The 144,179-nt window shown below is 41.2% G+C and overlaps 1 protein-coding gene and 1 non-coding gene across 7 annotated transcripts; one reads left to right on the top strand and one right to left on the bottom strand.

The window, feature by feature from the left end:
• Positions 1–547: 547 nt before the first annotated feature.
• tamm41 (TAM41 mitochondrial translocator assembly and maintenance homolog) lies at positions 548–77,819 on the bottom strand. Of its 6 annotated transcripts, none has more exons than XM_060835523.1 (9): positions 77,542–77,819; positions 74,994–75,176; positions 69,411–69,503; positions 65,743–65,893; positions 65,033–65,178; positions 64,764–64,929; positions 53,943–54,005; positions 53,335–53,402; positions 49,383–49,489 (listed from the first exon to the last, which is right to left on the bottom strand). In XM_060835523.1, exons 1-9 carry the CDS (start codon positions 77,671–77,673, stop codon positions 49,433–49,435), a joined length of 1,059 nt encoding a protein of 352 aa, XP_060691506.1. In that variant the 5' UTR covers positions 77,674–77,819; the 3' UTR covers positions 49,383–49,432. The 6 variants fall into 6 exon arrangements, with proteins under 6 accessions (XP_060691504.1, XP_060691506.1, XP_060691505.1 ...); XM_060835525.1 differs by lacking the exon at positions 49,383–49,489 and adding an exon at positions 52,263–52,310; XM_060835521.1 differs by lacking the exons at positions 49,383–49,489; positions 53,335–53,402 and adding an exon at positions 548–1,125.
• Positions 11,012–11,174, top strand: LOC132822493 (U1 spliceosomal RNA). The gene has a single exon (XR_009645450.1). It is a non-coding gene; the product is annotated as a U1 spliceosomal RNA (small nuclear RNA).
• Positions 77,820–144,179: the final 66,360 nt, after the last annotated feature.

A 144,179-nucleotide genomic window follows, 5' to 3' on the forward strand; every position in this document is an offset into this window, starting at 1 on the left:
TCTGCCAGGCTTCTCTCCCCATTTTTGATCTGTGGCTCAATTTCTGGTGCTCTTTGGTGTTCATAATTTTCTAATTTTAAAGAAAAGGGCAGTTGAGGATCAGGTGAAGAAAAAGACTCGAATTTTTATAGCATCTTTGACAACCTCAATAACGTTCCAATTACCCTCCAGCCAATGGAAGCATAATTGTTCTTCACTGTTGTGATGCAGGGAATGGAGAAAGAAGGATTTGCTTGTTATTTATATAATGGACTGAGCAAGTATGCTAATATTCAAATCCTTTAAGTTTCGTATTCAAATGCTTAGTTCACATGATAATTTGTCAGGTTTTACGTGGAGCTGGGTTCAATTTAGGATGGGACATTTTCCTGCTTGGTTTTTAAAACAAAAATAAAGAATTGAATATAATAGCAATTTGTTGTTCCTTGTACTTATGAAAATACAGTGAGATGTACATAAGTCGCCACAATTTGGCACCACCTCAATGACAGAAATTACAAAAGGAAGTAATTGAGACAAAGTTAGTAAAGTTCATAATTTATTCATTAAACATTTTCAATGGTTTTTACATTGAAACCAAGAGCATAAATTTGGAAGTTCTCACTTTCGAACTGCCAACTGATTTTAATCTGTGATGCCTTAATCATGCCCCTGATGGAAAAGGTTTGAATAACCAACAGCAACTTCTAGATCTCCATGTAAACATATGTGAATTTCATAAGTTATTCAAGCTTCTCCACAGCTTCTGGGTTATTGAAGTGGCTATGGGATGCTGCCATCAAAGCTGCCCCTGAGATGGCCAAGACAAGGATTTCCAGACGGTGTCCATCACGCTGTTGCCAGCGAGGCCGACACTAAAGACATTGCATTACTGACACAGCAAGGAGGGACAGGCCATACCCACCAATTCACCGACGCTGAAGCCATCGCCACTAGTTGCCACCCGAAGCCACCATGTCACCGCCATAACGAACCAGAATCACCATGGTGCCACCACCCAAACACTGCATTGCTGACAGGAGGAACACACCAGGACCAACGGCAATGAAACCTTTGGTAAAACCATGGCCACTATAGCCATGAGGGACATCAATCCAGATCCACCACATTGCTCCTCCACTACAGCTGTAGAATAGAAGAAAGGAAGAACTTAGAAATAAAAGAGAAAAGAATAAATGAAGAAACAAAACAAATAAGTAACAAACAAGAATGTGGCTGGCCAAATGAGCAGGTGCATATGGATACAGATTTCTAAACACTTCTGACCTGTTGCTACTGCCATCTTACAAATAATGAACAAGATAATCTTGACTCCATCTTTTTTTAAAAATCACATCACATTCATATTTCTTTATTTTTAAAACATAGGAATGGATCTTTTACAGCATTGCTAACAGTAGGTCAGAAAATATGCTTCTCTATCAGGATCGGAGCATTACGTGAAGCAACATACAACATTTGATTTTGATGCTAAATTGAAGCTTTTTATAAAATGGGCTGGAGTTTGCAGTTTGTGGTGAAATAATGGCATTCACCGCTGACCTCGCAAGAAGCTGTCAACAAAGATCACTATGGCACAGTTCCCTTTCCCTGACTTGATGTTATCAAGAAATATTCTCACAGACAACAAATTCGAAAGTGAAAACTACGGAAATTCTCTCAATTTTAATTGAAAATTTTCAGTTATCAACACTAGTGATTGGGACATATACATGGGACAAAAATCATAGAATCATAGAGATCTACAGCACAGAAAAAGGCCCTTCGATGCATTGCATCTGTGCTAGTCTACAAACAACCACCTAACTATTCTAATCCCATATTCCAGCACTTGGCTTGGACTTGGATTACTGTGGAAAATAAAATATCATAAACAAACTTTTAAAAAAAACTATGTCAATATTGAATCACGGTTAGGAAAATTGACATTAAACAAATATAAAGTTACTCAAAGGTCAGTGAGGCTGTTTGGCAGTAACTTGATATGCCATTAGAAATCTCATAAACATAACTAAACTAGGTGCACCATTTTTAATGATTTTTACAGTGACACCAAGAGCATAACCTTGGAAGTTCTCACCTTCAATATTACTATTTATTTTAGTCTCTGACCCCTTAATCATGCCCCTGATGGAAAAGCTTTGGACAACCAAAAGCACTTTCTAGACTTCCATGTAAACATATGTGAATGCTAGAAGTTGCTGTCGAATTCGAATTCCATTGTTATTACTATTGCAAGAGCCAGGCCATGCTGTTTCCCCTTTAAGGGAACAGAATGTACCAGTTGAATTTTCCCAAGTCAATGAGAATCTGCTTTCTCTTTGCCAACATTCAGGTAAATAATTTGGAAGCCAGACTAAATTATTTTCCCTTGCAATTTTTAAAAAGAATGATAAAATAATATATACATATTTGAAATAAAACAGAAATGTCTCAAACACTTCCTATGACATTACTCACACTGAGTCAGAAGTTTGGATGTTTTATTAAATCAAGGGTGTTACGCCACGTACAACAGATGTCATTGTCAGGTGTTCTAACCCAAAGTGAGTCAAGTTACATTTTTATGTATTGTATTCTTTAAACTTGAATCAGTAATGTTTTTCATTAAGCTCCCACGTTGTCATTATTTTTGTAAAAACTCTAATTTGGTGATTATTTTCATTATTTACATATTTATTTTTCAGTTTTGAAAGTCAAGAACACATTGCAGGGTGTTAGTCAAGGTGCTAAATTGGCAGGTACTAAGTTAAGGGTAACTGTGATTTCTAATAGCATCCATGGAATAATTTTATATCCAGCACAGAAAAGGAGTCCTGGGCTTTGGGATCTATGGGGATTTGGTGATTTGGTAATTTGGTAAAACTAGGACAGCAATTCTGGAGTTTCAAGTCAAAGAAGTAAATACTCAGATATTGCTTAAAGGTTGGCCAGTAATTTTAGACTCTCAGGAGTGACTTAAAGGAAGAAGTTTTGCATATGTGTGGCTATAGGTACAAGCATCATTGATGGGAAATATACAAACATATGAATAAAGAACAAAAGCCAACCACTCAGCCCTTCAAGTCAAATGTGTTATTCAATAAGATCGTGGTTGATCTGATTCTAACCTCAACTGTATATTCCTGTATGTCTTTTATCCTTTTGGTGATCAAGAATTTATTTGCCATTGCCTTAAAAATACCTGAAGATTTTGCATCTGCTGCCTTTTGAGGAAGGGAATTCTAAAGATTCATAACCCTCAAGAGAAATTATTTTTCCTCATATCTGTCTTAATTGGGCGACCCCCTTATTTTTAAACTATAACCTCAAGTTCCAGATTCTGCCATAAGAGGAAACATTCTTTTCACATCCACTTGGTCAAGTCCCTTCAGGATCTTATGTTTCAGTTAAGTCACCTCTGATTTTCTAAACTCTGACCTAGCCAGTCTAGCCTTTCATCAAAAGGCAATCTGCTCTGTCTAGATATTGGTCTAGTAAACCTTCTCGGAATTGCTTTGAATTCAATTAATATCCTTCTGTAAATATGACAACCACTACAGAGTACAGTACTCCAGATGTGGTCTCACTAATGCCCTGTACAACTGAAGCACAACTCCCTACTCTTGCATTCAATTCCTCTTGCAATAAAACATAGACTTCTATTAAATTTCATGATTACTTGCTGTATCTGCATATTAACCTTTTGTGACTCATGCACTCAGACAGATCTCACTGCATCTGAGCGCCGCGATCTTTCATTGTTTATATAATATGTTTTGTTTAATTCTTTTCACCAAAATAGACAATTCACACATCATATTCCATTTTCCAGGTCTTTGCCCATTTACTTCTTACTTACTATCTATATGCCTAACTATCTATATCCCTTTACATGCTTATGTTCTATTCACAACTCACTTCCCTATCTTAATGTCATCAGCAAATTTAGCCAACACACTATCCTTCATCCAAGTCATTTATATTTAAATATAATTAAAAATAAAAAATTTACGAATTCTAAAGAGTTGAGACTCCAGCACTAACACCTGTGGCACATCACTTGTAACAAGTTACTAGCCTGAAAAAAGACTCATTTATTCCTACTTTCTGCTCTTTGTTAGCCACCAATCTTCCACCTAGACCAATGCTATCCCCTTTACTATACGCTTCTATGTTTTGCAATAAGCTTTGATGTGACACTTTATCAAATGCTTCTAGAAAGTTATGTACAATACATCCACTAGTTACCCTGGTGGAAATGATGAAGGAGATACGATGAGGTGTTTCCGCCACCTCCAAACAGACCCCACCACCAGGGATATATTTCCCTCCCCTCCCCTATTAACGTTCCGGAAACACCACTCCCTCCGTGACTCCGTCAGGTCCACACCCCCCACCAACCCAACCTCCACTCCTGGCACCTTCCCCTGAACTGCAAGAAATGCAAAACTTGCGCCCACACCTCCCCTCTCACTTCCCTCCAAGGCCCCAAGGGATCCTTCTATATCCGTCACAAATTCACCTGCACCTCCACACACATCAGTTACTGCATCCGCTGCACCTGATGTGGCCTCCTCTACGTTGGGAAGACAGGCCGCCTATTTGCAGAATGTTTCAGGGAACACCTCTGGGACACCCGCACCAACCAACCCAACCGCCCCGTGGCTGAACACTTTAACTCCCCCTCCCACTCCACCAAGGACATGCAGGTCCTTGGCCTCCTCCATTGCCAGACCATGACAACATGATGCCTGGAGGAAGAGTGCCTCATCTTCTGCCTAGGAACCCTCCAACCACAAGGGATGAATGCAGATTTCTCCAGCTTTCTCATTTCCTCTCCCCCCCACCTTATCTCAGTCCCAACCCTGGGACTCAGCACCGCCTTCTTGACCTGCAATCTTTTTCCTGACCTCTCTGCCCCCCCCCCCCCACCCCCTCTCTGGCCTATCGCCCTCACCTTAACCTCCTTCCACCTATCGCATTCCCAACACCCCTCCTCCCTACCTTTTATCTTAGCCTGCTTGGCACACCCTCCTCATTCCTGAAGAAGGACTTATGCCCGAAACATCGATTCTCCTGCTCCTTGGATGCTGCCTGACCTGCTGCGCTTTTCCAGCAACACATTTTTCAGCTCTGATCTCCAGCATCTGCAGTCCTCACTTTCTCCTATTGTCTCAAGGACCAACACTTACTTTATTAACTCTTTTAAGAAACTTTTATTTTTTTAAATTTTTTAGCTATCTTACTCTTGTACATATATTTTTTCCCATCCTTATTAATTGTTTAGTAATTCTTTGCTGTTTGTACAATAAACTGGAGTTAAAGGATCGAGGTTTTACAAGGTGCGGGGTGGTGGAGACAGTAGTTTATTGCACCAGAGAAGGGTACAGAGATTGTGATGGGTGAGGCCATTGAGATATTTGTGATTTGTTGCAATACTTGTTGTGAAAATATTCCCACAATCTCTTGAAGAACTAGGCATTGAATCCATATTTTGTGGGCGAACTTGATGAAACCTGTTACACAATTTATCTTGCACCTTAGCTAACTTGTTGAGAACAAGATTTTGGTATAATAGCTGTAGTGGCTGTAATACTTCATGCTTGTCCCGACCTGCTCAAACCAGGATTCCAAATATGAACCAGTCTAAATGACAGACATGAATGTTGCAATATAAAAAGAATGAGAAAACAATAATCTCTGATGAGTGAGTTGAAGCACGGGTAATTTATTAATTCCTTTTTCATCTTTCTTGCTTTCAAGACAATAATTCTTGTGATGGCATCATTTAGTGTTTGATTGTAATCTGTGGCTTAATGGGTATTTGTCTCTGAAATTCTGGGGTCAGAGTCTGACCACAAAGATATATATGAACACTCCTTTGCAGAACTGATCCAGTTACACCATCACAGAGGTGTTTTTGGAGATGTTAAACAGAGACCCCACCTACCTGATTGTTGTAAGTAAAAGAGCTTATGAAACTATTCTAAAGGACAGCATGCTAGTTATCCTTGGATAGATGAGTATTCTTATCAATGTTTATCCCTAAATTAGCATCTCAAAACAGAATCTGGCAGTATCAAATTATGAGCTGTGTCCAAACTTCCTGTTGCATTTCTCACATTATTTTAGAACGTGTGAATTTGCTTCGAGGCATCAATTGGTGTGAAAACAGCTATATAAATTCTAAACCATTATTTTTCTTTACTATCATCAGTGAACCTTGTACTGTAATTGTCAGCCTTCACTGGCTATAGTATTTGATTAATTGGCATAGCGGCGGTAAGTTCCCAGAACTTCATGATGATGACAGATGTGTCAGGAATTCAACTCCACAGAAAGGTCTATGTAGGAGCGACGTAGCCGGCGCACCTATTGGGGAAGGTGTTAATTGATGGGCTGCTGTTGGTACCAGGTCCTGCAATCTGACACTGTAGTACACAGTGCCGTGAGGCAAACCTTCAGTTGGCCAAAGTCGATCTGAATTTTTTCGCAGAGAGAGCAAAAATGCAGCGACGTACAATGAATTACATCTACAACAACAGAAGAGAAAATTGGCGTTTCAAGATATTAACTAACGCAAAGTATAAAAGGTTGTGCATTCTTTAGCTCATTTCTATTCGTCTGCATTCATCAGGGGAGAATGTGGACTAACATTCTAGTGTGACGTTACATCCAATGGAACAAGGTATGAACTCAGGCTGCTTCCGTGTCCCAGAACACGATGTTTGCTGCAAAAACAATGTTCACAGCGGTGCTTCAGTCAAATCGTCTCCATTCTTTCGGTCCAACAAGAGCCCGGCTATACAAGTACTGAAGAGAACAGGGCAATGCAACTGGACATACAAATCTCGAATGAGTGTCTTGCATTTAACTGCTGCTGCCCGACCTCGTTAACCTTTTCGATCATGCCTCTGCAGTATTGTGTTTACTGAATAATTTGTTTCCCAAAACTGCACAATTCTTTGACTTCTACTATACGTGTTAAGGATATGTTTGTAAAGAATCACGTATTTGGGGTGTGATTTGTGTGTGTGTGTACACGGAATGGTGTCGCAATGCCTTGTGCCTAGGGACAAACAGTTTTTTTCCCTCTGTGTTAATCATTGAAATAGTAAGCGTTCCCGGAATCGTAACCCTCGCACATGCGGCGTGTTATAATGGCAAACAAAAACTTCTTATTATCCAGGCGTGTCCGCTCCTTTATTAACTCATTAAAACACTAAATAATGAACATTCGTTCTCGCAATCAGTGTTTGAGACTTAAAGCAGCAGATGGCCATCTGTTTTGGGGGCTCCTTAATTCCTGAGAGCAAAAATCTTTGATGAAACGGAGTGTTTCAATGCAGACGACAGTGGGGGAACTCACTGAAAGCCACTTGGAAGTTAATCATTTGTCGATATAGGCTGAGACGTTTAATGATTACAGAGAGTGTTGAGGGAGGGTAAGCAGGGCAGCAGGGACTGTTCTCAGACGGTGCTTTGATTTGTCCCTTTACCGCCGCTGTCTGACTCAAACAGATTTTCTGGCGCTCCGCCAGCTTTTCAGACAAAACAAAAAAGGACAAAGCTTTCAGCCTTTTCGGAAAATGGGCGACGTCTTAACCTGAATGAACAACAAGGAGTGGGGAGACTGTCTACAAAGGCAGTGCACTTCAGAAAGGGCAGGTCGCCAGTCATCCTGACTTCAATTAGTTATCACACAGAACCTGGAAACTTACATTGCTTTCTCACAAACGTTGGCCTGTATTTATTTACCATTACAATCTCCGCCTACGAAAAGCTGTTGAGTGACGGTACTCCCAAAACAAAGGTGTCCCCGCCCAAACGCCTGGTGTTGAGCAATGCTGGGCTAAGCTCTATCAGTGCTGAATTAAGCCACTGTTTGTGCAGTGAGTGCCGCCAGGTTTATATTAACATGAGCACAGATCCATTTCTGTCCAGCTCTCGGCCACTCAGCACACGTCCACTCTGCAGCAGGAGGTTAATTAGAGAAACCAGATTCTTTTGGACCATTTGTCAGAGCTTAACCGAAAGCTAATTTGTGTTCCTTACTACGGCCCCAGCTGGAGTTATATATGGTGGGCAGCTGATGGAAGATGCAAATTTTCCTTCTCCCGGCTCCACTCTAATGGAATTAACCCAACATTCAAAGCCTGGATGATGATGAATTTGAAACAAATATCAATGTACATTTTGTTTCCTTGATCTAAAAGTATCCCAAAGAATAGGTTAAGAGAAGTCCCTTTGTCCCTCTTTCCAAGACAACATCAGCTGTTTCTGAAATACATTTCCTCTCCAAATTTTCGTCACCCCACCTGGCAATCTTGCAAAAACAAAGGATAATATTGAGAAGGGAAGAAAGAAAGATATTGAAAGGGAAGCTGGGACCATTTCATCACTTTTAAATTGGCCTAATCTTTCTTAATGGTAGTTTGGGTGCTGGAACCATGTATACATGTTGCACCTCAAGATTTAATCCGTTTAAGATTAACACATTTTGGGCAAGTTTTGTTGCAAAAAAGGTGAAATAAATATTGTCATAGGGTGTACAGCATAGAAACAGACCCTTCGGTCCAACTCATCCATGCCAACCAGATATCCTAATCTAATCTTGTCCCATTTGCCAGCACTTGGCTCATTTCCTCTAAACCTATTCATATACCCATCCAGATGCCTTTTAAACGTTGCAATTGTACCAGCCTCCACCGATTCCTCTGGCAGCTTATTCCATACACCCACCACCCTCTGTGTGAAAAGGTTGCCCTTTAGGTCCCTTTTCCATCTTTCCCCTCTCACCCTAAACCTATGCCGTCTAGTTCAGGACTCCCCGACCCCAGGGAAAAGACCTTGCCTATTTATCCTATCCATGCCCCTCATGATTTTATAAACCTCCATAAGGTCACCCCTCAGCCTCCAACGCTCCGGGGAAAACAACCCCAGCCTATTCAGCCTCTTGCTATAGCTCAAATCCTCCAACCCTGGTAACATCCTTGTAAATATTTTCTGAACCATTTCAAGTCTCACAACATCCTTCCAATAGGAAGAACAGCATTTCACGCAATACTCCAAAAATGACTTAACAATGTCCTGTACAGCCGCAACATGACCTCCCAATTCCTATATTCACTGCTCTGACCAGTAAAGGAAAGCGTACCAAACGCCTTCTTTACTATCTTATCTACTTGTGACTCTACTTTCAGGGAATTATGAACCTGCACTCAAAGATCTCTTTGTTCAGCAACACTCCCCAGGACGTTACCATTAAGTGCATAATCTTGTTCTGATTTGCTTTTCCATAATGTAGCACCTTGCACTTATCTGATTTAAACTCCATCTGCCAGTCCTCAACTCATTAGCCCATGTTATCTAGATCCCATTGAACTCTGCAGTAACCTTCTTCACTGTCAACTACACCTCCAATTTTGGCGTCATCTGCAAACTGACTAACTATCCCTCAATAGACAATAGGTGCAGGAGTAGGCCATTGTGCCCTTCGAGCCTGCACCACCATTCAATATGATCATGGCTGATCATCCTTAATCAGTATCCTGTTCCTGCCTTATCTCCATGACCCTTGATTCCACTATCCTTGAGAGGTCTATCCAACTCTTTCTTAAATGAATCCAGAGACTGGGCCTCCACTGCCCTCTGGGACAGAGCATTCCACAAAGCCACCACTCTCTGGGTGAAGAAGTTTCTCCTCATCTCTGTCCTAAATGGTCTATCCCGTATTTTTAAGCTGAGTCCTCTGGTTCGGCACTCAACCATCAGTGGAAACATATTTCCTGCCTCCAGAGTGTCCAATCCTTTAATAATCTTATATGTCTCAATCAGATCCCCTCTCAGTCTTCTAAACTCAAGGGTATACAAGCCCAGTTGCTCCAGTCTTTCAGCGTAAGGTAGTCCTGCCATTCCAGGAATTGACCTCGTGAACCTACGCTGCACTCCCTCAATAGACAGAATGTCTTTCCTCAAATTTGGAGAACAGAACTGCACACAATACTCCAGGTGTGGTCTCACCAGGGCCCTGCACAGCTGCAGAAGAGCCTCTTTGAACACTCAGATCTCTTTGTACTGCCCCTTTACCTAAATTGATTCCATTTAGGTAATAATCTGCTTTCCTGTTTTTGCCACCAACGTGGATAACCATATATTTATCCACATTAAACTGCATCTGCCATGCATCTGACCACTCACCAAACCTGTCCAGGTCACCCTGTAATCTCCTAACATCCTCCTCACGTTTCACCCTGCCACCCAGCATAGTATCATCAGCAAATTTGCTAATGTTATTACTAATACCATCTTCTATATCATTAATATATATTGTAAAAAAGCTGCAGTCCCACCACTGATCCCTGCTGTACCCCACTGGTCACTGCCTGCCATTCCCAACTGGAGCCATTTATTCCTACCTCCTATGTTCACTTCTAAATCAGTTATGTAAATGATGAAAAATAGTGGACCCAGCACTGATCCTTGTGGCACTCCACTGGTCACAGGCCTCCAGTCTGAAAAGCAACCCTCCAGCATCACCCTCTGTCTTCTACCATCAAGACAGTTCTGCATCCAAATGGCTAGTTCTCTCTGTATTCCATGAGATCTAACCTTGCTAACCAGTCTCCCATGAGGAACTTTGTCGAACACTTTACTGAAGAGGATTCTGGGTAATCCAAGATGGAGGACAGGAAAAATTTCTGGCTGCTCCTTGGTATTTTAGGTGTTGGAGGTGATTTTCTCAAATTTGAGGAGCAGCAACTACTGCTTTATATCCTGTTGCATTGTTTTGGAACTTGGGAGGAAAAAAAGTCAAAACAGCAACAGTTTTAAAAGGGAGAGGTACAGATAATGGTGAGGGCAGTGCAGGAGAGAGTGACAGAGCAGTGCAGTTACTGCCTCTGCTGTTTGAATTCATGCATCGCTGGACATCCGAGTGCATCTGGGAAAATTAACAAACAGTGAAATTCACAATTATTCTTGGAGGAACCTGTTTGGGAGAGGTCACAGCACAGAAATAAACAAGTGGATACTTACCTGGCGGGGGAGATACCATGATCAATAAGGTGGTTCTCCCAAGGTGAGGCTATCCCATGCACTTCGGGTGTGCTGATGCCTGCAATATCCCCAAATGCGGGATACTCAACTGCAAAATTTGTGATTGTGGGGGACTGCGTTCGCGCTTTCCCCCGATTTCCAAACAATTGACAGAATCGGAGTTTCACTTTTCCAGTAGGCAGTGCTGTTCTGCTACAATTTGTCTCTGCTATATTTTAAGTGTGGCCTACAGAAAATCTGCAGCGGTAAGTAGAGTGGGTTTTTTCTTGATTATATATTTTTTTGAAATATGCCTTTTGATTAAACTTAAAATATGAGATCCAAGATGGCGGCGACCTAGCAAGTCTGAGTCTGTAGTGCTCTGCCTGAGACTCAGACAAAGTGGGCTGCCCGCCGCCATCACACCTGCCAAATCGTTTAAAATAACTTTTATTCAATACAGTTAGTCATGTTTGCATCAAACTTGAGTAGTTTGGTGCTTTGTTAAAATGACTAAGGGAAAGAATGCCCAAGGCTCACAGCAGGCAGGAACCTCTCCCCCATCACCCCCCAGCTGCAGCAGAGTCGTCCACAGCCGCCCTGGGGGACTTACCTACGGTGGCGAGCCTTGTTGCTGTAATTACCAAGCTGGAAGAGAAGATCAACATGCTCATAGAGGAGTCCAGAAGCAGCTGGGAGTCGCTCTCGGTCCCGCTGCAAAAGCAAGAGGTCGTCGAAAAAATATTCATTTGCTGGACCTTCCCGAACAGGAAGAGGAAGGCCAGCTTGCAGTGTTTTGGAGCAATGGCTTCCTCAGATGTTGAAGCTGGAGGCTAGATCAGACCACGTGCGGGTTGAGTGGGCCCACCAGGTTGCTATACGTTGGCCCGGATCAGAAAAGCACCCCCTCCCAGTCCTGTTCCAGCTTCAGTGCTACAGAGAGAAGCAAATGCTCCTGGAAGCCTCCAGAACCCTCAGAAAAGATCCCCCGGCCATGACATATAAGAGATCTAGGATAATGCTGTTTCAGGATTTTTCCTTAGCTTTGGTCTGCAAGAGGAGGGCGTTTGATGAAACGAAGAAGCGTCTAAGGGACTTAAACATCCAGTACTCCTTGCGCTACCCAGTGACGCTGTGTTTTAACCATGAAGGATGTGTCTTTAACTTTGGATCGCCGGAGAAGGCCAAGGAATGTTTGGACTCTCTTAAATAGATTGTAAGAATTAATCCGTGTGGTTAATGATGCTGATCTGCATCCCCCCCAGTCTACCCTTTTTTTTTCCTTTATTATTTAATATCATCTCCGGGGGGGGGTAGGGAAGGGGCTTATTTGTTCTCCACTATGCGCTTTCTTTTTTTTTAATAGGCCGGGCGATTTAGTTGATTCAGGCGAGGGGGCGGCATTTGTTTTGTCCTACCTTATTTCTTTCTTTTAGAGCGGGGTTTTCCCTCTTTTTTTTTGTGTTATCATACTTAGTTATTACCTGCTGAGACTGTAACTTTATAGTTTTATATGTTTATACGTGGTGTTGGTATGTGTGGGTAAGGTACTCACCGTTAATTTTAGCTTCATAGTACACTTGAATTTTTTTATTTTATTATGGGGTGCCTGGGTCAAGGGTGGGACGCTGGTTGGGAGAGGATATGATGGGTTTTCAGATAGGAAGTGATGCCCCCTGGAAGCAAGGGGGAAAATTTCCTTTAAAATATTTTAAAAAAAATTTAGGAATAGTTTTTTACTATATTGACGTGAGTGTATTAAAGAATCTCTAGTTTTGTGAACTTTCTATGGTCTATGCTCGGGGTGCTTTGGATGGGGTTTTCCTCCCGGGCGGTCTCGGACTTGCCTAGACCATTATGGTTAGTCATTCCATTAAATGGCGCACCTGGAATGTCAAGGGGAGTAATTCGCCAATCAAAAGGAAGAAAATACTATCAAACCTCAAAAAAGAAAGGGTAAACATAACTCTCTTACAGGAAACACATTTACTTGATAAAGAGCACTTGAAATTAAAATGGGAAGGATATGATCAGGCCTTCTTTTCATCTTATAGTTCAAAAAGTAGGGAAGTAGTCATTCTCATTAAGAAGAATCTCCCTTTCAAAATCTTAAGTCAGATAAAAGATGAATCTGGACGATACATACTGATTAAAACTAAATGGAGAGGAATATGGGATTTTCAAACTTTATTGTCCCCTGGCACATTCTTTCAAATTTATAATAGAAGCATTTTCCAAACTGATGGCTTTTGGGATTCGCTACACAATTATAGGAGGAGATTTTAATTGCATTATGGTCCCGGAGATAGACAGGATACCCAAGACTACTGCGGGTATATTCCCCCGGATCCAGGCAATTGGCAGATTTGAATAAAGAGCTAGGATTAGGAGGTGTGTGGAGGTGCCTCCACCCGCAAGGCAGAGATTTCTCTTTTTATTTTAATCCACATAAGTGTCACACTAGAATTGATATGTTTTTTGCCCCCTCGACCTTTTTGAATTCCATATAATCCTGCAAAATAGGTAATATAATAATTTCTGATCACGCAGCTGTGTATATAGAAATCAAGACTAGAAACAATGAGACGGCCCCCAACATTGGCATATAGATACTTTTTTAATGAAGGATAGTAAATTCGTAAAATATTTCTCTCAAGAATTCAAAACCTTTTTGGAAATTAATTCAGGTACGGCTAGTAACCCGTCGGTGATGTGGGAGACCATTAAGACTTATGTGCAGGGTCTGATCATTTCATACTTGGCGACCCAGAAAAAACAAAAGTGAGAACAACAGTGTCTACTTGAGGCTTGCTTAAAGGCAGCTGAGACAGCATACGTTGATAGGCCCTCTGTTGCTAAATCACAAAGGATTACAGCCCTTAGGACAGCCCTGAATACTGCGCTTACCCAAATAACAAAGAGGGAAATATTATTTGCAAAGCAAAGGTTATAAGAATATGGTGATAAGCCTGGTAAATACCTAGCGTTTCTCGCAAGAATAAAAAGGCCCCTCAAGCTATCACGTCCATCAGGGTACTTTGACTCACGATCATAAAAGAATCAACACAATCTTCAGAAAGTTTTACTTTGATTTGTATAAATCACAGGATTGTGAAGATAGAGCCAAGAAAATGGAATCCTTTTTAAAAGCCTGGTCTTTCCGGACTAACCCCGGATCAGATATCGGTCCTGAATGCTCGCCTAACCACCCAGGAAGTAATCAGGCAACTTCAGAGCAGTAAAGCACATGGTCCAGATGGATTTCAGGTTGAATTCTACTAAGAGTTTACAGGAGTACTAGCTGATCCACTTATGGACATGTACAACTACTCATATAGTCAGGGCTGCCTCCTGCCTTCGTTGAGAGAAGCGAATATCTCTTTCATTCTCAAAAAAGGACAGGACCCAAAAGATTGCGCATCATACAGACCAATATCTTTGCTAAATGTAGATTTTAAAATTCTTTCTAAAACATTAGCATTGAGGCTGGAGACAGTATTGCCATATATCACAAAAGAGGACCAGATGGGGTTGATCAAGGGCCGTAAATCATCTAATATTAGAAGGATTTTGAATGTGATTCAAGTCTGTCATTAGGAAAGAATACCAGGAATAGTAGTCTCGTTGGACGCGGAGAAGGCTTTTGACCAGGGTGAATGGTCATACCTGATTCTACACACTGGAAAAGTTTGCTGCTGGAAAGGTATTTGCTAAATAGGTCTGAACATTGTATAATGGCACCAAAACAGTCATGATCACCAATGGTTTAGGTTCAGATAGTTTCAGTGTGGGTAGCGGCTGCTATCAGGGATGTTCTCTCTCACCGTTACTATTCATGCTAATAATTGAGTCACTAGTGGAAGCCATACGGGCTGATTCTAATATAACGGCCCCGAGAGTTGGCTTGGGTAAACATAAAATTACCCTTAAGGCAGATGCTGTTTTCCTTTTTCTTAGTGATCCTTTGATGTCCGTGCCCTGCCTGCTCCAAGTTATTAATTTATTTAGTGCATTCTCACGTAACAAAATTAATTTCTCAAAATCGGAGGCCATGCTTATGGGTGGTCTTGCTAGTATGTCCCACTTATTGGACGGATCTCATTTTCCCTTTCGGTGTCTCTGGAGGGTTTTTTATATTTAGGTTTTTTTATTACCCCAATATGTGGGCAGCTGTACAAGGTCAATTTTGTGCATCTATTGGAAAGGATAAGGCAGGACCTTCAGCGTTGGGGAAGACCTTCCAATTTCTTGGTAAAATGAATGTCTTACCCCGTCTCTTACATCCTATGAGAATGCTCCCGGTGATGCTGCTGAGGCTGGCATTGTGCAAATTATATGGTTGGCTTGGTTCTTTCATCTGGAATCATAGATGGCCCCTCATTAAAGTTAAAGAAGCTACAGCTTCCACAAGCAAGGGGAGGGCTGGATTTTCCAGAATTTAGGAAGTATTAGCTGAGTTCTCTATTAAGCTACATAGCCAATTGGGTCTCATCTGACCCGCAATCAATCTGGCTGGTGTTGGGGAGAATCTGCTATCGGGGTACCTACATTGGGGCTAGGGAGGGGAGCACCATTATTAAAGCAGACACTGTCAGATACCAGCTAAAACACAGCCATGTAAAGTAAACCCAGCCACTGCAGGACTGTCTGCCTGGGGCCACATTCCTGGGGGATTAGAACATGTCCGTCAGTTTCAGATCATCCTGTTCCACTCTCATTGTTAATAAAGGAAACCGGTAACTATCGGATAGTGTAAATCGCACCGATACTACACTTGATTGATAAAGTACTTGCTAATGCCTCCGCTGACGTCAAACTCATTCGGGTCCTATGTTAAATGATAATATCTGTATATTCAACTATGGAGAACTATTGTGAACGCCCAGACAGCCAGACGCATGGCAATGAGGAAACCCTTCCAACAATAAACTTTTAATTTACAAGATCGGAAACTGCCGAACCCAGGATGTCTACCCATTGTTCGGCACAGCAGGAGTGGGACAGGTATCTCGGGGCAGCCAATAGAGACACTAATCCCTTCACAGACAGGTGAACCGACCAATGAACGAGCTGAACAAGGGGAACCTGACCGGGAACTCGAGGAAGCGCGAAGTATAACTGCACCAGATCCGAAGGGAGAGACAGAACGCCTTCTCCAACGAATTGCATGCTTTTGAATTCGTTGTATAGTGTACCAGTTTTGATTCTGTAATAAACGGTGTTTTTGCTCCAAACTCTAGCCGGTTTGATCTCTCCTTCCAACGAACACGTAGAGACGAGACCATTCGGTTTTCCGTCTCAACAGATGGTGAGCCTGAACGTGGGAAGGGAAAGAGACGACCGCAAGTTGGCCACGTTGGCGGACCGGAGGGCAGACAAACTTTCGGCCGAACTTTTAAAAGGTGAGGAAGTGCCTGTTAAAGCAAAAGCTTCCAGTAGGTAAAATTTTTCAGTTAGTCAGTCTTTGTCTGCTCCCTGATCCTCACCAACACAAACAGTACTTTTAAATCAGTTTGGCAGCAACGTTGCAGAGTCCATACTGGTAAGCTATTTTCTCACTTCTTCACTAATACCTGCCTGTTATCGCGGTACTGAAGTGATTAATTGATCCATGGCTAGCCTTAAGTTAATGCGCGCTTTTTGAGTCGACTTACTGCGTGGATTTCGGATCCTGGACGCAGCTTTTTGAGTTTGAGTTTACGCGTGGATTTCGGATCCTGGACGCGGTTTTTGAGTTAAGTTAATGCGTGGATTTCGGATCCTGGACGCAGCTTTTTGAGTTTGAGTTTTACGCGTGGATTTCGGATCCTGGACGCGGTTTTTGAGTTAAGTTAATGCGTGGATTTCGGATCCTGGACGCAGCTTTTGAATTGAGTTAATACGTGAATTTTGGATCCTGGATGAAGTTTTTGAGTTGAGTTAATAGGTGAATTTTGGATCCTAGACGCAGTTTTTGAGTTGAGTTAAAGTGTGTTCTTCCCGGAGGTCACAAGTGGTTCCGGCAGCCCACTTTTCAGAGGTGACAAAGGGCTCTGACGGGCAATTTTCAGAGGTGACAAAGGGCTCTGACGGCCAATTTTCGAAGGTAACAAGGTGCCCTGATGGACTGTCTTCAGAGGTAACGAAGGCTCTGACACGCGAGACGTCCAGTACTGCAGTAATTTTCTTCTGAATGGGGGATTTTGTCGGGCCCGACGCGCTAGTGGGGAAAAAACTCTGGGTCTGAGTTAAGGTACCGCGTGGCTTACGCAGCCTGGACGCTTTTTGAAATTAATTAATACAGCGCTGACCGCACTTGACTGATTGGATCTTTTCTCTTTTTATTAAGCACTTTAACTCCGACAACTATCGATAGACACACTCGCTGCTAGCATTCTAAGGGGACAGAGGGCGGATCTCATCTCCTGGATAGGGTTTACCTGCACAGGCGTTTGCCTTAGACCGGTTGTTAAGAGCAGAAATCTGCCACGCGAAGGTCAGGCTTTTGAAAAACGCTCTGTTTTTAAAGCGGTACCCACCAGGTGAGATCCGTCATGGGGGACTTGAACTTTGGACCACCAAAAATGACCCACTTTCGACCATTACGCCCCGGAGTGCCCTGGTGGCACCTCACGGTTGGCACAGACGTAACTTGGCATGCCCATTTACTACTGGACAGTGTAACAGTGCACAAGACAGCACTGGATCAAGTGTTTAACCAAGCGCCCGCCTAAAAAGACCTGATATTGACGAGACTAAAAGAGACCTTCACAGATAAGGCGCTAATGACCAAAATTTTAAACAGTCTCCTACTCTCGCCGCAATATTCAGTGCGGCAAACAATAGCCCTAGGGAAACCCCCTACTGATTGGGCACCACCGACCGCCGATAAATCCCTGGGGTGGAAGACGAAACTGTTAGTCACATTCAACCCGCAGTGGCAAGGGGGCCACTGTACCTCCACCACAGCCCCAGTCATTTCGGACGCTGACCATGGTACTGAGCTGCCCATGGATGTCGCCATCTATTACTCAATGCAGCACGACTGGTTAGCCAATGACGGGTAAGATCCCTCGGGCGAGGGACAACCTAAGACAGGCACAGTCGCGCATTGACATCGGAACGCGTGGCCTCCGTTCGTCTCCATTTGTTGAGATTTCTGCCTGCTTGCATCCGTGTCGGACGGTTGAACAGCACTGCTGCTCTCTGGAGCATACTGATCTATGGGACCACCGGGGCATAGTACAGTTTCACACTGGGTTTCAGATCTCTAGCGGGTACCTAGCTGCTGGTACCAGGCTGTTCCTACTCCCTTTCCAAACTTACGACACCTACTTACAATTGCCGGCTCTTTGGACTACAGACTTGCGTTTACTAAATGGCTTACTCATTCTAACGCACTCGTGTACATTTTGCCAGCTCTGAGTGACTTATTGCAATGCTTGTCTAATCCTGTGCTTTTCGTTATTTCTGCAGACACTGCCTCAATTACTTCAACTATTAGTTTAGCTTAGCATGCAGCTGTGACCATCTATTGCTTAATTGTGTAGCGGCGCGTTTTTCAGGGCACCCTTCATCCCCATATAACTGTCTCCTTAGAACCGGTGAGTCTGGTCGATACAACACCGGACACCGGTCGCCTCGTGGGGTTGCGTTCCTTACGGGATAAGGGGGTGTGGCCTCTTTCGAGGCCAAGGGAGGGAATGTTGGGGAGAATCTGCTATCGGGGTACCTACATTGGGGCTAGGGAGGGGAGCACCATTATTAAAGCAGACACTGTCAGATACCAGCTAAAACACAGCCATGTAAAGTAAACCCAGCCACTGCAGGACTGTCTGCCTGGGGCCACATTCCTGGGGGATTAGAACATGTCCGTCAGTTTCAGATCATCCTGTTCCACTCTCATTGTTAATAAAGGAAACCGGTAACTATCGGATAGTGTAAATCGCACCGATACTACACTTGATTGATAAAGTACTTGCTAATGCCTCCGCTGACGTCAAACTCATTCGGGTCCTATGTTAAATGATAATATCTGTATATTCAACTATGGAGAACTATTGTGAACGCCCAGACAGCCAGACGCATGGCAATGAGGAAACCCTTCCAACAATAAACTTTTAATTTACAAGATCGGAAACTGCCGAACCCAGGATGTCTACCCATTGTTCGGCACAGCAGGAGTGGGACAGGTATCTCGGGGCAGCCAATAGAGACACTAATCCCTTCACAGACAGGTGAACCGACCAATGAGCGAGCTGAACAAGGGGAACCTGACCGGGAACTCGAGGAAGCGCGAAGTATAACTGCACCAGATCCGAAGGGAGAGACAGAACGCCTTCTCCAACGAATTGCATGCTTTTGAATTCGTTGTATAGTGTACCAGTTTTGATTCTGTAATAAACGGTGTTTTTGCTCCAAACTCTAGCCGGTTTGATCTCTCCTTCCAACGAACACGTAGAGACGAGACCATTCGGTTTTCCGTCTCAACAGATGGTGAGCCTGAACGTGGGAAGGGAAAGAGACGACCGCAAGTTGGCCACGTTGGCGGACCGGAGGGCAGACAAACTTTCGGCCGAACTTTTAAAAGGTGAGGAAGTGCCTGTTAAAGCAAAAGCTTCCAGTAGGTAAAATTTTTCAGTTAGTCAGTCTTTGTCTGCTCCCTGATCCTCACCAACACAAACAGTACTTTTAAATCAGTTTGGCAGCAACGTTGCAGAGTCCATACTGGTAAGCTATTTTCTCACTTCTTCACTAATACCTGCCTGTTATCGCGGTACTGAAGTGATTAATTGATCCATGGCTAGCCTTAAGTTAATGCGCGCTTTTTGAGTCGACTTACTGCGTGGATTTCGGATCCTGGACGCAGCTTTTTGAGTTTGAGTTTACGCGTGGATTTCGGATCCTGGACGCGGTTTTTGAGTTAAGTTAATGCGTGGATTTCGGATCCTGGACGCAGCTTTTTGAGTTTGAGTTTTACGCGTGGATTTCGGATCCTGGACGCGGTTTTTGAGTTAAGTTAATGCGTGGATTTCGGATCCTGGACGCAGCTTTTTGAGTTAAGTTAATGCGTGCCTCTGTGTGAAAAAGTTGCCCCGTATGTCTTTTTTTTTATATCTTTCCCCTCTCACCCTAAACCTATGCCCTCTAGTTCTGGACTCCCCCACCCCAGGGAAAAGACTTTGCCTATTTATCCTTTCCATGCCCCTCACAATTTTGTAAACCTCTATAAGGTCACCACTCAGCCTCCGACACTCCAGGGAAAACAGCCCCAGCCTGTTCAGCTTCTCCCTATAGCTCAAATCCTTCAACCCTGGCAATATCTTTGGTAAATCTTTTCTGGACCCTTCAAGTTTTACATCTTTCTGATAGGAAGGAGACCAGAATTGCACATAATATTCCAACAGTGGCCGAACCAATGTCCTGTACAGCCGCAACATGACCTTCCAACTTCTGTACTCAATACTCTGCCCAATAAAGAAAAGCATACCAAACGCCTTCTTCACTATCCTATCTACCTGCGACTCCCACTTTCAAGGAGCTATGAACCTGCACTCCAAGGTCTCTTTGTTCAGCAACATTCCCTTGGACCTTACCATTAAGTGTACAAGTCATGTTAAGAGTTGCTTTCCCAAAATGCAGCACCTCTCATTTATCCAAATTAAACTCCATCTGCCACTTCTTAGCCCATTGGTCCATCTGGTCAAGATCCTATTGTAATCTGAGGTAACCTTCTTTGTTGTACACTACACCTCCAACTTTGGTGTCATCTGCAAACTTACTAACTATATTTCTTATGCTCGCGTCCAAATCACTTATGTAAATGACAAAAAGTAGTGGACCAAGCACCGATCCTTGTGGCACTCCACTAGTCACAGGCCTCCAGTCTGAAAAACAATCCTCCACCACCACCCTCTGTCTTCTACCTTTGAGCCAATTCTGTATCCACATGACTAGTTCTCCCTGTATTCCATGAGATCTAATTTTGCTATGTGGGAGTTTAGGGAGCGTTTATGTTTTACTGAGGATTATATCTGCAATAAATGCCGTTGGTTGCAAATCCTAGCAGACCGAATGGATTGAGTTAGAGGCAATGAGGAATTTACAAGAGCAAGGGAATGTGATGGATAGCAGTTATAGGAAGGGGGAAAGATCGCAGATACAGTCCCATAGATGGGTTAACTCCAGGAAAGGTAAGAGAGGTAGTGCACGAGTCTTCTGTGGTTTTCCCCATTTCAAGCAAGTATGCTATTTTGGAAAATGTAGGGGGTGATGGATTCTCACAGGAATGTAGCATGAACAGCCAAGTTTCTGGTATTGAGACTGGCTTTAATGCAATGAGGAGTATGGCGGGTTCCAAGAAATCAATTTTGGTAGGGGACTCTCTAGTCTGAGGTAGACAGACTTTTCTGTGGCCAGCAGTGAAAACACAGAATGGTGTGTTGCTTCCCTGATACCAGGATCAAGGATATCTCAGAGAGGGTACAGAATGTTCTCAAGGGGGAAGAGAGGCCAGCAGGATGTCATCGTCCACATTGGAACCAACAAACCAACAACATAGAAAGGGAAAAGGTTGACATTCTGAAGGGAGATTGCAGAGAGTTAGGCAGGAATTTAAAAAGGAGGTCCTCAAGAGTAGTAATATCTGGATTACTCCTGGTGCTACAAGCTAGTGACGGCAGGAATAGGATACAGCAGATGAATGCATGACTAAGGAGCTGGTGTATGGCAGAAGGATTCACATTTTTGCATCATTGGAATCTCTTTTGGAGTAGGAGTGACCTGTACAAAAGAATGGACAGCACCTAAATTGAAAGGGAACTAATATACTGGCAGGGAGATTTACTGCTCAGGGTGACTTAAACTAGTAAAGTGGCGGGTTGGGGAGGTGGGGGCCTTCGACCCAGGGAAATAGTGATTAAAGAGATCAATCTTAGACTGATATAGTTTAGAACAGAAATGAGTCAAACAGTCGGGGCAGGCAAAGACAAAGCAGAAAACAAGGTAGGACCGACAAATTAAACTGCATTTATTTCAATGCAAAAAGCCTAACAGGGAAGGCAGATGAACTCAGGGAATGGTTAGGAAGATGGGACTGGGTTATCATAGCACTTACAGAAACATGGCTCAAGGATGACAGGACTGGCAGCTTAATGTTCCAGGATACAAATGCTACAGGAAGATTAGAAAAGGAGGCAAGAGAGGAGGCGGAGTTGCGTTTTTGATAAGGGATCGCATTACAGCTGTACTGAGGGAGGATATTCCTGGAAACACATCCAGGGAAGTTATTTGGGTGGAACTGAGAAATAAGAAAGGAATGATTACCTTATTGGGATTGCATTATAGACCCCCTAATAAAGGAAAATTGAGAAACAAATTTGTAAGGAGATCTCAGCTACCTGTAACAATAATAGGGTGGTTATGGTAGGGGATTTTAACTATCCAAACATAGACTGGGACTGCCATAGTGTTAAGAGTTTAGATGGAGAGAAATGTGTTGTGTATACAAAAAAATTTTCTGATTCAGTATGTGGATGTACCTACTAGAGAAGGTGCAAAACTTGAACTACTCTTGGAGACATAAGGCAGGGCAGGTGACTGAGGTGTCAGTGGGGAGCACTTTGGGTCCAGCGACCATAATTTTAGTGGATTTAAAATAGTGATGGAAAAGGATAGACAGATCGAAAAGTTGAAGTTCTACATTGGAGTAAGGACAATTTTGATGGTATTAGGCAAGAATTTTCAAAAGTTGATTGGGACAGATGTTCGTAGGTGAGGGATGACTGGAAAATGGAAAGCCTTCAGAAATGAGATAACGAGAGTCCAGAGAAAATATATTCCTGTTTGGGTGAAAGGAAAGGCTGGTAGGTATAGGGAATGCTGGATGACTGAAGAAATTGAGGGTTTGGTTAAGAGAAAGAAGGAAGCATATGTCAGGTATAGACAGGATAGATCGAGTGAATCCTTAGAAAAGTATAAAGGCAGTATTAAATTAGATTAGATTATTTAGTGTGGAAACAGGCCCTTTGGCCCAACAAGTCCACACCAACCCGCCAAAGCGCAACCCATCCAGACCCATTCTCCTACATTTATCCCTTCACCTAACACTAGGGGCAATTTAGTTTGGCCAATTCACTTAACCTGCACATTTTTGGACTGTGGGAGGAAACCGGAGCACCCAGAGGAAACCCACGCAGACACAGGGAGAATGTGTAAACTCCACACAGTCATTTGCCTGAGGCGGGAATTGAACCCGGGTCTCTGGCGCTGTGAGGCAGCAGTGCTAACCACTGTGCCGCCCACAGTAGGAGTCCTCATAAGAGAAAAATCAGGAGGGCAAAAAGGGAACATTTAATAGCTTTGACAAATAGAACTAAGGAAATTCCAGAGGGTTTTCACAAATACATTAAGGACAAAAGAGTAACTCGGCAGAGAATAGAGCCCCTCAAAGATCAGCAAGGCTGCCTTTGTGTGGAGCTGCAGAAAATGGGGCAGATACTAAACGAGTATTTTGCATCAGTACTTACTGTGGAAAAGGATATGGAAGATATAGAATGTAGGGAAATTAAGATGGTGACATCTTGAAAAAGTTCATATTACAGAGGAGGAAGTGCTGGATGTCCTGAAACACAAAGATGGACAAATCCCCAGGACCTGATAAGGTGTACCGTAGAACTCTATGGGAAGCTAGGGAAGTGATTGCTGGGCGTCTTGCTGAGATATTTGTATCATTGATAGTCACAGGTGAGGTGCTGGAAGACTGGAGGTTGGCTAACGTGTTGCCACTGTTTGAGAAAGGTGGTAAGGACAAGCCAGGGAACTATAGACCAGTGAGCCTGACGTCAGTGGTGGGCAAGTTGTTGGAAGGAATCCTAAGGGACGGGATGTACATTTGTTGGAAAGACAAGAACTAATTAGCGATAGTCAACATGGCGTTGTGTGAGGGAAATCATGTCTCACAAACTTGATTGAGTTTTTTGATGAAGTAACAAAGACATTTGATGAGGGCCGAGTGGTAGATGTGATCTATGTGGACTTCAGTAAGGTTCTGACAAGGTTCCCCATGGGAGACTGGTTAGCAAGGTTAGATCTCATGGAATATAGGGAGAACTAGCTATTTGGATTCAGAACTGGCTCAAGGGTAGAAAACTGAGGGTGGTGGTGGATGATTGCTTTTCAGATTGGAGGCCTGTGACCAGTGAAGTGCCACAAGGAACGGTGCTGGGTCCACTACTTTTTGTCATTTATATAAATGATTTAGATGTGAGCATAAGACGTATAGTTAGTAAGTTTGCAGATGACACCAAAATGGAGGTGCAGTGGACAGTGAAGAAGGTTACCTCAGATCACAACAGGATCTTGACCAGATGGGTCAATGGGCTGAGAAGTGGCAGATGGAGTTTAATTCAGGTAAATGTGAGGTGTTGCATTTTGGGAAAGTAAATCTTAGCAGGACTTATACATTTAATGGTAAGGTCCTAGCGAGTGTTGCTGAATAAAGAGACCTTGGAGTGCAGGTTCATAGCTCCTTGAAAGTGGAATCGCAGGTAGATAGGATAGTGAAGAAGGCATTTGGTATGCTTTCCTTTATTGGTCAGAGTAATGAGTATAGGAGTTGGGAGGTCATGTTGCAGCTGTACAGGACATTGGTTAGGCCACTGTTGGAATATGATGTGCAATTCTGGTCTCTTTCCTCTTGGAAAGATGTTGTGAAACTTGAAAGGGTTCAGAAAACATTTACAAGGATGTTGCCAGGGTTGGAGGATTTGAGTTATAGGGAGAGACTGAATAGGCTGGGGCTGCTTTCCTTGGAGTGTCTGAGGCTGAGTGGTGACCTTATAGAGGTGTACAAAATTATGAGGGGCATGGATAGGATAAATAGACAAGGTCTTTTCCCTGGGGTGGGGGATTCCAGAACTAGAGGGCATAGGTTTAGGGTGAGCAGGGAAAGATATAAAAAGGACCTAAGGGGCAACGTTTTTTATGCAAGGAATAGTACGTGTATGGAATGAGCTGCCAGAGGAAGTGGTGGTGGCTGGTACAATTGCTCCATTTGCAAGGCATTTGGATGGGTATATGAATAGGAGGGTTTGGAGGGATATGGACCGGGTGCTGGCAGGTGGGACTAGATTGGGTTGGGATATTTGGTCGGCATGGACGGGTTGGATCAAAGAGAGTCTGTTTCCATGCTATACATCTTTATGACTTTATATAGATCACGTCCACCACTCTGCCTTCATCAATCCTCTTTGTTACTTCTTTAAAAAACTCAATCAAGCTTGTGAGACATGATTTCCCATGCACAAAGCCATGCTTACTATCCCTAATCAGTCCTTGCATTTCCAAATACATGTACATTCTTTCCCTCAGGATTCCTTCTTACAACTTGTCCACCACCGATGTCAGGCTGGCAGGTCTATAATTCCCTGGTTTTACCTTACCACCTTTCTTAAATAGTGGTGCCACTTAAGCCAATCTCCGGTATTCTGGCACCTTACCTGTGACTATTGATGATACAAATATCTCAGCAAGGGGCCCAGCAATCACTTCCCCAGCTTTCCACAGAGTTCTCGGGTATACATGATCAGGTCCTGAGGACTTATCGACTTTTATGCATTTCAAGACATCCAGCATCTCCTCCTTTGTAATATGGACCTTTTTGAAGATGTCACTATCTATTTTGCCACATTCTATACGTTCCATGTGCTTCTCCACAGTTAACACTGATGCAAAATACTTGTTTGGTATCTCCCCCATCTGCTGCAGCTCCATACTTAGGTTGCTTTGCTAATCTTTGAGGGGCCCTATTCTCTCCATAGTTAACTTTTTGTCCTTAGTACATTTATAAAAACCCTTTAACCCTATTTGCCAAAGCTATCTCATGTTCCCCTTTTGTCCTGATTTTTATATAAATGATAAATTTTAAATTGATTGCATCTCAATTCTAGCAGTTCATATCAATCTATTGATACTTTTAATTCATATTTTAGGGGGAATTGCAAATGTTTGAAGAATAGGTAACGGATGATTGCAGCTAAATGAAGTTGGAATAAAAACAGCTAGTTTTAGTTAAATATGCAATTCAGTTATAAAGGAGGAGGGAAGTTATCACCACCTGAGATAATTGCTCGGGACCTTTGTAATGGCATTTGTTATTAACAAAATTTGATATCTGATTGAAATTAAATATTGCAACACATTTGGTTATTTAATAGAAAAGCTTTCAAATAACAGCTGTGTTTCTTTTAAATATCATACAAGACCCTGCAAACCAGATGTCGAAGAAAAGTATACTCCTACTGCCTATGTACTCATCTAAGGATTCACTCAATCTCTCCTGTCTATACCTGACACATGCTTCTTTCTTTTTCTTAACAAAAACTTCAATGTCTCTGGTCATCGAGCATTCCCAAATCCACCAACCATTCCTTTCATCCTAATGGAACATACTGTCTCTGGACTCTTGTTATCTCATTTTTGAAGGCTTCCCATTTTCCAGCCGACCTTTTACATGCGAACATCTGCCCCCAGTTAACTATCGAAAATTCTTGCCTACTACCATTAAAGTTAGCTTTCCTCCAACTTAGAACATCAACTCTTTTGTATTGTACACAATGACTGAATTATTAATTCCCTTTCTCATTCTTACATTTATGTTCCATTTTAAATCCTGAATAGTTCAATGAAATTATCAAACAAATGTCAACACTTTCATTCCATTGATTCATATCTATAATTACAAGATTTTCAAATATAACTTGAACAATGCTCAAAGGAACAGTTTGTAGGTTAGAGTATTCCAAAATTCCACTTTAATATCACCAAGTAATCCAAAAATTTCCAACCGAATGTGTTTTTGTTCAACACCTGATTTGCAGTGTCTTGTATGACATTTAGAAGAAATACGGCTGTTATTTGAAAACTTTTCTATTAAATAGCCAAATGTGTTGCAATATTCAATTTCAATCAGATATCGAATTTTGTCAATAACAAATGCCATTACAAAGGTCCCTAGCAATTATCTCAGCTGGTGATAACTTCCCTCCTTTTTAACTGAATTGCATATTTAATTAAAACTAGCTGTTTTTATCAACATTCCCTCCCAGTCGGAGAACACTTCAGCGGTCTGGGACACATTACCTTGGACCTTAGTGCTTCCAATTAAACCTGTTGGACTATAACCTGGTGTTGTGTGATTTTTAGCTGTTTTCATTCCAACTTCATTCAGCTGCAGTCAACCGTTACCTGTTTAGTGACATTCTTTAAACAATTGCAATCCCCACTAAAATATGAATTTAAAATATCAATAGATTGATATGAAATGCTAGAATTATTAGTAATGAGATGCAATCCATTTTAAATTTACCATTTATCTAAAAAAATGATTGCATCTCATTTAATTTGTTTTGTAGTGTTTATGTCAGGGATTTTTTTTGGTTAGATTAGATTACTTACAGTGTAGAAACAGGCCCTACGGCCCAACAAGTCCACACCGACCCTCTGAAGAGCAACCCACCCAGACCCATTCCCATACATTTACCACTTCACCTAACACTACGGGCAATTTAGCATGGCCAATTCACCTAACCTGCACATTTTTGGACTGTGGGAGGAAACCGGAGCACCCGGAGGAAACCCGCGCAGACACGGGGAGAATGTGCAAACTCCACACAGACAGTTGCGCTGTGAGGCAGCAGTGCTAAGCCTGTTGTGGGTGCATTCTTTAATTTTTTTATAGCCATGCAACAATATAGACACAACTCATGGATTTACTACTTGTAATGCTGAACTTGGTAATGATTCACTTGAATGCTATTGCACTGATGATCCAGCATGTTTACGAAAATATAGATGACAATGATCCCATCTGATTCTTATTTAGTCACAGATTGTAAAGCAGTAGATTGTGGATTATTCAAACCCTGCGGTTTTCTAATGCTGAAGAAAGCCAGTTTTCAAGTTAAGTTTAACCAGTTCTTAAATTCCTAATGAACACATATAGTTTGCTAAGTTATTATAACAGGATTTCTTTTTTCAAACAAGCTTAAATTATGACCAATTCCTAAATGTAACATTTCATATTGTGTTTAACCTTCATTCATCTTTCCTAATCTCAGTAAAAAAATATGAAAAAAACACATTTACACAAAAGCAATTTAATATTTAACTAATCCTATTGATTGGTTTGTCTCATGCATTGGACGTTAAAATTAAGATAATTGGGAATACAGAATCATAGAATAGGATTGAGTAAAGGTTACAGCACAGAAGTTATCTAAGGTCACTGGACTAGCAATCCAGAATCTTAGACCAACGTTCTTGCATACTCTCAACTCATGAACAAATTTTAGAAAAAAATCCCTGTGACCATAAAATTTTGATCCATTCAGGTTTCATATCTTGGATAAATGCTCTTAGATTAATGTGTTTATTGGAGCTTATTGTATTAGGATTTTAACCTATAAAATAGCATAGAGTCATATACTGTAGATGTACAGCATGGAAACAGACCCTCCGGTCCAACCCATCCATGCCGACCAGATATCCCAATGTAATCTAGTCCCACCTGCCAGCACCTGGCCCATATACCTCCAAACCTTTCCTATTCATGTACCCATCCAGATGCCTTTTAAATGTTGCAATTGTACTAACCTCCATCACTTTTTAGACTTGTTCATTAATTAAGAAATTATAATGTTTCACATCCAAGGTCAATTATAGAACAAATTCTTAATTTACACAGCAGTGGGTACAAATTACTTACAGAAAATACTGATAGAAAATTGTTTGAATTAGGTTGCTTACCAGAATTTGCTTTCAACATTGATTGTTTATATGCTCAGTTATCTGGACCTTTATTATAGACCTGATCAAACCATCTCAAAATATACAATAAGATAGCTTAGACCCCAACTTTTTCTTATTTTTAAAGGCAGATGTAAGATGTTGTATTCTGAATGCAATTCAATTAGTCAAACTACCGGGCTGGGAGCAAAATACAAATAAGAATTACAGTAACTTCAGTCTATTGGAAAAGTTAACCAGAATAATACATTATTAACTACTAAACAGCAACCAATCCAATACAGTAACATAGAACATAGAAAAATACAGCGCAGTACAGGCCCTCCGGTCCTCGATGTTGCGCCGATCCAAGCCCACCTAACCTACACTAGCCCACTTTCTTCCGTATGCCTATCCAATGCCCGTTTAAATGCCCATAAAGAGGGAGAGTCCATCACTGTTACTGGCAGGGCATTCCATGAACTCACGACTCGCTGAGTAAAGAATCTACCTCTAACATCAGTCCTATACCTACCACCCCTTAATTTAAAGCTATGCCCCCTCATAATATCTGACTCCATATGTGGAAAAAGGTTCTCATGGTCAACCCTATCTAAATCCCTAATCATCTTGTACACCTCTATCAAGTCACCCCTAAACCTTCTTTTCTCCAATGAAAACAGCCCCAAGTGCCTCAGCCTATCCTCATACGATCTTCCTACCAGAGCATTCCATAAACACAGCCTTGGCAAAGGCAAATTCAGTAAAAATAGATTGTCTCACGTGCAATTCTCCAGTCCAGGAGGAAAGAACATCAAGAGAAAATTCTGAGAGGGGGAACTCAGCTATTTTGTTGCAACAGGTAGAAATGTACAGCAGCTTCCAAACCTCAACAGTTACTGAAACCTATAACTAAAATTCTGCTTCTGTGGGAGCTTGACCCCACCCGTTCACGCTGCTTCTATTGTTCCGACTTTAAAAGTAAACCCCAAGGCTGAACAAGCTGTTTACTAGATTAGCTTGGAACAGACCAGTTGTCACCTCTGCCTCAACTTCTCTTCATTAAAAAAAGGACAGAATAAATCTCTTAAAACCATAGTATCATCACACCTTTCTCAGATGTTTTGTAGTTGAATAATATGAATTAGATCTTTCTTCACTTGATAATATTATTTTAGTGGACCTTGACAGGACACCTCATCTATCCATTAGCCTGGGTACGTCTTTCTGTCAATAGGACTGATAATAGTTCAAAAGGTTAGAGCTTTTCTTCTAAAAGGTTGGATTTAACATGATGAAATCTCAGACAACTGCAACAACAAACTTTGTTATTAGAACAGTTATAGTATAAATGTTACTTTGGCTTGGCTGGCATCCAAATTCCAATCACTACTGTTCTACGTAAATCACCTCTATAACTTCAAATAATGTTGATCTTGCTTTGTGCGCCTCCTGTGCACAGTAACTTTGTATGCCTCGCTGTCTAAGCGCCCTATGATCTGTATGTCATAGGATCATAGAATCCCTACAGTATGAAAACAAGTCCACACCAACCCTCTGCAGAGTAACCCATCCAGACCCATTCCCCTATCCTATTATCCTATATTTACCCCTGAACAATGCACCTAAACTACACATCCCTGAACACGATGGGCAATTTAGCATGGCCAATTCACCTAACTTACAGACCTTCGGATGCTTATTTGCCATGATCTACCTGTACTGCTGGCAAAACAGAGCTTTTCACTGCACTTAGGTACATGCGACTATGATGAATCAAATCAAACGTGAAAATTTATATCTCCTATTTTTATTCATTTCTTTCTTCAGGCCTTGTCAGGTTGCCATTTTCTATGAAGGGGTAAGGATAAGTGATTCATCGACAGTTACTCATCAGTGAGCTGTAAGAAATTGTGCAACACTATCTCCTGGAGACACCTACCTCTGCTTCCAACAGCAATATGGAACAGGAACAGCAAATAGGAAATCGATTGAGAGGAATAAAATGCGTTCCTCCATCTTGTGAGATTTATTGTCTCAAATACCACTCATCCCAGACCTATCCCACCTTTATAGCATTAGTTTGAAGTGGGGCACAACCACATGTAGCTATAATTTTCTGTCCATCTGTTTATAGCTCGCCTTTATTAATTGCTTTTGCCATTGCAGACAACCTGGAAACAGAGTGGAGAGATTTGGATCTGAAAGACTTAAGTCAGTAATATCATTGGAACACAATGTTAAACGATAGAACCTTGCACATCCATAAAAAAAGAAAATAAAAACAAGAAACTGAAAATCTGTGGAAATTCCTACATACAGTACAAAGAAAACCACAGAACATTGCAATATCTTAGTTGCCATCTTATGGGAGAACACTGATAGTATGTGCGAAATTGGTTTGTTTAAATTTTACTCATGGTATCTGATTCAGAACTCCAAATGTTGCTTCTATTACTTAATTTGAATTGTGACATGGAATTCTTAACTGTGTGACTTGGTCATATGTGTCCTGAGCTGTTGCAGTGCTGAGATGGAACCCGATTCCGGATGAAGGGCTTTTGCCCAAAACATCAATTTTCCTGCTCCTCGGATGCTGCCTGACCTGCTGTGCTTTTCCAGCACATAACTCTTGACTCTAATCTCCAGCATCTGGAGTCCTCACTTTCACCTAGATGCACCAGACATAGAGTCATAGAGATTAGATTAGATTAGATTAGATTAGATTAGATTACTTACAGTGTGGAAACAGGCCCTTCGGCCCAACTAGTCCACACCGACCCGCCGAAGCGCAACCCACCCATACCCCTACATTTACCCCTTACCTAACACTCTGGGCAATTTAGCATGGCCAATTCACCTGGCCCGCACATCTTTGAACTGTGGGAGGAAACCGGAGCACCCGGAGGAAACCCACGCAGACACGGGGAGAACGTGCAAACTCCACACAGACTGTTGCCTGAGGCGGGAATTGAACCTGGGTCTCTGGTGCTGTGAAGCAGCAGTGCTAACCACTGTGCCACCGTGCCGCCTCACGGCGGATGTACAGCACGGAAACAGACTCTCTTTGGTCCAATCCGTCCATGCCGACCAGATATCCCAACCCAATCTAGTCCCACCTGCCAGCACCTGGCCCATATCCCTCCAAACCCTTCCTATTCATATACCCATCCAGATGCCTCTTAAATGTTGCAACTGTACCAGTCTCCACTGCATACTCTGGCAGCTCATTCCATACACGTACCACCCCCGCATGAAAAAGTTGCCCCTTAGGTCTCTTTTATATCTTTCCCCTCTCACCCTAAACCTCTAGTTCTGGACTCCCTGACCCCAGGGAAAAGACCTTGCCTATTTACCCTATCCATGCCCCTCATAATTTTGTAATCCTCTATAAGGTCACCCCTCAGCCTCAGACGCTCCAGGAAAAACAGCCCCAGCCTGTTCCGCCTCTCCCTGAAGCTCAGATCCTCCAACCCTGGTAACATCCTTGTAAATCTTTTCTGAACCTTTTCAAGTTTCACAACATCTTTCCGATAGGAAGGAGACCAGAACTGCATGCAATATTCCAACAGTGGCATAACCAATGTCCTGCACAGCTGCAACATGACCTCCCAACTCCTGTACTCAATACTCTGACCAATAAAGGAAAGCATACCAAACGCCTTCTTCGCTATTCTATCTACCTGCGACTCCACTTTCAAGGAGCTATGAACCTATACTCCAAGGTCTCTTTGTTCAGCAACACTCCCGAGGACTTTAACATTAAGGGTATAAGTCCTGTTAAGATTTGCTTTTCCAAAATGCAGCACCTCACATTTATCTGAATTAAACTCCATCTGCCACTTCTCAGCCCATTAGTCCATCTAGTCCAGATCCTGTTTTAATCGGAGGTAACCCTCTTCACTGTCCACTACACCTCCAATTTTGGTGTCATCTGCAAACTTACTAACTGTACCTCTTATGCTCGTATCCAAATCATTTATGTAAATGACAAAAAGTAGAGGGCCCAGCACCAATCCTTGTGGCACTCCACTGGTCACAGGCCTCCAGTCTGAAAAACAACCCACCACCACCGTCTGTCTTCCACCTTTGAGCCAGTTATGTATCCAAATGGCTAGTTCTCCCTGTATTCCGTGAGATCTAACCTTGCTAACCAGTCTCCCATGGGGAACCTTGTCGAACGCCTTACTGAAGTCCATTTAGATCACATCTACTGCTCTCCCCTCATCAATCTTCTTTGTTACTTCTTCAAAAAACTCAATCAAGTTTGTGAGACATGATTACCCACACACAAAGCCATGTTGACTATCCTGAATCAGTCCTTGTCTTTCCAAATACATGAACATCCTGTCCCTCAGGAGTCCCTCCAACAACTTGCCCACTACTGAGGTCAGGCTCACTGGTCTATAGTTCCCTGGCTTGTTCTTACCACCCTTCTTAAACAGTGGCACCACGTTTGCCAACCTCCAGTATTCCGGCACCTTACCTGTGACTATCGATGATACAAATATCTCAGCAAGAGACCCAGCAATCGCTTCTCTAGCTTTCCACAGAGTTCTCGGATACACTTGATCAGGTCCTGGGGATTTATCCCCTTTTAACCGTTTCAAGACATTCAGCACTTCCTCCTCTATAATATGGACATTTTGCAAGATGTCATCATCTATTTCCCTACAGTCTATATCTTCCACATCCTTTTCCAAAGTAAATACTGATGCAAAATATTCATTTAGTATCTCCCCCATTTTCCGTGGCTCCACACAAAGGCTGTCTTGCTGATCTTTGAGGGGCCCTATTCTCTCCCTAGTTATCCTTTTGTCCTTAATATATTTGTAAAAACCCTTTGGATTCTCCTTAATTCTATTTGCCAAAGCTATCTCATGTCCCCATTGTGCCCTCCTGATTTCCTTCTTAAATATACTCCTACTTTCTTTATACTCTTCTAAGGATTCACTCCATCTATCCTGTCTATACCTGACATATGCTTCCTTCTTTTTCTTAGCCAAACCTTCAATTTCTTTCGTCATCCAGCATTCCCTATACCTACCAGCCTTCCCTTTCACCCTGACAGGAATATACTTTCTCTGGGTCCTCGTTATCTCATTTCTGAAGGCTTCCCATTTTCCAACCGTCCCTTTACCTGCTAACATCTGCCTCCAATCAGTTTTCGAAAGTTCTTGCTCAATACCGTCAAAATTGGCCTTTCTCCAACTTAGAACTTCAACTTTTAGCTCTGGTCTATCCTTTTTCATCACTATTTTAAAAACGAGTAGAATTATGGTCGCTGGCCCCAAAGTGCTCCCCCACTGACACCTCAGTCACCTGCCCTGTCTTATTTCCCAAGAGTAGGTCAAATTTTGCACCTTCTCTAGTAGATACATCCACATACTGAATCAGAAAATTGTCTTGTACACATTTAAATTCCTCTCCATCTAAACCTTTAATACTGTGGCAGTCCCAGTTGATGTTTGGAAAATTAAAATCCCCTACCATAACTACTACCCTATTATACATTTGGTTCCAATCTGAACCTTCGAAATTCAGAAGTGTATAGATCAGAATTATTCCAGTTCAGTACTCTTCGAATTTCAAAGTAACTTAGAAGTTCATACCATTATTAATGGTTATTAGAAAATTAGTTGTTCCATAACATGTACGAAGATACAAATCAAGAGGATTAAGATTTCAGGAATGTGAACACCACCTATTTAGAGAGGGAAACTAAATTAAATTAGTTTATACTTTCATTTTAGTCTTTTCTTCCCTGATGATTCTATTTATATATAGTTTCATCAAATGCTATTAAAACTATAACAGTGGGGGAGGAAAATCAGAAAAAAATTTGCATTCGTACATTCACAAAAATCTTCATTAAACTTTGTGCTCTTAATGAATAACAGTAAAGCTTGTAAAGAATCAGTTCTTTCAAGTTAAATCCTTGTTGTAATATCCTCAGACTTATTTTAACTTGCCATTGCTGAGAATATCCACACCCATCTAATTATTGGATATATCTGAGGATTTTCTTAAACCACTTGGTGTTGAATTTCAAGTCTGTGCATAGGACAGGGCAGAAGATCCAAAACTTGTCAAACAAGGCTAATCTGGCACAACATGTACGTGCTCTGTCAAGATCAACCCCATGTACGTTTTGGAAATGTTGCTGTTGAAAATTTCAAAGCGTGACATCCACTTTCTGTCTGTTCCACAACAGTTCAACAGTAAGCATGTTAAATTGATAACAATTTGAACTATTTATGAAAAAAGTTGACTACAGTGAGTTAATGCAGGACTATGTAAAATCAACTGTAATTGGTTTCCATTTACTACAGGAAAACGTAACTTAAATAAAGACAGTCATATCATGTAGATTTTATATAACACTCCCCCTGTTTATGGACACATTGTTGAAAGTATTAGAAGCATTTAGTGACCGTAAAAGAGCACTGTGCAAAAGCCTTAATCAAACCACTGCAGCATTATTGGCTACAGTATTCATGGTGGAGATTTAATGCCTTCTTATGACATTTCAAAGTTTGTTATTTCAATTTTGATATTAATGATATTATTTCAAGCAAGTGGCATATCCTCTTAAATACTGAGCAATGATAAACTATAGGAGTACAGTATTGGGTAAAAACAGCTAAATTCTACACTTATGCAATATTTTTATTGGTGTTTAGATAGAAAGTAACACAAAGGTTAGCCTACGCAATGCTATAAAAGCAGCAAACGTTCATATAAGTTTTTATTCTCTATCTGAACCTCCATCCCAGGTAATCGCGATCTCAATAAAATTGTACAGCATCGAGGGAGGTGATCTGGTGTCTGTGCTGACTGTCTAATAAAGCTTTCCAACTCTTCTGTTCTTCCCAATAACTCTACAAGTTGTTCCTTTAAGTATATATGCAATTTTAAAAAAGTTACAATTGGATTTGATTCCACAGGCAATAGCATAAATCCAAATCATAACTTACTGTGTAAAAGAAAATTCTTATTTTCCCTCGTTTCCTTAACAATGGACTTGGATAAGTATTCAATTTGTTATGTCAGGAAACTGCAATAAATATTGTGTAACAAATTTTCAAGTTGCATGTAACAGGCAAATATCAATGAAATTCCATAACATACATTTTACCTCAGCAGTTCACTTTCACAATGTTTTTCACAATAGCACAAATTTCGATAAACTTCAGTTGGTGCGGAGATTGTGAGATTTCATGGAAATACAATTTCCATTCATCAAATTGAAGAATACAAAGAATCTGGTCCGAGTCATTGAGATGTACAGCATGGAAACAGACCCTTCAGTCCAACTCGTCTATGCTGACCAGATATCTCAACCCAATCTAGTACCACCTGCCAGCACTTGGCCCATATCCCTCGAAACCCTTCCTATTCATATACCCATCCAGATGCCTTTTAATTGTTGCAATTGTACCAGCCTCCACCACTTCCTCTGGCAGCTCATTCCATTCACGCACCACCCTCTGCGTGAAAAAGTTGCCCCTTAGGTCTCTTTTATACCGGACTAGATTGGGTTGGGATATCTGGTCGGCACGGATGGGTTAGACTGAAGGGTCTGTTTCCTTGCTGTATATCTCTATAACTCTACGCTCTCTAGTTCTGGACTCCCCCACTCCAGAAAAGACCTTGTCTATTTATCCTATCCATGCGCCTCATGATTTTACAAACCTCTATAAGGTCACCCCTCAGCCTCCAATGCCCCAGGGAAAACAGCCCTAGCCTATTCAACTGTCCACACAGCTCAAATCCTCCAACCCTGGCAACATCCTTGTAAATCTTTTCTGAACCCTTTCAAGTTTCACAACATCTTTCCAATAGGAAAGAGACCAGAATTGCACGCAATACTCCAACAGTGACCTAACCAATGTCCAGTACAGCCGCAACATGACCTCCCAAGTCCTGTACTCAATACTCTGACCAATAAAGGAAAGCCTACCAAACTTCTTCACTATCCTACCTACCTGCGACTCCACTTTCAAAGAGCTATGAACCCACACTCCAAGGTCTCTTTGTTCAGCAACACTCCTAGGGCCTTACCATTAAGTGCATAGATCCTGCTAACATTTGCTTTCCCATAATGCAGCACCTCACATTTACCCACATTTACCTCAGCTCATTGGCCCATCTGATCAAGATCCTGTTGTAATCCAAGGTAACCTTCTTCGCTGTCCACTACACCTCCAATTTTGGAGTCATCTGCAAACTTGCTAACTCTTAAGCTCGCATTCAAATCATTTATATAAATAATGAAAAGTAGTGGTTCCAGCACCGATCCTTGTGGCATTCCACTGGTCACAGACCTCCAAGCTGAAAAACAACCCTCCACCACTACCCTCTGTCTTCTACCCTTTGAGCCAGATACCCAAATGGCTAGTTCTCCCTATATTGCATGAGACCTAACCTTGCTAACCAGCCTCCCATGTGGAACCTTTTCGAGTGCCTTACTAAAGTCCATATAGATCACATTTACCGCTCTGTCCTCATCAATCCTCTTTGTTACTTCTTCAAAAAACTCAGTCAAGTTTGTGAGACATGATTTCCTATGCACAAAGCCAGGCTGACTCCATAATCAATCCTTGCATTTCCAAATACATGTACATCATGTCCCCCAGGATTCCAACAACTTGCTCACCACTGACGTCAGGCTCACTGGTCAATAGTTCCCTGGCTCGTCCTTACCACCTTTCTTAAACAGAGGCACCATGTTAGCCAACTTCCAGTCTTCCAGCACCTCACCTGTGACTATCGATGATACAAATATCTCAGCAAGAGGACTAGCAATCACTTCCCTAGCTTTCCACAGAGTTCTAGGGTACACCTGATCAGGTCCTGCGGATTTACCACTTTTATGCGTTTCAGGACATTCAGCAATTCCTCTTCTGTAATATGGGCTTTTTTCCAACATGTCACCATCTATTTCCCTACATTCTATATCTTCCATGTCCTTTTCCACAGTAAATACTGTTGTAAAATATTCATTTAGTATCATCCCACACAAAGGTCACCTTGCTGATCTTTGAGAGACCCTATTCTCTCCCTAGTTACCCTTTTGTCCTTAATCAGATGGTAACCAAACAGACCTCAGTACAGACTGGCATCAAGTCATTTTGTTTTGATTAGTCAACATATAGGAAAATAGGAACAGACTAGGCCATTCAGTCAGATCCTGTTTGATCTGTAGCCTAGCTTTGTTCACCTGCCTTTTGGCCCGTAATACCCTTGTTTGACAAAAAAAAAAGTCCATCTCAGATTTAAAATTAACCACTAACCTAGCATTACCTGACAGCTGTGGAAGAGAGTTCCAAACTTAGTGTAGAAGTGCTTCCTAACATCTCTCCTGAATGGTCTGGCCCTAAGTTTCTAGACCATTACACCTCCATGCCCAACATCCTACGCCCACCGCACCCCACTCCCCCCGCCACCCCCACACCTACCACAGTTCTGGAATATCCGACCTGTTAGAAATGGTTCATCTTAACCTACACTGCCTTTTCCTGTTATTTTGAAGACTTTAATGACCACTTAACCTTCTAAATTCTAGAGAAAACATTATCTCCCCCCGTCATTCTTGTAAACCCTCCAATATTTCTTAGAAAAGTGTAGTGCCCAAATCTGCTCTCAGTACACACCATGAGGTTTAACCAGAATTGTATATAGTTACAGCATAACCTCTGCATCTTTACATTCCAGTCCTCTAGATTTAAAGTCAGCATTCCATTAGCTTTCTTGATCATTTTATGCACCTGTTCATGGCATTCTGAATATCTATTGACCTGGACCTCTGAGTCTCTTTGCCTATCTACTGTAGTTAATTTTATACCATTTAGAAATTATGCTGATTTATCCTTTTACAGTTCAAAATGTATTAGATTGAAATCCATCTGCCTGTTTTTGCCCATCCACCTGGTTTATCAATATCCCTCCGTAATTTTATCATTCATGCTGTTTGCAATGCTGCCTAACTTTGTATCATCAGCAAATTTGAAGATATGACTTTCTATGCCATTTTCCAAATTGTTAATGAATAATGTGAATAAATGAGGACTGAACACAGATCATTGTGGGACAACAATGGTCACATCCTATCAATTTGAGTACCTACTCATCATCGCTACTTTCTGTTGCCTTACACTCAACCAATTTCTTAGTCCAGTCAGTAATTTGCCCTCTCGTCCAATGTTAGCTGGTTCTCCCACTCACAGTAGGCAGAAGTACTAGCCACTGCCAAGCTATCCTTTGATATTTGGTGCTAATATCACATCTAAAATGTTGCTGTGCACTCGGGCAAGTGCTTCCAGTCCTGAGCTGCCTGCAGATTTGGAGACCTTTTCCATGGACATGTAGACAAGGCAGAATTGGTGGATGGGGACTTGAAGGTGCTGGTGGATTGGGTGGTAGACAAGAGGGAGATAATTTGTTTTTTTATACTTATATTTACTTGTAGGCATCACTAGCTGGGCCAGCATTTATTGCCCACCCCTAGTTGCCCTTGAGAAGATAGTGGGGAGCTGAATTCGTGGACCACTACAGACCACAATATCCTGAGGGAGGGCATTCCAGATCTTATCCATTACAGGAAGCCAAGACACAAGATCCTGCCACTCTTGTCCAAGGTTTCTACCTGGGTAAGTCTCAATCATTAGCAAAAGGCAAATGACGTAGCAGAATGACATTCTTCACTCTGCCAGGTTAAATGCCACCACCATCCCTCTGCCACCTCACAATCTCTATCTCTGCATCCACCTCCCTCAAAGCTCATGCTCTCACACGTTTGCATGCAGCATCTTCCTTCACTTTCTCTTGCTGTCATTTCTTTGGGACATCTCACTACCTTTTCCTCACCTACACTACCACTAGAAGGTGTGCCATCCACTCAATCCCTCCCTTTCTCTCATTTATAGGAGAAATTGGCCCATAATAGGGCCACAAGGACCAGGATGGATCAGGGGTATCTGATATTCAACTCTTGATCCTCTTTTTAGCAAAAGATTGGAATTGGTCCCACAGAGATGCTGAAACATCCTTTTCCTGGTATTATCCATCATTGAGCTATTTTCCTATTACCTCACTGTGAACGTATTAACATGCCAATAACATCAATCCTTTCATGGCAACACATTTTGTTCTTTTGTTTCCTGTAGTTAGCAGTGGGATTATTCTTCCACCCTTTGCCATCAAAACAGTCGCATCATAAGACATTCCCTTGTCCACCTCTGAGGAAGAGGACATGTCTGCCTGAGAGGGAGCATCACCAAGGCTCCTCCTGCCTCCTTCCAGCTCAGATATTGACACCTCAGGAGGGACAGAGTGGAATATCAATGGCACTCAGAGAACTGCTATGGCAGTGCCACGAGCTACTCAGGTGTAGGGGAAACCACATACAGGCCCTCCAGAAGTCTCCTCTCAATACAGTTCAGAGGTGGCTGGGCCTTTCACCTCTGGCTTGCTTGCCCCACTCTGGCTTGTCAGAATGCAAGTTGAGGAGGGCGCATCTGCCTCTGGGTAGGACACATTCAGCAAGTCTGGCCCTCGAAACACAAACGTCCTTGGGGTCGCCTGACCAAACCTTCAAGTCTAACAGGCTCCATTGCAGTTCACTCCATCCCATCTGTAGACACTGGGATTGTACTGAGATAATGTGGGAGATAAAGACCATCTTCTGAGGCCACATAGATGGCAGATGCGGAACATCTGGGTAAATAACATTTTCACATTTATAAATATATGTTCACTTCACTTCATTAGCTCTACGTATGAATGCATGTCTAGTTGCAACTACAACATTAAAAGGACAGAGCCACACAATCCTTAGAACTGTGCAATGTTTGATGGTTCAACATGTGAAGTGAGCAGCTCCTGCAGGTTATGGGTAAATTGCAAGTGATTGCTACTTTGGTAACTATTCCCTTCCCTTCTTGGCAGCCCTTCCTGTCAACTGCATAGAATTTGAACATCCCCCACAATCTCACCAATCCCATTATCTAATCATCTGTCATCCACCCAGTTTACACTCAATGACTGGCATCTCCTCTCCAGCCACCACCTTATACCTTTCCCTTCAATGCTCTATCTTCTTCTCTTTTACATACAGAGTTGCCCCCTTCACTATTATAAACTCATCTGTATCCCAGCATACGGCCTCCAATCTCCACTTTTATGTTCTCAGCTGGCCTTCATTTTTACTGGATGGACACTGAAAACTGATTGTGGCCTCATCCCCTTTTGCGTGATGCAGCAAGACAGCCCTGAATGCTGAGTAACCAGATGCAACAACCAAATATATGAATAGATCGATGGTACACCTATGGGCTCACCCATCTCTAGGCTCATAGCAGAAGCAGTGATGCAAAAACTGGAACAAACAGCATTCCCACAAATCCAACCCAAACTCTAGATCAGATACGTGGAAGACGTTTTTGTTATAATTAAGAGAACAGAAGTCGAGAACAAACACTGGATTATCAACACCTTACTTACAGGGATCAGATTTACAAGATGGGGAAGAAACCAATAATTAACTCCCATTCCTTGATGTGATAGTAGAAAGAACACAAAATGGGGAATGCACCACGAAAGTGTACAAGAAAGCCACACACACTGACCAGGTCCTGAACTGCAACAGCAACCACCGAAATACACACAAGAGAAGTCGCATTGGGACCCAGTTCAAAAGGGCTACAACATTGCAGCACTGCTGACCTATGAAGGAAAGAAGAACAACACCTCTACAAACTCCTCGCCAAGAACGGACATCGCTGCAACTTCATCTGCAGATGCCTAACAGGCAAACAACTCAACAAGGACATACCACAACCCAACTCACTAGCCAAAGTACCTTACATAAAAAAATCTTGGAACTGACAGCCAGACTTCTCCAACTGGGATTATTGACAGCCAATAAACCGACAGCCACACCGAGACAATAACTCACCAGGACAAAAGAACCATTACCCATCATGTGCAAGAGTGACGTAGTTTACAAAATCCATGCAAAGACTGCACAAAACACTAGATAGGACAATCAGGCAGTAAACTAGCAATCCGCATCCACAAACACCAACTAGCCACTAAATGCCATGACCAGTTGTCCCTAGTAGCCACACACACAGATGCCAAAGACCACAAATTCGACTGGAACAACACAATGTTATAGGAAAAGCTAGACAGAGGACAGCCAGAGAATTTCTAGAAGCATGGCACTCATCCACGGACTCCATCAACAAGCACCGAGAACATACCGGCCACTACAATGAACAACCAGAACTGGCAACCAGAAGTAGCAGGAACGAAACCAAATAAATTCCAGAAGAGACAGCCTAGCAGTGCTTCACAGGAGGCTCCAAAGCACTGAAGATGTCCCCTATCTAGGTGACAAAACATCTGCAAATCAACTTCCCAGCTCAATGAATATATCCACAACCACGACAGCTGTCACCCAAGCTATAAATCTTTACACAAACCTTGAAGATCCTTTATGGATACCAATCAAGTACTGACCTCTAGACTTTGACTGTCCAAAGCAGCTGACTGACCATGGCCAATCTGTGGACGGATATTGGAGATTGCCCTTGACTTACTCTGGGCTTTCCTGGACGTAGTTTCCTAGCCTCCAACCATATTGTCTGTGAATCCGCACTGCCTGATTTTACCTCCTATCGAAGATTCACAAACCTGACTGCCCCGGTTGACCCACTGTCTCAGCCTGCACCTGTCCCACCATACTCATCGCTTTCTACTTCGACACCATCCTGCCCCCCCCCCCCCCACCACCAATGTTCGTGACACCACCCACGCCCTTTATCTCCTCCAAGATTTTCATTTCCCGGCCCCCAACTTTTCATCTTCACCATGGACATCCAGTCTCTGTACGCATCGATCCTCCACGGCGAAGGTCTCCAAGCCCTCCGTTTCTTTCTCTCATGCTGTCCCAACCAGTACCCTTCCACCGACACCTCATCTGCCTGGCTGAACTGGTCCTCACCCTCAACAACAACTTCCAATCCTCCTACTTCTTCCAAACCAAAGGGAGAGCCGTGGACAACCGCATGCCTGCCTATTTGACAGAAACGTGGAACAGTCCATCTTCTGCAGTTACACTGGCACCACCCCCAACTTGTTCCTCTGCGACATCGATGACTGTATCAGTGATGCTTTGTGCTCCCAACCTTCCACCCAACCTCAAATTCACCTGGATTATCTTGGACACCTCCCTCCCCTTCCTGGACGTCTCCACCACCGTCTCCAATGACCGATTAACCATAGATATCTACTACAAGCCCACCGACTCCCACAGCTACCTAGACTACACCTCCTCCCACCATGCCTCATGTAAAAATGCCATCCCTTATTTCCAATTCGTCCGCCTCCACCGCATCTGTTCCCAGGATGACCAATTCCACCTCAGAAAGTCCCAGATTGCCTCCTTCTTCCACGATCGTAACTTCCCTTCCCACATGGTTGACAATGCCTTCCAGCGAATCTCCTCCACATCACGCACCACCGCCACCTCCATCCAAGGCCCCAACGGATCCTTCCACATCCATCAGAAGTTTACCTGTAGCTCTACCAATGTCATCTACTGCATCCGTTGCACCCGGTGTGGATTCCTGATGAAGGGCTTATGTCTGAAATGTCGATTTTCCTGCTCCTCAGATGCTGCCTGACCTGCTGTTCTTTCCCAGCAACACACTCTCATCTCCGGACTAAAGACTACTTCCCTCCAAATTTACACATGGTTGCCTGCCTGAAGCATGTGCAGTGTTTTTAAAATATATGACACTGGCACATGATACCAGTGTAACACTAGCACTGCACAGTGCCATAAAACAACATGCTCATCCCCTTGACTGATGACTGCTGACAACCATGACAAATTGTCTGGCTTTGTTTCTGCACTAAAAGGCAAGTCAAGTCAATGCGAAGATGCTACGAGCATCAAAGTTGGCTCAAAGTGAGTGACTGCTAATCAAGTAAGTGAGCAGCCAGAGATACAGCCTGGTCCAGTCCGTATGCTGGGTACAGCAACATTTCAACGAAAGGTGCCATGCACTTCAAAAGGCAGCATTGAAGTGCAGAAACCTACTGCATGTGGATAGTAATGTGCCATGATTATGTGGTGAAGATGCTAGATGCCATGGATGGAGAGTGTGTGGGGTCACTACATATGTAGAATGCCCTAAGATGTTGGAATCTGCTATCTAAGATGGAGATCCAGACCAGCAAACAGTGAGCTGCAGTTGTCAGGTACGTGCTCTGACTTTCATGTCATGAATTAGAGTCACAGAGTCACAGAGATGTATAGCATGGAAACAGACCCTTCGGTCCAACCCGTCCATGCTGACCAGATATCCCAGCCCAATCTAGTCCCACCTGCCAGCACCTGGCCCATATCCCTCCAAACCCTTCCTATTCATATACCCATCCAAATGCCTCTTAAATGTTACAATTGTACCAACCTCCACCACATCCTCTGGCAGCTCATTCCATACACGTACCACCCCCTGCGTGAAAAAGTGGCCCCTTAGGTCTCTTTTATATCTTTCCCCTCTCACCCTAAACCTATGCTCTCTAGTTCTAGACTCTCCGACCCCAGGGAAAAGACTTTGTCTATTTACCCTATCCATGACCCTCATATTTTGTAAACCTCTATAAGGTCACCCCTCAGCCTCTGACGCTCCAGGGAAAACAGCCCCAGCTTGTTCAGCCTCTCCCTGTAGCTCAGATCCTCCAACCCTGGCCAAATCCTTATAAATCTTTTCTGAACCCTTTCATGTTTCACAATATCTTTCCGATAGGAAACCAGAATTGCACGCAATATTCCAACAGTGGCCTAACCAATGTCCTGTACAGCCGCAACATGACCTCCCGACTCCTGTACTCAATACTCTGACCAATAAAGGAAAGCATACCAAACGCCTTCTTCACTATTCTATCTATCTGTGACTCCACTTTCAAGGAGCTATGAACCTGCACCCTAATATTCATAGCTCCTTGAAAGGAGCAACACTCCCTAGGACCTCACCATATACTTTCTATTCATTGGGCAAGATTAGATAATGAAAGCATGAATCCACGGTAACAGGGCTCTTCCCTTGAAGCCCAACACCTGATTGCAAAATGCAACCTTTTAGCTCGATGTCAAAATGTGACAGGGGACTTGACATTTCACCCAATTTTCCCAAATTTATCACCACAGCCTAGATCATTCAGCAGCTGGGAAGATTCCACCTTACCAATCCAACTGAACCCAATTTCTACCATTTAGTTCTGGCCAGTTGATTTCCACGGGGGGACACATAATCCTACAATTTCAAATGATCAGTGTTTTCCATAGAGTGTTTGATAATGTATACTCTTACAGCCTTCCCTAATGTCCATACACAGAACTATACAACTTCTATTAAATGCTTTCAATGGAAACTCACCCTATATATTCATTATATGGTGGCAATAATATGGAGGAGAGGGAATCATTTACAATGTCACATAGCATAAAGATCAGGAAAGAGTTGGATAATGACAACTGGACAGCAGTTCAGTGGGAAAGAATCAAGGAATATACAAGTGGGGCCTATAGACAAGCTAGGAGAGAATGTGAGACAAAAATAGAGAGAAAATTGAGATCTGTGAAGTGGAGGGGGTGGGGGGAGAGAAAATGAAATGGTGAGAGAAAGTGAAAAATGGGTGGAGACAAAGCAGCTGGACAGACTGTCAACATAATTAATATCTAATGGGGTGTGGTGCTCATGTAGTGGTGGTAATACACCACCACTAAGCCAGAAGGTCTCTGAGATCAAGTCCCACCTGTTCCAGAGTTGTGGCATAACTTGTAGAAAAAAAAGCAAAATAAAGAAGTCCACATGTTCCACACTTTTATTGTAACAGGGAAGAATATAGGATGGTACAGGTAAAAAGGGTTCAATAAGACCATATGATAAAGAAACAGAAGAGGGCCATTCAGCCCATTGGGTCTTCTCTACTACTTAATAAAATCATGGCTGATCTGAATCCTCAACTTCACTTTCCTATCTTTTTCACATAATCCTTGATTCTCTGATTGATTTAAAAGTCTGTCCTCTGAGAAAATAAATTCCTCCTTATATGTGTCTTAGAAGTGCAATAAAGGTGCCCTCTTATTCTTTTGTGTTCTGATAAGCACAGACCCAACCTTCTCAACCTCTTCTAGAACATAGAAAAGTCCAGCACAGAACAGGCCCTTTGGCCCACAATGTTGTGCCAAGGTTTAATCCTAACATAAAATATTATAACTTAACCTACACACCGCTCAACTCACTGCTATCCATGTGCATGTCCAGCAGTCGCTCAAATGTCCCCAATGATTCTGCTTCCACCACAACTGGCAACGCATTCCATGTATTCACTACTCTCTGTGTAAAGAACCTACCTCTGACATCTCATTTATACCTTTCTCCTAATATCTTCAAACTATGACTCCTCGTACCAGTCAATCCTGCCCTGGGGAAAAGTCTCTGGCTATTGGACAGGCTTTCCATAGCTAGTTTCAAACTAGTGAACCTTCTGTGGACTGCCTCCAATGATAGTAAAGCTTTCAAAGTTTGTGAGAAGATTTGTAGCTTGGGTGCTGGTTGTTGTGGTTCTGTTCGCCGAGCTGGGAGTTTTTGTTGCAAACGTTTCGTCCCCTGGCTAGGTGACATCCTCAGGGCTTGGGAGCCTCCTGTGAAGCACTTCTATGCTGATTCCTCCGGCATTTATAGTGGTTTGAATCTGCCGCTTCCGGTTGTCAGTTGATGTCCGCTGCAGTGGCCAGTATATAGGGTTTAGGTCGATGTGTCTGTTGATCGAATTTGTGGATGAGTGCCATGCCTCTAGGAATTCCCTGGCTGTTCTCTGTTTGGCCTGCCCTATAATAGTGGTGTTGTCCCAATCGAATTCATGTTGTTTGTCATCTGAGTGTATGGCTACTAAGAATAGCCGGTCGTGTCGTTTCGTGGCTAGTTGGTGTTCATGGATGCGAGTTGTTAGCTGTCTTCCTGTTTGTCCTATGTAGTGTTTTGTGCAGTCCTTGCATGGGATTTTGTACACTACGTTGGTTTTGCTTGTCAATCCATTGTTCCTGAGTGTGCATTCTAGTGCAACGTAGTGTACAAAATCCCATGCAAGGACTGCACAAAACACTACATAGGACAAACAGGAAGACAGCTAACAACTCGCATCCATGAACACCAACTAGCCACGAAACGACACGACCAGCCATCCCTAGTAGCCATACACTCAGATGACAAACAACATGAATTCGATTGGGACAACACCACTATTATAGGGCAGGCCAAACAGAGAACAGCCAGGGAATTCCTAGAGGCATGGCACTCATCCACAAATTCGATCAACAGACACATCGACCTAGACCCTATATACCGGCCACTGCAGCGGACATCAACTGACAACCGGAAGCGGCAGATTCAAACCACTATAAATGCCGGAGGAATCAGCACAGAAGTGCATCACAGGAGGCTCCCAAGCCCTGAGGATGTCACCTAGAAAGGGGACGAAATGTTTGCAACAAAAACTCCCAGCTCGGCAAACAGAACCACAACATAGTAAAGCTTTGCTCCAATCAAGGATTAAAAGATATTTCCAGAATTCAGCTGTGGTCTGACTAGTGCTTTTATAGTTTTACCAAAACCTCCATACCTTTGAAATAATGGTCAGCATTCCATTTGCCTTCCTTACTATCTGCTGAAGAGTTTTGAGACTTATGCACACTTCCAGATCTCTCTCTTCTGTAGTTTAATGCTGTCTTTCTCCATTTGAGTAATATTCAGCTCCTCTTCTTTCTGACAAAGCGAATAATCTCTCATTATATTCCAACTGCCACTCGATTAACCTGTCTATATCCCTCTACAGACTCTCTGGGTCATCCCCACCTATTTTTGTGACAGCTGTATGCTTGGCATTCACTTTCTTCATCCTAGTCATTATATAAATACGTACACATACATTATATACATAAATAATGTGAGTGTAAATTACTGCGGCACCAACACTGATTTCTACAGCACATCATTAGTTACAGGTTGCCATATGGAAAAAGACCCTTATCCCAACTCTGACTTCTATTAGTGAGCCAATTCGCTATCCATGCTAATATACGACCTCCAGCACCAATGGCTCTTATTTTATTTAGTACCCTAATGTGTGATACCTTATCAACGCTTTCAGAAAATCCAAATCTATTACATTCTTTGCTTCCATCCTTCTTGTACCTCCTCAAAGAATTCTAGTAAATTTATCAGCATGATTTCCCCTTCATAAAGCCGTACTGATTAAATTATGCATTCTAAATGTTTTGCTATGACACGCTTTAATAGATTCTAACATTATCCAAATAACAGATATTAACCAACTCACCTGTAGTAGCCTGGTTTTTGTCTCCCTTTTCTAAAAACTAAAAGATGCCACATTGGCAATTTTCCAACCCTTTGGTGTTTGAAATGGTTAGTAGCAGAGAAAGAAACACAGGCGTTGTAGTTACTCTGGGTGATTTTGGCAGAGGAGTCAGACCCAAAAGTATCCAATGTTGGTCCAAATAGTTAATGAAACTGATGGAAAAATACTTGTGTATCAGATATGTTTGAATTTGCAGGCCAGCAGCACTCATTTATTCTCATCACTTGTGCTGGAGTACTTAGCAACTTCCAAAATATGATAATAGCTCAGGAACAAAAAAAGTTAAGACAATCACAATTCTTTTGAACCAATTTTCGAAAGGAGCACTATCAGAAATTGTTCTACATGAATCATTATTTTGTGACAATGTTGACAAGCTGTTTGATGTGTACTATCACCTAGAACTTACATTAGTAAGGTAATGTCAAATTTACCCAAAAAGCTAAACAAATGAATTAATTGTTTTGTCATCATCTGTCTTCCACCCAGCAATATCTCCAGTTACTTGCTAAAATATGCATTATATTTAGCTGCATTCACACATCATGTAACTTCACAACTGTAAATCTACTTTGCGCATATTCCTAAAGTCAGCCCTATTATTTAGGGGGAGGACTGCTTCCAAACTCATGGAACTCATAATGATAAGTAAAATCAGTAGTAACTTACAATTCCACTAGTTCAAGTTGTAAATTTCAACAGTTCTTCACTTGTCAATACATTGATAAATAAAAAATCAGGTTAACATAGGTGGAGGCAAATGATGGCAAAATTTTTTATCAACACAAAGTCAATACACATTGTGTAAATGTAATTTAAGATATTGGACAATCAATATACCTTTCAATTGTTCTCCCATGCATGGAAGAGAAAATAAACTATTGCAAACTATTGCTGTATCAGCTAGAAATTGTAAGAACTCTATTTAGTTCAGAACTTTGCAACTCCATCTTTACAAGGATGTCTAATTTCTTTTGTACCCTGAATAGTGTTTTATAATTGGAAAGATTTCATGACTGAGCTTGAATCATTTATTTTCTATGAAATGCTTGGAAAAACTGAGATTGCATTTAGTACATACAAGCTCTTCAGTAACAGAACAGGTTTGTCAAAGTTCCAGTGGATATGGATTGCTGAGACTGGTCAAACATGCTGGTGTTTAGTGCGAGATATCTTACTTAGCAATATTAATGGATCAAAAAAGAAGAAATGGGAATTTGCACACTTTGGTGAATAAATCGTCCATCAGAAGCTGTTTAAAAAAAGAACATTTAACATTAGTTGCTCCTTCATAGTAATTCTTTTATTTTCAGATATGTTACAATACAATGTAAATAGCATTAACATCTAACTTTATGTGAACAATGTTTTAAGGTATGAGCATTACACCATCTTACGTTCAATATATCATGGTTCACTTAACTAGAGCTGTATTGTAGAATAATATACAATAAGGTCAAGCAACTTCTTCCACCGAACTGTAAATAAAATTGAAATGTGCTTGCAAGTCTTTTGGATTCAAGTCATGAATAAATAACCACTTTGTTTTTTTTTGTCATATGTTTGATACCTTAAGCAGATGTAATAGCTCAAAAACTGTAAGTAGATTAGATATATGAATAAATAACTCGATCATTCTGGCCCTTTCAGTGCAATGTTTTTAAACAAATGGGACAAGGCCAAACAAATCCAAAAAGGTATATGGATAATGATACAGTGTAAAATATACTAAAACAAACACAGAAAATGCTGCAGAAACTGTTTTACTTTTATTAAAATAGACTAAAATACCAGATCACTTACTTTAATGGTTTCTCAGACACTAAATCCAATTATGCCTACACATCAGGCTATATTAATCCACATCTCCATGCAACTATGCATTGCTCTAGGTACACAGTATTAAATTTATAATTTTAAGGATATTAGTATAACCAGGGATACCCCAAACATGGCAAGGAAAAACTGAACTTCACTGTGTTATAGATCTAATTTGGCAAGGCATTTGGCTGTCACTGCCCAACACCGCCACCAGCAGGAATCTAGTGGTATGTTGAGGCAAAAATCACTGCTTGATTCAATCTAGCTCAGACATCTGAGATATCCTGACCCCAAGCTTATTAACACATTTGATCTTAGTGATGGATATTCTCCAATTAATAACTAGCCACTTGGGAGAAGAAATGAAACTTGAGCAACATGTTTGTGGACATAAGTTAGCCTGCTCCAAGATGATAATTGACAGATGGAACTAGCAAAACAAAATCAATCCGCAGCAGACATAATTGTCCAGTGACTGGGCAAAACAGTCAACATGTCTTCAGGAAACATAAGACATTCATTAACCAGTTGGCTCATTAGTAGAAAAATAGAAGGAAAATGCTGCATATGATGCAAGTTGGAAATAAAAAAACTCAAAATTTAACAACATTTCTCAGAAAGTGGAGGGTGCAGACACATACTTTTCCAACACCTACTATTTTTATTATGGCTCATTCACAATGCTGGTGCCAGTTCTTGGAAATGTGATTTCTTTCTACTGATGTCCAAGTACTTACAAGTCAGTCCATAATCAAGGAGAATGCAATCCTGGCCAAATGCAAAGGAAGCAAAAAAAGTGTAATAGCTATGTTTTTGCTCACTATATTGTGGCACTGCTCCTCACATTTATTTTGGGTCTTTTGCAAAGGTGCACCTAAGCTCTCAGTTTGAATCAGAGCTTTAATGGTAAGAGAATGCACATTTCTTCCTCAGGTCAACGGCGTTCTAAGAATTTGTATTTTTCAGTAATTTATGTTCAGAACTTTTGTACAGTGACAGCTTTCTACAAATATTTGGCAAATGATTGAGATAAATTACATTGAACAGTGCAGTATCCATGACATTTGTAAGTTGTTCAATAATACAGAACTTGAATACTGCTGAAGAGAGACACACATTATCAAAAGGTTTCATTTTGCACTCATCAGGACAAACACAAGAATGCCAAATTTTGAATGATTACAATAATTTATACTACATGAGAAAAGATGTATATTAGTTGGCAAGTTATCACTTCTGGCCAAGGGGATGCCATGGAGAAAGGACAGGGAACTATTGATGTATCAATCCTGTGGGTAATTCAAAAAAAGCACAAGACTAAAACACGTTACTTCCATTTGCAGAGAATAGGGTACATAAAATAGAAATGAATGTCAACTCTCGCAAGTGTAAATGAGCCACGTTACAAGCTCAACTGGTTAGCTTAAAATTGGTAATATTATGGTCATGAGCATACTCCGGTTTATTTAGCAAATGTTTCCCAACTGCAGACCACAGGTAACAGTCGATGCTTTGGTTTAGGATTGCAAATACGGGCTGGTTGAGAACTTTACATAGTCTACCTATTACAAATAAATGAAGGAACATACTGCTCCATTCCATCAGTTAATCATTGGAGCATATTGTCTATGCATCAGACACTGCACTGGAATAGAAATTCAGAAACTCTGTTGCTGTTTCAGGCTGTTACTATTTAGTGGCAACTAACTGGACGTAAACATCAGTTCCAAACAACATTCTAGCTACCATATAATTGAGTAAACTCATATGAATATCAGTGTTGGTGTGACTCAAGGTGACAAGGCAGTACATTTCAACAGTTGGCTGATAGAACATGCTATTTGACTCATTCAATTGTTTGGAACATGGAGAGGAAAAAACTATATTCAACCAGTTTGCAGTTACTCAACCTAAAATAAAACAATGGCGATTAGATGAGATTCTGTGATACAGCAACACTTACTGAACAATCCTGATCAGTTAGTTACACTAGCTAATTTAAAATTATCAGTTGAGTTTAGATTAGGTTCTTTCTAGAGTTACATTGATTCAAATGCAGAAAATCACTATTCACAAAAAGGAATATGTTTATACCTTGCACCTTAACTAAACTGCCCAGGAGCTTGGGTACCTGATCCTATAGTAGCTGGCTGCTTCTTTCATGCCAATGCCCCAGTCACTAATGGTCGACTTGTCAAAGATCAGCACCCATTCTGTTGCAATTGCTTGAAATTTGGCTTTCTTCAGTTGCCCTGATGAATGCAAGACAGAAAGCTTTGGCAAAAATGGCTCTTTTCAGCAGTACTCAATGGTTAGATTCTAATTAGTCCTTTGTTAAGTATGAAACCATTGGTTATAGTTATAAAGGGCTGGAGGAAACACAGTATCTAGTGTAATTTGATGCAATTTTCCAACAACTGGGTAAACATAAAACCACCTGTTGAACTGTAATTCACTGGAGTGAAAGCTAATCAATGTAAAGAGAAACAATGGTACGAACTTATATTTTGCCTAGTTTCAGTTTCTAATACAGTACTTCACAATGACAATCATTGCTGTACAATCCACTCAGCAAAACTAGTTCTAAACCAGATGACAAGTAAACTGTACCACAAGAAAGAAAAGTTATAAGACTCCACTTTCTCTATAATTCAGTAGGCAAATTCACTACACATGGTGGCATTAAACATGCAGACTGAAAAAACCTATTGTCCCTACTGATCTTCCATTCTCTCTTTCCGTGCCCTCACTAAAATAAGAACTATTTATAAGTAAAAACCGTAAAAACTGTGGATGCTATAAACCAGAAACCAAACAGAGATTGCTGGAAAAGCTCAGCAGGTCTGGCAGCATCTGTGGGGAGAAATCAGAGTTAACATTTTGGGTCAAGTGACCCTTCCTCAGAATAGTCTGTTCTGAGGAAAGGTCACTCGACCCAAAATGTTAAACTCTGATTTCTCTCCACAGATACTGCCAGAACTGCTGAACATTTCCAGCAATTTCTGTTTTTGCTTAAGAACTATTTAATGTCTAAACACAGCAGAAAAAGTAAAGATTTTAATTAAACCAAAATATAGAAATCAGAGAGAAAACTGAATCATAAATAATTAAAACCTTACTTTCGAGTGACTGAGACCCAAAAAAATCCATGAAACCAAACAACTCATGTGAGCTGAAGCTTGATTATGATGTCAACATCTTGGTTAATGGGTGTGACTTAGAGACAATAAAATAACAATATGACACAAATAAAGATTTTCCATTAATTGTGCTTACTTTTAAGTGGAACTTCTGTAGCTCACAGGGATCTGGAGGGTTCTGCACATTTCCAACGAGATTGGATCCTAATTAACTCTTTGACAATTAATCATCTAAGACTTGCAAAATGTACACATTTACAAAGTTCAATCGAACCATAATGCTGAATATTGCAAATCATAAATAGCACTTATCTTCATCAAATATTTACCAGTAAAATTGTTTCCAAAATACTTGTTAATTACACTGACTTGTAGTAGGAGTAACCTCCTCTCAATATAAAGTTGATGCAAACATGCATTTAATTTATTATAAAGAATCCCAGTCACTGATGAAAGCTCAGCTAGTGTGATTTATTTTTTTTTTAAATGTCTTTTTCAAATATAATTTAAATAATAGTTGGTGAATGTTAGGATGATTTTCTTCTCCAACCTCTCCACATTTTATGCAGCTTCTTCATGCTATATGTAACTGTCTTTTTCATACCTAAATACAAATGAAACATGAGAAAACGTCTAGAGACTTTAATACAGCTCTAAATTGCCAATGGCATTTCAGCTGAATGCAATCAATATTCTGCTGTATACAACTATTTACAGGAGGGACAAAATTAAAAAAAAACTTACCAGCAGTGAGAATTCCTTTTGCGCTTTGGGTCATACTTGAGGACTTTACGATACCAGCTACGCCTAGCATTTGGAGAAACAAAATGCTATTATTTTAATTTTGAAAGGAAGTAAGAAATGCTATAGAAGTAATATTATACTTAAATATTATATTTAAGTAATATTATACATTGCAGTTAGCTCTGAAAGTTGAAACTACAGTTTGGAAAAGACTGAATATAAATTAACTTGCCCTTGGAGTAATAATTTTAAATTTGAGGGTGCATGCCAGAAGTGGCTAACTCAAGCATTTTGCATTTGTCCTCCAGCTGTCATTGCTGCTTCCCTGTAAACTTTGCACTCAAGTTCTTCCCTGTCATCCGACCCCAAATTTCTGTTCAAAGGTTTTTATGATAGAAATAGCAGAACTTAGACTGCTGTAGTAACTGTGTAATCAGTTTACAACTGGTGCACAGATTTAGTTTACCTGAATAAGGTAAACAGGGAGAAAAACAAGGAGATGTCATTTGACAAAAACACAAGGAAACTAAGTAAACTGACTAAATAAAAGTATGTAATAATTACTCCCTACGCCAGACTTTGTGTGGTACCAATGTTCTCTCCAACTTCCATTTGTAGTGTGTGGCTGACTTGTTTCATTATTAGTGCCTTTAAAACTAATGAATAATCTTGCATGTGTGCACCTAAATGAAAATATTTGTTCACGAGCTGACCATTCCTACGTTCACACTGTCGCTTTATGCATAACCACACAGATTAGAGGAACAGTCGTCCAGATCTTCAGTCTCTGCGTTGCTCTACTTGCCATTGGAACCTCCTTCATTCACCTGTCACCCTTCCCTTTAATTCAATTAACTTTTGATCTTCAAATATTTTATTTTATGGCAACCAGTGCCATAAAAAAGACATGTTTTCTAAAAAGATTCTTCAAGATACTCCCTGAGAAGAATGCTGCATTACCTCTATTATGAAAGATTCTACATTATTTTATGGCCTCTAAAAAAAATCCATAGATAAATAACCTTTGAGAAGGATTCCAACCATGATTCAAAGATTTGGGCCATTTACCAGTACATAAAATTAAATCTGAAGGAACTGTAGATCCAAAGCTAGTTTTGCAAACAGTTTTCATCAAGACATAAGTAAAGACAACTTTGTAGCCTTTATTAGGTTGTATAAATGTAATTTAAAATTGGTTCACATGGTCCTTGTCAAAAACAAAGCAAATAAGCAAGATAGAATAGGCAGATCCATCCATGTGCAATGGGAATTAATCAATTATTCTGCTTTGTTGATATCATGGCCTCAATTTAGAAATTATTTAGCTCAGCATTGTAGTTAGATACTCTAAACTTGAATTGTTATATATTCACAAAGAAGAGGATGGAAACAAGCAATTTCAAACACCTCACGAGTAGATCCTTACTAATCAACCTGTTCAGAAATGATACTTCAACTTCTGGACCAGATGAGACTTGAACCTGGGTTGCCTAGTTCAGAGGTAGGGACACTACAACTGCACCACAACAGCCCTCCAAAATGCCACATTTGATGTTTTTAAACCTGTTCAGACATGTTAAAACACATGTCTGCAGTAGGTAGTACTTGAACTCAGGCTGCCAGGTCCAGAGGTAGGGACACTATCACTACACCATAAGAGCCCTCCAAAATACCTCACTACCTTTCATTCAAGAATAAAATTTGAACTCAAATTTTATCATCCCTTTATGATGGGATTCAAATGTTAGCCTGGGATCCTGGATTGCTAGAACAGTGACAATAGAATGGTCTCCTCTAACCAAAATACCTCACTAACCATTTTCTAATCAACCTGTTCGGAGATATCATTGAACATCTCTACAGCAGGTGGGACTTGAACCTGGGTCTCCTGGCTCAAAGCTACCATTGTAGCAAGTGTCCCTCCAAAATGCCTCATGAATTTTATTGCATGGAAATCAGACTGTTCAGGTGCATTTCTTGGTGTGAACAGGCACAGTTAGAAAATATTTTCTATCTTTTTCAGGAATGGTATTACATACCTTTGGAGCAGGCAAGACTTGAAACTAGGCTCCTGGCTCAGAGGTAGGGGCCTACCTCTGAGCTCGAATTCCCAGGAGACAGGGAGGTCTGCAGATGCTGGAGATCAGAGTTGAGTGTGTGTTGCTGGAAAAGCACAGCAGGTCAGGCAGCATGTGAGGAGCAGGAAAATCAACGTTTCGAGCATAAGCCCTTCATCAGCCCTGAAATGTCAACTTTCCTACTCCTCATATGCTGCCTGACCTGCTGTGCTTTTCCAGCCACACACTCAACCATAGAAGTCCTGGATTCAAATCCCGCCTGCTCTAATCGAATGTAATAACATCTCTGCACATTTCTCTAATGGAAAGCACAGGGGTTCTTCTAGTGCAGTGACAGTGCCCCTACCTTTGTCTAAGCCCTTAGTTATGCCACATTTGGAACACTGTGTGCAGTTATGGTTGCAACATTACAGGATGGATGTGGAGGAACTGTACAGGGTGCAGAAGAGGTTTACCAGGATCTTGCCTGGATTGAAGAGTATGAGCTATAAGGAAAGGTTGGACAAACTTGGATTGCTTTGCTGCAGGATCAGAGGCTGTGAAACCACCAGATTGAAGGAGATGCACGAGAGGCATGGACAGGATGAATAGTCAGAATCTTTTATCCTAGGTGGAAACGTCAAGTACTAAGGGATATAGGTTTAAAAAGGGGAAATTTTAAAAGAGATGTGCAAGGAAAGTTTTTTTTTACAGAGTGTGGTAGGTACCTGGAATGTGTTGTCAATGCTGCTGTTAAAACCAGATACTTAGCAAAGATTAGGAGGCATTTAGACAGTCACATGAACTGTTAAAGATTAAAGGTATTTGAAACATGTGCAAGCAGATGAGGTTAGTTTAGAATTGCATCATGGTCAGCAAAAACATAGTGGGCTGAATGGCCTGTTCCTGTATGATATTGTTCTGTGTTCTATATATATTTGGAACAGACAGCCCGGGTTCAAGTACCATTTATAACATGTCTCAGTGGGTTGATATGAAACTATATCTAATGGAGAGCAGATTTCCAATGAAATGTTGGAATTTCATTATATCCTAGATAACATCGCAGGTAGAAAATATTATAATCTTTTCACCCTAATTGCTTGTAGATAAACGCAGTAATGACAGTTTAATATATATACACACACACACACACACACACTTACAAATTAGAGTGTGGAAGAAATGTATTTTAAAAAAGGAACATTTTAATACCTGTGCTGATTTTAAATTTAGTGATCTCCAAGTATTTGTTTCATTACAGAAACTCTCTGGATTATCTTTTATTGAATAAACTTAGCTTGTATTATTTTACACTTTGATCTTACAATTATATGCAATATTTTAATTTGGAATATTGATTGTCTTTAGTATAGCTCAGGAGAATGAAGTGAGTATCCCATACATTCCCCTGAGAAAAATATACCATGGCCTGGGGATAAGTGACCCACTCATCATCTACAAAGGGTGCAGATTTGGTGCATATCCAAAATAAGAGACAGTGAGGTCTGCAGATGCTGGCGATCAGAGTTGAGAGTGTGTGTTGCTGGAAAAGCACAGTAGGTAAGGCAGCATCCGAGGAGCAGGGAAATCGATATGTTTCAGGCTGGAGCCCATCATCTGGAATGTCATTCTTGGAATGGCATTATATGTGACTTATGCTGTAGATTACTTCATTGTACACCAATATATTAAACTGATGTAACTGTTTTTTGGAGATGTAACTAGCCAACGAGAGGGACACTGGTGGATACAGTAAGTTTGGATTTTCAGAAGGCTTTTGATAAAGTGTTACATAGACAGTGTTGCACAAAATTAGGGGTAATATATTTACATGAATTGAGGAGTAGCTAACAGACAAAACAGAATAGGAACAAATAGATAATTTTTAAGTTGGCAAGTTATAATTGGTGGGATTGCCCAAGAATTAATAGTGAAAATAGACACAAGACGGTCTAACTTCAATAGTTGTCTCTTGCCAAAAGGTGCCTGTTATGCATCTGAAAACATAAGTTGTCCTGGAGATCATTAGATGTTCCTCATGTCTGCATTTCACAGACTTTAGCATAAGAAGGGTCTAAAAAGTAATTTAAGGATCTCTCTCCAACATTAGAATTTGAAGGAACATTAATCAGCATTCTGTGCTCCAACCTCCACACTGAATATTTAAAGATAGTGGGAGGCACAAACATAAAAAGGTAAGTTTTTTTTAAGTAGTTTCATAATGTGGAGCGAGTGGGACTGAAATAAAAACAAATTGCTAGTGAAACTCAGCAGACCTGGCAGAATCTGTGGAGTCAGTGAGAGATACCGCAGGCAGTCAGACAGAGTTAATGTTGAGTATAGTAACTCGTTTGTGAAATGGTCCCAGTTCCAGATGCTTTCAAACCTGTTGGATTTCTCTAACACTTTGTGTTTTTATTCGAGATCTCCAGCTTCAACAATATTTAGCTTTTATAGGAACATGATTGATCCTTCTGCCTCCACAGAATTGTTTCAGGCCAAATAAGTATCAGCTCACATTCACTCTTTCCCAATTGTTTCAATGACCAGAGACAAATATCAATTGTTGGTGGAGGGCCATCAACTTGGTGAAAAACACTGCTGGGTTTGCCTGAATCATGCTGATCTCCCAGTGCAAAAAACTGTACAATGGTGTTGCAACTAGCACATTCTCAATTTCAAGAACTATGTGCTAGGGACCATACTAGGGACTATGTGGCTGGAGCAGCCACATTCTAAGGTTCTCTCACCACATGACACAACTCCTTTGACCTAGATGGACTGAAGAATGTTTGACAGGAAATGTAATTGCAATTACAAATTATATTTACAATTTGTCATTTATCTCAAGAGGGTTGGAATATAAAAGCACTGTTGTGCTGCTGAGACTTTATAAAGCTCTGGTTAGGCCCCATTTGGAGTACTGTGTCCAGTTTTGGTCCCTACACCTCAGGAAGGACATACTGGCACTGGAGCGTGTCCAGCGGAGATTCACACGGATGATCCCTGGAATGGTAGGTCTAACATATGAGGAACGGCTGAGGATCCTGGGATTGTATTCATTGGAGTTTAGAAAATTAAGGGGAGATTTAATAGAAACTTACAAGATAATACATGGCTTGGAAAGGGTGGGCGCTAGGAAATTGTTTCCATTAGGTGAGGAGACTAGGACCCGTGGACACAGCCTTAGAATTAGAGGGGGTAAATTCAGAAAAGAAATGCGGAGACATTTCTTCAGCCAGAGAGTGGTGGGCCTGTGGAATTCATTGCTGCAGAGTGCAATGGAGGCTGGGACGCTAAATGTCTTCAAGGCAGAGATTGATAAATTCTTGATGTCACAAGGAATTAAGGGCTACTGGGAGAATGCGGGTAAGTGGAGTTGAAATGCCCATCAGCCAAGATTGAATGGCGGAGTGGACCCGATGGGCCGAATGGCCTTACTTCCACTCCTATGTCTTATGGTCTTAATTATAGATCATATTTCCAAGTGATGCAAGAGAGTGGGAGTGCCAATTCCTATATATTGAAAGAAATTGAATTGTGTCACATTTATGTAATGTATGTTTACGAATCATATGAATAAACTATGTTTTTTTTAAAGAATGCCCCAGGACCTACCCTGACGCTGGCTACTTTATAGCTAGCCTAAGTTAGTCCAGAGAAAGCAGCACATTGCCTTATTAGTATCCAGGAAAGTTTGGACGAAGGAAACTTCAACCTTCAATGGGTCAACATGCAATTGTCTATAAGCATGTTACCATTCCAGTTAAAGTTCAATGTTTGTCATCCTTAAAGGCATGTGGTAACAGATTATTTAGGCTTGACTCAGCTCTTGTGAAACTAGTTTACGGATGTCTAATAATGTAGTTGATGATGTCTAATAACAGTGAAACTCACATGAGTAGTCATTTACAGTAGAAATTGAGTATTCCAGGCACAGCAAATGCTTTGAACATACATAGTTTGTGCATTTTGTTGACATCACTAATAATAAGGCTCATAATACAAAAACAACATGGTTATAAAAATAACCAACTGAAACTTGTATGTTTTTAAAAAGAAAGTCTTTCAAAGCTTGAATTCTATGACAGCATAGAATGAATCAACCCAAATCCGCAATTTGAAAACTTTACCATTATAAAGAGTTTGCACATGTAGAGTAAGGTGCTTTGGAAGGCAATGTAACAGCATGAGATAGAGCAGCTAAGAAGCCTATCTTCCTGCCTCCAGCTTATAAAACCAGTTTGAAGAAAGCATTTTTCATAAAGTGACATTTTCAAAAGCATGCTCTCTCTTTGGTAATTTTGAAGGGGTACTTCCAAGACAATTTGCCACACAAGACATATGGCCATGTTGTAAGTTTGCACACTGAGCTGGAAGATTGTTCTCAGACATTTCATTACCATGCTAGGTAACATCATCAGTGAGCCCCCATTGAAGCGCTGGTATTCTGTCCTGCTTTCTATTTACGTGCTTTGTTCTGCTGTGGTGGGCGAAACCTCCTTTGAAGTGCTGGTGTTCTGTCCCGCTTTCTATTTATGTGTCTTGGTTTGTTATGGTGGGTGATAGCACTTCTGGCTTTTTCTCTGACAGGTTGATAAATGGGGTCCAAATTGATATATTTGTTGATGGAGTTCAGTTTGAATGCCAGGCCTCTAGGAATTCCCCATGCTTGTCTTTGTTTAGCCTCTCCCAGGATGGATGTATTGCCCCAGTTGAACTTGTGTCCCTTATCGTCTGTGTATAAGGATAGCAGTGGTAGGTGGCTATGCCTTTTGGATGCTCGTTGGTGTTTGTGTATCCAGGTGGTTAGTTTCCTGCCAGTCTGTCTGATGTAATGTTTGTTACAATTCTTGCAGGGTATTTTGTATGTGACATTTGCTCTCTGGCTGTTGATAGAGTGTCCTTTAGATTCATCAAGAGCTGTTTCAGTGTGTTGGCAGATCTGTGGGTTACTATGATGCCACGGGCTGTAGTAATCTGGTCATCATCTCAGAGATGTCCTTATTGTTTGGTAGTGTGGCTAGAGTCTCTAGGAATGTTGTATCTTCTTGTTTAGGTTTGTTGTGCAAGATTTGGCGGACTGTGCTTATCAGGTACCCGTTGTTCTTGAATAAGTTATAAAGGTTTTTTTCTTTGGCATCTCGTAGTTCCTGGCTGTTGGAGTGTGTTGTGTGTTTAAAGAGTGTCCTGATGCAGCTCCATTTGTTGGTGTTGGGATGATTGCTCCTATAGTTGAGTATCTGGTCTGTGTGTGTGTGTGTGTGTCACTTTCCTTAGACGCTGGTCTGCAGCTTTTGGTTCTACTGTGACATCTAGGAAGGGGAGTCTGTTGTTGTTGTTTTCTTCCTCTTTGGTGAACTTTATACCAGTAAGGATGTTTTTTGTGTTTGCGAGTTTCTTCTAATTTGTTCTGTTTCATGATGACAAAGGTGTCATCCACATAGCGGACCCAAAGCTTGGGCTGTTCTAACGTCTGTATAACTGCTTCTGCCAAGAATCCTGATATTGGTGATCCCATGGGTGTCCTGTTGATTTGTTTGTATGTCTTGTTGTTGAAGGTGAAGTGGGTTGTGAGACACAGGTCTACTAGTTTGAGGATGCTGTCCTTGCTGATAGAGTTGGTGCTGTCTCGTGTTTGTGTCCTTGGTTTTTCTAGTAGTGCAGCCAGTGTTTCTTTGGTGAAGATGATGTTTATTGATATGAATAGAGCCGCCATGGAGAAGGAAACCATGACCTTGTCGTCCTCTACCTTGGTGTCTCTGATGATGTTCAGGAATTCCTTGGTGGAGTAGATGAAGTGGCTTGAGTTTTCTACGAGGTGTTTCAGTTTGTGTTGAAGTTCCTTTACTAGTCTGTATGTTGGTGTGCCGGGATGTGAGACAATGGGTCTGAGCAGGGCCCACGATTTGTGTACCTTTGGTAATCCATAGAAACTGGGTACGTTTGATCCTTCATTCTTTGGAGGTATTTCTCGTTAATTTCACCTGTTTTGTGGAGTTTCTTCAGTGACGACATAATATGGTTTTCCATCTTTGGAGTCAGATCCATCACCACCAACAAGTCAGGTCCATCACCACCTGTTGGTAGGTATCAGTATCTGTGAATAGTGTGCTTGCTTTCTCATTGTATTTTGCTCTGTTCAGGATGACGGTCATGCACCCTTTGTCTGGCTGTACTATTTTAATATTTCTGTCTTTTCTAAGTCTTTCCAGGATTTTCCTTTCCTGTTTGTTGAGTGTTGAGAGTGTTCCCTTCTTTCTTTCTGCTTAGTGTTGGTGCTACTGTCTGTTTGATGGCCCGCTGGATTTCTTCAGTCAGTCTGTTGTCTTTCAGAGTTCATTCCAGTGCTGCTAAGTCCCTTTTTTCCACACCCTGTTGAAGTTCATCTCTCATACTAGGATTGTTTTTCCCATGTTTGAGTGTGGTCGGTTCTTTATCCAAGACTCTGAATTGTCTGTGTTATTGCTGTGTGTAAGCTTATCCAGTTTTTATTGTTGGGCTAGTCTTTTCTTTGTCTTGTTCTGCTATTGGTTAGTATTAATGGCTTGTTATAGCATACTTGTCCATTCCTGGTCAGTCGCGTTGGTGTACAGAGTTTTTTGGCATGAAATTTCATGTTCGTATTTGTGGGTTCCTTCTAATTTGTTCTGTTTCATGATTGACAAAGATATGATCCATATAGTGGACCCAAAGCTTGGGCTGGATCATGGGGAGGGCTCTTTGATCCAACCTCTGCATAAATGTTTCTGCCAAGAATCCGGATATTGGTGATCACATGGGTATACCATTGATTTGTTTGCAGGTCTACCAACATCTACAGGAAAGTGACACACACAGACCAGAAACTCAACTACAGGAGCAATCATCCCAACACCGGCAAATGGAGCTGCATCAGGACACTCTTTAAATGAGCCACAACACACTCCAGCACCCAGGAACTACGAGGTGTCGAAGAAAAACACCTATACAACTTATTCAAGAACAATGGGTACCTGATAAACATAGTTCACTGATTCTTACACAACAAACCTAAAGAAGACGACAACACGCCCAGAGACTCTAGCCATATCACCATACCAAAGACATCTTGGAGGTGACGACCAGACTACTGCGGCCCCTTGGCATCATAGTAGCCCACAAACTACCAACACAGTGGAACAGCTCCTGATAAATCTAAAGGACACTGTACCAACCAACAGAACAAACATGATATACAAAATACCCTGCAAGGACTGCAACAAACATTACATCAGACAGACTGGCAAGAAACTAGCCACCAGGATACACAAATACCTACGAGTCACCAAAAAGACAACCAACTATCACTGGTATCCTTACACACAGACGATAAGGAACACTAGTTCAACTGGGACAATACATCCATCCTGCGACAGGCTAAACAAAGACACACATGGGGAATTCCTAGAGGCCTGATATTCAAATTGAACTCCATCAACAAATATATCAATTTGGACCCCATTTGTCAACCTGTCAGAGAAAGAGCCAGAAGTGCTATCACCCACCATAACAAACCAAGACACATAAATAGAAAGCGTGACAGAACACCAGCACTTCAAAAGGAGGTTTCTGATGAGGTTACCTAGCATAGTGACAAAATGTCTGAGAACAAATGTACTAGCTCAGCGAGCAAACTTCCAACCTGAGCTACAAATCTTCACAAAAATTGCAAATGTTTGGCTGTATTTTTATTAATAAAGATGGTAATTCTTTTAGATGTAATGACGTTTTTACACTATTAAATTGTCTCATAGATTAACAGAGTCATGGAGCCATACAGTGCGGAGACAAACCCTCCAGTCCATGCTGAAATAATCCCAAACTAAACTAGTCCGACCTGCCTGTTCCTGGTCCATATCCCTCCAACCTTTTCTGTTCATGCACTTATCCAAATGTCTTTTAAACACCATCATTGTACCCACATCCACCACTTCCTTGGGAAGTTCATTCAACATGTGAACCACCCTCTATAAAAAAAATTGCCCCTCATGTCTTTTTAAAATCTCTCTCCTCTCACCTTGTGCCATTTCCTATTTTCTGGCATCTAATGTTTTGTAATTCAGGGAAATACATTCCTGATTCCTCTAAGTTACAATGTTGAACATTGTGCTGCTCATTAAGCAGAAGTATCTTGCATTCTCTTGACTTATTGTTTCATTGAGTTTCTGCAGGTTCAAAAGCAACACAATCTCTAATAACCTGAAGGAAGGTCTTTAATATAATTCTCATAACAAGTTTATTTTTTGCAAGTAACATAGGACTAATTAAATCATTCAGAGGACAAAAGAACATCTGTAGTGAGGAACGTATGGGGGCAAAAGTGCTGCTAGTCTGAATAGATGCCCCACTAATAGAGGAATGGATTAATTCTGGGAGTATGATAAGTCCAGATATACAGAGGACCCTTGATTACCTGAATGTCAATTATTCGAATTTTGGATTATCTGAACAAGATTGCAAGGTCCCAATGCTTGGCTAAACTGTGTTATCTCAACATTCAATTATCTGAACAAACTACTCCCCACTCGAGTCGTTCGAATAATCGAGGTTCCCCTGTAAATGGGCAAGCATTGCATATATACAAAACATGTAAATATCTGGAACGAGTTGAGAATCAGAATCTAAACTATTCAAATGTTTAAGACGGCAAAACATCAAACATCATTATTAGGTTGTAAAGAAAATTCTGCAAGTCCTGTTTATAATTCATTAACTAAAATAAAAATTATTTACCACTTACTTTGTTGTATTAGTAATCCACAGTCTGGGTCCTGGGCTACTTGAAGCAAGATCTCCTCAACATCTCTATTTTTCCCTGGTTGGTCTACTAAACGAGTTATCTCTTGTTGAAGAGTTCTAGGCAAAGCCATCAACTGATTGAATTGACCTTCTGGACTTTTATCAAGCTTAAAAATAAATAGAATTCATTATCACTGTTCAATAGTAGAATTTATGTTAATTAATATAGCAAATTGCATCCAACTGGTTTCCAAACTGAAGAGCCATTACCTCTAATTTACCCAATTGCTGCTTGTAGACCACTTGAGGGCACTCCTGCAAAATGTTGTTGTATAGTCTTTGGAAGTTTTCCATGTTTGCAGTAACAATATTCATTACTTTTGATCGGTCTTCTCCAATAATCATTCGAAAATCACCTGATTTAAAAAAGAATTTATTCTATTATAACCAAAATTTACACAAATTTGACCTTCCATTGTCTTGAATTCCTGAAGTGACAATGTTTTATGATTAAAATATTAAAGCAACTTATATTTTTATTGCATCATTAAATATAAAAGAAAAAATCTCATCTGTTTATGGACACTGCAGCTGCAGGCGAGACATTAAACAGGTAGATCAAGATTGATTGAAAAGGAATTTTGAATCTCTTAAAAAGTTGGAAAGAACAGGAAAGGTTGGTGTGAGGACTAACAGAGAAAAGGGTCATCCTCCAATAGCGCAGCAAAGCAAAGGGTGGGAGCTGAGTCAGAGGAATGCAGTATTTTGGAAGGAATATGGGGATGAAAGGGACCACAGGGGCAAGATCATTGATGGAGTTGGAAATGAAAACAGTGCAAGAACAAATAAATCAAGTACTCAACTGACATGAGTGAATGTAATAGTTGTAGTCAAAAGATTTGCATGAATTTTCACTTGCTATTCAGTTATTTGAAACATTCATCTAAGGGGCACCAACAGTAACTACAAATTAAACAAACCAGAGTACGAGAGTCCAGCAATACGAACGTAGAGCTCCTCCTCTGTAAATGATTCTGGCAGCATAAGAAATGCTGTGATCACTGCACTTTTCAGGTTCTTAGCCAGTGCATTTTGCAATTTGCCATTTTCATTTTGGATTAATATCTTCACCTGAAAATGAACACAGATTTCAGTGATGCTTTGCCAGCCTGCGCATACAAAGCATTAGTGCATGAAACATCTCTTGTGCAGTAAGATGACCCTTTCCTGGAAGAGCAAGTCAACCACTGCAATTTCTTACTTAATTGATACAGGTGACCGAATTATTCCTTTTGATGAGCAGTATTGCATGAACATCTCCATAATACAAAATCAACTGAATTGATGATGGCAGAAAGGCTAAGAGGTTATTAAAGTTTCCAGAACAAGTAATAGGATAGAGAATATAGAAAGGCTTAGGAATATAACTTCAGGCATATCAAATAAAGGGATCAGGATGAGAAAAGGGGTAGTCCTTGCAGGACTGAAGGTGTTATATTTCAATGCATGCAGTATGTGAAATATGGTAAATCAGCTTGTAACGCAGATTGAAATTAGGGCATATGATGGCAAGGACACCACAGAGACATGGCTGTAAGGGGATCAGGGCCGGGAACTAAGTATCCAAGAATACCCTCCTATCGAAAGGACAGGTAGATAAGCGGGGGGGGGGGCAGGGATGCCTTGTTAGTCAGAAATGATATTAAAATCAAAAACAATTGTGAAATATAAAATCTGTTTGGGTAGAGTTGAGGATCCACAAAGGAAAAAAAGACCCTGAGGGGAGTTACGTACAGGCCTCATAGCAATAGTCAGGATGTGGGGGAAGAAAATAAATCTTGAGGTAGAAAAGATTTTAAGAAAGGGACTATTATAATAATCATGGGAGACTTCACTGTGCAGGTAGACTCTGAAAATCAGGTTGACAGCGGATCAGGGCTGCAGGATTTGAGCCATAGGGAGAGGTTTAATAGGCTGGGGCTGTTTTCCCTAGAGCTTTGGAGGTTGAGGGGTGACCATAAGAGATTTATAAAATAATGAGGAGCATGGATAAGGTAAATAGACAAGGTCTTTTCCCTGGGATGGGGAGTCCAAAATTAGAGTGTATAGGTTTAGGGTGAGAAGGGAAAGATTTAAAAGAGACCTAAAGGGCAACGTTTTCATGCAGTGGGTGATGCATGTGTGGAATGAACTGCCAGAGGAAGTCGTGGAGGCTGGCACAATTGCAACATTTAAATGGCATCGGGATAGGTATATAAATAGGGAGATTTTGGAGGGATATGGGCCAGGTGCTGGAAGGTGGGACTACATTGGTTTGGGATATCTGGTTGGCATGGACGAGTTGGACTGAAGGGTCTGTTTCTGTGCTGTATATCTCTATGACGAAGTCATCTCAAATAAAGAATTGATGGTTTTTTGGAGCAGCTTGTGGTAGAGTCCACTAGGGAACAGGCAATTTTGGAATTGATGACACATAATGAGGTAGATTTGATTAGGGAGCTTAAGGAACCCTTAGGAGGGCAGTAGCAACAATATGATAGAATTCACTCTACAGTTTGTGAGGAAGAAGCTTGATTCAGATGTAACAGTATGACAATTGAGTAAAGGTGACTATAAAGGCATAAGGGAGGAGCTGGCTAGAGACTGGAAGGGGAACCTAGCAGTGAAGATGGTAGAGCCACAATGGCAGGAGTTTCTCGGGTAATTCAAAAGGTATAGAAGAAATTTGTCCCAAGGAAGAAGGAACATAGTAAAGGGCAGCACAAGACAACCGTAGCTAACAAGGGAAGTCATGAACAGCATAATAGCAAAAGCAAAAGCATATCATGTGGTAAAGGTTGGTGGGAAATTAGAGGATTGGGAAGCCATTAAAACCAGCAGAGGATAACTAAAAAAGCAATAAGCAGGGAGAAGATGAAATATGAGGGTAAACTAGATAGTAATATAAAAGAAGATTGCAAGGGTTTTTTTTAAAGACATATGAAAAAGTAAGTGAAAGGCAAGAGTAGATATCAGAATACTGGAAAATGAGACTGGAGAAAAAGTAATGGGGAACAAAGAGATGGTGGAGGAACTGAACAGATATTTTGCATTAGTACTCATGGTGGAACACACTGGTAGGGTACCAGAACTTCAAAATAGTTGAGAGGAAGAAGTGAGTGTAGCAGCCATCACTAAGGAGAAGGTGCGGAGGAAGCTGAAAAAGCTGAAGTTGGATAAATCACCCAGACCAGATAAACTACAGCTGAGAGCTCTGAAGGAGATAGCTGAAGAGGTTGTGGAGGCACTGATGGTGACCTTTCTTGGATCATTGAAGTCAGGCAGGGTCTCAGAGGACTAGAAAATGGCTAATGTAACACCCTGTTTAAAAGGGAAGGAAGGCAGAAGACAGGAGGTTATAGGACTGTTAGTTTAACCTTGGTCATTGGTAATATTTTAGAGTCCATTACTAAGGATGAGATTGTGGAGAACTTGGAAGTGCAAAGTAAAACAGGACTGAGTCAGCATGGCTTTGTTAAGGGGATGTCATGACTGACTAATTTGTTAGAATTTTTTAAGGAGTGAAGAGCAAGTTAGACAAAAGAGAGCCAGTGGATGTTATCTATTTGGATTTTCAGAAGGCCTTTAACAAGGTGCCTTACAGGATGCTGCTAAGTAAGAGGCCATAGTGTTATGGGTAAGGTACTGACAATGATAGAGGATTTGCTAATTGGCAGAAGATGGAGAGTGGGGATTAAGAGATATTTTTCAGGAGGCAATGATTAGTGGAGTTCCATATGTGTCTGCGTTGAGATCACAACTATTCACATTATACATTAACAATCTGGATGAAGGAACTGAGGGCATTATTGCTAAGCTTTCAGATGACACAAAAATAGATGGAAGGACAGATAGTGCTGAGGATAAGGGGAAGCTGAAGGATAAGAGAGTGGGCAGTAAAGTAGCAGATGGAATGCAATGTGGGAAAATTTGACGTTATGCACCTCGGTTGGAGGAAAAGGTGTAGACTATTTACTAAATTGGGAAAGGCTTTAGAAATTGGAAGTATAAAGGGACTTAGAATTCCTAGTTCAAGATTCTCTTAAGGTTAATATGCAGGTTAATTGGCAGCAAGGAAGGCAAATGCAATGTTGGGATTCATTTCAAGAGGAAATCTGCAAAACAACACCATTAGCACCGTCCGGACCCAATGGAGAGAAGGTTCAGAGAAGCATGCCATGCTAATGATAATCATACCTATGACATGAAAAGGTGAAAACTAATATCAGTTAGTACTTTTGACCTACCTTACATGAATTAAAAACAAAACATATTGTGGAACTGTGTTGCTACATAGTGCCATTTTGTGCAGGGTGTGATGCAAATTGATTGTGGTTAAACAAGATGTATTTTTATTGTATCATTATTTAAAGTAAGTTTTAACTTTCTTTTTGCAGTATGATTTATCTGTTAATTCATGCCTAACTTGCTTTGGCTCCAATTTGTGCAATTCTTGCAAAAGCTAAAAGAAAATGAAATTTTGTTGGCAATTTCTTAATTTGAGAGTCATTCAATACATTTGGTTATTTTAGTATACTGTCCCCCAGTGTTTCAAATTCCAACCAGGTCCTAGACTCAGAAGCTGCTATCACTTATACACACAACCTACAGGCTTGTGCAGTCTTCCAGCAATGTATAAATTTTTCCAATGAAGAAGATCTTCAATCAGAGTTCCTGTACTGATGACTCCATACTTGATTATCTGAAAAAGAGAATATTTCGTTATCATTCTATCAGATTATTCATCTATTGTATTTATCTTAATTCTCTTTTTACTTCAATATTAGAATCCTGTAATTGCTTAACAACTATAAGTTTCAAAATTTTGTTGCAATTATTATGTAAACAGTGCAACAGATCAGATATTTAAATGTTGGGGATTGTTTATATATTTTGTTTCAATGGCCTTTAAGATGGCTGTAACTAGAAATTCTTCTTCAGCTTACAGTTTTCGCAAGAGAGATTTTCTCTTTTCTGATCTGGAAAAGTTTGGTTATTGACATCTGGAATAAACTACAATTAATGGGATAGCATTTTACATTGAACTAGATTTGTTTTTCTGCACAGAAAGATCATTCAGTCCAACGTCTCCAGGCTGGCATTTATACTCTGAGCTTCCTTCCATCTTCCTCATTTAAATCCACCACCATTGCCCTCTACTTCTTTCTCTCTGTGATTTATCTATTTTCCACCTAAACATATTATTGGAATCAACAATTCTCTGAGGCAGCAAGTTTCATATTCTCACTTCACTTTGCTTAAAAAAAAGTTTCTTCCAAATTCCTTAAGGGATTTCTCAGTCACTAATGTTGATGGCCTCTTGCTATCCTTTTTGCAGGAAATATCCTGTTGAAATAATCTCTCTGCATTCCAATCTGTCAATTTTTTATAATTTTAAATATCTCTGTTACATCATCCTTGTTTCTCCCCATCCCCTCCCAATGGAAGCTGCCCAGCCTGTACATCCTTTCCTGATATGTATGCCCACACGTTTGTAGTATTGTCCTTGTAAGTATTTTCTGCAGCAGTCACCAGTATCTGCATATCAATTTTATAATAAGGAACAAGAACTGTATGTACTACTTTTAATTGTAGTCAAACCTAAATTAAATGCATATTTGGCATCACCTCCCTTCTTTTCAATTCTATCCCTCTATCAATAAAGCCTTGTCATTAGATCATAAGAAATAGGAATTGTAGTTCAGCTCCTCGAGCCTGCTGAGCCATTCAATAGCATCAGACTAATCCGACATTTCTCAAGTCCACTTTCCTGCCTATTCTCTGCAATCCTTAATTGCCCCTAGTGGTCAAGAATCTAATTATATATCGCAGTCTTAAATTTACACAAGGACGCTGCCCCTACAGTTCTTGATGGCAAGCAGTTCCAAAGGTTCACAATCCTCCGAGTTGACCGTCCTCCTTATCTTGGTCTTAAATTTGTGTTCCTTTATTTTGAGATTATGCTTTCTGATCCTAGACTCTCCTAAGAAGCAAAACATCCACTCAGCAGTTACCCCGCCAAGCCCTTAAAAATCTTGAGTTTCAGTAAGATCACCTTTCATTCTTCTAAACTCCACTGAGTACAGTACCGACCTGTTTACCCTTTGCTTATAAGATAATTCCTCCATTCCTAGTGAACCTTCTCTCAACTGTCTCCAACGAAATAATATATTTTCTTAAAAGGGACAAATTAATCAAGTGTGACCTCACCAGCACATATTGCAACTGTACAAAGACTTTCCTAATCATATACGCTTTGAATTAAGGGTCAACATTGCATCAGCCTTCCTAACTACCCACTGCATCTGTGTGCTAGTTTTCTGTGTTTCATGCACAAGTCCCCTAAGTCAGTTTTGTTGCAGCTTTTTGTAGTGTTTCTCCATTTCTCTGTTCTTTTGATCTCCCCAAGATGAACAATTCCATTTTTTTCCATGTTATACTCCATTTACCAACATTTTGCCCACTTATGTAGTCTATCAATATCTCTGGAAATTGGTTGTATCCTCTCACAACTTGCCTTTCCACCTACTTTTGTGCTTTCTGCAAATTTGGCAGCTGGACATTCACTTCCTGCCTCCAAGTTATTAACATATAAATAGTTGTGGTCCCAGCACTGATCCCTGTGGAACCCCATTAGTTTCAGGTTGCCAATCTGAAAAGGCACCCCTTCTTCCTAGTCATGGTTTCCTGCCCATTGATCAATTCTTTAATCCACTCTAATATACTCCCTCTAACACAATGATATAACATTTTGTGAGGTGCCTTGTTGAACGCTTTCTGGAAGTCCAAATATATCTACTAGTTCCCCTCTATCCAGTCTGGTTGATACTTCCTTAAAAAAAACTTTAAAAATTAGTCAGACACAATTTCCCTTTCATGAAACCCTGTTGCTTTTGTTTGATTAGATTGTGATTTTCCAAATGTGCTGTTATTACTTTCTTTACAATTAATTCCAACATTATAGATGTTAGATTAATTGGCCAACAGACACCTGCTTCTTAACTCCCTCCCTTTTTGTATTGGGGTGTCACATTGGCAGTTTTCCTGTACTCTTGGTATTTCTACAGATTCTAAGGACTTTTGGAGAAATACAACCAATGCTTCCATTATCTTTGTAACTACTTGTTTTAGGATCCTCAGAATCAAGCCATTAGCACCATTGGTTTGTCTAGTACTACTTCTCTAGTGATGGTGATGGCACTTTATTTCTCTCTGTGTTCTTCAGTATTTATATTCTCTGCATTGGCTACTATGAATGTCCCCTACCATCCAAACTGGCGTAATCCAAGAATATTGAATCTATGCCTTTCATTCCAAAACTAGATCAGTAATGCAAATTTTGAACAGCAATGTTCTCTGCACTGATCTTTTTGGAATAGAATGATAACATGAATCACAATGGATTGCTAGCTGGTTTCATGGCAGGAAAGCAGAAGTAGGAGTAAAGTCATTAACCTTTAGTGTATTGCGAGTCATTTATTGTATTTTGAGGTCCCTTATTGAAGCCCTGCCAAAAGTCCAGATAAATTACAAGTATTGCATTACCATTGTCCACTGTCCTAGTTACCTTATCAAAAAAATCAGTAAGGTGGGTGAAGAAGAACATTTCCTTCTGATATCCATGCTGACCATTCAATATTTTTCCGTTTCTCGATGTCCTTCTAATATTTTCTTTAATAGGACTTCTATAATTTCTCTGACGTTCAGTTGCCTGGACTATAATTCCTGGGGTGTATTCTGCTCCTCTTCTTAAATACAAAAATATGAGAGCTATCTGCTAGTCTTCTGGCACTCCATACACCTGTTTCAATTAATTACTGAACTCATATTCTCATGTCATGCATTCCTCTGCTTTATCCTTTAATGTTGTCTGCACTGATCTTTGATCTCTTTACTTAGCTGCTCCCTTGTATCTTTATTGATCCGTGGTGTATCACTAATGCTTAGTTTGATTTTAGCTGAACATACTTTTCCTGCAATCCAATGAATATTGCTATTCATGTTTCTCTTGTTGTTCCTCATTGTTGCTTATCAATGCTGTTACATATTTTTTATTGCCTAGTAATAAATTTGTGATTCTATTGGAGTATAGGCAGAAGATTGGCACTAGATAATAGAGCCGGAGCAGGCTTGATGGACTGAATGACATCCTTCTGTGATGTTCTACTCTCAGTCCTTAAAATCAGCCTTTTCTCCAGTTTATCACCTTTGCTTTGTCACAATTGAGTCATGTCTTCACTGACAAAATAGTTTGAACCCTGCATTAAACACCTTATATAGAGGTGTGTGTGTGTGTGTGTGTGTGTGTGTGTGTGTGTGTGTGTGTGAGAGAGAGAGAGAGTGTGTGAGTGTGTGAGAGAGAGAGAGAGAGATAGATATACATGTACACATACACATACACCTTTTATGGTAAAGCTCCACACAAAACTGTATTTTATCAATTCAACAAGTTTTCACTTATGGATTAAACAGGCATTCTAAAACGAAATTTAGAACCTAACTGTAATGGCTGACTTGTCACACAGCACACTCAAACACGAGCATGACATTCAGCTAATTGGGATAATGGGTTATATTGGTAAAAATGATGGATGTGCATTTGTCCAGTGTCCTTCACCCAAGACAGCAGATAAGCCCTAATTTTAATGCTGAATGCCCTCGGGATTGCAGTGGGAATCAGCCTAGACATTTGTGATCACGCCTCCGGAATGGAACTTCAATCACAACCCTTTGACACAGAGGCGACAGTGCAACTGACATTTTCGAAAAAAATCATTCATGTGATATGGGCATCACTGGCGAGGCCAACACTTATTGCCAATCTCTAATTACCCTAAAAAAGATGGTGGTGAGGTGCATTCTTGGGCCAAAGGGACACTCACTATGCTGTGAGGGAGGGAGTTCTAGGATTTTGATCCAGAAACAGTGAAGGATCACAATTTAATTGAAATCAAGCTGGTGTGTGAATTGGAGGGAAATGTGCATGTGGTGATATTCTCACGCATTTGCTGTCCCTATCCTCCTTGTTGTTAGAGGTCATGGGTTGGAAGGTGCTGTTGAGGGGGATTTGGCAAGTTCCTTATGCAGAGGAATAAGGAACAAAGATACTGTGGTTATAAAATTCATAAATGGCATTTTTTTCTTTGTTTGTAAGCTCATCATTTAAAATGTACAAAGTTCCCCAGCAGTTGAAAATTTCTTAATAGAGAGAATGGCTAAAATATTTATAACACCATCATTTCTAAATCAGGTTTACTTTAAAGAAAACAGAGTTCTGACTTGCTTCTTGATGTAATTTAAATTGTAACCTGACCCAGTGTCTACTTAATATAAATTAAATTTATAAAGAGAGTACAATGATACACAGCAGTATACATAGTATAACATAGCTACACTTCTAACACCAATAAAGCTACAGCATGCACTAACTGTGATCATTGGTTTAGTTGCAAGTGCATTAAAAAGTCAGTCCTTGAGGATCTCAGGTCTGTTCTGTCATTAGACAGAAAAGTGTAGTTTTAACCTGAGGGACACCACACCTCAAGCGAGGAGGGGAGAAGGTAGCACCTTCATGGTGACCTTAAGCTGGTACAGGAACCTGTGCTGTAGGTGTCACTCTGTATCTCAAACCAATTATCCGGATATCTGAGCTAACTGACCATGAGTACGTACATATTCATAGAAAAAAGAAAAAATGTTCCCTATGGCTAAAAAGTGCTTTGGGAAGAAGTACAACACTTGAGGAAATACAAATGGACTAAATACTTCTCAGTACAATTTTCCAACTAGGACTATTCAGTATTGAGTGTGATGTACAGATCAACCTGGCAAATAGGATAACCTGTGTTTTTGGTGCCAGAATGCATCTTTAGGACTAAATTTGGCATATAAATTGATAAATGTTTGTTACTTTAGATAGGAAATGATTGTTTAGAGAATACTCACATTAGGATTTGGCCTCCTGCTCAGAAATATATTTGTACTCAATGGGATTAAGAAGATAAAACCACTCATGTTGCCAAGATTGTGAGGGAGTTTAAGATATGCTCAGATTCAATTTTACATTCAGTATACAAATTGACCCATATCTGTGAAAGAACTTGTCAAAACTTAAAGATCAACCTATATCACGATCAACAGTGTTTCCTGTGGTCAACAATACAAAGCTACGTTTCTCGTTAGACTTACTCACCCTGTCATCACACGGCACTAAGGTATTGTAATATATTCCAGCTCCATAATTATTCTGTATTTTACTAACATGTTTTGGTCCAAAAAACCTTAAAAACGAGTAATGTCTGGGGTTTTTCATGATATTCATCGTATGCCATGTCACAGGATCATCCACAGCAAAGACAAAATCCAGCATATTGTTCTAAAAGTGAAAAAGCGAATAAAATATTTTGGTTAAAAGAAACAAGCAAATCTTTACCTAAACAGGAAGTGAATTACACACGTAATGAAAAAAAAACTGCAACAGACCAAGCATTAAACTAGTCCCTCATTAAAAGGGTAGAAGCAACCTAGTCTTATGCAGAATATATCTGGGTCAAATACCTAGACAACACTGCAAGTGTGCCCACACACTTACTCAGATAGTGTATGCAAGATTATTTTGTTCCCTCATACCGTGAAAGTTTAAACTTTAAAACGTGAGCTAAATATGAAATTGTTGAGTAAAACATGAAGTACTGTTAACCAGTATTGGTGCTTGTGTAAGAGACATCCAAGAATATAAGAAGACAGTAGACACTGGGAAGACAGGAAGCAGAAATGATAAAGATCATTTAAATAATGCATGAAATGGCTACAGAATAAAACCTTAAAGCCAAGACTTCCAGCCTTCTTAGACTCATCATTAATTTTGAACATTCTTTTCTACATCACAACCTGCCCTCTATTTAATTCCTGCTTAATTTCCAACTACACAAGTATCTGCTGAATAATATTTACAGTAACGACTTATCAGGAGAAAGTGAAGACTGCAGATGCTGGAGATCAGAACTAAAAAATGTGTTGCTGGAAAAGCGAAGCAGGTCAGGCAGCATCCAAGGAGCAGGAGAATCGACGTTTCAGGCATAAACGTGGTTGGAGGGTTCCTAGGCAAAAGATGAGGTGCTGGAGGAAGAGCGCCTCATATTCCACCTAGGTACCCTCCAACCACAAGGGATGAATGCAGATTTCTCCAGCTTCCTCATTTCCACTCCCCCCACCTTACCTCAGTCCCAACCCTCGGACTCAGCACCGCGTTCTTGACCTGCAATCTTCCTCCCGACTTCTCCGCCCCCACCCCCTCTCCGCCCTATCACCCTCACCTTAACCTCCTTCCATCTATCACATTTCCAACGCCCCTTCCCCCAAGTCCCTCCTCCCTACCTTTTATCTTAGCCTGCTTGGCACACCTTCCTCATTCCTGAAGAAGGGTTTATGCCCGAAACGTCGATTCTCCTGCTCCTTGGATGCTGCCTGACCTGCTGCGCTTTTCCAGCAACACATTTTTCACTAACGACTTATTGTCAAGCTACTAATTGTAGTTGACCACATATGAATATAGGATGAAGGAGCAGAAATGAGTCATTCAACCCTTTGAGCATGCTCTACAGTTCAATAACATCACGGATGATCTAGTTGTGGCATCATTTCTACTTTCCAATCTGCCCAATAGCCCTAAACTCCACTGTCCATCATGAATCTAACTCTGTTTTGAATAATATCAATGATCCAGTCACCATTTTTTTTCTAGAGAAGAGAATTCCACATATTAAGAACCCCCTGAGTAGCATTTTTGCTAAAAGGAAACCTCTTATTCTTCAACCATGCCATCCCTAGTTCTCGTCTCACCACAACAGGAAGTATACTCCCACTCTGTCAAATCACCTCAGGAGGATCTTATAATGTTTCAATAAGATTTCCTTGCATTCTTTTAAACTTAAAAAGGACTTTAGCGTGACCTATTCAACCATTCTTCACAAGATAACCCTGTGTCTGCGTGGGTTTCCTCCGGTTTCCTCCCACAATCCAAAGATGTGCAGGTCAGGTGAATTGGCCATGCTAAATTGCCCATAGTGTTAGGTGCGTTAGTCAGGGGTGAATGGGTCTGGGTGGGGTACTCTTCGGAGGGTCGGTGTGGACTTGTTGAGTCGAAGGCCTGTTCCCACACTGTAGGGAATCTAATCTAGTCAGGCGCTTGCCATTTTAATAAACTATCTTGCTCCCATGTTATCATTTCCATTCTGCTCAAGGCAGGGGAACAACACTTAAGTAATTTACAGCCTGTAGGACTCAACATTGAATTCAACAACTACAGTGCAAGACTTCTGCTCTCCATTTTGATTACTGCCTGGCCACGTTCTGTTTTTTTCCTTGTTGGCTTTGCAGTCAAAATTTTCTCCTTTTCACATCTGTCATTTGCACCTACTTCGCATCACCACCACTCCTTTACCAACATTAACACACTGAGCAGCCTTCATTTGTTCCAGTAGATCCTCCTCAACAGCATCAAAGCAAAACCCCGTTTTCCAAACTCTTCCAGTTCCAAAAAACGTCAGTTCTATTTCTCTTTCTCCAGATGCTGCCAGATCTGCTGAGTTTCTCCAGCATTGCTCTTTGTCTTTATTTCACTGTTTTCTTCTATATTAATATCACTACTTCAAATCCCTATCCTAGCTTTGTACAATTAACCAGGACAGCCCCCTTTCTCCTCATGTTAGCACTGTTTATACAGGCTCTCCCTGACTTACCCTTAGGCCTGTGTGTCCTGTCTGTCCGAACAGGCCGGAACCATAGGCGAAGGCCAGGCTCAGATCCCGGGGGAAATGAGCCAGGATCCTCCGCATCAATCCACTGTTACTCTGCAGCATCGGCAGCGACATCACGACCCCGCCAACCGCCCGCCCGAGCCACCGCTCAGCCCCTTCCGCGATGGTTTCTATGAAGGCCCCAAGCCGAGCCCCGAATTAAAGTTACGAGCCAGGCGGCTCCATGGTGTCGGGGCGCCGGGGGCTGCGCTGAGCTCCGGTCGCCCGCCAGCACACTCACAGCTCCACCTTCTGGCAGGAGGAGCAAGGTGCAGCTCCCACTGGCTGCACGGACCTCGGGGGTGAGAGTACTTTGTGCAAAATTGCCTCAGGCTCAGTCAAAGCATAGTCAGTGGGCAATGCAGTCAGTGTTCAAACAGAGTAAGAAGGAGGAATTTGGAAATCTTGTGCTATCTCATATCTGTGACCCTACTACTGGTGAAGTGGTACATGGTACTAAAACCTCACTTTTATATAGCACCTTTGAACTTGATAAAATAAATGCTCATAACAGAAGTGTTATAAAATGAAATTTGACATGAAGCAACAAAGGGTGATATGAAACATGCAAACCAAACTTTGGTCAAAGATGTAGGCATTAAAGAGCTGCTTAAACTTATGGAGAGAAGTAGAGATGACAAAGTTAAAAATCACACAACACCGGTGGCACAGTGGTTAGCACTGCTGCCTCACAGCACCTCAGACCCGGGTTCAATTCCCGACTCAGGTGACTGACTGTGTGGAGTTTGCACGTTCTCCCCGTGTCTGCGTGGGTTTCCTCCGGGTGCTCCGGTTTCCTCCCACAGTCCAAAGATGTGCAGGTCAGGTGAATTGGCCATGCTAAATTGCCCGTAGTGTTAGGTAAGGGGTAAATGTAGGGGTATGGGTGGGTTTCGCTTCGGCGGGTCGGTGTGGACTTGTTGGGCCGAAGGGCCTGTTTCCACGCTGTAAGTCTAATCTAATCTAAAAAAAAACCAGGTTAATATCCAACAGGTTTATTTAGAAGCATTAGCTTTCAGAGCGCTGCTTCATCATCAGGTGGTTGTGGAGTATATGATTGTAAGAGATGACTAGTGGGAGGATTCCTGAGCTCACCCTGCCTAACTAAATTGCCTTCCCCACCCTACATGACTGGAAGATAAAGATAACTTTAAAGTTATTCATTCGCAGATGTAAGCAGCGTTGGATGGCCAGCATCTATTACCCATCTCTAATTCTTTTTCATTCATTCATGGTTATCACTGGCTGGTCACCATTAATTGACTGTTCCTGGTTGCCCTTGAGAAGGTGGTGGTGACCTGCCTTTTTGAACCATTGCAGTCCATGTGCTATGGGTTGCCTCACAACCCCATTCGGAAGGGACGAGGTCAGAAGTCACATGACGTAGTAACAGTGCTCCGAAAGCTTGTGATTTCAAATGAAGCAATTGGATTATAATCTGATGTTGTGTGACTTCTGACCTTGTTCACACCAGTCCACTCCAGCACCTCCACTTTAGGAAGGGAATTCCAGGATTTTGACCCAGCGACAATGAAGGAAAAACGACATACTTCCAAGTCAGGATGGTAAGTCGCTTGGAGGGGAACATGTATCTGCTGCCTTTGTCCTTTTAGATCAAGTGGTCATATATTTAGTAGGTGCTGTCTATGGATCTTCACTGGATTTCTGCAGTGGACCCTGTAAATAGTACACACTGTTGCTACTGAGTGTTGGAGGTGGAGGGGGTGGATGCTTCTGACTGTGGTGCCAATTGAACAGGCTGCTTTGTCGTGAACGGCAGGTTTGTCGGAGCTGCACTCATCTCAGTAAATGGGGAGTATTCCACCACACTTGTAAATTGTGCCTTGGAGATTGTAGACAGACTTTGGAGAGTCAGGAACTGACTCATTAAGGGATTCCTAGCCTCTGACCTGCACTTTTAACCACTGCATTTCTATGGCTAGCCTTGTTGATTTTCTTGTCAATGGTAACTGCTGTGACATTGATAATGGAAGATTCAGTAATGCTATTAAATGTCAAGACATATTGGCTACATTTTCTCCTGTTGTAGATGATCATTGCCTGCCTTTTGTTTGGCATAATTGTAATTTGTGGTATCCAAGGCATCAATGTTTCGAACATAAGCCCTTCATCTGGAATACCGTCAGGAAGGGCATATGCGTGAAACATCGATTCTCCTGCACCTCGGATGCTTCCTGACTGGCTGTGCCTTTCTAGCTCCACACCCTTTGACTCTGATCTGCAGTCCTCACTTTCTCGTAATTGTAACTTGCCAGTTTTTAGTCCAAGAGTGGATATGTCCAGGGCTCACTACATTAGGACTTACTCAGCATTGGCAGCCAGGAAAATTAAATGGGAGATATTTAATGACACTTCCAGTCTTACTTCTCTGCTGACATGCAATTAAATATCCATTGTAATGAGTACACAAAAAAAGGAGGCATAATTCTCGGTATGAGTAACCAAGGGAATTGGACCAAAACAGTTATCAGTTTTGCTTACCTAACTATCCTTAATCATGGAAATTGGGAGGAAATTCTCTTCTAATATTTCCACACAGGTTTTATTTTAATATTCATCAAATCTTATTCATTTTCTGCAAAAATAATCCCATGTATGTTAACGTTTGGACCAATGATAAATTTTCTGAATTATGAGTCACAGGGGAGAAAAATAAATTGAGTAACAATGGCTCACAGTTCCCTCTAAAGGAAACTTCATTCCAATTAATCCTACAAATTTCATCATGTTTCAAATCTGGCAGCACCTATAATCATCTGGAACATGTTTCCAATTATAACTTAAAGCCCTTGAAATAAAACTTTGAATGTGATTGGCTATGTTGATAGTAGCTTTACATTGAGCTACACATTTAAGTGAATAATAAAAACATCACAACCTTTCCCTTTGAACTCTACACCTACATTCGGGACACCACCCACCCCCTACACCTCCTACAAGACTTTCATTTCCCCGGCCCCCTACACTTTACCTTCACCATGGACACCCAATCCCTGTACACATCTATTCACCATGACAATGACTTCCGAACCCTCTGTTTCTTCCTCTCATGCTGTCCCAACCAGTACCCTTCCAGTGACACCCTCACCCGCCTAGCTAAACTGGTCCTCACTCTTGACAACTTGTCCTCCCAATCCTCCCATTTCCTCCAACCAAAGCGATAGCCATGGGCCTGCCTCTTTGTTGGGTACATGGAGCAGTCCATCTTCCACAGCTACACCGGCACAATCCCCCTTTTCCTTCACTACATCGATGACTGTAATGGTGCTACCTCGTGCTCATCAACTTCACTAACACCTTTCACCCTGACCTCCAATTCACCTAAACCATCTTGGACATCTCCCTCCCCTTTCTGGATCTCTCCGTCTCCATCTCCGGCGGCCAACTAACCACAGACATCTACTACAAACCCACCAACTCCCACAGCTACATTAGTAAATCTCCTCCCACCTGCCTCCTGTAAAAACGCCATTCCTTATTCCAAATTCCTCTGCATCTGCTGCATCTGTTCCCAGGATGACCGATTCCACTATAGAAAATCCCAGATAATCTTCCTCTTCAAAGACTGAAATTTCTCCTCCCACGTGGTCGACAATGCCCTCCAGCGCATGTTCTCCACTTCCCGCACCTCCACACTTGAACCTCACCCTCCCAACGCAACAAGGACAGAACATCCTTGGTCGTCACCTTCCACCCCACCAACCGCCGCATACATCGCATCATCCTCCTCCACATTTGCCACCTACAAACAGACCCCACCATTAAGGATATATTCCCCTCCCCACCCCTATCAGCATTCAGAGAGACCACTTCCTCCCTGTCTCCCTTGTCAGATCCACGCCCCCACCAGTCCTCACCCAACACCTGGCACTTCCCCTGCTACCACAGGAAGTGCAAAACATGTGCCCACACCTCCCCCTCTCACCTCTGTCCAAGTCCCCAAAGATTCTTTCCATATCCAACAGAAATTTACCTGTATGTCCACAGATGTCAAGTACTGTATCCGTTTCACCTGATGTGGTCTCCTCTACATCGGGGAGATAGGATGCCAACTTGCAGATCGTTTCAGATAACATCGGTGGGACACCTGCACCAACCAACCCCACCGCCCCGTGGCTGAACACTTCAGCTCCACCTCCCACTCCACCAAGGACATGCAGGTCCTGGGCCTCCTCCATCGCCAAACCCTAACCACCAAATGACTGGAGGAAGAACGCCTCATCTTCCACCTTGGGACCCTCCAACCACATGGAATTAATGTGGATTTCACCAGTTTCCCCATTTCCCCACTCCCACTTTTCCCAGTCCCAAGCCTCCAACTCAGCACCGCCCCCTTGACCTGTCCATCACCTTTCCCATCTATCCGCTCCACCTTTCTCTCTGACCTATCAGCTTCTCCCCCACCTTCATCTATCTATTGCATTCTCAGCTACTTTACCCCCTCCCATTTATCTCTCAGCCCCACAGCCCATAAGCCTCATTCCTGATGAAGGGCTTATACTCGAAATGTCAATTCTCTTTCTCCTCAGATGCTGCCTGACCTGCTGTGCTTTTCCAGCACTACACTCTCAACTCTGATCTCCAGCACCTATAGTCCTCACTTCTTCCAATTTGACATTGAGTACATATTCAAGGTTTCCTGATTGTTCTAACACCCTTCACATTACATTTATCTATGTCACCACCATCAACCTTTCCTTAGTGCACCCTATAATGAATATTCCAGCATGTTTTACACTGAACTGATAGGAGCTTATTTAAGCTTAAGGCACAAGCAAGTACTCAAATGGAAGTAATTTCTGAAAATGTGTGCTTTGTTTAGCATGTTATTGTGCATGCATGGCTATTTTGTGATGTATTTATCAACTGTTGTCAAAATTCTCCAAAATAGTTGGAAAATATCAAGAGACACAATTATAGTACAGTATATGCTCTGCAGCTCGGCTAGCTTTTAATTAATCAATGGTTTTAGCAGGGAGGACCAAACTAGATAAAAATAAAGGGAGAAAGAGAAATAACATAAAATCAAAGAAAACAGCAGCACAGTAAAGAAAGAAAAGAAACAGTGTTTTGCCTGTACATTTAGAAATTACAGAAATATGGAAGCAATTTCATTGATTCTCTAATTCATGCATGACTCCTACTCATGCTGCAGTGCTTCCAGTTAGCAATCTGAACTGGTCAGGTTTTTCGTAAGTCAAGCCACAAAACTGTCCAAAAATTATGCTTCACATTTACTGAAATATGATTTCAATTTTAGCAGTTGCTGGAGTAGCAGGAGGGAATTGGAGCTTTGCATCACCATGGTAATGTTAATAATAGCAATAAATAATAAAGAAAATAATATTTACAAAAACCAGCTCTTGTAATAAAAAGAAATGTGACTTTTTTTAAAGTTCAATCTTGTATCCTAATTAAAAATTGGATTTTCATAGTGGTTGAGCTGACCAGTTTCTTTTCCACTTTGCACTACTATCTATCAATAATGAATATACTTGCGTAGAGGATTGCAACTATTTTTTGCATTTGGTGTAAATTATGAATATTCCTTGGCCATTTATAGCATGGGCCAAATGTAGAATGCAGTCCCATCATTCTATCAATTGGTTTTAAATCCAACCAGAAAATAATCTTAATCATATAAACATGACATTTCTATTCCCACATAAGCCTTTCTTAACATTTCTCTGCCAGCCTCACAATCGAATGCCAAATAACATTGGCAGTCTTCTCATTTGGATTAATGGTCAATAGAACTAGAATGAGATGATCCAAACATGTTTTAAAAGAAAGACTTGCATTTATAAAGCTCTGTTTATGACCAGCAAAGTTCTTTGCAGCAAGAATTCAGAGTTGTGTTCATTGTTGTATTACAAAAATCATGGTAACCAAACTCACAAAGCAATGCTCATGGTGGCTCAGTGGTTAGCACTGCTGCCTCCCAGTGCTAGGGTCCTAAGTTCAATTCCAGCCTTGGGCAACTGTCCTGTGTGGAGTTCGCACATTCTCCCTGTGTCTGTGTGGATTTCCTCCCACAATCCAAACATGGGCCGGTCAAGTGAATTGACTATGCCAAATTGTCTATAGTGTTAGGTGCATTAGTCAGTGGAGGGTGGGTTAGTCTTCAGAGGGTTGATGTGGACTTCTTGGGCAGAATGGCCTGTCCCCACACTGTAGGGAATCTAATCAGCAAGTTCCAACTTCAAAATGATGAGAGCCTGTTTTTTGTGATATTGATTGAGGAATAAGTATATGCTAAGCCTCCAGGGATAATTCCCCTGGTCTTCGATGGAATAATGGTTTGGGATCTTTTTCTAGTAAAAAGTGAGGTCTGCAGATGCTGGAGATCAGAGCTGAAAATGTGTTGCTGGTTAAAGCGCAGCAGGTCAGGCAGCATCCAAGGAGCAGGCAATTCGACGTTTCGGGCATAAGCCCTTCATCAGGAAAGGGCTTATGCCCGAAACGTCGAATTTCCTGCTCCTTGGATGCTGCCTGACCTGCTGCGCTTTAACCAGCAACACATTTTCAGCTGGGATCTTTTTCATAAACTTGAGCAGGCAGATGGGGTCTCATGAAAGATAACACCTCTGATCGTGCAGGAAATCCGCAGGACTGCATTGGAGTTTTGCCTTGATATTTGAGTCTAACCCTGGACTGAGGTATAACTCTAAGGTCTAATGACTCAAAGTTGTGTGCTGAGTCACACTAACACTTATTGGCATTTGCATTCTTTGTTGTGCCAATTTATTTCAATCTCGGTGAAATTACAAGCTGCTGAAAGGATGGTAAAACAAATTTATCTGTATCAGATCGATCACAACTTGAACGACCAATTTTGTTGAACCAGATTTGATCCTCAAACCCTGTTTATAACTACTTTCTAATTCCATTTCTACCTGTAAAATTGCCTCCATTAGAGCCTAGTCCACAGCTGCAACCAAAATCTTTATATTTTAGACATCTCCAGGCTTAAATACCATTAGCACCACACTTACAAGCTCCATTCTCAACAAACTCAAGCTCATTCAAAATTTATTTTTCTATATCTTATCCTGCACTGCCCTAAGTACCCTGAAACTAATCTTTCCTGAGTTACAGCACTTCCTTATTCACCAATATGTCAGTTTCAAAACACCAGCATATCTATAAACCTCTTCATGAGCTTGTTCCACCCTATATTTGTGCCTTACTTCACTTTTACGTCCCATCCTGAGCTCTTCAATTTATTATCACTGGGCTCCTGTATTCACTCCACTATTTGAGGTGTTCTTCCTGATGTCTAGACACTGGTTTCTGCAACTCTTCCCACAATATTTATTCATCTAGATTCACTGGAGTTGAATGGTATTCAACTTTACTTTCAGCTTTCTTACCTCAATAATCTGAATATTGGTTTAAGGCGTGGCAGGATAGTTTAGCTCCACGGAATACCCATCTGTGGGGAATCATTAATACTTCATGTGACACATGTTGTCCCATTGCAAAAACCTGAACTTTGGCTTTTGGAACTTCTGTGGTAGCTGGAGCCATTGATGTGCATCTGTGAAATTGAAAACTACATGAAAGACAAATAAGTCACAGAGATTTAGACCAGGTAGGCAGAGAAGGAAATGGGTTACTTCTTGGCAGTCTTGAAAAACCAGGAAGTGTAGGAGTCCCCTAATTTGATCTACTCCAGTAGATACGTGGCATTCCAGTTAGCACTTGTGAGGGTGGTGGTTGATTAAAAGAATGTAATGAGAGCCAATGTTGTGCCCTGTGAGTAGCTCAGCTGCACAGGTGAGGAGAAAGAAGAGTGAAAGGGGAGTAGAGGTAAGCACTTTGGGGAACAGACAAGCATTTCTGTAGCGATTGATGTATTCCAGGATTAGATGTTGTCTCCCTGGCTCTAGGGTTAAAGGTGTCATAAAGCAAAGTGTCCATGAGCAAAGGTGGTAAAGGGAAAACTTGTGATGTTTTTATTATTCACTTAAATGTTCTACTCAGTGTAAAGTGGGGCATTATTTTGGGAGAAATTGAAGAGAGCCAGATGTCATAGTCCACTTTAGCACCAGTGACATGGATAGAAGGAGGGAGGTGGCCCTTGAGCTAAGCAAGAAACTGAAAAGCAGGATGTGCAGTTATCTCAGGATTGCTCCTTGTACCACATGCTAGTGAGTATGGTAACAGGAAGTTTGAGCAAATGGCTGAAAAAAATGATCTAATAGAGAGAGCATTAGATTTCTGGGATTGATTCTGGGGCAGGTAGGAAATAAATAAGGAAGGTGTGTTACTTCTCAGGAGGATTAGAGCAAATATTCTCATGGGGAGATTTCTACTGCTGTTGGGAAGGGTTGTCATAGCGATCGGAACCTAAAGAGCAACAAGGGTAGTTATGAGATGTAAAGATGCTTTAAATGAAGACGAAAATGAGCAGAAGCAAATTCTAAAATTAACCAGAGTCAACTATCAGAGTATCGTTATAAAGGTAGAGATTTCTATCTGAATGTATGCAGAATTTGCAACAAGATACGTGAATTGATGGTGCTAGAAGTATAAGAGTATAATTAATAGGGATAAGGGTAGGCCAGTCAGCCTGTGCACCTGCTCCACCTTCAATGCAATCATGGCTGATTTAACACCTTACTGTTTTATCTACATTATCCATATAGATCTTTATGGCATCGGCAATCAGAAATCTATCAAATTTTACTTTAAACGTATGCAAAGACTGAACTTCCACAGCCCTCTGGGGTAGAGAATTCCAAAGATTCACAAACCTTTAAGTAAAAGAAAATGTCACCTCAGTCCTAAATAGCAACCCACTTCTTCATTTAATGTGGCCCCTGATTCAAGACTCCTTGATCAGGGAAACGTTTTACCACGATTAGTATTTTCTAAGTTTCATTGAGATCGCCTCTTGGTCTCCACAAATTCCAGAGAATATGTGTCTAATTTGCCAAATCTCACTTCATTCGACAATCCTGTCAACGCAGGAGCTAGTTTGGCCAACCTCTGTTGCATTTTCTCTGATGTCTTTCCGAAGATAAGGAGACCAAATATGAGCTCAGTACTTCAGGTGCAGTCTAAACATGCTGCGATACAATTGAAGCTGAAAATGTGTTGCTGGTTAAAGCACAGCAGGTCAGGCAGCATCCAAGGAACAGGAAATTCGACGTTTCGGACCGGAGCCCTTCATCAGGATTCCTGATGAAGGTCTCCGGCCCGAAACATCGAATTTCCTGTTCCTTGGATGCTGCCTGACCTGCTGTGCTTTAACCAGCAACACATTTTTAGCTCTGATCTCCAGCATCTGCAGACCTCACTTTTTACGCGATACAATTGAAGTAAGACTGCACTACTCCTGTACTCAAATCCTTTTGCAATAAAGGCTAACATTCCATTAGTTTCCTAATAGCTTGTGCAACTGCATGTTAGCCTTCAGTGACCTGTTGACAAGGACTCCTAGATCCCTTTTTACATCCACAATTTCCAAACTCGTAACAATTAACTTGTACATCTGTTTCTCCTACCAAAGTAGATAACCTCACACTTTTCTCCATTAAGTTCCATGTGCCCAATCACTAAACTTGTCCAAATCCTCCTAAAGCGACTTTACATCTTCCTCACAATGCACATTCCCACCTAACTCTGAGGCATCTGCAAGTTTGGTAATATTGCATTTAGTACCCACATCTAACTCAATGATGTATATTGTGAACATAGAGTCATAGAGATGTACAGTGTGGAAAGAGACCCTTTGGTCCAACTTGTCCATGCCGACCAGATATCCCAACTCAATCTAATCCCACCTGCCAGCACTTATCCAATATCCCTCCAAACCCTTTGTATTCATATATCCATCCAGATGCCTTTTAAATGTTGCAATTGTACCAGCCTCCACCACTTCCTCTGGCAGGTCAGTCCATACATATACCACCCTCTGCATAAAAAGTTGCCCCTTTGGTCTCTTTTATGTCTGTCCCCTCTCACCCTAAACCTATGCCTCTAGTTCTGGACTCCCCACCCCAATGAAAAGACTTTGTCTATTTATCCTATCCATGCCCCTCATGATTTTATGAACCTCTATAAGGTCACCCCTCAGCCTCTGACGTTCCAGCGAAAACAGCCCTAGCCTATTCAACCTCTCCATGTAGCTCAGATCCTCCAACCCTGGCGACATCCTTGTAAATCTTTTCTGAACCCTTTAAAATTTCACAACATCTTTCGGATAGGAAGGAGATCAGAATTGCATGCAATATTCCAACAGTTGCCTAACCAATGTCCTGCACAACCACAGCATGACCTCCCAACTCCTGTACTCAATTCTCTGACCAATAAAGGAAAGCATACCAAACGCTTTCTTCACTATCCTATCTACCTAAATACTCATTTAGTATCTCCCCCCATCTTCTGCAGCTCCACACAAAGACTGCCTTGCTGATCTTTGAGGGGCCCTATTCTCTCCCTCTTTTGTCCTTAATGTATTTGTAAAAACCCTTTGGATTTTCCTTAATTCTATTAGCAAAAGCTATCTCATGTCCTCTTTTTGCCCTCCTGATTTCCCTCTTAAGTATACTCTTACTCCTTTATACACTTCTAAAGATTCATTCGATCTATCCTGCCTATATCTGACATATGCTTCCTTTTTCTTAATCAAACTCTCAATTTCTTTAGTCATCCAGCATTCCCTATACCTACCAGCCTTTCCTTTCACCCTAACAGGAATATGCTGTCACTGGATTCTCATTGCTTCATTTCTGAAGGCTTCCCTTTAGCCCTTTCCAGCCATCTCTTTACCTCAGAACATCTGCTCCCGATCAGCATTTTAACGTTCTTGCCTAATACCGTCAAAATTGACTTCTCTCCAATTTAGAACTTCAACTTTTAGATCTGGTCTATCCTTTTCAATCACAATTTTACAACTAATCGAATTCTGATCATTGGCCCCAAAGTGCTCCCCCACTGACACCTCAGTGACCTGCCCTGCCTTTTTTCCCAAGAGTAGGTCAAGTTTTGCACCTTCTCTAGTAGGTACATCCACATACTGAATCACAAACACACATAAAAAATTTCTCTCCATCTATACCCTTAACATAGTCCCAGTCTATGGTTGGAAAGTTAAAATCCCTACTATAACCGCCTTATTATTTTTACAGATAACTGAGATCTCCTTACAAATTTGTTTCTTAATTTCCCTCTGACTATTTGGGATATGGATGCAAGTCCTGATCCTTGCCAATAACACCTTGGCAGGTTATAGTCCAACAGGTTTGTTTGCAAGTACATGCTTTCAGAGCACTGCTCCTTCATCAGTAGCTAGTGGTGCAGCATCATAGAACATAGAATTTATCGCAAAAGGTCATGGTTTTGTACAACTGATGCAATATATTGAACATAGCTAGATTGCTGATAAGTCTTTCATCTGTTAGAATGGGTTGCAGGTTTTGATTCATTAATACGTAAATCGCATAACTTCTTTCAAGTTATACTCCCAAGATAACTTAAGGTGTTATAAAAAAAGGTGACATCTCAGCTCAGACAATACATTAACGGTGTGAGGTTACAGTCTGTCTGTATTCCATTCTTGAGTCAGGCTGGTTCTATTTCCAGAGTAGGAATTTATGAAATGTCACATGGATTGACTGCCAACAGATTCTGTGAACAACATAGAATGTATCTACAAATACAATTCTACAAATCAAATTCACCCCATAGACGTATATGTGTGTGTGCGTGCATGTGAGGAGAGAGAGAATGAGAAGAGAGTGTGTCTGAATGTGTGTGAGAGAATGTGTGAATGTGTGTGAGCATGCTTAATAGAGTGTGTGCATGATGATGACAGAGTATACGCCTGTGAGAGGGTATGCTCGTGGGTGTGTGTGTATGTGCGGATGTGTGTGTGTGTCTGAGAGAGATTGTGTGTATGAGAGAGGGTCTGCGTGTGTGTGTGTGTGTGTGTGTGTGTGTGTGTGTGTGTGTGTGTGTGTGTGTGTGTGTGTGTGTGTGTGTGTGTGTGTAGTGGGGTCACCTGTACTGTGACATAAAGCCCGAGATTCTGGTTGAGGCCATCCCCATGGGTACCGAACTTGGCTATCAGCCTCTCCTCGGCCACTCTGCGTTGTTGCTTGTTGCAAAGTCTGACTTGGAGGACTGTCCCACCCATAGATCCAAGTCTGAATATCCCTGACTGCTGAAGCGTTTCCAAACTGGGAGGGAACATCCCTGTCTGGCGATTGTTGCATGTGTTGTACCTTGAATTCATGTCACACTACAGGTGACCCCCACTACACTATACATTCTGACACATACACCCACCCACTCACACACTTACACTTACACGCATACCCTCTCACAGTTATCAAACATCCCCAACGCGTACAGACAGAGCCCCGGCCCCACCTCGGCTCCTCAGATCACGCATCGCTGTTATACTAATACCACTCATCAAATCAGTTCTGAAGCAGGTGAAAACCTGACCAGCAGGAGCCATTTCTGCTCTTCAAGACTGTTTTGAGTGCACTGACTGTGCGTGTTCACGGAGGCAGCAATCAATTGCGCTTCCATCAACTTAGAGGGGTACATGGCGTTGGTGATTTGCTACATTAGTGATGACATCACTGTGCCGGTCGCTTCTTGCCCCAACCAAAAGCTGTGGATGACCGCAAAGGTGTGTGTGCTGCTGAGGACCCATGATTCTGCCTTCAGAGCAGATGACAAGGCAGCCCTCACAACAGCAAGGGCCAACTGACCCAGGTCATCAAAGAGGCAAAGCATGCATCAATTAACTTAATAATTAATGGACCAAAATCATCTGAAGTAAGACCAGTAACTTTACTACCATTTGATTATCACCAGAAATTATTTGAGAAATAGGTTTACGGGTTGCTTCTGTAGTTGGATCCCTTGTTTCATTATTCAGTGTTTCGAAAGAAACAATCAGCTCAATTTGAAGCCATAGGCAAATTGTATCATTATAATCTTAGACATATTCCTAACTTTCAGTGAGTGAAATAAAATAATTCAAGTTCATTTTTAGAAGGTTTGTACCTCAATACAGATGCACTGACTCATTAGGAAAATTAAACTCCTCCATGCAGCTTTAAAAACTATATTTGTATCTGTTCATTGGCGGTCTGCTTAATGTTATAGCCTGCTAATAATTGAATTTTAGAGCTGTTTATATCTGAGTCAAATTGTTATATTTGGACTTAAGCATCATTTCATTCCTATGCTTCACCTTTGTAAATTTTAAAGTATATTTGAACAAGGAAGACAGCTGAAAACTGCATAAATGAACATAATCACTGTTTGGTCAGGATCTCTTGCTATGTCCACATTTAAAAATTTCTTTACAAATGATATAATTTTGATTGTTTTCATGTGGTTGTTGCACTTAACTTCTGGAACAGGTAATACATTAAGCAACAGTTGAGATATGCCATTTTTCAAAATATCTTTTTCCAAATCATAATGTAGCCTTTGTTTGCAGTATATTTTGCACTGCCTGTCTCCTGGCAAGTCATACATATGTAAGTTAATGAAGCAAACAAAACCAGAAACTCAGCAGGTTTGGCAGCATCCATGGAGTGAAAATAGTATGAATATTTTGAGTGCAGTGACCCTTCTGCAGATAAAACAAAGAACTGGATGTTGGAAATCTGAAACAAAAACAGAAATTGCTGGAGGAACTCAGCAGGTCACTGGGCTCAAAATGTTAACTCTGTTTTACGCTCCACAGATGCTCTCAGATCTGCTGAGTTTTAAGCAACTTATTTGTGGTCAACTTTGTGGTGTAAGGATCAGGAGCAATTAAGTGACTGATATTGTGCTCCGTTGTCTTTCCAGATGGTTAACCATTTCTTGGCAGCTGCCAAGTAAATTTTTACTGCAAGATTTTAAGTTATTAATAATTGGGAATGAAGAATGAACCAAAGGAGTTATTGTAGATACTTTCTATAACTAGTCATGGAATCCATACTGTACTGTGATATGTATGCTATTTTTATTCAGTAAAACTCAAACATCTGGTGGATATGTTTCAAAGATGTGAGCTGAACTGCCTTCACACACATGTACCTTAAATGTGACATAATCCAAAACTGCCATTTATTCAAGGGCAAAAAAAAGGGATATCATGTCCAGAAACATTAATTCTAATTCTCTCTCCATCGATGCTGTCTTACCTGCTAAGTATTTCCACCACTTTCTGTTCCTGTTTACAATATAAGGAGTGCTTCAGGTAGGGAGAGACAATGGTGCATTGCTAATGTCATTAGACTAATAGTCCAGAGACTGAAGCAAATACACTTGGGATAAAAGTTCAAACTTCAATCTCACCACGATGATTAGCAGGACTTCAAAACTCAACACTCAGTAACAATGACCATAAAACTATCATATGTTGTCATGAAAAGGAATCTAGTTCATCCACAGTCCCCTTGGAGAAGAAAGTCTGCTGTCCTTCCCCGATCTGCCTGAAGTTTGTTTCCAGAATCATAAAAATTGTACTGATTCTTAATTATCCTTTGAAATGCCTGAGCCAGGCCAGAGCAATTAGAGGTGAGTAACTATCACAGGATCAGACACTAACTGCCCCTTGTGGTGGAGTCTGAAGATACTACATCAGATTTGGTAAACAACCCAGAATGCATTAAAACAGAGTGGAAATAAGTTTCAATCCTGACAGACTGTCAAAGAGAAAAAGGAAACTTTCAAACAGCAATGTGTAAGCACTGTGGAACTGCCCAGACTGCTCAACTCAGTAGTGTGGCACAAACAATTACCACAAAACAAACAAATTGCTAAGGTATTTTCAACATTGTTTAGATGCTATTCTCCTTTTTTCTTTATTCATTCTTGGAATGAGCATGTCATTGGCTAGGGAGCATTTATTGCCCATCCCTAATTGCCCAGAGGCCATTTTAAGAGTCACCCACATTGCTGTGAGTTTGGAGTCACATGTAGGCCGACCAGGTAAGGAAGGCAGTTTCCTTCCCTAAAGGACATCAGTGAACCAGATGGGATTTTCCAACAATCATTTCACAGTCATCATTAGCTTCTTAATTCCAGATTTTTAAAACTTGAATTCAAACTTCAACACCTGTCATGGCAGGACTTGAACCTGGCTTCCTAGAATGTTATCTGGGTCACCAGTCCAGCAATAATACCACTAGGCCATCACCTCCCCATTAATATACAGACACTTAACCCTCTAACACTAACAATAATCTGTACAAAGAAATTAAGGCAGAAAACACAATTTTGTGAGTATAAATAACAAAATTAACACATCATACTGGACACTGTAGTGGTGAAACTTCTGCAGTACTTATCTCATTGATTTGTTGTAACTTTGCCAAAAAACATCACTCAGAATAATGCTATAATGGGGGTGGTAAACATCAACAGAAATTTAGCCCTTTTATTTGCAAGCTTTGTCAACATGGTTTTATTCTACTTTCTGTTTTTTGGTGTTGATTTGTTGGATGTTGTTCAAGCTGCATTCATGCAAACAAGTGGAGAGTATTCTACCACATGCCTGACTTGTGCCTTGTAGATGGTAGTCATGATGTGGAGGTGCTGGTGTTGGACTGGGATGGACAAAATCAGAAGTCACACAACACCAGGTTATAGTCCAACAGGCTCATTTGAAATCACAAGCTTTCAGAGCGCAGCCCCTGCATCATTTCTCATTTCACCTGTGCTCCAAAAACTTGTGGTTTCAAATAAACCTGTTGGCCTATAACCTTGCGTTGTGTGACTTGTGACCTTGTAGATAGAGTCCAGCTTTACAGAGTCAGAAGACGAGTGTCTGAGAAAGCACACCTGGTCCTGTAGGGCTGCTGCTGTATTTTAAATATGGAGTCATGGGACTATCACATCACATCCAGCCCAGTGATTGGTCGCAGTTTAAGGTATGCATCCTTAAAAATAAATGCACCATTAGACAACAATGCAATTCACCTTGGTCACCTTGGTCCATTCGCTCAGCCCTGGCACTCAAGGTTTAAGCCTATATCCAGATACCTCACGCCACCTTCTCATGTTTAACCAGTGCCACTACTCTCACACCACCTCTTGTTGCCTCCCAAAACTTCATCTATTCATCTATGGCAGCTCTATCACGCAAACAGTGTTTCACCATCCATTGACATACTTCCCTCTCCTGTGAAGAATGAAGTATGGTAAAGGTAAAGTTATAGATGCAGACAGCCATAGGGTTGCAATATCATCAGACAGAGATGACTTGTGATGATCTAACCTAAGGGTCACCTCACACATAATAGGAGGGAACACAGAAGAATTGGAAGAACACAGAAGAATCTACACTTCCTTAATTTGTGGGAGTACTGACTCTATGCATCATGAGACAAGCTGTCACTGAGTCCTTGGCACCCAGTGCCATGTGAATGTTTTTGATTAGATTCCCTACAGTGTGGAAACAGGCCGTTTAGCCCAACAAGTCCACACTGACCCTCTGAAGGGCAACCCACCCAGACCCATTCCCCTAAATTCACCCCTGACTAATCTACCTACCACTATGTGGCAATTTCAAATGGCCAGTTCACCTGACCTGCACATCTTTGGACTGTGGGAGGAAACCGAGCACCCAGAGGAAGCCCATGCAGACACAGGGAGAATGTGCAAACTCCACACAGACAGTTGCCCGAGGCAGGAATTGAACCCAGGTCCTTGGCACTGTGGCGCAGCAGTGCTAACCACTGAGCCACCGTGCTGTCCAAGCCACAGGAGCACAATGTTAACCAGTTATGTTCTTGCCTTATTCACTTCTTAATACCTAGCTTGTTCTCATCTTGCCACTTGGTTCAGCTGAAGATGCTGTCACCATGGACCTTCTGCTTTTCACCCCATTCCATGCACTCTACCTCAGCGTTTAATTTACTGCTTACCGATATGTGGGATAAGCTGCCTTCCCAGTCAGAGCAGCCCCAGGACGAGGAGAGGTAGTAATAGGGCTGACGGAAGGGCTCTACCAATTGATCTGATACTTGCTGCCACTGGCACAGGTCATGCCACTGCTTGTACCTTGGAAGCTTATATCGAGTTGGTCTATGCATATATGCGCTGTAGCCATGCTAAGGTAAAGGAGGTTTTATTTTTCAGCTCAGCAGAAAGTGAAATGGCAGAGGAATTCTGCTTCAGAGGACTCAGTGAGGACATGACTATAATGATGTACAGCACAATGTAAAGGAGCATGCACACAGCAAGACTGCTTGAATTGGCACGTCTGCCAGACAGCTTCCTGTCAGTGTGAGATCGCATAAAGATGCCAAGTTAAAGTTCCAAGTTAAGAAATAGACTATAACCTGGGGTTGTGTGATTTCTAACTTTGTCCACCCCAGTCCAACACCGGCTTCTCCACATCAAGGTTCCAAGTTGGCAAAGGATAGCAATAAGAGCCTGCTATCTCTGTTGCCTCTGCTGCATTACCCTGTCATGCTGAAGATTCATAAGCACCACAAATGCAGCCATCATACCAAGAGTCATAGCATTATACTGCATGGAAACAGATCCTTTGGTCCAAACATCCATGCCCAACAAGTTTTCCAAGCTAAACTAAACTAGCCTATTTGCCTGCATTTAGCCTACATCCATCTAAATCTTGGTAGAAGTGGGTACTGCAGATGCTGGAGATTAGAGTCAAGATTACGGTGGTGCTGGAAAAGCACAGCAGGTCAGGCAGCATCCGAGGAGCAGGCAAATTGATGTTTCAGGAAAAAGCCCAGAAAAGTCCATCCTTCCTGATGAAGGGCTTTTACCTGAAATGTCAATTTTCCTGCCCTTGGTTGCTGCCTGACCTGCTGTCTCTTCCCTCTAAACCTTTCCTACCTGACCATGTCTTTTAAATGTTGCAACCATACATGCATCTACCACTTAGAGTCGTAGAGACGTACAACAAGGAAACAAATGCTTCGGTCCAACTCATCCATGCCAACCAGATATTCTAACCTAATCTAGACCCATTTGCCAGCACTTGGCCCATGTCCCACTAAGATCTTCCTATTCGTATACCTATCCAGATGCCTTTTGAATGCTGTAATTGTACCAGCCTCCACCACTTCCTCTGGCAGCTCATTCCATACGTGCACCATCCTCTGTGTGAAATAGTTGCCCCTTGCGTCTCTTTTATATTTTTCCCCTCTCACCCTAAACCTATGTCCTCTAGTTCTGGACTTCCTCAACCCCAGGGGAGTCTATTTATCCTATCCATGCCCCTCACAACTTTATAAACCTCTATAAGTTACCACTCTGCCTCCGACACTCCAGGGAAAACAGCCCCAGCCTATTCAGCCTCTCCCTGTAGCTCAGATCCTCCAACCCTGGCAACATCCTTGTAAATCTTTTCTGAGCCCTTTCAAGTTTCACAACATCCTTCCGATAGGAAGGAGACCAGAATTGCATGCAGTATTCCAAATGTGGCCTAATCAATGTCTTGTACAGCTGTAACATGACCTCCCAACTCCTGTACTCAATACTCTGACCCCAATCAAGGAAAGCATACCAAATGCCTTCTTCACTATCCTATCTATCTGCGACTCTACTTTCAAGGAACTATGAGCCTGCACTCCAAGGTCTCTTTGATGAGCAATATTCCTCAGGACCCAACCATTAAGTATATCAGTCCTGCTCTGGCAGTTCATTCCATGTGTGCGCCATCCTCTGTGTTAAAATGTTGCCCCTCAGGTTCCTTTTAAATCTTTCCCCTCTCACCTTAAGACTATACCCTCTAGCTTTGAATTCCACTATCCTAGAGAAAAGACCTTTGCTATTCACCTTACTTATGCCCCTTATGATTTATAAACCTTGATAATGTCACCTCTCAACAGCCTACGCTCTAGGAAGAAAAACTGTCAGTCTTTCCAGCCACACCTTATAATTCAAATCCTTCAGTCCCAGTAAAATTTTTGTCAATCTTTTTTCACCATTTCCAATGTAAAAATATCTATCCTGTAGCAGGGCGACCAGGTCTGCATGCAATACTCCAAACATGGCCTCACCAGTATCCTGTACAGCCACAACATGACCTCCCAACTCCTTACTCAGTGGTCTGACCAATGAAGGCAAGCGTACCTGACCACCACCCTGATTACCTGTGATGTCACTTTCAAGCAACTAAGTACTCTGTTCAACAACATTCGCCAGGGCTCTACCATTAACTACGTAAATCCTGCCAAGGTTTGTCTTACCAAAATGCAACAGCTCACATTCATCTAAATTAAACTCCATCTGCCACTTCGCTACTCATTATCCCAGCTGATCAAGATCCCATTATACTCGTAGATAGCCTTCTTTGCTGTCGACCGTACCACCAATTTTGGTGTCATCCACTAACTTACTAAAAATGTTTCCTCAGCTCTCATCCAATTCATTTAGATAAATGCCAAACAACAGTGAACCCAGCTCCGATCCTTGCAGCACACCGCTGGTTACAGACCTCCAGCCTGAAAAACAACCTCTACCAACAACCTCTGTCTCCAATATTATATCCACTTGGCCAGCTGTTCCACCTTTATGTGGACAGGTCATCAAATCCTCCATACCCACTGCATGGATATAGCAACACTATTGATATATCCATGAACAGTGCCACAAAAAAAGCACTCTGGTGTACTTTTCAAGCACATTGCAATGCAAGAAGTTCTTTAAATCACTGAACCTGCAATTTGGGTGCCTGGTCCTGTAAAAAAATACAAGACACATTTTTCAGCTGAGTACTTAATTTTTTGTAAGTCGCATGTAATCGGACCAGGGTGTTCCAAATTTAGTTGATGGGCCTCATATCTCCTGATTGAGCAGTGTGATGTGTGGATAGAATGCGTTCAGCTATTTCCGGTGCAGACAGCAGATTTCTGCTTGAGTACCCTTTTTGTGGTGGTACACCACATAGGCTGCTCTAGAAACAGCTGGATGTGCATTGTCCATGTAGGATGATTCACTTCACTACTGATTTGAAAGTTGAACCGTAAACATTTAGATTCAAATAGAAATAAGAATGCATGGAACATTCAAATGTTTTAACTCAGAGAGAAAGTACAGAATGACAGGCAGCTTAACTTTGGAAGACAATAATAGCCAAACTGGAAATCAATTTGTATTGGGGTAAACTCTCCAATGTGGTGCTAGAAAAGCACAGCAGATCAGGCAGCATCTGACGTTTCGAGCATTAGCGCTTCATCAGGAAGTCTCATTCCTGATGAAGGGCTTATGCCTGAAACGTCAATTCTTCTGCTCTTCAGCTGCTGCCTGACCTGCTGTGCTTTTCCAGCACCACACTCTCGACTCTGATCTCCAGCATCTGCAGTCCTCACTGAATGAATCATACCTGGCACTTCGAAAGATGATTGTGATTGTTGGAGGTTAGTCATCTCAGCTCCAAGACATCCTTGGAGTTACCATTGATCAAGAACTCAACTGGATTCACCACATAAACACAGTGGCAATGAGAGCAGGTCAAAGGCTAGGAATACTGCAACAAGTAACTCACCTCCAGACACCCTGAAGTCTGTTCACTTTCTACAAGGCACAAGTCAGGAGTGTGATGGAATAATCCCACTTGTTTGGATAGGTGCAGCTCCAATAACACTCAAGAAACTAGACACAATCAAGCAGCCACTTCATTGGCACCAAATCCTCAAACGTCAACTCACTACACCATCGATGCTCAGTCGCAGCAGCGAGTACCATCTACAAGATGCACTGCTGAAATTCACAAAAGATCCTTAATAGCAACTTCCGAACCCATGGCCACTTCCATCTAGAAAGACAGATATGTGGGAATCCCACCACCTGTAAGTTCCCCACCCAAGCCACTCACTATCCAAGTTTGGAAAGTTTACTGTTGGTGGGTCAAAATACTGGAATTCCCTCCTTTAGGACAGTGTGGGTCAACCAACAGCATGTGAGAATTGGAATCCCTACTGTGTGGAAACAGGCCCTTGGGCCCAAACTCCACACTGACCCTCCAAAGAGTATCCCACCTAGACCCATTCTCCTACATTTACCCCGATGCATGCACCTAAACTACACATCCCTGAACACTATGGGCAATTTAGCACGGCCAAACATCTGCATATCTTTGAATTGTGGGAAGAAACCCACGCAGACATGGGAAGAACATGCAAACTCCACACAGACAGTCGCCCAAGGCTGGAATCAAATCCAGGTCCCTGGTACAGTGAAGCAGCAGTGCGAACTACTGAACCACCATGCAGCCCCATGTGGGCTGCAGCAGTTTGAGAAGGCAGCTTACCACCTCCTTCTTAAAGGCAACTAGGGACAGGTAATAAATGCTGGCCAGCTAGTGAAGTCCTTAAGTGAATAAAAAGAAATTCTTGAAGAGAGTAATGACCCAGAAATGATGGCTCAAGAGGTTAATCTGGGAGTCTAAGGATGTCAGAACTGTCCAATCCTACAAAGGAAAAGGCTGTATTCTCTTTTGCTCAGTAGACAAAGAAAAAGCATTAATTAATACTGCAAATTGCTATGTGATGTCATGAATGTAATCTTGCTCAGTCAGTATTGTAATATTGAATATCAAATTTAACTTCATGACACTGTCACAAGCAAAATCCAGTTATAACTGAGATGTTATATATATGATTTATGGTTTACAGCTTGATATTGAAGATTTACAGTAATCCTCAACACTTAACTTTGTGGTAGAATTAATTGCATCTTTGCAGGTGTATTTGATAACATTGTGTTAATTAATGTATCTCTCATAAGTCAGAGTTGACACTTCCAATGAGTAGAATTTAGCACATTCACAGTCTGCTTTCCTGCTGTGTACAAGCCTGACTTGGTTAATAATCAGTATCTTTTCAATTGCAATCTATGGAGGAATTTAAAGCGGGCTAGGTTAGTCATTATGTAATCAATTTTACAAATTACTTCTCCCCTAGTGACGTTTTGGGTGCTGGGAATACTGGGACTTTAGACATGAAGGTAAGTATCTGCAGGACTTTCTATCCACTGTGAAAACAAATGGACAAATTCTACTTTTGTATATTGAATCCTTGAGAAAAATGTTGAATTCCAAGTTAATTTTCCAATTGCAGATTTTGGGAGGTGTGGCCACCTGAAATAATAAACTTATGATGGACAGTAATAAACTTACCATGGGGTTACAAAAGATGAACAACGATTAAAGTATGCTGGGAAATAGAAGCCAGCTTTGATTAAAGTGACTGTGCTAATCCACATGCTGCAGAATCCACACTGGCTGCAGCTGCCTACAGGCACTTTGCTGACAGCTGCCGACCCTAAAAAAACACACCTGAAGTTGGACTTGAATGGGACAATGGAATGTCGCCCTGGGACAATAGGGACCAGCAAATCATTCGCTAGACATGGAGGTGCATAGCATCCTTATTTGGAGCAGGCTACATGCTCCAGCACCCACCATAATGGATACTTAAGGGCCACCCTGCTATTAATGAGCCAAAACATGGTTGGGTCTGATTGATCAGAGTAATCACACATGATCAACCCATTGGCAGATCCTCAAGACCCTCCTAAAAGAGTACGGAGAATCGAAAGGATAAGGACTCACCGTAAAACCCCACTCAGCGCAGTAACCTGAGAATGATCACCGAAAGAAAAGAAACCTCCAAGACTATCGGAAGAAGAGGAAGACATGACCATGTGGAGCCTGGCTATATTCTAGTGTCGTGGTTCACAATCATACAAAATCAAATTAAAGCGTAAGATAGTTTGGAGTGTATTTTTCATTAGTTTATAGTATATTTTGTTGTTCTAATATTAATTGTGTTCAATAAATGAAAATTCTTGTCTATAAGAGTTGATTCAGTTCTTTTGTGGAGTATAAGAATTTAAACACACTATGTGGCAGGTACAACACAGGGAAGCAGAGGGGTAGATGCCCTGGATATAACACACTTCAAAGAAAAGCAATAAGCATTTATATATTTTAATTTGCTCTTTTGTGGCATATTGGCATCTCTGGCCAGCATTTAATGTCCATCCCTAATTACTCTTGACAAGATGGTGAAGCATTATCTTGAAGCACTGTGATTCATGTCATAGAGGGAACCCACAATGTTGTTGGAAGGGAAGTCCAGGATTTTGACTCAGTGACAGTGAAGGAATAATGGCGATATTGTTCCAGGTAATGATAACGTGTGCTTTGGAGGGGGATCTCCAGGTGGTGGCATTTCTAATGTATCTGCTGCACGTGTTCTTCCAGGTGGAAGGGGCTGTGGATTGGATGATATAGTCAAAGGAGACTTGGTGAGTTACTACAGTGCATCCTGTGGTGGTACACATTGTTGACATTGTATGTCAGATGTACAGGAACTGATCATTTTAGGTGATGGATGGTTACAAATGAGGAGATTCTTTTATCATAGAATCCCTACTATGTGGAAGTTGGCCATTTGGCCCATCATGTCCAAGTGCATTCCACCCAGCACTACCCCCTACGCTATGCCTGTAATCCTACATTTCCCATGGCTGATCCACCTAGCCTGCACATCCCTGGACATTATCTGCAATCTAGCATGGCCAATCTGCATATTTTTGGATTGTGGGAGGGAACCGGAGCACCAGGAGGAAACCTCCACAGACACAGGGAGAATGTACAAACTCCACACAGGTAGTTGGCTGAAGTTGGAATCTAATCTGGTCCCTGGTTCTGTGAGGCAGCAGTGTTAACCACTGAGCCACCATTTTGCCCCTTTATTTCATCAGTTTCATGAATGTTGGTGGTGCTGCACACATCTAGGCATGTGAAGAACATTCCATCAACATCCCAATTTGTACTGGTAAGTGGTGCCAGAATTCCTAATCTCTGACCTACTCTTGTAGTCACAGTATTTGTATTGCTGATCCAGTTCAGCATCTGGTCAATAGTGCCTCTCAGGAGAGGTAAGTGAGGAATTCAACAAATGGTTACATTCTCTTGCATTGGAGATGGTCCAATATTGATCAATATTGTAAAGCAGTCAGAAACTAAGTGGCTCTGCTAAAACACAAACTGAGCATCAAGGAACAGATTATCGTTCAGTAAATGCACTTGATAGCCATGTCAATAACATTTTTTTATCACTTTGCTTATGATCATGCGTAGACTTATGGGGCAGACATTGGTTGGGTTGGATTTATCTAGCTTTTTGTGGACAGAATATGTCTGGGCAATCTTCCACATTGTCAGGAGTCCAATTGATATTGGAGGAATGCTCCAATTTCTTTCTAGCTCCACTCTTCCATTGTTCACAACAAATTTTAAATTGAACCAGTCTGAAGATAAAGCCAATTAGTTATGTTTTAGTCTGTATCTGGTTTAGTATTTGAAACACTTCAGACAGCTGTCTTCAGAAAACAAAAAAAAACTTCAAGTCGCATAAAGTAGAATCTTTTTTGTCTTGTATTCATCAGGACCAGGACTGAAGAAATGACTTCTGTTTTAATCAGTGCAAGACGAAACGTTTTAATTTCTTGTCTCCAGTAATGTTTAGGTTCTGGACTGCCAAATAATTATAAATAATGCTTCAACAACCAAACAACCAGGATTATTAACAAAATATGGCACAGATCGCAAACATCAAAATGGACTTTTATTCTGATATTCCAAACTTAATATGAAGCAAATATGGGTAACAGACAAAAGAAAAGTCAAAACCCATGCTCCATAATATAGCAAATCACAAATACAAACAAAAATGTACTCATTGAGCTCACAGCTTCCCCCTCTCCCTGCCTATATTAGTGACAATGTGGGTCACCAAATCTCAATGAAACTTCTCAATACAATGGCTCAAGAGCAACAAGGGATGGGCAATTAAAGCTGATCAACCAGCAATGACCATGTCCCACAAGTGAATAAGAAAAGAATGGCAGTTGTACATTTTATGCCAAACTGGCCTTGAAATCTCCTTAAAAACTATTCTATCATGGACTACATTGACAACTGCTTATGTTCTGGGGGATCACATTCATTTCCTGAGTCCAGATTCCCCTGGATTCCTGGAAATTGCACTCCAATAGTTACTCACAGGAATAACTCCAAATTTTTCACAAACAGCAAGCTTCACCAAGCCAGTACTATTTCTGGGTTTATTTCCTGAGCTCTAATATGGTTTAGTCGTACAAAACAAACACTGATTGTGGTTTTCTATTTCCCTCCATTAATAACAGAACTATTAGGGACACATAGGTTCTTCAGACTGTCCACAGCTCCCAGCAATTGTGAAGCACTGACTCCAATACTTAGACACCTACCATCTCTTAGAATCCTGTGAGGTTCTCCAGTAATTTCTTTTTTTGTTTGTTTCAGATTTTTTTTTATTTTAAGGACAGAAGGTTTCCTTCCCTGAAGCCATTAGTGAACCAGGTAGGTTTTTAATGATTGTATTTACATGGTTGCCTTTTTAAAAACATTGAACTCAAGTTTCACCACCTAGGACTTGAACCCATGTCCCTGTAGTATTATGCTTGGGGCTCTGGATTATTAAACCAGATCCATTACCACTACACCACCTCTCCCTAGGGTAGAAAGTCCAGAGGGCAAGGAGGCCTTGTAGTTTTAAGGGATGGATTAGGTTAGAGTCAGAAAGGGAAGATTAAGGTAACAACCATTGTGGGAGGTGGGTGCAGTAGGAGAGTTAGAGTGAGTGCATGGTAGCAGAGAGAAAATAGTGGCACTTCCTCTCGCAGAACATGGAAGGGCATTAATCTTGCAGCATGCCTGCATGTTCCTCTGAGCCATGGACATCACACTGACCCAGGCTGGCGGCACCTGATGCAGTGGTCTCCTTTGTCAGTCCTGGGGAAAGAGGATGGACCTCTTGACTATTATCAAACCACCACCTTTTAAGGGCAACCACAGATAGCAATAATCACTAGCCAGCCAGAGATGCCCACATCTCTGAGAAAATATAAAAATCAAAATTACAAGCGCACAAAAATGTCACTCATAGAATTCCTACAGTGTGGAAACAGGCCCTTTGGCCCAACAAGTCCACACTGACCCTCCGAAGAGTAACCCACCCAGACCCATTCCCCTACCATATATTTACCCCTGACTAATGCACCTAACCTATATATCCCTGAACACTATGGACAATTTAGCATGTCAATCCACCTGGAAACCAGAGCACCTGGAGGAAACCCACACAGACACAGGGGAATGTGTCAACTCCACATAGACAGTCGCCCGAGGCTGGAATAAAAACTGGGACCCTGATACTGTGAGGCAGCAGTGCTAACCACTGGGCCATCCCTTAAAAAAAGGGGGCAGGTCCTCCTCAGCAGGGAATTGAACCCCAGTCTCCCATGTGACAGGAAGGGATACTCACCTCCACACTACTGAGGAGGTCACACACATTGTGAATTAAAGTGTGACTTTTTCACTGCATGTTACAAAATGTCTCCTTGTAATGGTCCCATGCATTGGAACATCACTGTAACATGTGTTGAATAAAGTGTTTGGTGCTGAAAAGGTTAATGCTGAGGAGTGCAACAAGCTCCACCCAATATGATGATGTCCTAAGGACTGGAGTGGGAGAACATCTCTGGATCTCAAAGTAGTACGATTTATCAGCAAGGTGTCTTCATAGTCTTAGTAACAATATCTATTCTGATGATGTGACTTGGACTTGATTACCGTTATGAAATAAAGGGCAACTTGTTTAAGACAGGAGCCTCTTTCCATTATACTACCTGATGGTTTTTGTCTAAACAAAGCAGACACTATAGATTTCAATCTAAAGGGAGGATGGTGTTAGCAAATCTATCCTCTAGTGACAAAGAGTCCGGCTGGCTCACACAACATGACAAGCTGTGGAAAGGATTTATCATAAAACAGATGCCAGCAGAGGACATTGCTTCATCTCATAACAAGGAATTGCAGATTTACACCCTAATTCAGTGAGTTTTCAAACTGAGCCACACTGAAACACTTGTCAGGAACCTGCTGAACTGCTTTCACACAATTTCTAGACTAGTGGCCAAAAACAATGTGAGTGGCACCTGGAAACATGTTGCTTATCCTGTCGTAGACCTGAGGATGGCTAATTATTTAACAAAGATAGATAGGAAAAGTCAAGAACTATAGACTGGTAAGCTTGACATCAGTTGTGGGTAAGTTGTTAGAGGGGATTCTGAGGGACAGGATTTACATGCATTTAGGGAGGCCAGGACTGATTAGGAATAGTCAACATGGCTTTGTACATGGGAAATTGTGTCTCACAAACTTAATCGAGTTTTTGAAGAGGTAATAAAGAAGACTGATAAAGGCAGAGTGGTGGACATTGTCTATAGAATTCGACAAGACAGTTGGCAAGGTTCCTGGATGGTAGGTTGGTTAACAAGGTTAGATCGTAGGGACAGCTAACTAATTTGATACAAAATTGTCTTGACAATATGAGACAAAGGTTAGTGGTGAAGGGTTACTTTTCAGACTGGAGGCCTGTTGCCAGTGGCCACTGCTTTTCATCATTTATATGAATGATTTGGATGTGAACGTAAAAGGTATGATTAGTAAATTTGCAGATGACACCAAAATTGCTGGTGTAGTGGACTATGACAAAGATTATCTCAGATTACAACAGGACCTGGATCAGATGTGCCAATGAGCTGAGGAGTGGCAGATGGAGTTTAATTTAGATAAATGTGGAGTGTTGCATATTGGTAAGGAAAACCTGAGCGGGATTTATATAGTTAATGGTAGGGCCCTGACAAGTGTTGCTAAGCAAAGAGACTTCGGGGTGCAGGTACATAATTTCTTGAAAGTGGAGTTGCTGGTAGACAGGTTGGTGAAGAAGACATTTGGTATGCTTGCCATCATTGGTCAGTGCACTGAGTATAGGAGTTAGGACGTCATGTTGCGGCTGTACAGGACATTGGTGAGGCCTTTGTGTACAAATACGGCCTCCCTGCTATTGGAAGAATGTTGCTAAACTTGAAATGGTTTAGAAAAGATTTACAAACACATTATTGGGACTGGAAGGTTTGAGTTACAAGGGAGAGACTGAAAAGGCTGAGGCTTTATTTCCCTGGAGCATGAGAGGCTGAAGGGGGACTTTACAGAGGTTTATAAAATTATGAGGGACAAGGATAGGGTGAAAGGCTACAGTTTTTCCTCAGGTAAGGGAGCCCAAAACTAGAGGTATGGGTTTAAGGTGAGAAGGGAAAGATTTTAAAAGGGCCTGAGGGGCAACATTTTTACACAGAGGGTGGTGCATGTATGGAATGAGCTGCCAGAGGAAGTGGTGGAGGCTGGTACAATTACTACATTTCAAAGGCATGTAGACAGGTACATAATTGGTAAGGGTTTAGAGGAATGTGGGTCAAAATCTTGCAAATGGAACTAGACCTTTAAGGATATCTGTTTAGCACAGACAAGTTTGACCAAAGGGTTTGTTTCCATGCTGTATAACTGTAAATTCTATAACTCTATAAGTCATTCCTGAGTCCCGACTTCTTACGGAGCCCAGAATCAGCCTTGTTCTATTTTTTTTCTCAGTAGTTCAGCTAAACAATTTTTTTCTGCGTGGAGCTTATTTTTCTCTCTGTATATGTCTTCTTCTCCAACTAATTGTGGCCCGATTTGCTCTTCAATGACATCAAATGGCTTTGAGTGACTGACTGAAAATCTTGTAACAGGCTTCACCCTTGTTCCTCAGCAGTACTGAATATAAATAATATTTTGGAACAGTCAAATATAGCAACAAGAACTGGGACTCTGATGTAATAGCTCATTAGAACTGTCTGTCTCTTGAATGTTACGATGCTTGCAGAGTGCTGGCTCTGACAGCATGGAACACATACAAAAAAAAAATCATGCGTTATGTCAGTGTTGTGGCTGTACTGGAAAAGCTGACTCAAACAGCCTTTCAGGCAGTGAGTTCCAGGCTCCTACTAATCTCTAAGTGAAGGTAAAATTCTCCCCAACTCTTCTCTTAGCCTTTTGCCTCTTACTTTAAATCTGTACTCCCTGGTTATTGATGACTCTACTCAGGGGGGAAAAAATGCCTTTTATACACCCTATCTATATCCTTCATTTTCTTATCATGTTCTCTCTATCAGTCCTCTCTCAAACTTCATTGCTTCAAGGAAAACAACACCAATGTTTCTAATCATTCCTCGAAGCTCAGACCCTTCATCCCAGGCAGCAGCCTGGTAAATCTCTCCTACACCAAATCTTGCACAATCACATCCTTCCTATAATGTGGGGACTAGAACTGCATGAGTATCCTAACTGCAGCCTAACCAGCATTTTATGCAAATCCTTGTTGCACTTGTTTTATATGTTTGGTTAAGAAAGACAAGGAGGAGAAGGTGAGGACTGCAGAGTTGAAGAAGAGTGTGGTTGGAAGGTTGGATCTGGGATAAGGTGGGGGGAGGGGAAATGAGGAAACTGCTGAAATCCACACTGATCCTGAGTGATTGGAGGGCTGCAAGGCAGAAGCTGAGGTGTTCTTCCTCCAAGCATTGGGTGGTCAGGGTTTGGCTGTGGAGGAGGCTCAGCACTTGAATGTCCTTGGTGGAGTGGGAGAGGGAGCTAAAGTGTTCAGCCACCGGGCACTGGGGCTGTTTAGGTAAAAACAATGACTGCAGATGCTGGAAACCAGATTCCAGATTAGAATAGTGCTGCTGAGGTTGTTTAGTGCATGTTCTATGAAACATTCTGCAAGTTAGCATCCTGTCTCCTCAATGAAGAAGAAACCACATCAAGAGCAACAGACACAGTAGATGATGTGTGTGGAAATACAGGTAAATCTCTGTTGAATGTGTGAAAAGTTGCCCCTTCAGTCCCTCTTATATCTTTCCCCTCTCACCCTAAACCTATGCCCTTTAGTTCTGGACTCCCCCACCCCAGGGAATTATTTACTCTATTTACCCTATCCGTGCCCCTCATGATTTTATAAACCTCTATAAGGTCACCCCTCAGCCTCTGACACTCCAGGAAAAACAGCCCCAGCCTGTTCAGCCTCTCCCTATAGCTCAAATCCTCCAACCCTGGCAACATGCTTGTAAATCTTTTCTGAACCCTTTCAAGTTTTTCAACATCCTTCTGATAGGAAAGAGCAGAATTCCAATATTCCAAAGGTGGCCAAACCAAAGTCCTATACAGCTGCAACATGAACTCCCAAATCCTATTCTCAATGGTATGACCAGTAAAGGAAAGCATACTTCACTATCCCATCTACCTGCAATTCTACTTTTAAGGGACTATGAACCCACACTCCAAGGTCTCTTTGATCAGCCACACTCCCCAGGACCTTACCATTAAGTATATAAGACATACTCTGATTTGCTTTTCCAAAATGCAGCACCTCACATTTATCTAAATTAAGCTACATCTGCCACTTCTCAGCCCATTGGCCCATCTGATCAAGATCCCATTGTACTCTGAGGTCCACTACACCTCCAATTTTGGTGTTATCTGCCAACTTACTAACCATACCTTTTACGTTCACATCCAAATTATTATATAAATGACAAAAAGCAGTGGACCTTCACCTGGTGAAGGAGCAATGCTCAGAAAGCTTGTGATTTCAAATAAACATGTTGGTCTATAACCTGGTATTATGTGACTTCTGACTTTATGGGAATATATTTGCCCTGTCGTCTTGATATTTCCTGCATGAATGCCTCCCATTCTCTGACGCATTTTTATTTGCACATAGTTGCTCCAAGGCCACTTGGGTCAAATGTATGCTATCTTACTAAAATTAGCTTTTCCCCTAGTTTATAACCTTTGATTTTTGACCCATTTCTATCCTTATCCATAACTATCCTAAATCTAAGTGAGTTATGGTCACAAACTCCAAAATACTCCCCTTCTGATAGACATTCTACCTGTACTGGCTCTTTTCCAATTATTACAACCTGAACTGTCTTCTTTTTTATTTTGGGCTTTCTATGTACTGGCTAAAGAAGTTCTCCTGGACTCAATGTAGGAATTTTGTTCCCACTCTACATTGCACACCGATATTATCCCAGTTAATTTTGGGCTGGTTTAAATCCCCAACATTATTGCCCTATTATTCTTACTCATCTCCAAAATTAGATTACATATTTGACCTTCTATCTCTCCTTAATTGTTTGCAGGCCTACAGAACACACCCAAGAGCATGTTTGCCCCTTTTGTGTTTTTTTAACTTCAACCCATATGGCGTTATTTGATGATGCTTCTAATATACCTCCTCACTGCCATAATTGATTCTTTGATTCATATTGTGACCCTCCTGTCTTCTACTTCACTCTCCATGTCGTCTGAAAAACCTACACCCAGGAATGTTGAGGTGCCATTCCTGCCCATCTTTCAGACACGTCTTCATCAAAAATATTATATCAGACTTCCACCTGCCTAAGTAGTCAACTACTTTGTCTTATTCCTCAGATTCCTTGCATTAAAATATATTCCATTCAGCCTTGCTAAATTCACTTCTTTCTCATCTAGCCAATGTTTCCTCTGCCTCCAACCTCAGTTGTAGAATCATTGAATCCCTTTGGTGTGGAAGTCTATTCAGCCCATCGAGTCCACACCAACTTTCTGAAGAGCATCTCACCCAGATGTAGATCTGACCCTCTACCCTATCCCTGTAACCCTGCATTTCCCATGGCTAACCTAGCCTGCACATCCGTGGACACTATGGGCAATTGAGCAATGCCAATCCATCTAACCTGCACATCTGGGTGGGCGGCACGGTGGCACAGTGGTTAGCACTGCTGCCTCACAGTGCCAGAGACCTGGGTTCAATTCCCGCCTCAGGTGACTGACTGTGTGGAGTTTGCACGTTCTCCCTGTGTCTGTGTGGGTTTCCTCTGGGTGCTCCGGTTTCCTCCCACCGTCACAAAGATGTGCGATTCAGGTGAATTGGCCATGCTAAATTGCCCATAGTGTTAGGTAAGGGGTATGGGCGGGTTGCGGGTCGGTGTGGACTTGTTGGGCCGAAGGGCCTGTTTCCACACTGTAAGTAATCTAATCTTTCGACTTTGGTAGGAAACCAGAGCACCCAGAAGAAACCCACACAAATTTACTTGCAGTTTAACTTATAATTCCACCTCATTTTCTATTTCCTCCGAAATACTCATTAGGTCCTATCTCCCTGCCGATTTTGATTAGATCGTCTGCAACAATATTAGCAAACCACACTGTGAGGACATTAGATCCGTTCTTTTTTAGATGTAACCAGGTCAACAGGCCCAAACTCCCACAGAAACTATTCCAGTGCCTGAGAAAACTGAAGCGCTTCCTCTGGCACCATCTCTCCAGTCACTTATTCCTGTTATATCCTCCTATTCCTACACTCACAAGTGTGTGGCATTGAGGGGTAATCCAGAGATAACCACTTTTGAAATCCTGCTTTTCAATTTTTGATCTAATTCCTTAAAATCTGCTGGAAGGGCCTCATTTCTCTTTCTTCCTATGTCATTGGTCCCAATTTGAACCATAACCTTTGGTTATTCACCCTGCCTCTTCAGAGTACTGTACAGCAAATCGGTGACATCCTTGACCCATATCCATAGGAGACAATATAACCCTCTGTGCCATAGCTCTAACCAGCCTCCACAGAGGAACCATTGCTCCCACTGTTTTCCAAGGCTGAAAAGCAGTTTGAATGAGATGCACTCATGGAATTCTGTCACTGTCTCCCTGTTCTCTTACTTCTGTCAGACCATCACCTCATTCCCTCTGCCTGTGTGCAGAGCCGAGCCTGCCTGAGCCTGCAGGTTGGCCTCTGCCTGAGCTGCAGGGTGACCATATCCTGAAATATGTTATCCATGAACCTCTCAGCCTTGTGTATGCCCTGTGGTCACTCCAGCTGTTGGTCAACCACCTCTGCAGCCATTGTTCCAGCCGGCGACACCTCCTGGTCATATGAGCATCCAGACCATTCGGAGTATCTAGGACTTCCCACATATCACAGGCTGTGCAAAACACAGGCCTGATGCTCCCGGACATTCCTTAGCTCAATAGAATATGGATCGCAGCTTTTATTTTACCTGTTTTATTGTGAAAATATACTTTTTTTCATTACAAAACTTTATGTACATACACAGCTGCTACAGTTCTGTTCTGTACAGTCTTTGGATATGGAGAACAAACAAACATTTGGGTTCAACTTTCCCTACAGTTGCAACAAACCCTCTACAAAGGCAATTCTTATTTATGCAATATACTATTCACATGTCATTGAGGCACCAGGAGGTTATAACTGAATAGATACCCCCACCCCATCGATTGTACTTCAGCAGAAAGACCTTGATGGTGGTCTTTTCCCACTGTGCCTTGGTAGCAGCTGCCCCAAGCTTTAGTGCATCCCGAAGCACATAGTCCTGGACCTTGGAATATAACAGTCTGCAACACTCAGTCAAGATCAACTCCTTACATTGGAAGACCGACAAGTTTCGGCCAGCTCAGTGAGTGTCTTTCACTGAGCTGATAGCTTTCCAAGTGCAGTTGATATTTGTTTCAGTGTGCGTCCTAGGGAACAGACCATAGCGCACAGAGTCCTGCATCACAGAGCTGCTCAGGAATAACCATGACAAAAAACCTACTGCATCTCTCCCCAGACCTTCTTTGCAAAGGCACATTCCAGCAGGAGATGTGTGACAGTCTCTACCCTAAACCAAGCTCTTCAAGGGCAGTGTGCAATGATGCAGAGAGTCATTACTTCTACCAATATATAGACTAGAAGTATCATACCATTTTCCACGTTCCATGTCCCAAATCCCACTCAGGTCCCTCACTGGTCTGTCTGCTTCTCTGCAAGGTTTCTCATCTCACCAACTCCTCTTGTCTCAATAAAGCTATCTGCCCTTCACAGGGTCCTCACCTCACCCACTCCTCTTAAGAATGCTGACATTTCCTGTTTTTTTTATTTGCAAAAATATACTTTATTCATCAATTATCTACATGTACATTAAAAAACAGGTCAAGGTAGAAATTTTAGGAAACACAATTTTCAAAATTATACTTTCATTTGAGTATTGCACTCTTAGGTGCTTCCATGCAAATGCAAAATTTGAATATTTATCAAGTATGAGCAGATCTATATACATTCCAATACCAGGTGACAAGGGATTCTGTAAGTTAACTGCCCCTTGGTACATTATGGCAGAAAAAACCTTAGACAGTGAGCTTTCCTTACTGAGACTTGGTAGCAGCTGTCCCAAGCTACATTATGTCCCACAGAATACAGTGCTGGCTTTGGAATGTGCCAGTCTGCAACACTCAGTCCAGGAAATCTCTTTGCATTGGACTATCAACAAGTTTTGGGCAGATAAAAGAATGTATTTCACCGAGTTAATGGTCTTCCTGGTGCAGTAAATGCTTGTCTCTGTGTACGTTCCAGGGAATAACTCAACAGAGGCCTGCATCACGGAGCTGCTCCAAAAGAACCTCAACAAAACCCATTGCATCTCTCCCCAGACTATCTTTGCAAAGGCATATTCCAAATGGAGATATGCAACAATCTCTTCAACTCCATAACCCTCTTGGGGAAGCACAGTGTTTGCTGTGAATGAGAGATCTAATGGGTATTGCTCTTCTCACTACCAGCCAGGCTACATCCTGATGCCTATTGGAAAGTTCTGGTGATGAGGAATGCTGCCAAATAATTTTTACATTCTGATCAGGGAGTCAACTGACAGGATCAAAACTTTCCTTTTTCCCAAGGGGCATTTTGCGCTGACCACTGCTTGGTGGGTCTCTGGTCAAAGATGCTTTTCTAGACAAAATTTTCTAAAAGTGGCAGGTGGCATCATAACCAGACCCATCCATCATAGCACGACAGATAGGCAGAACCTCAGCAGGTAGTAGCGCTTTGGGTTTGTCTACCAAGGATGTACACACTGTTTGATGCAGCCATGCACACAGGTGAGCAAACGGGTGAGTGACTTTGGGCACATTCTTCCCTATTCTACCCAGAGACCCACACATGATGTCCCTGTGGATAAGATCAGTCTTTGACCTCCAGATGAGTAGAAGATGGATCATGATATGAGTCAGACCTGCGCCATGAGCAGCAACATCGAAAGATGACCAGCTTTGTACCCACAATGGAGATGGAACAGCTCCATATACCAAGTCTCTGCATCATCATGAGTGTATACTCCAGGCAAGTTTTAGCACACAGCCCAGCCTCTCTGAGACATGTGCCCAATAGTTTCTGACTTGACAGTGAAGGCCAAGAAGGATTGGTTTGCCCAGTTCCCAAAGAACATGGCCTTGCTCTTAGTTCGATATACCTTTGCTCCTGAGGCCAGTTTAAACCGTTTGCAGATAATCATGAGACTGTGCACTGACAGCAGATCTGAGCTGAAAACAGTGACGTCATCCATTATTTTGGAAAGTACAGCTTTCTGTTTCTGTAGATAGTGTTACCAATTTGATAGTTGCTGCAACATTAAATTACTGAGAAACAGCCGAAGACATCTCTCAGGCTGCGTGAGGGAGATGGGTGCTACATTCATTAAATATAAGATAAACTGCTGCAGCAAGATCAATAGAACATTCTTAAGTGATGCTCTGACCTCCTTAAAAGGTCAGGCTTATTTTGGAAGTGATCTCTGTGGTTAACAAAAGAATAAAGCTTCTTGTTCTCTCTCCAGGCTTTGTTTCTGAAAGGTTCGATCATTGTTCATTAACTACAGCAGAAAACCTTCTTCAGCTAATTGTTTCCTCTGATCTTGGAGTTATGAAGATCTCTACACCAGGGAGGTCTTTTCTTCTGTGGATATTTTCTGTTGGACAAATTGTTTGAGAACACTGGTTGTCTGTGCACAAGGTTTTAAAATATCTTCTGTGAGCTTATTGTTTTTAACCTGCAAGACTTGATTGCAGTTTTTGACATTAAACTGCTTTTCACTGAGATAGCTAAACTTGTTGAGTTTTGAGATGTTCAAGCTTGTCTTGGTGTTGACACCGTTGACCCTTGTCCTACAGTATCCCAATTCCTTCTCTGTCCTCTGTGCATGAAAGTCCAGCTGTGAATGAATTGATCAGCAATATCTGAAACAGAGAGGTGCACAGCACTCAGTGAATTAATCCATTAGGATAGTGAGGGATTAGGAATCCCACGATCTGTATCCTGTACACAGAATGAGTTTTTGTATAATGTTGATTTCCTTTAAATGTCCTCACATTAGTCGGTCTTATAGCCCCTCCTTCATTCAACGTACAGCCCCTAGACATGACTAACCAGACTCCTGACTGCTGCATTTGTAGCTCCCTGACAAATGATATCCCTGACTGCTGGTGCTGGCCCTATATGACTGACTGCTGAACAGACTGTACTGGGACTGATTCCTAAAATGTGACTCCTCCAAATGCATGACTGACCATGTTGAAGCCATCACACAGTATGTGAATTATGACTCTGACTATCATTACCTGGACCCTTTACTCGATAGCATTCCCTTACCCCATTCCCCATCACCCCCTGTCTTTGACTAGATGGAGGACTATCCCTCAGCAATTACTGACACAGCCTTTTAGTTGAGAGAACAGGCAGTGTGTTTGCTGTGCACGGGTGCTGGTAATTGCTGTAGGTGTTAGATTACCATTCACCAAGATGTTTCCACCACCAAGGACCCACTTCTGAGGAAGGATTATGTTAATTTTGATTTCTCTTCACAGATGCTGCCAGACTTGCTGAGCTTTTCCAGCAACTTCTGTTTTGTTAAGGACCATTCAATATTGACCAGCATTGCAAGCAGCCTGTCTGTTTGTGATGGCATTATGCAGCCTCTTTAAACAACAGCAGTGAAAGCCTTTAGTTCTTACTGAAGTATCAATATTTGAACAGTCACGGTACACCATAGCAAGGCAAAGCTGGGCACAGATGATGCCAGCATATCAGGTAGGCACAAAATGACCACATGCTAAGCGAGCATCCGAGCAGGCCTGAGGTGCAGCCTGCTCGGATCCTTGATCCGTGTTCCTGTCTGTATATGCAAGGTGTCTATGCTGCAGCCTTTCAGTTCCAGTTGCCGGTGCACCTGCAATGCAGGACTGCACCCCTTGAGTGGCCGACTAGTATAGCTCAGAAGTGTCATGATGTTTGTGATCATTTTGAGAGCTGCTGGATGCCAGTAACTGAAAATGTAGTGCATGTGTGTGTGTGGCTGGTCTCTGTGGGCCATACTCAATGTCCAATTCGGGGACTGGTCAGTGCAAGTAGGACTGCAGATGCTGGAGAGTCAGTCAAAAAGTGTGGTGCTGGAAAAACACAGCAGCTCAGGCAGCATCCAAGGAGCAGGAGAGCCAATATTTGAAATGTCAATTCTCCTGCTCCTCAGATACTGCCTGACCTCTGCCAGGTATACTCTGGTTTTCCTATCAGGTGTTCCCAATGTTTAGCTTCTTTAGCGAGCTTTGTAAGATAAGAGACTGAATATTAGTGAGGCGAGTTGTAGTGTGTCCTCATCAACTGGCATCTTATTGTTGCCGAGCAAGGAACTCATCACATTGCTTGTGAAAAGCATAAAAGATGGAGCAAGATAGGCCTCACTGAACTTCCTGCTTGATTTGGTCAAAAATCTTACCATACCAAGCTCAACCAAATACAATAAGATTCTAGCCAGAGAAGCCAAGGTAGGATAGAGAAGAGGCAGAGATGGAATGTGTGACCATGACAGAAGGGAGAAAGGTGGAAGCGTAATGAATGGAATTTTCCAGTTCAGGGCAAGAGCAGGAAATGACATTGATTAGTTCGCAACTGTGTATCTCCTTAGCCAATCATACTGAGAATTCGTTATTTAGCTACACACAAAATGTCAGTTTGAACATTTAATGTTATCATGTACATAAAATGAAATACAATGAAAGAAAGAACATGGGACTGAGACAGAGACATAAAAGAGACAGAAAGAAAATGTTTAAAATTGCATGTTTTTTCTTTATATTGAATCTCTAACAATAATTCTGGAACAGAAATTCTGAAATCTCTGGCTGACACCCTCATGAACTTTGCAACTAAACATACATGTGCACTTGATGGGAATTGCTTTAAATTAGTTATGGGTAGAATTGTTGGCGTCACAACTATTTCCACAAAATAATGTGGTCCATAATCTAAATGCAGTGCAACATGCTGAGTTAATGGTTTTGATGATAATACATTGTGTGTTAGATGGCCCTGAAGTGATCCCTGCAAAATTGTGGACCTATGACTCATCAGGAGCAACACCACAAGAAGCCCAATGATATAATGAAACCAATACATCTAGCTCACATTTTCCTTCTGTGCCAGTGCTCTATCACACTTTGGATGTCACTGTTCATATTCCATGTCACAATAGGACAAAAACACAATGAATCAAAGGCAGTCATTTGGAATGTTTCAACGCCCCAGGAATTGAAAGTTCACTCTGCACTTCACTCAATGCAGCAGCTAGCTTGCCTATGACGTCTAACTACACGTATCAATTTGACTTAAAGAATGAAAGCCTACATTCTGAATTGCACCGTGAACAGGAAATAAACACTTGCCCACACACAATACTTATTGAACAATTAGATGGAGCAGCTTTAAGAAAAAAGTCTTGCAATAAAAGAAAAACCCAAAGAACTGCGAAAGCCGGAAATCAGAAGATAGATAGAAATTTCTGGAAAATCTCAGCAGGTCTGGCAGCATCTGTGGACAGAACACAGAGTTAATGTTTTGGATTCCGTGACCATTCTTCAAAATTGATTGTTGCTAAGAAAACTTTGGTATATATGCTAGAGAAAGGTTGGGATGTGGGTGGAAGGGAGGTGGGAGGAGACCATTAGTGGCTGACAATAGGTTGGTTGTGGTAGCAGACTGGCCTGGTGTGTGGGCATTGGAGTATGACTTGGGAGAAGGTGTTCAGGCCCTAAAATCATTGAACTTACTTTTGTGTTCTGAAGGCTGTGCGTTTTCAAATGGAAAATGAGATGCTGTTCTTCCAGCTTGTACTGAACTTTGATGGAGAATCGCAGCAAACTTGAGACAGAAATGTTGGCCAGGGAATATAGTAGTGGGTTGAAGTAGCAGGCAACGGAAAGCTCAAGGTCATTTTTGTGGAGGTTTTCTGAAAAGCAGTCATCCAGTCTGCATTTCATTTTTCCATTGTATAGCAGACCACATCGTAAGCAGCAAATACAGTAGATTAGACTGAGTGAAATTTTGCAATGGTTTAGTTTAGTTGGTCTCACTCTCACTTGTGGCAGCAAGTTTTGGGCTCAAATCTCATTCCAGTATTTAAGAACATAATTTAGCTGACACCTTAATCCTGAGGGAATGCCAAACCTCAGATTCAATGTTAAACACAAGTTTAATCTCAAGATAGATATTAATGATTATTTAGTACTCTTTTGAAGAGTTATCATCATAACCTGGTTATGTTAATACTGAGGATTTACTTCTTTCATGTTTATTCCGAATTTTGAGTGTGAACTCTATTGTACTTGTGCGAATAGTACACATCAAAGGAAAATCCATGAATTTTTGCCACTGAGACAGATTTAACTTTTACACACTGATATTTTGTCTATTTAAGGACCTGACCACCTGAAAGAAGCAGGTGCCCCAATGTTAGTGGGAAGCCCCTATCTCGTATGCCAGCAATACAATCACTGGTATCATTTGTTCATGTTCATATTTGTTGAGTCTAAAGACCAATTTTACCTACAATTCCAACCTGCAGAGAGACTGTACAGGGAAGGTGAAGGCAGAATGGGATCATCACTGGACTGGGCTAATGCTCTGCCATTCTCACCTGGTCTGGCCTACATGTGACTCCGGAGCCACTTGATTGTATCTAACTACAAGAAGGTCTGATAATAGGAATGAAACTGGACAAACAAGACATCATTGACCGAGGCACCAAAACATACAATCTATTAATTCTGCAATGTCTTCCTTATGAACATCTGAGGGTTTATACCAAAATTGTTAGAGCTGTCCCACAGACTCGTCAAGCAACAGACTGATGTAGACATTCTCTCAGAATCACATCTGATGGCTAATGCTTCACCATAATCATTACCCATGGGGATGTCCAGAGATGTCAGTCATGGTCATTGGGTGACATGTTCACCGTGCCACATGGGTCACATGGTTACTGGAACTCCCTTTCTGACAGCACTGTGCACTGCATTGACAGCAGCAGTTCAAGAATCTACCCTGCCAGCACCTTCTCAAAGACAATTAGGGATGGGCAATAAATTCTGGCTAGCTTGTGATGCCGACATCCTGTGAATAGCTTTTTAAAAATCAGTTCAACAGTAGCATTCAGAAAATCATTCCATCTCGAGGAACAAGTTTAATTTGAATTCTGTTGAGTATATCTGTGATTACTTAAAAATAACGTATTTAGTAATGCCACAGTAGGTTATGGCTCCAAAACCTCCAGCAAGTGTTATTGCTCCACATATGTTTATGCTTCATCAATACCATCGCACTGATTCATGTGCTGAATTTTCACTTTAATTCTGTGTACTTCTATCAATACATCCATCTATGGAGGTGATAGTGGAATAGTGGTAATGTTACCGGGCAGCATTCCAGAAACCCTAGCTTAATAGTCTGGGAGCAAGGGTTCAAGTCCCAGATGTTGATATTTGAATCTAATAAAATCTAGAATAAATGGTAACCATGGAGCGGCTGTCAATTGTGGTAAAAATCCATCTGGTTCACTAATGTCTTTTTCTGAAGGAAGTTTGCTTTTCTTACTTGGTCTGGTCTACATGTGACTCTATACCCACAGGAATGTGGTTGACTCTTAACTGCCCTGTAGCGATGGGCAATAAATGCTGGCCTAACCAATCATACTACATCCCATGAATCAAATAGTTTTAAAAAACTACCTCTAATTCTCATTGTGTCACCATACTACGACAAGGATGTGGATGCTTTGGAGGGGGTATAGAAAATGTTCACTGGAATGTTGTCTGTGTGTGGGTTTAAACTATGAAGAAAGGTTGGATGGACTGGACTTGTTTCCACTGGAACACAAGAGGTTGAGGGGCTAGCTGATAGAAGTTTATAAGATTGTGAATGACATGGATAGAGTGGAAAGAATAAGGCTTTTCCCAGGGTGGAGAAATCAGTTGTTAGGGAACACAGGCAGGGTAGAAGATTAAAAGAGATGTGCGAGGCAACTTTTTCATTCAAAGCATAGTGAGTGCCCAGAATGCACTGCCAGAGGAGGTGGTGGAAGCAGACACAATAGCAGCATTCAAGAAACACCTGGATGAATACATGAATAAGTGGGGAATAAAGGGATTTGGATCCTTTAGGGGAAGACAGTTTTAGTATGGAATGACAAATATGTTGCCCCAGGCTTGGAGGGTCAACGGGCTTGTTCCTATGCTGTATTGATCTTTGTTCTTTTATTGGCACCAATTCTAACCTTAAGCATTCAATGCTTCTACCATAGGCACAAAGACAGCAGTGCGTACCATCTAAAAGATGCAGCAACTCAACAAGGTTCCCTCGATAGTATCTTCCAACCCAGTGATCTCTACCACCTCAGACGAAGATGGCAGTGACATGGGAACACCACCACCTTGAAAACATCTGAAAACCAAATGCCATCCTGACTGGAATTTATAATGCCATTCCTTTAGTTTTGCTGGTGTCCTTACTCCTGATGGACATCCATAATTCTACCTTCTCAGATGCAATTAAGGATGAGCAACAAATGCTGGCCTTACTAACAATGCTCAAATCTCATGAAAAAATACTACCTATCACATTTGCAATTTACATACCGTCTCAAAGGGACTAATGTTCTTGCTATACAGATCATATATTGTAAGTTTAATTACAGAAAATATATGGGTTTGGAATTTATCATTGGTTCAGTGCTGACTGGAGTTTGTTTCCAAGTGTAGCATTTAATCAGAATATGCATTAACTGCCCATTGTGGGGATATAAACCTAATACAGTAGTGGGAAGCACATTCTCTGGTGTACACTGAGATGCTCATTAAAATATTTCTCTAAATTTTGTGTTACACTAATTTAGTTATTTCTGAACTTTATCATTGTCAGTAAAATGCTATTTACATCCTCATCAGCAATTATCTGTGGACACAGCACCGACATTCAACTCATTAAAAGTGATAATTAATTCTGTCCCTTTCTTTATAATAGAGAGATTTAAACAAAAAAAAAGCAACTAACTTTAGATTCAGGATTAGTGCTTATTTTAATATGGACAGACCACTAGCTGTTAACAAACCAGCCCTATTCCCTTAATATTCTTTCTGATGGTACCTGTTCTATAATATGAAAATGTATGTTGCCTTTTATCATGTTTCAATTGATTTTCACAGGTTTTGTATAGCTGAAAATGTGTTGCTGGAAAAGCGCAGCAGGTCAGGCAGCATCCAAGGAGCAGGATGCTGCCTGACCTGCTGCGCTTTTCCAGCAACACATTTTCAGCTCTGATCTCCAGCATCTGCAGTCCTCACTTTCTCCTACAGGTTTTTATAGAATTGCCAACTTTGTAAAAGGGATTAGATTTGATCCTTTGAGTTTTGATTACAGTTTATACTATGTAATGGACTTTTAGACATATTATACAGCATAAAGTAATTTGCATTTCTCAATCTACTAAGGGGCTAATTTTCCATTTCTCCCTTAAACATAACACCAATTTACAGGTAATGTACTTGTGATAGAAATCATCTAATTTTACATTCTTTTTTAAGTTGGAAACTATTCTTTAAGCTTTAAAAGCATTCTGAAATACATCAGATTGGCTTGTCTTCTGAAAACCACCGTTCACTAAGTATGTAAATTAGCTTGTTGAGCCTGAAGATTTGTTTTCAGACGTTTTCATCACCATACTAGGTAACATCATCAGTGAGAGTCTCCAGTGAAGCGCTGGTGGTATGTCCCACCTCGATATTAATAGCTCTTGGTTTCTCAAGGCAGGTGATGTCATTTCCAGTTTTTCTTTCAAGGGAAGGTAACTGGGATCTAAGTCAATGTGTTTATTGATTGAGTTCTGATTAGAATGGTTTGATGTAAGGTAACGTGACTATAGTTTTTCGTTGTGTTGTGTCTGCTTGTTTGGGTTTGTTTCTGAGGAATCGGCAGATTGTGTTTATTGGGTACCTGCTTTTCTTGAAAACATTGTACAGATATTTTTCTTCTGCTTTTCGTAGTTTTTGGGTGCTGCAGTGTGATGTAGCTTGTTGAAATAATGTCTTGATGCAGCTACTTAAACAGCGACTAATGAACCTAAAGCATCCATTAGATACTACCAGCAAAACTAATGTCATTTACAAGATACCATGCAAGACCTATAAAAAACACTACATCAGGCAAACTAGCAGGAAACTTGCCACCAGGGTACAAGAAAACCAACTGGCCACCAAATGACATGACCCACTATCCCTAGTTTCTGAACATATAGACAAAGAAGAACACAACTTTGACTGGGACAACACACACACACCCTACGACAGGTGAAACAAAGACACAAACGAGAATTCTTAGAGGCATGGCATTCTAACCAGAACTCCATCAATAAACACGTTGATTTAGATCCTATCTACCTTCGTTTGAAAAAAAAGCTGGAATTAACATCACCCACCTGAAGAACCCAAGGCCTATAAACAGAGAGGTGGGACATACCACCAGCACCTAACTGGAGACCCTCACTGAAGATGTTACCTTGTATGGTGACAAAACGTCTGAAAACAAACCTTCAAACTCAGCGAGCTAACTTACACACTTACCATCAACCTGAGCTACAAATCTTCACAAAAATCACTAACCACTGTTTAATCTTTCCCTTAACACTGAAGTAATTCAGTTTGAAGTAATAACTTATTGGCTTGCTAAGAAAGTAAACAGTTGAGTGTTTTTGCTCTTATCATTGGACAGCAAATTAATTAGACTTCAATTATAAGACAAACCAAACTTTAGGACTTACACCATGATTTGCTTAAAAAGTAACTTGTGGCTTTGATTTACATCCTGCCACATTTAAGCAATACAGGTCCCAGATCAAAAATTGACAGTGGGCAAGGTTGAACTATCGAATGGTGAAAAATAAACCAAAACCACCTGACTGATGTTCAGATGCAACAACATAAGGCTTTGTAACATTCAGGAAAGTAAAGGAAGTTTCCAGCACTATAGGAATGTAAGTCTCATTGCAGAATTGACTGTGAGATAAGGCATTTCTTCTATGTTCATAGGTAATAAAAAAGAAAATTGATCCTGTTAGTGACAAGGATGGCAAACCATCACTACTTGTGTTATCAACTATTATTATGCAAGCTTATCAAACTCAAGGGATCACAGAATAATACAACTGCAACAACTCATATTTGTTTAGTGCCTTTACATACAATGAAAAGTTAAAAATTTGTTTCGCAATGTAGTAAAACAAAGTCTGATTCCTGGAACTGATTCACACAATCAGACAGCAGATCACTGTTAGGTTAAAATAGCAGGTTCGAAGAAATAGCTTTTAAGGTGTACTGTAAAGGAGGAAAGGGAGGTACAGAAGCAGAGACATGTGGGGATGGAATTCCAGAGCTTGACGCCAAGGCAACATCCAGCTGCCAGTGGTGATGCCATGAAAATTGTGGCTGCTAACAAGATCAGGATAGCAAGTACAGATCGCTTGGAAAGTTGTGGGGCTGGATGGGATGACAGAAATAGAGACAGATGAGGCTACAGGAGGCTTTGGAAACAAAGGTGAGAATTTTTAGATCAAAATGTTGTGTAACCAGGAGCCAATGTAGGTCAGCGATTACAGATATGGTAGGAATGGGCCTTGGTGTGAGTTGAGACATGGGCAGCAGAGTATTGTATCATCTCAAATCTATAGTGGGTGAGTGTTGGGGACCAGCCAGAAGTCTAGAGTTAATGAGGGCATGCATGATTTGATTTGATTTTGATTTTATTTGATTTATTATTGTCACATGTACCGAGATACAGTGAACAGTATTGTTTTGTGTACTAATCAGACAAATTATACTTTACATAAGTGTGTCAGGGTAATAGAGCAGAATGCAGAATATAATGTTGAAGGGGCAGAGAAACATCAACTGTAATATATGAGAGGTCCATTCACAAGTCTGATAACATGAGGGAAGAAGCTGTTCTTGAATTGGTTGGTACTTGTTTTCAAACTTTTGTATTTTCTGCCCGATGGAAGAGGATGGAAAAGAGTATAAACGGGGTGGAAATGGTCTTTGATTATGTTGGCTACTTTCCCAAGGCAGTGGGAATTGTACACAGAGTCAATGGAAGGAAGACTAATTTTCATGATGGAATGGGCTGTGTTCACAACTTTGTGATTTCTCGCAGTCTTAGGCAGAACAATTGCCATACCGCTCCGTGGTACATCTAGACTGAATGCTTTCCAAGGTGCATCTATAAAAATAGGTTAGAGTCATCATGGACATGCCAAATTTCATTAGCCTACTGAGGAAGCAGAGGTGTTGGTGTGCTTTTTTGACTGTCGTGTCGACATAGATGGACCAGTATAAATTGTTGGTGATATTTACTCTGAGGAACTTGAAGCTCTTGATCATCTCCACTCAGCACCATTGAGACAGAAAGCAGCATGTACTCCACACCGCTTCCTGAAGTCAATTGCCAACTCCTTTATTTTGCTGACATTGAGAGAGAGTTTTTTTGTCTTTACACCATATTACCAGGTTGTCTATCTCTTTCCTGTACTCTGCCCCAACATGGTAATGTCATCAGCAAACTTGCAAATGGAATTAGAGCTGAATTTGGTAGAAAGAGTATATGAAGGGGCTGAGTACACAGCCTTGTGGGGCACTGGTGCCGAGGATTATTGTGAAGGAGGTCTTGTCGTCTACCCTTACCGATTGTAGTCTGTGGGTCAGGAAGTCCAGGATCCAGTTGCAGAGGGGGGAGCAGAGTCCTAGATCTCAGAGTTTGGAGATGACTTTGGTTGGCATTATGGTGTTGAAGGTGGAGTTAAAGTCAATAAGAAGGAACCTGACATAGATGTCCTTGTTAGCCAGATGTTCCAGTGATGAGTGTTGGGCCAGGTGGTGACTTTTAGTACATCAAGGCAATCTGGGAAGCTGATGCTGATGTGGCCATTACTAATCTCACAAAGCTCTCCATAATACTGGATGTCAGAGCCATTAGGCAGTAGTCATTAAAGTTGCCTGTTTTTTAAAAAAGTTTCATATAATACAAGAGGCTCAGAGACTCATAGATATTTATGGCAGAGAAGGAATATATTCAGTCCATACACTGATCAATAAAGATACGATTACATGAATCCCAGCTTTTGGCCCATAGCCCTGGAAGCTAAGGCAAAATGAGTGAACATCTAAATACTGCTTAAATGTTACAAAGGTTTGTGACTCAACCACCCATTCAAGCAATGATTTCCAAACTCTCACCACCATCTGGTTGAAAAGATTTCTCCTCGGTTCTCCTGTTAGCCTCCTACCTCTTACTTTAAATCCATGGCCCCTGGCTATTGATCTGTCTACTAATTTAAAAAAAATTCCTATGCATCCTATCAATGCCCCTTCATGATCTTGTACACATCTACCAGATCCACTCCCTCAACCTACTGGAACGGCATGCCACAAATTGAGTCCCAGTCGTACCAAATGTGAAAATTGTATTTTATCTAAGGAATGCACAGTACCCCAATTTACTTGACTTTCTGACTAAGGTTGATAGAAAGCACAGAACATATTTTTGTACTTAATAAAAATTATTATTTATCGTAAGTAATTGGACTATAGCTACTGATAAACAGATGTAAATCATTGACATACAAAACTATTATCTAAAACTCTAATCCCCTCACGGACACACCCAAAAGCAAATAATGAAAATAGATCAGTGGCAGAGGTAGAAAATAGTTTTGAGATGATCCTACTTCAGTTAGTCAGGCCCTTGGTATTCAGTTATCTTTCTCTGGAAGCTTCCATTGGTTTGTAAGAAGTATTAAGTGACTGATTCACTTGGAAAATGTCTCTAATTTAACTTTTTAAGACACAACTCACAGCAACTGCTGTAGGCGAGATAACTTGTTTTCTTCAAGTTTAAAACTTCTTTTATTGCAGTGAACAGGCAGCTTCTGCTGGGGAGAACAACAGCACACCATTCTGTTTCATTCTCCCTCTGTGTATATTGATTCCAGTTCCAACCTGCTCAGTTAATTGAAAGCTAATCAGCTTCACTTCTAAACAACTCCTCGGCTCCTGATTGTCGGAAGTTTCAGGAACTCGTAGCCACAAGAAACAGAGTCTGCAATAGGTATTGAATTCCTTAATGTAAAACCATGCTGGTAATTCCATGTTTCAAAAACAATTCTTTCTCATTGCAATCTTCAGTTTTGAAAGAACCAAAAAAAGAACACCATTCTAACACCTGTCTCAACCTTCATGGTAAACAATACCAGCTTATCTAACCTTTCCTTCTTTCTTAGGTCCTCCAGTTCAGGCAAGCATGTCCTTTCTACAATATTTTAGTGCATCTGGGAAGCTGGTGCTGATGTGTGCCATTATTAACCTCCCAAAGCTTTTCATAATACTGGATCTTAGAGTCACTGGGTGGTGGTCATTAAAATTGCCTGATTCATTTTTAAAGTTTCATACAACACAAGAGGCTCATAGACTCATTGATATTTATGGCAGAGAAGGAATACATTCAGCCCATACACTGGTCAATAAAGATAGGATTACACGAATCCCAGCTTTCTACAATCTATAGTCCAGAACTGCATGCAGCGCTCAAATTCCAGCATGATGTCCTTTTTTATAGTACAGTACTCCTTGGCTGTTGTCCCTTAAGCCTTCTTAATCAGATTATCCATATGCCCTGCTACTTTCAGAGATCTGTAGATATGCATGCCAAGATCCTTTGATTTTTAATATTTTCCAGGGTCTAGTATTTAAAGATTCTAAATGTGCTTTGACAGCTAATGAGAGAAAGTATATTGAAAGATAAGTGAGGGGGTTGGGTGTCAAGCAAGTACTATAGAGGGTCAGGCAGGTGAAGTGTAATGAGTCAGGTCAAGTAAGATGGCAGGTCATTGAGGCATACAGGTGGCAGGTGGATGGTGTTGGGGAAATAGTTGACTGAGGGGTAACGTTGGCAGGTGGGCAGTGTGTATACATGCCAGGTGAGTAGTGATACAGGAGACAGGTTTGTAGGAGCAGGTGGATGGTATGTAGTGTGCCAGGTGGATGTAGGGCAGGTGAGCCAATTTGTTGGGGGTAGAAGGGGCTAAGGAGCCAGGTGGATGGCATGCTATTGTGGAAGGTGGGTGAGTGGTACAGATTGGAAGTTTGTTCTGGTTAAGGTGGTAATATATGGGTAAGGATTAGCATAGACTGGACGGCATATGTTGGAGGGGAGATGATTCTTGGCAAGAGTGTGAGAGCTTTCAAGGAAGGTATGGTCAATGGAATGATTGTGGGAATTGGTGCTTGTCATACCAGTTTGGATTGAGGGGGTGTTGAGAGTGGGGGAGTTATTGGGAAGGTTCAGGTCCTTGGATCTTCGGGGGAGTGGGTGTCAGTTTGAGGAGTGGAGGATGTTTGCAAGGATGTAGGGAGCTGTGCATCAGATCCTTGGTGCAGGATTAGATCAGGGTGGAACCATGGGTAAGTGGTCATCTGTGACAACAGTTTGATGGTGGGGGAAGTGCATTGCTCAGTCATTTGTAAGGATAATCAGTTTAACCCAGAACCTAGAATAGATTTCAGTCCTATCTTTCCTAGCTAAATATTGAGTTAAGTCAGAATACCCTCTAATATCTCCAAAGCGTTCTACTTTAACAATGGGACAGACTGTGGTCAGCTTGTACATTAATTGGTGTCAACGTTAAACCCATAGAATGTTTTTCTAGGCATCTGTGAGTTTTTCTTTTTCAGGCAATTTTGACCATAGTCCTTGTATCTTCATATTTATCCATGTACATTTAAGAATTTAAGGCATTATTAAATCGATGAAATCCACATTTTCTTTATTTTTTTCTTTTTACTTTGACACTAATTAAATAATCCATTTGTTCTGAGGTGTAAATCTCTAATTTAGGAGTTAGATAAAAAGAATAGGAGAAAGGGAGGACTGCAAATGCTGGAGATCAGAGTGGAGAGTGTGGTGCTGGAAAAGCACAGCAGGTCAGGCAGCATCCAAGGAGCAGGATATGGTCAGTGGAATGGTTGTGGGAATTGGTGTTGCCAGAATTGGAGGATTTGAGCTATAGAGAGAGTTTGAATAGACTAGGGCTGTTTTCCCTGGAGTGTCAGAGGCTGAGAGATGACCTGATAGAAGTTTATAAAATCATGACGGGCATGGATAGGATAAATAGTCAAAAGACTTTTCCTTCATCAGAATGAGGAATGAGCCATTCATCAGGGATGAGATAAAAAGAATACTTTATTATTGTTAAAGTTTATGGTTTAAGGGCTGCCAAATCAGAAATTAGTACATATAAATTCAATTTGTTCAAAAGGAAGATTCTAACATGCGTTATTAACTCAGTTTGAAAATCTCAAAGAATGGCACAATTAAATAAAAGCCTAAATGTTCCTAAATTATGGAGACCTCACTTTTTGTCTTCATGTTAAATAACCAAGAATCCTGGTTGTCAAGCCAACTTGAGTTAACACTTCCTGAAGCACTCAATCCTGCATTAAAACAATGGTGCTATGAGAAAAGTAAAATACTACAGATGCTGAAAATTCACACTAAAAAACAGATAACATTAGGAATACTCAGCAAATGACAAGAAAGAATTTCTGACTGATGTCTGAACCCCATGAGTGGAAGATGTTGGAGATTTACAAGCATGTGCAGTGGCAAAGATTAAGAAAGGATGTTCCTTGTATTTCACAAAATTGCAGCATTGCTCAGATCTATGATTAATTCAAGCATATATTATCTGGAAGAATGAGTGGTGATCTAGTTAAGGCATTAAAAAATTCTGTATGGATTTGACAGGTCAGATGCTAGGGAGGATATTGTCTCAGGTTGAGTAATCTAGATTATGGGTCACAATGAGGGCTCAGCCATTTTAATAAATTAATGTTTATGAATCTTTGGAATTTCTTACCCCAGTCAGCTGTGTATGCTGATTAATTGTGTGTTCAAGAGTGGGTCCTTAAGGTACCTGCCAATAATGTAAGAAAGTAGAGCTGAGGTTGAAGATTGACCATAACTTTATTGAATAGCGGGGTGGCTGAAAGGGATAAGTGGTCTATTCCTTCCCCTATTTATTAAGTGCTGACATAGATGTCTATTGCAACATTTTTTATTTGGAGGAAGTGACTATTTAATGTTTATTTTAGCATTGTAAATATGTCTTATAAAGTTATACCAGCTTTTCAAAATCTAATTATCAAACATTTAGTTGTAGTTTGCGGATGTAATTCTTCATGTCCAATTTCATTAGGAAGAAGAAATCTTTTTATAATACTTACTTAGCTTAGTCTCTAGTGGTGTAATTAACTACTAAATTGTGTGAATAAATGGAACAGCTTTGATTTCATATTTGAATGGCCCAGAGTTTGTGGCCAATGATGAAATGAAAAACTAGTTTTGCTTTCCACCCTGAAAGAAACTGCTTAGAAAGATTCAGTGGGTTCTAGAGTGCAAACCTACCCTATTCTCATACATTTGTACTTGGTAAGTTCAAGCAGGGATGCATGGGATCTGTGAGTAGGCAGACATCAGAAAGAGTGATCGACCAATCCAATTGAAGAATCCTCATAGACAGCAAAGCAGGAAGTAAGGAATAATAAATATATATGTGGAAAGGGAAATAAAGACTGGACATACACTTGCTTAGAAGAGAGAAACTTAAACAGAAAATAACAGAAATTTTAGAAAAGTTGTATGATATGGAAATACTAGTCATTCAGTTATATTCAAGACTTTTTTTAATTGAATGATTTATTGTCTCTTGCTTTTTATGGTGAATAATGCAGTAAAATACAGTGAAAAACATCAACTGATAACACAATCTGGCACCATTTTTAATAGTTTAAGAATAAAAAGAGTAAAAAGATGTAAGTGAAAGAGAGTTATATTCATTCCGCCATCTCCACCATGAGTCATGAGTTGGCTCACCAGGAACATATACACTGCCACCCATCCTCAACCTACTCACTGTCATCTGTGCTAGACCCATCAGTGTAAGAGTTGCCACTCTTTAGACACTATATCTTCAGTGGTGGGCCCAGCTCACCATCATTGAATCCCATGCTGAACCCACACTCGCCCTGCAACCAAGGGTCTGTGCATGAATTGTGTCAGGAATCCCTGCTCCAGATATACCATGCTGCTGCTGCTGCAGCCATTGCCTCACAAACATCAGGAATCCCTGCTCTGAGCCGACTGCAACCAGGAGTCCCTGGCTCCATCTCCAGGCCAGGCCGCTGTGGTGCTAAGAGTCCCAGTCTGGGCACCCTCCTCCGAGATGTCACCTTGATGATGCTGCCATTTTGAAGGGTCTGCTGCCGCCAACACTAATCACTGGAGGACTGGTCTGGAATGAGGTAGCACTGCTGCCACCACCTCCAGTCACTGGGAGGTGTAGCATCCACCATCACCACCAAAACTGGGAGGTTGCTGCTATTCTTCACCTGGCCTGTTCTCCAACTGTGCTGATGCTGCCAACTGTCCTGTCAAAGAAAAACAAAACAAAAAAGAAAAAAGAAAGAGCAGAAGTTAAAAAAAAAGAAAGAAAGCAGATGGGAACAGATGAGCTCTGTACACGCAGCCCTCTTACTCTGCTGCCATCTTGGAACCGGATTGTGCGCTGCATCAATTTCTCAAAGATGATTAGAGATAAGCAATATATTTTGATCTTGTGTCAAAACTTACATTCTGTGAATGTATTGTGAAATCATTGTTCTGAGTGGAAATATGCTGTTGAAGGATCACAGACAGAATCTATTTGATTAGAATACAGAAAGTGTTCCCATACAGCTACAACATTAGCATCCACCTGACAACATGAAAAATTGCCCAGTTATGCCCTGTACGCAAAGGCAGGAAAAATTCAACCTAGGTAATTACTGCTCCATCAGTCTCCTCTTGATCACCAGTAAATTGATGGAAAGAGTAATTGAAAATGCTATCAAACAGCACTTGCTTAGCAATAACTTGATCACTGATGATCAGTTTACATTCTACTACAGCCACTCAGCTCTTGAGCTCATTGTAGTCTTTGGTCTGAATGTAGACAAAACAGCTGAATTCCAGAGAGCAAGTGAGAATGACTGCCATAACCGTTCAAGGCTGCATTTGACCTTGTGTCATTGATGATATCTAGCAAAACTGAATCAATGGGAATTAAAGGAAAACTGCTCTGCTAGTTGGAGTCATGCCTGGTTGAAAGGAAGGTAATTGTGGTTGTTAGAGATCGGTCATCTCAGCTCCAGGGCATCTCTGCAGCAGTTCCGCAGGATGGTATCTTAGGCCCAACCATTATTGGCTCCTTCATCAACGACCTTCACGACATCATAGGGTTAGAGGTGGGGATGTAATCGGATGATTGCATTATTATCATCAGCACCATTTGTGACTCCTCAATTGTCCAAATGTAGCAAGACCTGGTTTGGCTGATAAGTGGTAAGCAACATTTCTACCTCACAATTGCCAGGCAATGACCTTCCCCAATAAGAAAAAATCTAATCACCATCTCTCAAAATGCATTGGCAGTAACATCACTGAATTCCCCACCATCAACATTCAGGGTGTTAAAATTGACCAGAGTCTCTACTGAATTAACCATATAAATACAGTGGATACAAGGTCAGGACAGAAGTTAGGAATCCTGCAGTAAGTTACTCACATCCTTACTCACCATCTACAAGGTCTGGATGAGTGCAACTTCAACAACACTCAAGAAGCTTGGCATTATCCAAGAGAAAGCGGACTATTTGATTGGCACCAAATCCACAAAAACTCACTTCCTCCAATATTAATGCTCAGTAACAGTGTACTGTATGATTCTACAACTCCATAACAACAAGGATAAATTGTAGAAATTCACCAAGACCTATTAGACAGCAATTTCCAAATCCATGACCACTATCATCTGGAAGGAAAAAGGCAGAAGATGCATGGCAGCATCATCATTCAGAAGTTGCCCTTCAAGCCACTCACCTTCCTGGCTTTAAAATATATTGCCAATCCTTCACACTCTCAGTCAAAATTCTGCAACTCCCTTCCTAATAGCATAATAGTTGCAGCAATGGACCAGTAAATGGATTATAGTGATTCACGAAGCAGCTCACCACCATGATCTCATGCTCCCTCCATTACCCATTTATCGTCTATATTTACTCACTCAGTATCCACAATGAACAAAACTCATGAATCCTGTAAAACACAGGGAATCTTTTGAAATGTTTATGAAATCAAATAAAATCTACTCAAATTCCTCTTGGAAAAGAACTCACTTCTCTCAAGTGCTCATAAATCTGACAGGATAAATGAACAGCCATTCAAACCCTCTTCAATCCACTTTAGTCCTATTAACTGTTCATAAAATGGTCAACCAAATAGGAACATAGGAACAGAAGTAGGCCATTTACCCAATTGAGTCTCCTTCACTATATAGTTATATTATGGCTGATTATTTATCTCAACATCATTTTCCTGTGTGATCTCCAGGGAAAACATCCGATCAACATCCATCCATCATGCCCTGTAAGAACTTTGCACAAGTCTGCAAGCTGCAGAGAGTGGAATTTGGGAGTTTAGTGAAGGTTGGATTTGGTGAAGTAGGAGAGGAGGATATTGCAATGATTTGGTTTCCACAGATCAATGGAGGCTGGAGCTGACCAAGGTCCAACAGCTCACAGATAGGCCAATGTGGTGCCACAGGTTGGATAGATACAGGATTTGCTAACTAATGAAAATCAGATTCAGGATAAATGGGTCCTTTTCTGGTTGTCAAGATGTAACTAGTGGGGAGCCACAGGGGTCTTTGGGCCCTAACGATTTACAATCTATATTAATGACTTGGATGTAGTGTTAGAATGTACAATGACCAATGGAGAGAAACTTCAAAACACTTTTGTGCAGAGGAATTGGTGTCCTCTTGAATGAATGGCAGAAGGCTACTGTGAAGTTACAGCAAGTAACAAGGAAGACACATAGAATTTTGGCATTTATTGCTAAAGAAAGTGAGTATAAAATAAGGTAAGTATTGTTGCAAAAGTGCAAGGCATTGGTGAGAATTACATCTGGAGTACTGCATACAGTTGTGGTCCCCTTACTTGAGGGAAACAGATTTAAAGAGAGGGATGAGGAGAAATTACTGTCTCAAAGGGTTGTGAATCTGTGGGATTCCACCCGCCTACACACACACACACACACACACACACACACACACACACACTCTCTCTCTCTGCAGGGAATGTCAGGATAATAAATGCATCTAAGGAAGAAATGGATAGATTTTTATTTAGTAATGGGTAAAAGGTTATAGGAAGTAGGCAGGAAAGTGGAGTTGAGGCTGAAAAAGGATCAGCCATGATTGTATTAAATAGTGATGCATGTTCAAGGGGTTGCTTCTAATTCTTATGTTCATTTCAATGAAATAAAACTCAGAATTACACTTACCAGATATGTAATCAACCCCTGCAAAGATATGATTCCATGATATTCCTCAAAATATCAATGGTTAAATCAAACTATACATCAAGAGTTAATGGAATGATCCCAAGCAAAATATGATGGAATTATAGCAATTTACTTTTAACTACTCTAGAATTGATATTTCATATATACATGTTCAAAAATAAAACATATGTATTGCTGAAGAATGCTACAAATTGATCAAATAATGGTTTATTAATGTCAAGTCCCAAATGAAAACAGAAAATTCTGGAAATTCTGAGTTGATCTTGGTAGCATCAGTGGGGAAAAAAATGGCATTAATATTTCAAATCAGGGAACTTTCATGAAAACTACCCTCCCACTCCACCAAGGACATGCAGATCCTTGGACTCCTCCACCGGCAGAACATAACAACACGACGGCTGGAGGAGGAGCGCCTCATCTTCCGCCTGGGAACCCTCCAACCACAAGGTATGAATTCAGATTTCTCCAGTTTCCTCATTTCCCCTCCCCCCACCTTGTCTCAGTCGGTTCCCTCAACTCAGCACCGCCCTCCTAACCTGCAATCCTCTTCCTGACCTCTCTGCCCCCACCCCACTCCAGCCTATCACCCTCACCTTGACCTCCTTCCACCTATCCCACCTCCATCGCCCCTCCCCCAAGTCCCTCCTTCCTACCTTTTATCTTAGCCTGCTTGGCTACTCTCTCTCATTCCTGATGAAGGGCTTATGCTCGAAACGTCGAATTCCCTATTCCTGAGATGCTGCCTGGCCTGCTGTGCTTTAACCAGCAACACATTTTCAGCTTTCATGAAAACTAGTAAATATTAGAAATATAATAAGTTTTGAACAATTGAAAAGAGTTATGGAAGAAGAGCCAAAGGGAAGGCCTGTGAAGGTTATTGTGTATGTACCTTGCCTTGAAGAAAGTTTACCTTTAGTGGCTCCATGTTATGTGCACATATAAAACTTTGCAACTCTGCCTACAGGTTAGTGTGCTGTGGATCTGCAAGCTGCATGCACACAAATTTCGATGATTTCTCCAATGTCTGATACATAATTCATAATGTTTTATCGTTTCAAATAAACTAACCTATGGAGTTAATCCCTGATCTGCAACTGATGATAAGATCACCACTATTAACATGACAATGGTAGAACGTATTAAATGGAAAAGGTTTCATGCAACGGAAGCCAAAGGGGATGGTAATGGCACAATTAAAGACACAATTAAAGATGTACCAGAAGAAAATGAGAATAGACGCATGTCAAAGTTGTCTGAAGACAAAGCAAAGTCAGTAAGAAAGGAACAAGGGAAAAAGAATTAACCAGCAAAAAACAAAGAAAATGACAGTTGAGATTATGATCAAAAGTTACCATGTACATTGGGTTTGCATTGGTCTTCATTGGAACATTGTAGCAGGCCAAAGACAAAAGTCAGTTTGGGAGCAAAGTAGAGAATGGAAATTATAAATGACAGGAAGCTCAGGGTCTTGTTTTGAGACATTCCACAAAGCAGTCACTGAGTTGCATTTGATCTCTCTTCTATATCTTCCCTAAAATATGGAAACAGGCCCTTCAGCCCAACAAGTCCACACCGACCCTCTGAAGAGTAACCCTATATTTACCCCTGCTTCATGCACCTAACATTACGGACAACTTAGCATGGCCAATTCACCTAATGTGCACATCTTTGGACAGTGGGAGGAAACCGGAGCACCCGAAGGAAACCCATGCAGACATGGGGAGAATGTACAAACTCCATGCAGGCAGCTGCCCGAGGCTGGAATCGAACCTGGGTCCCAGGTGCTGTGAGGCAACAATGCTAACCACTGAGCCACCGTGCCGCCCCCGGCATATGTTTATGCTGAATATTTTTAGCATGTTCTATATGTCATACTTCGAGAATTCACAGCATTTTGCTCTCAATCCTAATTTACTTAATGTTGTATCATTGACTGACTCTCAATCCTAGTTCACTTAATATGCATCTTTCACTAAAAATGAAAGTATTTTGATAAATGAAGAACATCTGGCAATCAAAATAAGAACATAATTTTCATGGTAAATACAAAATAACTGTCATTTCCAATGTGCTGATAACAAACTGAAGATCAACTCAAATTGTATGCTTCTAATAACAGTCCTAAGATTGATTGATTATCAAATTTGCAGACAGGATTAATAGATATAAAATATTTCTGCTGAATAATAAAATATTTTTCATTTTGTAAAGTCAAAATAACATCTAGTTTTTATTTTTAATGCAATTCCTAAATGAAACTGATATGATAACACAGTTTACATATTCCATGTAAAATCATAAAAACATGACTATTCACAGCACAGTAAGAGGCTATTCAGAAAACCGTGTTTGTGATGCCCCTCTAAAATCAACCTTACCTTAATCCACATTCTCTTGTCATTCCTACATTTTTATTTCTTGCCTAATATTCTTTCAAAATCTAACTATCCCACAATAAGGAAGTAGGTCACAAACTGACCCACTATTAGGCGGGAGGTTCCTGTGGAGATATTATGCTGTGGTTGGCTTTAACAAGGAGAGAGTGGTATATTGCCCTTGAAGGGATTGGCTGTCAGTTCTTGCAGTTCCAGTGATACCAGAACTCAGGAGCACACACTCCTTCACCGCATAAAGTCCCATGAAGATCAATTGTGATTGGACCCAGAAAAGTACGAACCAGGACCTCGGGAGGATTGGGGTTGCGGGGGGTGGGGTGGGGAGTTGGTGTGCAGGTTTTCACAGCCAATCAGGGAGACACAAAGGTGGAATATACGATGTTGTGGGGATGTGGGGTGCTTCTCCCTGTTCATCCAGGGTATCTGCTGAAGGATGTAGTGTCTGTTTCCTCCTGCCCTCCCATCTGGTGAAAATTTGGCATCCTCAATTTTAACTACTTCTGATACACAGGATTTAATGGATGTGGACGTAGATTAAGGACCTTAAGTGGTCATTAATTGGCCAAAGGTCTCAATAAGCCTAAAGGTGGATGGAATAGTGGAATATGTAAACTGTGTAGTCACATCAGCTCCATTTAGGAATTGCATTAAAAATAAAAAACAGAAGTTATTTTGACATTACAATTCCAGAAATATTATATTATTCAGCAAAAATATTTTACACCTATTAATCCTGTCTGCTGATGAATTTTGGTTTATTCTGACAAGAATTTCCTTCATTTACTTACCTGCCCACTACTTTCATAACTACTTTTACTTGTTAAAGATAGAAAAAATGTGCTGATATAGTGCTGCTGACAATGACTCTGCAGCTCAAAACAGCTTCACAACACAGAAATATCTTTTGAAATCCAGTCACTGTTATAACATAGCCAATACTGTAGCCAATACGCACACAGCAAAGGCGAAGCAACCCCTTATTTTATGAGTACCCAGTCAGATAGTGAAAAGGTAGTGGCTTGCGCAGCGTCCCAATTTATATGTCCCCATGCCTGCTAATGGGCTGATAATTTCATGTATCATACCAGTTGACCCCTTCTGTTTTTAATAGGATTTTTCTATTGACATGACAATCTGTAACATTGCTATTCTAATTCCGTCTACCAAATACCTCTGAAAGATGAGGGCAGAGAGATTCCAGATCTTTAAAATTACTCTGGCATTTTAGATGCGTTGAAGAAGTGGCGAATTTTTTGATGTTGAATTACTATTAGAGCGTTGTCCTTAGCCGATCAGCTGATTTCAAACCCATTGATTTAAGAAGTTAAATTTCAACTGTGCCTCTACTATTGGCTCTTTCTTTCTCATTACTGCTCAGAAACTTTCAGAAGTTTTCTGCTGTGATGTCTCAGTATGTTTTATAAAAATTACCAGTGGACAGAGCATCCTACACCATTTTCGGTGTACTTTCAATAATATACTGGCATGCATGCATTCAGAAAAAGATCCTGCAGGTGGCATTTCTATTCTAAATAACCATTCACACTTTATCATTGCTGAACATTGTACCAGAGCAAGAATCTTACCTAATGATACCGGACTTATGCCCAGAGCCAAAAAATGAAGTGACACTTCGATTTTGAGTATTGTAGCATTTTCTGTTTTTAATTTCGAATTTTCAGTATCCATGCATTTCATATTTGTGGAGATGTAATTTGTCCACTTGAATAAATCCCTCCTGCCTAAAAGCTGGTCTGTGTTCCAAGAATCTCAAACCCTCCCTCAGCTGCTATTTTTTCAACCCTATGTTAATATGCCTTATTCTACCATAGTATTCCTGTGCTCGCTAACAGGTAGCAGTGGAAGTAATCCGCATGTTTCAGGTACCAACTTGAAGGTCCCGCTCTTAAATTTCCTCCCAAGCTTCTCAGTTGGACTGCCATAATTTAACCTTTCTCCTTTTTACACAAAGGGCTCCCAAAAGGACCATGACTTCTGGCCTTTCTCCATTCCCTCTCAAAATGCTGTGCATCTTCTCAGTGATGTTATCAGATGCTGATAAAAGTTCTGATAAATGTGGAGTAGTCCGCACCTGGTGCTTTTCAATGCTCTGAGGTGAGCCAGACACGGCAATTTGAAAGGAGACATTAGCTGGGGTTGGTGAGAGTGTAAGGAATGATAAATAAAAATGAATTGTAATGTTTTTGCTTTCTTGCCAATTCTCATGTAAGCAGTTGAAGCTGTTCACTGATGCACTGAGGACCAGATGATCAAATTTGTTGAGGACGCATGACAAAAAGATTGAAAAAAAACAAACATTAGCAGTTGGTTTCTTGGCCTCCGCTTGCTGCTTCCTTTATAGGCAGCAGCTGGGCTGTGAGCCTGGGGCTAGTCCAATCCATATCCAGTTTTTTTTTATTCTTTTATTTCTTTTCCTTTTTTTATTGTTTATTTTAACTTATCATCTGGAGAGAGCTCAGTGGTCGAGCTGATGCCATTGGAGTCTGAAGTGTGGCAGTGGCCAGGGCCTGGACTGGGGTTTGGCACTCGGTGACAAGCCATCTGGTAGCTAGGCCGAACTCTAGTGGTCGATGACATTGCGGCATCGTTGATGTCTGGAGCAGTGGCGGTGACATGGCTGGTGAGCCTGGGTGGGCCTCCAGCGATTGGTGGCAAGACAGCAACATGGAGGAGATCTTTCCCAGCACAGGGGAGTGATCAATCTCAAGGGAAAGCCTAGTGGACAGCATCTGCAAGCTCATGGCTAAAGAAGGACTGTAGTACTGAACTTTTAACTTTGCTTCTTCATTATTCTACTTTATACTAAGAAGAACTGTAATGTTGAACTTTTAACTTATTACTTTATTTTTCTACTTTGTGCCAAAGATTTTGTACCCAGGTATATTTGTGCCTAAGACAGTTCTGGGAATGGCTACTTTGTACACATTTTGCTGTATTCCTGTACTTAAATAGTCATGACAATACAATCTAATTCTAATTCCATTGTTTTTAAATTTCTTGGCATCAAAACTTTTTAGTTAATGGGCATGAAAGTGATTCTAAACTTTACCATTGGAAGGTTGCCAGTCATGTTTAAAATATGGGCACCTTCATCCCCATCTGTATCACAGTCTTGCTGAAAGGAATCACAGCCATGGGTGGGAACAGTCATGTTCATTCCTTATTCCAGTCAAAATGAATCTCGGATAAAAGTGATATGTGATGACTGCAGGAAACTGATATGCCAAAAAGAGATGGACGCAATACTTTACAATCTGTGAGTCAATAATTGTCAAACAGGTTGCTTTGAAAATTCATGGGGGCGGTATCCGAGCATATGTTCTGGGCTGAAGCTGCCAGAACCTTTGGTTGTGTCCTACTACAGGGTCCACAGAGAGCAGGTTTTCTTATTAGAATATAGGTAAACACATATTTAAATATGAATTACCTAAATTAAAAGCAAATAACTACCCATCTGTAATTTTAACTCGAGTGTCTAATATTCCCCCAATCCTGGAAAGGTGTCATCTCTGTCAAAATGGTTCCTTTATGAGAGTGAAGATATAGACAAAAAAAAAATTCCCCTTCATTCAGACCATGACCTTAACCTTTGATGCCACTCAGCAATCATGTATGGCAGCTGACAGGTTGGTATGCCAGCTTTTAGTCTCCTGGCCATACCTCAAACAAAGCTAAAGTAAATTAGGAAGTGATACTGTCAACTCTGGTTGAGCATGTTCTTAAACAACGCAAGACCTGCAACTGCCCTGATTATACTCTCCTGCTATTGATCAGCCACCATGTTCACAGTTGCAGAGAAATGTTTTACCATTGCCAATAAATGGAAATCATATGCAAATTAATGATTCATTGCTTGATTGTTGACGATCAATCACATAATTCTTCTATGCTGTTATGGTCATGTCTTTCTTCTTTCTCATTGCCTAGAATAACCTGTTCTCTTGTAGAGATGGGGCATTAAGTATATTCAAGACTGAGGTCAACAGATTTTTAATTAGTAAAAGAATCAAGGATAATAGGGAAAAGATAGGCAGATGGGGTTGAGGATTAGCAGATCAGCCATTTTTGCGTTGAATGGATGGAGCAGATGCAATAGGCTGAATGACCCACTTCTGCACCTCCATCTTAAGGCCATAATTGAGATCCTACCCATTTTGCTCCTGAGATTGTTGCAACAAGAGTTTGAATTTTCTTCAAAAAGAGGAGTTTTCAGAGTCACTCAGTTAAAATCTAAAAAATTGTAAAGCCAAAACCTACACTCATCTCCACAGCACATATTGTTGCATGTGTGCAAACAGCGCAAGTTACAGGGTTTGGGGTGAGGGGTGGGAGTTTGTGGGGGTGTGTAGTGAATTCATGGGAGGGTGAGATGAAGATGGTGTTTAGAAGTTATAGTCCAGAAGCGGAATATAAGATTATTTTTTAATGTTAGTCTTAATACTGGGTCAGAACCTGACAATTGTTGATAGAGAGATATTATTCTACTATGTAAGTTGTATTGATCTTACAGCTGGCATTTGCAGAATCTCCTTGATATTACTGTTTTATTTTTTAAAAAAGCTTTTTTTTTCTGTACTTGTTAGAAAGATAGCAGTCATGGCCCCATCACAAAAACAGGATTTTCTTTCATCTTTGGTTGGGAGCTCTATAGATGAAAAGGTGGTCTCCAACAAAGACAGTCAATTAATCCCTGTTATACTGTTAACCCCTGTGATCACCAAACAGGATTGAAAATTAATATTTCAGCTACGACTCCTTAATGATCTAACCTCCACAGACAGGAAAATGCTATTTATACCTTGAAGTGATCATTATCTACACAGGATGCTTTAGACAAATGTTCCTACTGTAGTCAGTTTCAATTATCTCAATGTAAATCAGTCCATTTTCAGTGTAGTTTTGCATTCATTTTGTACACCCCTGTGGAGTTTGGTCAGCTTGTAGATCAAGTGGCTTCTGTTGCCATTTTAAAACAGTGTCCTGACTCATTTCAAGGTGTTTTCTTCCAAATGGAAAAGCACAGAATTAAATCAGTCAACTAAATTAGCAATAAATAGCTCATAAACTCCAATTTTATGATATCACCCCCTTTTCTGATATTTTTATAACTGATAAACTAAGTTGTATGTATTTTGTAAAACCTTTTTTTATTGCTACTATGATGTTTCTGCATAAGATATTCACAATAGTATCTAATATCATGAAGACACTTCAATGCTTTCTATCTGATCCATTCTGATAATGTTGTATGCTGTTCACAACCAGAAATTTATAATCTGTACGCATCTGCTTGAGTTAAAAAAGTAGATACCCTCACATTATATTCCATCAGCCCAATCGCTAAGCCTGTCTAAACCTTCCTGAAGTTGCCTTAGATTTTCCTCACAACACACGTTCCCACTTAGATTTTATCATCCACAAAATTGGGAATATTACATTTGGCCCCAACCTCCAAATTACTGATATGCATTGTGAACAGCAGGGGGACCAAATATTGATTCTTGTGGTACCCTGATAAAGTAAATTATCCTGTAATTTCAAGCCTAACATTAGAACATACTTTTATTTTTCTTTTCTACTCTTTAACTTTAAAATTTATAAGTCAATGTGCTCATTGATAGCAGGGTTACTATGAGATTGCAGTGGAATGAAGAGTAGCTGTTACTCAGTTGAGAGGACATGGACATCGCAGTATCCCACAGGAACAGTCCTGTTCTTCTCCTGTGAAGGACAGGACTCTCACCTCAAAGGTGTAAAGGGCCTAATGTTAGGCATTCAGTTATTCTCTAGGCCACTTTCTCCTGGAATGAGAGAAATGGATAGATTGAGTGAGGTGAAATTGGCTGGTAGTGCTGGTGCTGGTGCAATGGGGGAAAGCTGATGAGTCCTGAGTGGATGAGTAAGCAGGGCAGAAAGCTATGAAGTTAATAATCTGGATCTGTTGGGTTGGGGACATGGCAATTTGAGAGAAGATGTTACATGCAACAGCAAGAGAGGTGGAGCATGAGCCTGAGTGGAGATGTCGCTGTTGAAGAATCGCAGCACTAATTTCCCCTTACCCAATATCCTTTTGAATTAGTCAGGCACTGAGCAGACAAGCTTTGCAATGCCAGTATTTGTTCGAGGATGCAATGGCTTTTTAGATACGATACAGTTGCCTTTCGATGCCAGGATGCCCAGTGAGTCGTGGGTTCCTCTGGATATGGGAAGTGTCAAATCAGGCTAGCATTGAAAAGAGCATTCCCATCGGGGCAAGATAGCTATTTAATGAAGCATGTCTGCTATGATACGGCAAGACTCATCAAACGAAACCCTTTGTAAAATGCAACAAAATTGACACTGAGTCAAAATATAAGATTCAGCCCAAAATCTTTACTCAGAATTCTAAACTTGTGGAGCTTGCCTGCTAATTTTGTGGCATAAATGGGGTGAAAATTCAAGATATGATTGGATAGATGATAAAGGATGAAGAGCTGAAGGAATATGGAAATATGGCTTAATGCGAATCAAGACTAGTTGCTTCTATAGATGGCAAATGCTGATACTGACTGATTTGCCAAATGCTCTGTTCTCATATTATAGGCTTTATGTATTTTGATGTATTTGAAAAAAAACCAATAAATGTCGTACTAAGAGTTGTCCCAAAGCAGCAATTGACTTTCTGCTGAACTGTAAAACAATATTTTACTGATATTTTGAAGAACACGTTAGTAAACATATTAAAATAAGAGCTGCCATTTCTGCCTTCTGTTATTTTGATACTATGTGATAAAATGTGTTTGATTAAGATGCTGAATGTTTCACCTCTGAATACCATAGAATGCTTGTGCTATGGGTCATGATGGTGCTGAACTATCATAATTTACTATGGTGGCAGAATTCATTTGTTTCTATGTTATTTATGTTGCCTAAACAATTTCTTTGTGACACAACGACCAATGACATCATGTGCTGCTTCTCTACATTACTTAAGGGTAGTCATGGAAAGGGATTGTCATGGTTACTGCGGTATCAGTTGCTTATGGATGGAGCAAGTACAGAACTGTCTAGTTTATTTTTGAACTGCATGGGTTTCTTAACGTGGCATTTTTATTGGAGTTCCCCATCATGTAAAATGAATAAATTCAGCTCCTTGACAATGTACTGATATGGATCTTATGATATGAAAAATGTAGGGATTTTATTTGAAATTAATATAAAAATATTTGATTTATTGCATCTCTATATGAGTTTGCTTGGGAAATGAATTAAATCAGATTTCCTACAGTGTGGACACAGGCCTTCTGGCCCAATAAGTGCACACTGACCCTCCAAACAGTAACCCACCAAGACACAATTCCCTCTGACTAATGCATCTAACATTGTGGGCAAGAGGAAACCCACGCAGAGACAAGGAGAGCGTGCAAACTCCACACAGACAGTCACTCGAGGTTGGAATTGAACCGGGGTCCCTGGCACTGTGAGGCTGCACTGAACCACCCCACTGCCCTCTAAAATATTTTTAAGAGAATGTGAGGACTGCAGATCAGAATTGAGAGTGTGGCGCTGGAAAAGCACAGCCGGTCAGGCAGCATCCAAGGAGCAGGAGAATCAATGTTTTGGGCACAAGATTCCTGATGAAAGACTTATGCCCGTAACGTTGATTTGTCTGCTCTTCAGATACTGCCTCACCAACTGTGCTTTTCCAGTGCCACACTCTTGACATGAAATATTTTGTTCCTTCTATTAAAATTGGAAGAATAGAATTCTGAAAAATTGTGGGCTGAATTTTACCAGATATCAGCAAAGTGCCAATTTCAGAGAGTTCCATGGAGTCTCCCTCTCTGTGAGCTCCAATGAGGTATCGCATTTAATTCTATGTTGTTCGTCTCATTATGTCTACTCACTCCTCTATAACAATGTACTTGTGTAACCGTGTGTTCATCACTGGCACACATATTCACCACTGCTGCGACCTTCTGGGATTTCCATCCTGGTGCACATTCTGTGCACCAGGTCAATTATTGCCAGCCAGGAGTAGCCCTTCTCAATACACTTGGTCCAAGGGAAATGAGAAAGAACAGCTTCTGAGGGCACAAAAGTGGCACAAGTGACTCTACCATCAGAAATGGAAGGCTCATGTAAATAGATGATTATTTTACATGACTATCTCTCTGATGGATTGCTGCAGCCTCAAGAATTGGCATGCACAGGCTCCCCATCCACGCCATGATAGAACCATGTTGAAGGGATAACTACGCTTTCTCTAATGCCCAGCATTGTGCAATATCTTATCATCATTTAAAATATCTTCTCATCAATGAACAAGAAGGAAAGTGAATAAAAAGGAAAGCCAAAGAAAAAAATCTGGGAATTAATAGGAGTTAGTAGAAAGTGAGGACTGCAGATGCTGGAGATCAGAGTCGAGAGTGTGGTGCTGGAAAAGCACAGCAGGTCAGGTAACATCCAAGGAGCAGGAGAATTGACATTTCCAGCATAAGCCCTTCATTAGGAGCACCACACTCTCAAATAAGTAGGAGCAATTTGCCTTTTGAGCAGCATCGAATTTACATCAGCTGATTTGGGTATCAAATAAGTCCTGTCTGGCTTGTGGTACCTGACGCTTTACCTCTTGAACCCTGCTGAAGGTGATGTTTGCATCTTCCAGCTCAACTTCTGCATATTCCATCACATTCCCTTTCTGTCTGCTCCAGTTGTGCAGAATACCACACATGAGGATTATGTGGTACATGATGTTTGCACAGTATTGCAAGGCTCGTCCAGACTGCTCCAAGCATTGGGACCTCATCTTCAGGAGACCTATTGTCTGCCCCACACAGCCCTGATTGACGAATGGGTTCTTTGCATTTAAGCTCAGCCTCAGTCAGGGGGGTTATGTGATGAATCATTTATTGTGGTTGCAGAGGGTAGCCCATGTCTCCCAATAATGATTCTAATCAGGCATCCAGCCCTTGAAATGAAACAGGAACATGAGAGTTCTCAAGGAGATAGGCATCATGACAGCTTCCAGGGTACCTAGATAAGGTTTGTAAGATATGGTACTGATGATCACAGATGTCCTGACATTGATGGGATAGCACCTTTTCTATTGATGAACTGAGCCATACTATGATATGCCCCTGTTAAACAATGTGACACTGTGCTTTGCTCATTTGGAAGAAATGGCATTTAGATGTTAAGCTCTGTGCTTCCTCTTAATGCTGAGGAGACATTTAGCTCCAATTTCTTCTGCTGGAGGCTGCTTGGCAGCAGTTTTGTTCTTCCTGGATTTCTCTGTACCTTCATAACACTGCAGCCACCGCTGTGGCTAGATCCACTGATCCACCATTCCAATGAACCTGTGTAGGGAATAGCAAAAACAGAATGAATCCTGATTCATGTGAGCAGTTAGCATTTGCATAACATTCAAATGGCAGTTTAGCACAGTCCTTGATACAGCGGGACATGGAGGACTTTGACAAGGAGGGTCATGGATAGTTTGCAAATACCTCCATCACTTTCATGTAAATGACTGTCTCTGGAAGGAGCCAGTCAGTTCCAGTTGTTATGGTTTGCTATTAGGTGT

The sequence above is a fragment of the Hemiscyllium ocellatum genome, chromosome 14 (assembly GCF_020745735.1).
Source record: "Hemiscyllium ocellatum isolate sHemOce1 chromosome 14, sHemOce1.pat.X.cur, whole genome shotgun sequence".
NCBI classification, from domain to species: Eukaryota; Metazoa; Chordata; class Chondrichthyes; order Orectolobiformes; family Hemiscylliidae; genus Hemiscyllium; species Hemiscyllium ocellatum.

Coding starts and splice junctions, on each gene's coding strand:
- tamm41 (XM_060835520.1), bottom strand. CDS start 77,673: ATGTCGCTGCCGATGCTGCAGAGTAACAGTGGATTGATGCGGAGGATC. Junction 54,006..64,763: donor TGGATTACTAATACAACAAA/GTAAGTGGTAAA, acceptor TCCAAATGCTAG/GCGTAGCTGGTATCGTAAAG. Junction 53,403..53,942: donor AAAAGGAATTCTCACTGCTG/GTAAGTTTTTTT, acceptor AGAGTTAATTAG/GATCCAATCTCGTTGGAAAT.